Here is a 144,179-nt window from a genome sequence, read left to right on the forward strand (position 1 = left end):
TCTTGAAGGTTGAAAGCTGCAGTTATAGAACTTAAGCCTTTACGGAAGCCCTGTTGCTGGGGGTTAGGAAATAATTCTTCGTTAGATAAAGTGTCCATAATCCTAGTGTGGATAATTTTTTCGAAAACTTTAAATAAAGTCGATAGTAATGAGATAGGTCGGTAGCTATCCGGAGATGTTTTTGGTTTATTTCCACCTTTATATATTGGGACAATAAAGCCTTGTTTCCAACCAGAGGGGATTTGGCCTAGATTTAATATACTATTAAACAAGACACATAAGTATTTAGACAGAACTTCTTTTCCGTGTATTAGGTGTTCTGACTGTACTTTATCTGGTCCAGGAGCTTTTTTGGATTTTAATAGTGAAATTGAGTCAAGAACTTCTTTTTCCGTAATGCGGTCATCCGGACAGAAAATAGAATTTTGAGTCTCTTGGGATTTAATATTATTGTATTCATTGATGATACTGTTGTAGAAATCATTATCAAAGGTATAATTTTGTTCAGTTTGATATATTGTGGAAAAGTATTCAGCAAATACCGAAGCAACGCTTTCTGGTGTGTTACCAGTCCGATCTGCAAATTGTATTTCTGGATATATTTTTGATTGACGTGGTTTTTGACGACGAATGAGTTTCCAAAATAAGCGAATGTCGATTCCTGCAGCGTTGTCAATGTCTTCATAAGTTTGTTTGATGTATTCTTCAGAAGCGCTTTCTTGGCATTGTCGAAAATGTCTTTTTTTACGTTTATACTCTGCATAAGATGGGTGCTGCATTCCTCGAGGTTTTCCTTCCTTGACCCATTTTATTCTGGATTCCATTTCGCGTTTATGCGCCTCCTTAACTGTAGTGTTCCAGTAGGGTTTGGTATGAGGATTATAGGAACACGTTGGGATAGTTAGAGTAGTACTTTTTATTACAGCATTTACGATTGTTGTAGTGTAAAAATCTATTTCATTCAGTGACATTTCATCTTTCTCTGGTGGAAGATGTTGGTTTAACTCTGTTTGCAGTTGATTACAATATGATTTTTTTGAGTCCTTACATATCCTGTGCCATGCGGGCCACTTAGTGGTGTTTGGTAATAGGATATGGGGGTTCTCTACAATCTCAATTTTAGCAATCACAGGTAAATGGTCTGACGTGTTTGATATTACACCTTCGTGAATAATATCATAATCTACTAGGTGGTTCTTCAACGATTCACTGACAAATGTGTAGTCTAACATTGTCTTACATGGTATAAAAGTATATACATCTTTGCATTGTTCAACATTATGAAAAGGAAAAAACAGGTTGTTTTTTCTGTAAAATGTTACAAGTTCTGCTGATTTATAGGCATTTGTTCTTTCAACATCTTTTTGTTGAAGGCTACCATTCATGTCACCAGCAAAAATAACATGGCCATGATTAGAATAGATTGTATACAAGTCGTGAAGTACATTTAGTTCTTCTCTATATTTATCTACATCATTTTCAGATGGTAAATACACACCAAAAATATACAATGGTGCATGGTTTGGCGTTTTTAAACAAATACCAATGACTCTGTTTGAGTTTGTGTTAACCAATGATGTGTAAAATTCTAGGGATCTTTTATATAATATAGCTACACCTCCTTTGCCTTTATCCCCATTGGTTAACGATTTTTCAAATGTTGCTGTACTGATATAACTTTGATCAATACTGTTTAAAAATTTTGAACAATTTTCAGGTAGTTTGTGTTCTGAGATTACAGCGACATCACACTTTGTTAAACGTAATAAATTTGTCAAACAAACATTAGAGGACATAATACCTCTTACATTCCAATTCAAAATTGAAAACAACATGATAAACAAAAGATCAATGTGCATTGCGTACTCTTTATGTATGTTCATGGCTAAACAAAAAGTTTATTTTTTTACATCGTCTGATTCGCAACCTTGCTGTCTCTCATGGGCGTTTATCCATGGTCGGCATTTGACTCCGCGAGGCCAAAATGATCGCATATTGATAGTTTCACGGTTTTCTTCCGGAATGTGGATTTTTGCTGATAAACAGTCCGGATTATACTTTGGTTGGAATAGAGAAAGATATGTTACACGGATATCCCTATCTCGGACATAGTTAATAATACCGTCTCTAGTGGTTTCTCGATCAATTCCTGTAAGGTAAAATTGGGCGTTTTTGCGCCTGCGATGTGTTATTCCAAGGAATACATCCCGTTTATCATTTGCTTTTTCTGTGTTTGGTTTGTTAAATTTTTTTGATTCAGTTTTCATAGGTACAATTTTCTCTCGTGAGATGTGCACCGGAATCGGAAGTTTGTTTTCGTTCATTTGTTGTTCTGGTGTGCTTTTAATTGTTTCGGGTTGTTGTTCATTGTTTTCTGTTTTTTTCGGAGACTGCTGTAAGTCAGTGACCCCCTTTACTTGCATGTTAATTTGATTTGCCCCAGAAGAGTCCTGTACACGATGTGGGGAATTCCCCAGTGTTGTAGTATTTATACCGTTACCTGGCGTATTGTTTTCAGGTGGATTTTGTGAATGGTCAGTGGACCGCGAAGTACTGTCACTGGTCTGAAGACGGGTAGTAGGGGCCTTCGGCGGGGAAACGACAGCAGCAAATGACTTTTGGAATTTTAATTCTGATAATTGTTTTTGGTGATTTTGACAAATTTTTGATAATTTTAATAATTCGTTGTCGACTCTTTGTGATTTGGCATGTTCTTCCGTGGAATCAAGACCGTCAACACATTTAAGTCGTGAATTTGTGGTTTTACGAAATGTTTCACACGTTATTGAATGAGCTTCGAAATCATTTTTCACTTTATCGATATCAGCTGTTAAAGCAGTGTTTTTGGACTTTAGGTCTGATATCGTTTTTTGCATATTTTTGATGACCTTGCTTGTATTGGAGACAGTTGATTCAAGTTCACGTACACGTTCTAACAAAGTTTGTGTCAGGCAGTGTAGATCTATGTTAAGTGATTTTGGCGTATCTGACGGGTCATGCTTTTTGTCAAAAACGTCAGTAAGATGGGAAGTATCACCATTACAAAACATATAAAGGGCATAGCAGTCTTTTGCATATCTTACTGAGCTTGGGTTACCTTTGGTGGTTCTGCGTTGAATGAGGTTTCCCTTTGGACACCCTTCAATGGTTTTTGCTCTTGTACACAAGAGTGCTCTATATTCAATAATTATCTGTTCATTGCTTGAGGATAATTGTAATAATTTTTCAATATAAAATTCTTTTGGTACATTTTGTAGCACATTATCAAATAAGACAAAGTCATTTGTACTAGTTGATGGTGCATCATTCAGGTAAGTGGCATCGACTTGATTGTCGTATTCGGGTTGATTTTCGTTCACTCGATTGTTCATCAATACATCCACCATTTCGGTGTTTTGTGGGCTGTATGCACGATGTACCATGTCATGATCATTGAAAACATTGTCCGTATTATCTGCTAAGTTACTTACAGAGTCTGTACGGGGACACACATTCCGTAGCTCTGTGTAGATTTTCTCAGGCGACGATTGTCGTCCGCCATCGGCGAGCGCCATTTTTTTCCAAAAAAAAAAAAAAAAAAAAAAAAAAAAAATTAATACATGTATCAGCTGCTTAATTATGAATAAAAAATAGGAGAGGATTCCTGGCCTTCTTATGAATTATGTAATTATAAATCATGGTAAGTAAAAGGCTATCCCCTCTTCGCATTACGGTTCTTGTTGATTGTTTCATTACTTCATATTTTAAAAAATCATTGAAATAATTTTGATTTTTAGCATCGAAAACGAATATTTTAGCCATCAATGTAAATTAGATAAACGACAGTGTCACTATATTGTATTAATAATCATTATGATAAAGAAATAAGAGAACATACTATACTCACCATCTACATAGGACAAAAGACTGGACCATATAATCATTACCACAATATTGAATACTTTCATTCGTCGCCTATCATTGCAGGAAATCATGTTTATGTTGGTCTTTGGCCTTCGGGCTAAATGTGCACCTTTTGCAAAGAACTGTCGATTTAAATACAAGTTGGCCAATATATTTAAAGAGGGGTGTTTCTTTTCAAAGATCACTCGTTGGCGACCAAATAAACGTCATCACCACAATGGGACCAGTACAAAAACAATCTAATACATAATAATTACACGTCTTATGCCATCCATTTATTAAGTAAATTTTCTGTAATTGTAAATAACTACTTATAATAAGTATATTGATATACTTTTGGCAATTATTTTAATGTATAACGTGAAAGTGAAAAATTCATCTTTTCACATTAAAAAGTGTTCCTTTAGACATTTATTTTATAGATGAACGGCATAAGACGTATTTTTGTGCATAAGGGTAATGATAATATACATGGTATTTAAACGTACTTTATACTTTTGAGGTACTATATTTGAAGGCATGTGTGTGATGCTCAAATTCATGATTGATTTTTTTTCACAATAACCACAAAGATAATTTAATTACAATAAGAAGACATATACTTTTACATCTTTCTTAAATTGATAATATCACTCTTTTTATTTTTAATTTGAAGACATGCATCTTTTACCTTGTCTGGTTTTATAGAAAAATTTAAACAACTAATTGTGAAAAAATTAAAGTGTTTCCTTTATGAAAAACAAAGTTCATTCGTTGTTGAAAACGTTATGCTAAGTGTCATCGAGTTCTTTAAAATGCATAATAAATGTCGAACATCTAATTTTAAAAAACCTTGTGGAGTGAAATGAATGCTTCCTTTGATTAACAAGATAAAATGAATAACATGTAACACATTTTATCGATGTTCATAAAATATATGGAAAGACATGCAAGATATTTATTTTATCAAGGAGATTTGTCAAGGAATGTCAAACGCTCCCACAAATCTGGGATACATTCAATACATATTTGCCATTAAAAGTGTCGTTAATTATAAAATGTAACAAATTAATAAGAAAGAAAATTCTAAGTCTGAATGTTACATATTTTGTTGAAATATATGTGTGATGAATGGTTCGAATTCCAACAATTTCATGAAACAGTATAAGATAAAAACATGTTTACATGTATATCTTCTTTTGTGCAACTAAGTAACGAAATAGCTGTTTGGGATGGAGGTTACACATGTAAATATTTAGATGTGTTTATTATGATACATTCAAGTTGATGTTTGTAGTTTTTGGTAGTTGATTTTAATCAACTCTCCTTTTCAGTTACTCTGGCAAAACGGAAATGAAACGGTGTTTTGACTAACGCAAAAATTATCACTTATGACAAGACTTAAAAGTTGAAAATAATCGATAAATTCGATGAAATATATTCAGAAGCACTAAATTTCAAGAAAATTTATTTATAAATACATTGTTGATTTAAAAAAAATAATAATCAGTAAAATCAATTCCTGTCAGTGCTTCAGTACTTTGGTTAATAATGTTTCATATTAATTTCCGTAAAGTAATAACAATACTCTATCAAAGGGTTGGAAAATATGTTTAACTTAAAGGGAACTATATGAGGCATTGTAATAGAGAGTAAATTAGAAATTGAAGGTTCACTTAAATGGCCATATTTTTCTGAACACTCAAGGAAATTGTTAACATTTGGTATTCTTTATCTCAGAACTTCATTTACTTTGTAGCTAGAAGACAGTGGATTTTGTTAAAGAACACTTTTTCACACATTCACTTTCTTTTAAATAACTGATTTGGTATAGTTTGTATTTAGAAATTAGTATGTCAGTTTGTCACCCAGAATATTTTGAAGCAATAAATATCAAGAAAATTTATCTATAAATGCATGGTAGGGAGAAGAATTATGTATGTAGTTGTACGCATTTCAGCGCTAAAGTTCAATAAGACTCGTTCGCTGACATTGATTATCAAAGCGCCCTTTAAAATTGCTTAGGTATACAATTTTTCAGATTTATTGTGATTACCGATACAAAATAAGAGCAATGTTAAGGTTGACTGCGTTAGTTCTATCTTTAAATATTACACATGATTCATTAGGGGTTTTCCGTCTATAGCTCTGAATTCTTGTCGGAAAAGCCCGTAATTCATATTTAAAAAAGGTGCGTAATTATTTAAATACAGCTACAGATACACTACTTGCCATGCGAAATTACATATCGTTGATTTAAAAAAAATAATCATCAATAAACACAATACCTGTCAGTGTTTCAGTACTTTGGTTAATAATGTTTCATATTAATTTCCCGTTAAGTAATAACAATACTCTATTAAAGGGTTGGTAAATATGTTTAACTTAAAGGGAACTAAATGAGGCATTGTAATAGAGAGTAAATTAGAAATTAAAGGTTCACTTAAATGGCCATATTTTTCAAGGAAATTGTCAACATTTGGTATTCTTTATCTCAGAACTTCATTTACTTTGTTGCTAGTAGACAGTGGATTTTGTTAAAGAACACTTTTTTCACACATTTATTTTCTTTTTAATAACTGATATGGTGTAGTTTGTATTTAGAAATTAGTATGTCAGTTTGTCACTCAGAATGCACCAAATCATCCAGATTACCAAAACTGTCGAATTTTATTATAAATGATGTTTGTTTTCAAATTCGTGTAAGAATTGCCAAAAGTTACATAATTTGAAGTAAAACTGCTGCTTTTTTAATTTAAAAAAAGAAACCCTAAGTAACGTGGTGCCTTTACCTTGATAATATCATGTACATGTATATTTTTTAATATTGTTTCTTATTTCTAGTGTTAAAATAAACCTCATCTCTACAAATTGAGTTAACGTTCTATTATGGAGAGCCCTAAGATGCTGAGTCATACAGAGTTGATGGGGAATGAGGTGTTCACTTAACTGGCCATGGTTTTTCTTAACCATCAATGGAATGGGCAATATTGAGTCAGCTTTTCATCAGACATTTATCCACTTTGTAAGTTATCAGAAAGTAGATCTGGGTTCTTTTTTAATGTTTTGTGGGGGTTTATTATTTTTCGCTCATTACACTTACCTTATCTTATTACGGGCCGCCATAAGGCGGTTCATTCTTTGATATACATTTAGAAATTGTAACTGCGTTTCTGCGGGACAGCTTTTTTTATAGAATTCATATTGTGCTTATTTTTATGATCAGAAGTAAATTAGCATGAAGAAAGATGTTTTATGCCTTTTAAAATATATTACATATTTTTTGCTTTACTCGTAAATGTAAAGTAGGTCATAAACTGTCGTGTTAGGCATGTTTTTATCGAGACTATACACTATTCGGAAAATTTCGGAGTTTTCCATTCATATCAAAACAATGTATCGGGATCGGTATCTGGGACATACTAAAGACTTGAAATACTAAACACCTGAATGATATGAAATTTTATATCATTGATATAATTGAATGACTATGTTTATCTATTATATTTTCATTTGAAATGTAGTAATAAAATATCATGGAATGACATCTATATCAATTTTTTACGCAAAGATATGAAAGAACTGAAAATCTGAATTGACCTGAAACTTTTAGCTAACCTGATTTTTTTTTTTTTTTTGATTTTTTTTTTTGAGAACCTTATGCAAATAAATGACCATGGTTATCTTTATAAGATGAAGTGTAGATAAAATTCATAATTCCATTGAGGAAAAAAAATTATCCGGCTTATCTTTTTTTACTGGATGAGCATGGTCTTACATGTACCTTTAAAATACCCCTTTTCTATTTTATTATGTGGTTCCTTGAAATTTCAAAACGTGTTGCTAAAAATATTTTAAAATTTACTCTTAAAATTAGTACAACCAACTTGTTAAATTCTTCTTTGTGGTGTGTTTTTATGTAAAATTAATAATGATTCATACAACAATTATATTTTGTGCGGCCCATTTGACGTTTGCGTCAATATGATTTATTGTTATTCTGTTATAAGCAAAGTATTGATAAGTTAAGTTTGAACACATAACATAATTGTTCTTTACATTGTATTTATGATGCAAAACCTTTAGGGCACATTAGTATTTTATGGACAAAAAATGTGTGTCTCAAGGTTATCTTTGAATAAAAAAATAATAGGGCTTTGTGCTCGGGAAATACAATTTTTTCTGTGAGAATAAATCTTAATGTTTCCCCCACGACCATGTAATCGATCTATAGATAAATAGATATATTATCCACGCTAGTTCTTGGTTTTAAAACTCTAATAGTTTAATTATCACTAACAATTAAAGCTGAACAATTATGTTGTTATGTTTGATTTTATTTTCTTAAATAAGAATTTCTTAATATTTCATGTTATAACATATACTGGCAAATAGTCATAAAAGTGATTCGATGTTTAAGCGAAGAGTCACTGAAACAATTATAGTATACTTGCAGATCAGAGAAGTAAACACTCGGTCAGCTGACCGGTCATTCTAGCAATTCCCTCAAACCCTGCCAAAATAGAGTTAGCAACATAGTTTCATTAAGTTAAGTATTCATCACTAACCACTTAATACCGAGTTTTAACACATGAAGCAGACATCAATATTTTGACAATCAACTTTGAATTGTCACACTGTTGCTATGGCTTTCAATGGATAGTAGAAATAAAAGCGGCCATTGCTCTAACGCCTCCCGTCAACTAAGTTTAAAATACCGTTTGCAATATAGATAGTATTTCAAACAAAATAATTTTATTTCAAAAGTCAAGAACCGTCATTGGAGTCTTGAAGTGCGCAAAATGTTTTTATTTTATTTGAACGCTGAAAAGTCATACAGACGTAATACAGTGACCTATTCATCAACTATCCTTTGGTCTTCTTTATCGTGAATGGCCTTTATACACTGGGTTTAAGTAAGTCGCATTAATTGTCCTTACCATAAACCATTTTTAGTGAAGACTGTCAGTTCAGTAATTTTTTAGTCTATATATCCCCGGATTTAAAGCTCTGATGATAATTTAAATGTTTCAAAAAAATATCGGTACCAAATTTTTATTCAATTTAAACATGTTTGCATTTTAAAACTTAAGTTCACCCTGATACAAACCATACAATTACATTGTACAAACTCGCAAATGTTATTTTCTCTACGCTCCTATTTCATACGGTAGTAAACTCATTTTTTCATAGACGGCATAAATACCAAATAATGACAGTTTGATTTTAGTTTTCCTGCATATTCCAAACCGTCTTTCGGTCAAACACCAGTTTGGTCAATTTCGTTCTTTTTGTTCCGTCGAATCATCGTTGACTTTGACACGTAAATCCTTTTTGTATTCATAAATAGGTAATTTGGATGCGGATTTCTTACCTGTATGAAGAAATGACAATAACAAACCGTCAACCATCTCAAAAATCCATAAAAACGAAATACAAATTCAAAGCAGACCAACACAGTCCTCCAAAAAAGATAGAGGTAGGATCAGCCCCTGGGGCCATAAAAGTTAGACAAGCTCACTTTTGATCTCAGTCTCACTTTTACAAAAGGAATATATAGTGGAAAAGTGAGACTGAGATCAAAAGTGAGCTCGTCTAAGTTTTATGGCCCCTGGGACAGGTGCCTAGGAGGAGAGAGCATCCTCTGCTGACCGGTCACACCCGCCGTGCGCCCAATGTCATATGGGTAAAAATGTCATTATCGGGAAAAATATCGTAATTTTGGGAATATATTTTGATCGGGAATAACGGAGAAAAATTCTTGGACAATTCGGTATTCAATCAATAATATATAGCAGAGCAATCACGGACCTCTGGAAAACCTCAGAGGCAGGATCAGGTACCTAGGAGGAGTGAGCATCCTCTGCAAATTATCGACAAAATACTCCTGGTTTTCTTTTTTCAGATTCTTTTTTCAATTGGTCAAAATCTAACCCGCTATCAATATTTGATATTCCACAAAGTAATTTATTACAATAATACGGTCATACATAAACTATACGCAAATGGCCGACTGGATTATGTAAACAAAGACATCTTTAAAATACAAGTACATTAGCAAAAGAGAATAATTATTTATTTAACTTTAATAAATGACTACGGGTAGGCCCTTTTCTTATAGGGGAAAGCCGGACCTTAAATGTTAACATTAAGGGTCCGGCCGGACCATTTTACAGGGCGGACCTTTAATTATACGACACCAGTCAGCAGAGGATGCTCACTCGTCTTAGGCACCTGATCCTACCTCTATTTGGAGGTTCGTGTTGCTCTGTTTTGAATTTGTATTTCATTTAATGGATTTTTGAGAAGGTTCACGGTTTGTTATTGTCATTTTTTCATCAGGAAGTTAGACACGGCGCGAAATGTTTAAGATGAACGTCCTCGATGCTTCAATATACCTGCTTTGAATTTCTCCGGTCATTGCATTCATTATTCTCAGATAACTCTACCTTGGCATTTTCTTTTAAGAGCCTAAAATGTGTCAGTTGATTTTCAATTCATGAACTTTAAATCCAGTAATTCCAAAGTCACCGAGTTTTTTTTCTTTTAGTGACAGTGACATTAACCTCTTTCTCGATTTTCTTTACAGATCGCTTATTATTAAATGTTTCTGTGTTTCCAATTCTAACAACAGAAGAGCAATATATCTGTAACATTTTGCTATCTCTCTTAATTTCACACGAGGAACGTTGTAACATTTTTGCTTTTAGAACTTATTGGAGACATTTAAACTGTTTTCTGCTCTCTTTTTGTCTTTGTTTTTGGGTGTGTTTTCTCGTCCGTTCTTTTCTGACGCATTGTTCATTCTTTTCTGTTTTTCCAAATGCCATGCACGCCACATGAGATCCCGATCTGTCCCATTGCTTTTCAGTTGCCGATAAATACATGGTGAGATATATACAGAAAAACAAATTCCAATGAAATTCATCATTTATTCTCATCATATTTGAGAGCACGAATGGGCAGTAACGAAATGGATCTATTTAATATAATCATCCCTGATTATAGTAGGCTCTTCTGGTAACGTCAATATTGAAATCATTTAGAATGAAATTCCATTCAATCATATAAAAGAATATGTGGGTTTCGAAATGTTATAAGCGCAATAGACGGGACACATGTTGGAATTAAGTCCCCGTCTTTTGAGGAAAATGTATTTGTTAACAGGAAGAACTATCATTAAGTTAACATTATGGCCGTCTGTGATGCCAAATTAAAGTTTATTCATTTGGTAGCTAAATGGCCGTGATCCTCCCATGATTTATTTGTATGGAACAATTATATACTTTGACAACTTTTTGAAAACAAGATTCATTTTGGTTTAAACCACATACTAATTTAGATTCAGAAAAGTATGTGTATATATAATTTCATCATCACATCCTTCGTTAATATATATAAGGACACTTGAGTTTTGTAGATGATGTGGAGATATTCAACCTACGATTTGCTTTTGGTTTAATCCTAAGGCTTTTGTTTATTTAATAGAATACATGTTTGTTACAATGAAATCAAATTCACTGTATTACAGTCTGTATGAAATTATGTATTCCTAAAATGAATGCACTCTGAAATATATAGCATTATGTTCATTTGACGATCAATTATTTCATTTTTTTAATAATCTTAATGTAAATTATATGAAACCAACTTTGCTCATTGTCTACAACCAGAGTGCCAATGCCCCGTCTTTTCCGGATGCTGCAGTTTCTCCTTGACTGGATCTTGTCCTCTTAAGGTGTCACAAAACAATCAGCCGGCAAAATACCGCCACCAGTCTTTCTTTCTTCTCGGTTTTTGTTTTTGTTTTGTTTTTGTTTTTTTTGTTAAATTTTCTTCTTGGTGCCGCTGCAGAGGACACCCCATTTTCTTTTAAAGGTCATTCGCTGTCCAAAAATATGAGCAATATACCGAATTAACTTTTGTACAAACAAGTTAAGCTTTTTGAAAAAGCTTACCGTCTTTAGAGCAATCTCTTAACAGCAATAAGATATCAAAGGATAATTTTTTTTAATAAATGTCGCCTTCTTAATGCAATGGCGTCATGAACTTTTTTTAAGCGTGCGTGCTTAAAATTTAAAGTTGTTTTCAGCGTGGTATTGATTTGAGATCGACTTAAGTAGGTAAAAAGAGATCTTTGATAGGGTTGTATCACTATAATAAATTAAAGGTAGTCTCGCTTACACCAGACTCTCGCTCTCGAGATTTGACTCGTGCGAGATAAGTCCGCTTACCGCAGACTCTCGCTCTCGAGATTTGACTCGTGCGAGTCAAGTCACAGAGGGAGATTATGGGGTAAGCGATACTAAATCAAAGGTAATACAACTGCATTCAGTATAATTCAGTTTTACTGATATTAGTTTTACCATATTAAATATACAAACTTGTTTACTGATATAAGCTATACCGTATCAGTTTGTTTTGGTATTTATATTATCGAAACAAAATGAAAAGAAATTATTTCAAGAGATGTTCCAGAATATTGCTTCAACTACTTAACTTAAAGCCTGGATTTCACTTTTTATTATTCTTTCGTTTTCTCACCTTTTAAGATTTAAAATCTACAAGTTTAGCTTTTTTTAAAAAGCTTACCGTCTTTAGAACAAACCCTAAACAGCAATTAGTTATCAAAGACAGTTTAATTCTTTTTATATAAATGTCACCTTCCTCTACATAGCATGGTGAGTGGAACATTTTATGTCATGTGTCGTTTAAGCCTGCGTGTCTAAAATTGAGAACTGCTTACCCGAGCTTGTAAGTTAAGATCCACTATAGGGTAAAAGAGATCTTAGGTAGGGTCGTAGACTCGTATTATTTTTATAAAATCAAAGTTATACCACTGCATTTATCTATCTAAGGTGCAAATAACTTTACCGATATTAGGCATACCGCATTAATTTCTTTTATTTTGTATTAATATTTGAATAAACAATGCTAAAAGAAAACCAGATAATTTCAATAGATATTATAGAATGTTACTTTCACTAGTTGGACCTGAAAACCAAAGGCTGAATTTCATTCATAGCAATTTGTATTGCTTTTTCGTTTTCTCTCTTTTTAAGATTTGAAATCTACGAAATTTGTTAAGTTGTATATGAAAAAGATCATCAGAAAATTATCTCCCTTGCGCCGAACAGTATTTCAACCAATGAAATAAATGTAAATTTTCACATCATGTATTTTCTACTAATCACAAAGGAAAGGAAGTGCATAACCCGAAGACTGTAAATTATTTCAACTCTTTATACCGTCTTCCAAGGAAGACGGTAATGAAAATTGTTAAGTTGTACGTAAAAACGATCATCAGAAAATTATCTCCCTCGCACCGAACAGTATATCAGCCAATGAAATAAATGTAAATTTTCACTTCATGTATTTTCTACATTAATGTTATTAAAATAAATTAAAGTCTTTATTACGAGATAAAAGGTTCGTTCTAAAACATGGGAAATTTTCGTATGATTTTGGAATTTCATGCAAACGCGAGCAAGTATGGGCAACAGGCCGGGACGTTAGACCTTAAACGTTCACAAAGGACTCTTTAATTTTGTCCTTTAGCAGCAAGTCAGACCCAGTGCAGAATCTCATGAATTTTTTCAAGGTAAAAAGTCTTGCTCTCTGACAAATCGACGTACATGATTTGACACAATTATTTCCTCCTGAAACATGGTTTTGGGAAACTTCAACAACGCTAAAACTTTCCTGGTTGTTAGAAGGAGACTGGCCCAATAGGATATTTATTTAATTTACCATAAAATAGGTGAAACTAGGTGAAAATGAACTTAGGAATAAAAGCTTTAAGTGGGTCAAAAACAAACGTCAAAAGTTTTGTGATTTTATTTTATGCCTAAACTATACCCAAAACAATTGGAACTGCTTAAAAATATGCTTAAATAGTGAGCATTCCTTTCAATTTCTGCGATGATTTTTAGTGTTAAAAATCGTCAGAATCCATGAGCTTCCGAGGCCTTCGCCCCCTGGGCCCCCACCAGGTTTCGCCCTGGACCCACTGGGGGCCTCCTGGTGGCCACAAGACCCCCTGCCATTTTAAACATGCACTTCGCACTGGCGTACATTGATTCTTGAATATCAAGTTTCTTAGGATAATGACTGATGAAATGACAAACATAGAAGATTCGATCATCTTTATGTGCAATTTCTTAATCTTAAGAATGGTATCTTGTTTATGAACCCTTTTAATTTTGTGTTGATCTAAATTTCACAAAACTCATCCGTGTCAACCGATTTAATTTCTTCGAAACATGAAAAGGCTCTTTTGTCTGTATTTTTGATAATAACGGAACTAAATCCTCTCCAGAATGCTCTGATGTAACATGGACGTCTTCCTTGCTTCTCCTCTCTTAAGAACTTCTTGTGCTTTTTGTTCAATATCTGATTGGCGTCTTTTCTTCAACCTTCCATTTGTTCACACGCTTCTTCTGATTGAAAAGGGAAACCTGTAGTTTTTTTTTTCAAGATATGTATTACGTTTGATTTTAACGTTGGAACTTTAGGCTTTAATACACAAAGAAAGATTAATTTTATCCAGTATTGCATAAAATCAAATTTTCAAAATACACACAAAAAACCAAACAAGAGATGGGGGATGGAGAAAGAAGTGGATTTGTGAGGTGGGAACGGCAAAATATTTTGTTTTATTTTTTAGGGTTTTATTTTTGTTGGCATACTGGAGATATACCAGAGCATCCTGTCAATACATTTTACAAATTAACTTATAACCTACATACTTATTTTATACAGTATCATATTATTTCGGCTGTTTCTGTAAAGATATATATTGAACGATTTGATTAAAATGCCAAATGCAAAGTTTGGTGGATTTTTTCAATGTAAAGTATGTTCACGAAATTAAATGTTCATTGAAGTGCAATATATAATCTCAAAATGTACTCGTGTGTAAGAATCATTGGCAATGAATTAATGAAACCTGAACGAACTCTGAAAACCGTAATTTTCACTTCATCCAAAATGATTTTAAGCACATTATGGCCCAGTAAGAGGGGCTTGGGTTGGGTATTTTTTGCACCCTTATACTTTGTAATACATTTATCAGTAATTAAGAGGCCAGGTTTCTTTTTAGATGCTTTGTGCCAGGATTGTAATTTTTTGTGAAAAAATAAATATATCTAAATGTTTAAACTAGTATCCCATAATTCTATTTTTATGATGTATAGCTCTGTTTTTCAAAAGAATACTATAAGTATTCTAAAATCATATACGGCTCATTTTCCTTAAATTGATTCTTATCACTTTTGAAAATCAATTTATTTTTTTTATTTTCTAATTTTTGAAATATTCCTCTTGCAATTTTATTATCAATATTCAAAGTTGTCTAAAATAGCATTTTCGAAGTAAACTGTTGTATTTCTGCATGGTGTTTGGCCTAGATATCCTTCAGGACCGGCCTGCATGCCCTTAAAAAATCTTTGGTCGAGTATTGCAAAAACCCGACAAACGTTTCGGAAACTGATTTCTAGTATAGTGGTCGATATTTATATCATTAAGTGAAAGTTCTGAATTACTCATAAGGTCAAACCGCTGGCTATTTTACAGATGATGTTTTTGTGCCCTTGTTCCATCTTTGGGCATACTTTTTAGCTCACCTGAGCTTAAAGCTCAAGTGAGCTTATCTGATCACATTATGTCTGTCGTCCGTCTGTCCGTAAACTTTTCACAAATTTCAACATCTTCTCAAGAACTACTGGGCCAATTTTAACTAAACTTTGCACAAATCATTCTTAGGCAAAGGGGATTCAAAGTTGTGAAAATTAAGGGCCAAACCCTTTCTCAAGGGGAGATAATTAGAAATAAATGAAAACTTTTGAGAAATTTTCAAAAATTTTCTTCTCAAGAACCATAGAGCCAGGAAAGCTAAAACTTGTGTGGAAGCATCCTCAGGTAGTGTAGATTCAAAATTGTGAAAATCATGACCCCCAGGGGTAGGGTGGGGCCAAAATGGGAGTCGAAGTTTTGCATAGGAATATATAGAGTAAATCTTTAAAAATCTTCTCAGAAACTAATCAGCCAGGAAAGCTGAAACTTGTATGGAAGCATCCTCAGGTAGTGTAGATTCAAAGTTGTGAAAATTATGACCCCCGGGGGTAGGGGGGGGGGCACAATGGGGAGGGGGGGTCAAAGTTTTACATAGGAATATATAGAGTAAATCTTTAAAAATCTTCTTCTCAGAAACTAATCAGCCAGATGATTCTTTATTATTCTTAAGACTTTGACTCCAGGACAATTCTTCGGCATCACAAGAAGGTTCAGAGCAGTCTTCTTGAGAACTTCAATACTCAACATGTGATATGACTATAAAATCATCTTGTTAGAAAAGGGACTAATGATTATAAACATAAGAATATCCAGGGGGGAAATGGATTTTATTTATACAGGATCTACATGTATTATTGTACATTGTCCAGATAGTTTGTAGTATGACTCCATTAAGCTGATTTTATCATACCTATTGTTCCTCAGGTGAGAGATGTGGCCCATGGGCCTCTTGTTTCAATATTGAAGCGAGGCTCTTTGAGATGGGCATTATCTTCATGATGTCTAGTTAAAAATCAAAGTACTGACGGGAGTTGATTTTATCGATTATTATTTATTTTTAAAATCAACGATATGTAATTTTGCATGCATGGCAAGTAAATTCCTATAAGTATTTGAATTACGCACATTTTTTATAATATGAATTCTCCTACAGGAAATTCGTGAACACCAAATATCAGTCATGTTTTAATATTCAAAGAATTACTCCATCAAACTGCGTATCAGTAATCGAAATAGTTATGAGAAATTGTATGGATCCTAGCAAAATTGAAGCCCGGTCTCATTCAACCAGACTCTCAGCTGTTTCCGTTAATCTCCGACAAGCAAGAGAGATTCTCTGCTTGTCGGAGATTTACGGAGACAGCCGAGCGTCCGGTTGAACGAGACTATATTGAACTCGTAGGAATACATAAAATGTACGACTTCAAAAAATATCTAAATTGTTCGTACCATTTTAAATCTGACTATTTACAAGGTATCTATAAATTAGTTTCCTTGAAAAACAATGCTTAAGAAATCATTACATCGAATTTATTGATTAGAACTAAAAGCTTTCAGCGGTGTTGATTTGTGCTTAGGTCCAAACACTGTTTCACTTTTGGTTTGCCTGAGTAATTGCATAGGAGAGTTGATTAAAATCAACTCCCAATAATCAATTATAATACATGTGCATGTTAACCAATCTAGTATATTAAAAAGAAAAAATTAAATTTGAAAAGATTGAGCTCAAATCATGTCTAGGTTCATTTTAAGTCTTATATATAGTTATAATAAACATCTTTTATCAATGCATGTTGGGTGTTCTTTAAAACATCACATCTTTTTTCATTATTATGCATCCTTCAAAGAAGGGAGGGCATATTGATTTGCCGCTGTCTGTCGGTCGGTCTGTCGGTCCAACAACAGTTTCCGTTCATTTTCTTCGCAGAGGATGAACATATTGAAATGAAATTTGGTATATAGGTTTATCATGATAATATCTAGGTCAAGTTCGATATTGGGTACAATCGAGCAATTTTCGACAGAGTTATGGTCCTTGGACGTAGAAAAATTCTAGTTTTTTGCAGTTTCCGCTCATTTTCTTCACAGAGGATGAACATATTGAAAGGAAATTAGGTATACAGGTTTATCATGATAATATCTAAGTCAAGTTCGTTATTTGGTACAATCGAGCAATTTTCGACAGAGTTATGGTCCTTGGACGTAGAAACATTCCAGTCATTTGCAGTTTCCGCTTATTTTCTTCGCAGAGGGTGCATATATGGATTTGAAATTTGATATACAGATTAATCTAAATAATATTTAGGTCAAGTTTGATTTTGGGTATGATAAAGCAATTTTTTGACAGAGTTATGGCCCTTGAACTTAGAAAAATACCAGTTATTTGCAGTTTACGTTCATTTTCGTTGTGGATGTTTCCAAGAGAGGGGGGCATAAATGTTTCACAAACATCTCTTGTTTCTTTATGAACTCCCTAGGTAGGAATTTGGCATAAACATGAAACAAGGTCAGGTCAAGTTTGGCTGAAACTAGCTTGTTACGTGCAGGAGAAACTTGAGGTACTGTGAACAAGTTCTCAATTGATATCCCCCGTGAAGAAAAAATCATAACTCAAGTAGTGTGCCAATGTAGAAAATGATGGATGATATCTATTTAATCGTCCATTTTCTATCAATAACAACCGCTCTTTTTTTAATTGCTTAATAATGCTAACATGAGTACACCAACAAATTTCTATTCTTTAAATTCTATTTTATTTCAACTTTACTGTCTATGCATGAAGACATTTGTATCCTTGTGATATAACAAACATGACTGGAATCAAAAACGATAAACCACTTGTCATAAAGCTATTAAATGTTTTGTATTTTTGGTGAACCGAGCCCGATTTTTAGCTCACCTGAGCTGAAAGCTTTTGTGAAAAATAAGGACCACGCCCTTTTGCAAAGGAAGATAATTATGAATTTATGAAAAATTTTGCGAAATTTTCAAAATTCTTCTTCTCATGAACCATAAAACCAGGAAAGCTGAAACTTGTGTGGAAGCATCCTCAGGTAGTGTAGATTCAAAGTTGTGAAAATCATGACCCCCGCGGGTAGGGTGGGGCCACAATGGGGGGTCGAAGTTTTACATAGGAATATATAGAGTAAATCTTTAAAAATTTTCTTCTCAGAAACTAATCAGGCAGGAAAGCTGACACTTGTGTAAAAGCATCCTCTGGTAGTGTAGATTCAAAGTTGTGAAAATCATGACCCTCGGGGGTAGGGTGGGGCCACAATGGGGGGGGGGTCGAAGTTTTACATAGGAATACATAGAGTAAATCTTAAAAAATCTTCTTCTGAGAAACTAATTAGCCAGGAAAGCTGACACTTGTGTAGAAGCATCCTCAGGTAGTGTTGATTCAAAGTTGTGAAAGTCATGACCCCCGAGAGTAAGGTGGGGCCACAATGGGGGGTCGAAGTTTTACATAGAAATATATAGAATAAATCTTTAAAAATCTTCTTCTCAGAAACTAATTAGCCAGGAAAGCTGACACTTGTGTGAAAGCATCACCAGGTAGTGTAGATTCAAAGTTGTTAATCATGACCCTCGGGGGTAGGGTTGGGCCACAATGGGGGGTCGAAATTCTACATAGGAATATATAGAGTAAATCTTTAAAAATCTTCTCCTCAGAAACTAATCAGCCAGGAAAGCTAAAACTTCTGTGAAAGCATCATCAGGTAGTGTAGATTCAAAGTTGTGAAAATCATGACCCCCACTGGTAGGGTGGGGCCACTAAGGGGGGGTCGAAGTTTTACATAGCAATATATAGAGTAAATCTTTAAAAATCTTCTTCTAAGAAACTAATCAGCCAGGAAAGCTAAAACTTGTGTGGAAGCATCATCAGGTAGTGTAAATTCAAAGTTGTGAAAATCATGACCCCCGAGGGTAAGGTGGGGCCACAATGAGGGATCTAACTTTTACATAGGAATATATAGAGTAAATCTTTAAAAATCTTCTTCTCAGAAACTAATCAGCCAGGAAAACTGACACTTGTGTGGAAGCATTATCAGGTAGTGTAGATTCAAAGTTGTGAAAATCATGACCCCTTGGGGTAGGATGGGGCCATAATGGGGGGTCAAAATTTAACATATGAATATATAGAGTAAATCTTTAAAAATCTTCTTCTCAGAAACTCATCAGCTAAAAAAGCTGAAACTTGTGTGAAGGCATCCTCAGGTAGTGTAGATACAAAGTTGTGTAAATCTTGACCCCCGGGGGTAAGGTGGGGCTACAATGGGGGGGATCGAAATTTTACATAGGAATAAATAGAGTAAATCTTAAAAAATCGTTTTCTCAGAAACTAATCAGCCAGCAAAGCTGACACTTGAGTGGAAGCATCATCAGGTAGTGTAGATTCAAAGTTGTGAAAATCATGACCCCCGCTGGTAGGGTGGGGCCACTAAGGGGGGTCGAAGTTTTACATAGCAATATATAGAGTAAATCTTTAAAAAATCTTCTTCTCAGAAACTAATCAGCCAGGAAAGCTGAAACTTGTGTGGAAGCATCATCAGGTAGTGTAGATTCTGATAATTAAAACCCCCGGGGGTAGGGTGGGGCCACCATGGGGGGGGGCAAATTTTAACATAGGAATATGATACATGTAAGCACGCCGTAGAAGCGTTGTGAGGTCGCCGTGACAGTGCCGTAAGGTCTCCAACAGCGCCACGAGAGCTCCGTCGGCGCGCTCAAGGAACGAAGTGTAGACGCAGTGATAAGTCATTTGCGCTTGCACGGAGACCCCACGGAGTCCTTTGGGATCTCACTGCGTCTCTATCGCGCTCTCACTGCACATCCACAGCGTTTGAACAAGTTGTTTTTTATTTGGCTGCGTTCACACAGCGACCCCAAAGAGCTGTTGCTGCGTTCATCGCGCTCTCGTGACGTTTCTTCAGCGTTTATACCGCTCTCACACGGCGTTTCTAGTGCGTTGTCAATAAGACCACGAAAACTCGATAAAATTAATGGCTGTTGTAAAATAGCAAGCGATGTAATAATTATCAAACTGAATGTAGATGACTATGTAAAAATTAGCATTTGCTTATATTCCAATAACTATGGACGTGGATGGAATTCATGCCATTTAGTTCTGATGTTTCCGCATCATTTCTATGTTTTCTAACAACTAATAACGGATCTTTTTGTAGACCTGACTACTAAGAGTTTTGTCCTAGTTTTTCACAAATTGTTTAGAAGTAGTTATGTTTCAATTACAATGCACCTTTTCAGAAAATCAAAACAATTTTTTAATCATTTATTTACGAGTTGTTAATTCTTGTTTGTTTCCCATGCAATTGTACAAATTAATATTAACCTACCAAGAAGTAAAGAACGTCTTGTGCACGCAGTCAGCGCGCATAGCACGCCGTAGACGCGCAGTAAAAACTCCTAGCACGTCATGAGCGCTCGGCAGAAACTCAGCGAGAGCGCAGTTAATCGCCCAGTAGAACTCCGTGGAAACGCAGGTACACGCCGTGGGAGGGGGCTCCGTAAGAACGCCTCGGTCGCCGTCAGGACGCCGTGACATCTGCACTTGTAAAACTTTCAGATAAAGCTGTACATTTTTTGCTGAATTTTCCTTGCGATCCTACGGCGATTCCATGAATTTTACAACGCCGAGTTGATGCAGCTTGGTGTGAAACGGCCTTCAGACAACAAAGAAAGTCCCCAAGTGCCTATCAACAGAAAAGTAATTACTGCAGGAATTGCCAGAAAAATTGCTTGACGTAATCTTTCGTTTCATAATAACGAGATTTTATTTAAAAGAGACGGCGAAGACGGACTGTCAGCATTGCTTGCTGAATCTGAATCAGGAAGGGTCAAAGTGTCGAGTTTGCAAAAAGTTATTACATCTCTTTGTGACTATTTCTTTAAGTAAGCATATGTAGAATTTTGTTCCCTGCATGAGGGTGAGAGAGAGAGAGAGAGAGATGTGTAATCTTCAAACAGATATGTAATCCAGCAATTCTTTTATTAAATTATTATTTTTTCATCTACACTGCATTACTATTTTATATTTTTCTCGATTTCCCATTGAATTTGCTTTCTCATTGCATGCATGTGCACACAGCATGCTTTTAATGTTAACTAAATGTTAGACAGTAGTACTGTATTAGACTGTGCATTAAATATATAGCTACATGCTATTCATATTGTAATGTCATATATAGTGTTGCAATTCTAATAAATGAAAGTTATAATGAAAAAAAGTATTGTTTGATTGTTCTTTGTTAATGACACTACTGTTTTCGAATGTGCACTGAATATAGCAATGTCATATTGTAATGACATCTAGTGTTTTAATTCACGTGAAATATCATGATGTAACACAGTATTGTTTGATTGGCTTCTTTGGAGGTGAGATATACTGTATTACCCTTGCTTGTCAGTCTGTCTGTAACACATTTTTGTAATATTTTTCTTGGCAATTTTGAATTTAAACTGCATGACGCTCTTTGTTTAGGTGTACCATATGGTGGGATTCAATTTTGTACCAGTCATAAATCAACGTCCTGTTAAATGACCTCCCAATTGAGCATTGGCTTCACAGCAGTCTTGTTGTGACATGTTATTAAACTTTTAAACCACTCTGTATTTACAACCCCAATACGAAGGAGAAGGGGATATACTGTTTTACCCTTGTGTGTCTGTCCGTCTTAAACAAAAATTTCTGCCGCATTTTTTTCTCAGCACTTATATGTAACCGAGCAGAAAGGAGGCAGATGGTGATTTCAGTCGATTTATTAAGTAGATAGATAAAGCATTGACCTATAAACAAAGAAATAATACATTAGACACAAAATAGAGTTTTACATGTACATTTATGAAATCTTTGACAATAAGCTACCGTTACTCCAGTATTCATTTATAATATAAAAACATGTTTTGTAACAATTTAACATGTGAACTTACAAACAAGTTTTAGAACTTACTATGACAAGTTTAACTGCAAAAATACGCTAAAGTATAAACTTTGCAATTAAAATAAAATGCCTAAATCACTAACATGGTAGTAAAGAAATATATAAGTAAATATAATATTAACATACCACAAGATGCAGCAGATATACGCTGGATTGACTGACGATGTTGAAAATGAAATACTGCCTAATTTTACTTAGTTTGAACGGTTACTTATATCAAATAGAGAATTAAATTTATTGGATAATGAAAATAAGAAAGACCAATGAAATTAGAGAACCAATGAAAAACGAAAGACTTTACTCAGCCAACTCAATCCAGTTGCGCAGTGTAACTGGCGGTTATTTAAAATTTAAGACTGTATTTAACAAAAACAGATAATAAAATAGATAAAACGAATAAATACATATAGAAATATGTTTGATACTATCACATACTCCCCCGGAAAATTGTTAATCTGTCCTCAGATTATAAATGTATGATTTTAATAAATAATACATACATATAGAAACCACAAAATAAATAAAGCACAAAAATTAATCATCACAAAAGTTCATTTAAGCAAATGCATGAAAAATATGACCACACGCTAGAACACGGGCTTCAACTCCAGTCTGTTCACATTTTTAATTACGGAATCACTGGTTTCTAACTTTACACTATACACTGACGGATATGGTTTTCCGATGATGACGTACACTTCCGTTCGCCACTTATCCTGAATCTTGTCGCGTCCTTTGATTCCTCTGTTGCGTAGATACACCCGATCACCAATCTGTAATTCACTGTTAACGTTTCCCGCTTCGTGTCTTCTTTTCCGGTTATCTTCATTGCTTTGGATTTCTGCTTTGGCCCGACCGTACGCAAACTGTAACTTCTCAGAGTGTAGTTCGATCCATCGGTCCATGTTTAGATCGGTTGTTGGAGTAGCGTTGCCTCTCCCGAGTAGGAAATCTACAGGTAGGTATGGATCGCGTCCGTACATAAGGAAATATGGCGAATATCCGGTGGATGCATGCGGCGTCACATTATATGAAAAAACAAGTTCCCTGATGTATTCTGGCCATTTCCGTTTTCTCGCTGGGGGTAGAGATCGAAGTAGATCATGGAGTGTTCTGTTGAACCTTTCACATTGACCGTTGCCTTGAGGGTGGTATGCAGTTGTTCTTGATTTCTTGATGCGGTATATGGTACACAGTTGCTGAATAATTTCTGCCTCGAAACACCTTCCTTGATCGGAATGAATTCTTTTGCACACTCCAAATTTAAAGAATAATTCATTCACTAATATTCGAGCAACAGTTTGGGCTGTCTGGTCACGTGTAGGTGCAGCTATTGTCCATTTAGAAAATACATCGGTTATAACCAACACATTTTCGTACCCTTGTGCCTTTTCTAGTACGGAAAAGTCTATAGCAATGCACTCTAAAGGTTCCGATGCTGTAAGATGTCCCATACTCGTATGTACTTTGGGTGGGGGAATTTTTGAAACAGCGCATCGTTCACACTTCTTACAGTAGTTCTTAATGTCCATAAACATTTTTGGCCAATAACATCGTTGTCTAATCAAATTAAATGTTCTCTCTATCCCCTGATGTCCATTTTGGTCATGTAGACTTTCGAGAACGATGTCCTTTAGACACTCCGGAAGTAATAACTGAGTAAGGTCACCTAATTTCGGATCGCTGATCTTTCTGTGAATAACACCATCGATGAAGTCCATGTGTTTTAACTGCCGTAATAACACTTGAGTTCTCTTACTCTGTTTCTTTAGAAAACTTTGTTTTGGGACCGTCTTTGATTTCACAAATTCAACACATCTACTTATCACTCTGTCATTCAACTGCATGTCTTTCAAATCACAATTGGAATAAGTAGGGAAAGTCTCTGCACTTGACACGTCCGTAGCTTCAATGAATATCGTCGAAGACTGTGCAACTTTAATTTCTGGTGGAATCATGGATCCATGAATACATTCACTAATGATGTCCCTAGTATCCACATTTAACCTTGATAATGCATCAGCGTTGGCGTTCTCTTTGCCTGGTCTGTACTTTATTTCGAAATCGAAATCAGCGAGTTGTGCTGCCCATTTTTGTTCGTATGCTTTTTTTTACAGTTTTGCTGTAGATAGGTATTTCAGAGGATTGTTATCCGTCAGCACTACAAACTTATTTCCCAGTAAATAATCCCTGAATTTTTCTGTAACACTCCACTTGAGGGCTAGTAATTCCAATTTGAGACTGCTCATGTTCTTTGCGGATCTTTCATTTGGTCTAAGAGTTCTACTGGCGTACGCAATCACAACAATACGTCCATTTTGATTCTGAGATAACACAGCACCGAGTCCATGCGCACTGGCGTCAGTTTCCACAATAAACGGAATAGTAAAATCGGCGTATCCCAGTAGTGGTGCAGTTGATAATACAGTCTTTAACTTCTCCAACGAATTCTGGCATTCACTGTTCCATTTATCACCAAACTTTGTTTTCGGATGTTTCCCGTTGTTCTTGGAAAGTTCCAATAAAGGTTGTGCAATCTGTGAAAAGCTTCGGATAAATCGCCGGTAATATCCCGCAAATCCGAGGAATGATTTAAGCTCTTTGACTGTTTCGGGTACTTTCCAATTTTCGATACACTTGATCTTATCATTGTCGGTGGATATTCCATCTTTAGTCACTATATGACCTAGGTATTTCACAGATGACTGAAAAAATTTGCACTTGCGCATTTTCAATTTTAATCCATGCTTGCGAAGAATATGAAACACTTTGTCAAGACGGTCTATTTGTTCACGCAATGTTTTGGAATACACTATGATATCATCCAAGAACACTAATAAGGTATTGAACACTTCCTCTCTGAAACAATGCTGCATTAGTCGCTGGAATGTTGCAGGTGCGTTGGTAAGTCCGAACGGCATTCTGTTAAACTCATAAAGTCCGAATGGGGTGGTAAACGCAGTTTTCTCTTTGTCATCGTCGGCAACTGCTATTTGGTTATAGCCCGAGGTAAGGTCCATAGTTGAGAACATAGACGATCCGTGTAAAACATCAAACGTTTCTTCTACTCTTGGTAACGGAAACTTATCTTTGATGGTCTTCTCATTCAGTTTGCGGTAATCCACACAAAGACGTAAAGAGTTATCCTTCTTGCGAACTAGTACTATCGGTGAAGCAAACGGACTGGTGCTTTCGCGAATGACATCATTCTTCAGTAACTTGCGTATATGCTGTTTGACTTCTTCAAACTGGGACGGAGGAATTCGTCGGTACTGTTGAGCGATAGGCTTGTTGTCTGTGAGTCGAATCTGATGTGTAACTGTACTTGTACATCCAATATCGTCATCATCCTTCGAGAAGACTTCTCTGTGCTTTCGGAATAAAGATGTGATCAAGGACTTCTCTTCTTCACTACAGTCAAGTTGGAATATATCTTCAGGTAAATCAAACGGTGTCTCAGGGAGAGTAATTTCGTTGATTGCATGACTTGGTTGAATGAAGATCTCTTCAGTGTTCCCCACGCGATTAAATCCAATATCTGAATTATCACCTTCAACGTCACAAAAAGACACTGTACCTATCATACTGCGTGGTTTAAGATAAATATCTTCATCACCAATGTTAGCTGCACGAACCCACATACGACCGTTATAAATGTTGACACAAGTATTCACAGTACGGAAATTCCTATGTAAATGGGCACCATTGGTCAAAGGATTAACAATAATATCACCCTTAACATGCGGTCCGGTACATGGAATAACAATGGCGGTATTTGCAGGAATGCACACTGGTACAGTTCCGAATACTCTGGCAAAACCACAAACAGACTTCTGTTTTAAATCACTTGACACAAAAACTTCACTTAAATTTCCGTCCCTACGAACATCACCTAAAATGTTCGTGCAGGCACCAAGAATATTCATTCCAATTATTCCGGGAACCGATTCTTTACGTTTACGCGTGGCGTCATCACTCGAGTCTTTCACTATTAGGAATCCACGTTGAGGTATGATATTCCCGTTATAATTTACGTCAAGCTCAATGTAACCAATGTAAGGAATAACTAGTCCGTTGGCAGCTTTTAGTTGTAAATGACATGTTGGGTTCACCATCTTTCCAAGCGGCTCGATATACTTTCGATAAAACGTTTCGGTAATTGTTGAAACCATCGAACCAGTGTCAACTAGGCATCTGATATTCAAATCCATCACAGAAATGTTAATCACTGGACACTGTCCTATGATACGACACGAAAATATAGAGTCCTGTAAACCCCCATCTATTAACGGACTCCCTTTAATAGATGTGGCTTGTTTTCCGATGACCCGGCTGTTGTTTCACTTGGTTTAGAACGACAATTTCTCTGCATATGTCCAACTTTACCGCACTCATAGCACACAGGTGGTGAACGATAAAAATCCCGGTTTTCCTTTGTATGCTGACTGGTTCCGCGATCTCTGATCAAACCGGTTAGAGGGTCGATCTGCTTTTGCTGTGCTTCGATGATTTTCAAAAGTTGTTCCGTTGTAGGCGAGTCGCTCGGCTGGGTGTTTAAATTATGCTGATCGCTGATCGTGTTCGAATGGGTTGAGTTAGCGGAATCCTTGTCTATCATTTCCTCTTCCTCGCTAAATAGTATAATTTCGTCTCGGAACTTGTGGAAGTCTGTAGGTTCATTACGCAATAGCTTCTTTGCTTCTTTTCTTAACAATGAATCCCGTAGACCATTCGCAAACTTCTCGCACAGCGTAATGTGTTTATTTGAAAATACACTTCTGTCTTTTCTGATAACGTTTTGATATAAATCCAGCAATGCGTATGAATAGTGTCGAATAGTTTCCGATTCTAGCTGATTTCGTTCAAAGAATTTCTGCTGAAGTGACGTCACAGATTCCGGATTGCCGAATGCGACACGAAGACAGTCCAAAATGGCGTGCGGATCCTGTCGTATATCTGGTCGGAATTTGACTTCTTCTTTTGCTTGACCCTCTAGATGTGAATAAATCAAGTCAACTTTTTGAGTATCTGAATATTTTCTTGCTGAAAACGCAATTTCTATGTCATCAATCCAGTCATCAACAGATATGTCAGATTTTGATTTTGGGCGGCCACAAAATGTCTTTATTTTTCTTGTTTCTGGGATAAAGGTTTGCTTTTCAATGACTTGTTTCGATTGCGATCTATATTTTGCTTCTAGTAATTCCATTTCCAATTCATGGACACGGTGTTGTAATTCCGCTTTCTTCATGGTGATAAGTTTACAATGGTATCAACAGTACTCATGAAAACGATTCACAAAGCGGAAAGTATTAGGGCTTTAACACAGGGAATCGATCGGCATGATATCTACTCACTGACACAATAGCAAGTCGAACAAGTTCTTTCCGATATAAAATTCACTTCAATTAGAAACTTAGCTGCATATTTGGAAAATAAATTCCTACGGTGGTCAATGCTTGGATATGTTTTCTCGCAGCGCCATGATGTAACCGAGCAGAAAGGAGGCAGATGGTGATTTCAGTCGATTTATTAAGTAGATAGATAAAGCATTGACCTATAAACAAAGAAATAATACATTAGACACAAAATAGAGTTTTACATGTACATTTATGAAATCTTTGACAATAAGCTACCGTTACTCCAGTATTCATTTATAATATAAAAACATGTTTTGTAACAATTTAACATGTGAACTTACAAACAAGTTTTAGACCTTACTATGACAAGTTTAACTGCAAAAATACGCTAAAGTATAAACTTTGCAATTAAAATAAAATGCCTAAATCACTAACATGGTAGTAAAGAAATATATAAGTAAATATAATATTAACATACCACAAGATGCAGCAGATATACGCTGGATTGACTGACGATGTTGAAAATGAAATACTGCCTAATTTTACTTAGTTTGAACGGTTACTTATATCAAATAGAGAATTAAATTTATTGGATAATGAAAATAAGAAAGACCAATGAAATTAGAGAACCAATGAAAAACGAAAGACTTTACTCAGCCAACTCAATCCAGTTGCGCAGTGTAACTGGCGGTTATTTAAAATTTAAGACTGTATTTAACAAAAACAGATAATAAAATAGATAAAACGAATAAATACATATAGAAATATGTTTGATACTATCACATATATATTTTAGGTGCTTGAAATTTTAACACACTATTTGTTTAGGCGTGTCATATCGTGTGATATATTTTTGTACCAATCGGATGTCAACTTCTAGTTAAACGTTCACTTTGCTTATTTTGCATATTCACATCACATTCACATCAGAGCGGGGGTATCTGTAGTGAGCATTGGTTCACAGATATCTTGTTTGTGGCATGTTCGTTAACTTTTATACAATAATGTATTAGAATGTGCACTGAATAGCCATTCATATTGTTAAGCTTTATAGTGTTTGAATTTTGCTATGGATGTCATGATGTAATACAGTATTGTTTGAATATTCCTCTCTTTTGTAATTGTGGTGTTATTCAACTTCTTGACAGTACTGTTCATGACATTTTGAGTATGCATTTCCAGAATATAAGTATAAATGAATTCAATTTCTTATGTTATTGTGTCAAAAATGTTACATTTTAAATTACTTATAATTTTTTTTTAAATTTCATTCTTTGTTATTTCCTTTTGATTAATTATGTACATGTTTTCTATAATTTGGACATAAATGGTAACCATGACAACAAAGCATCGTTCCAATTGACATAGCAAATGTTTACAAGTGGTTCATATTGGTATTATAAAATAAAGTCTTTAAACATGATACATTTATTCAAGATATGTACATGTATTTTTATTCACATTCAAACGAAATGGGAATTTTATGTAACCTGTGACCATATTTATATTGATAAGATGATCAATGATTTACTATTATTTTTTTCTTTTTTATTATAAGAGAGGGTATGGTCTAACACTAACCTTAATTAAGTTCTTGTAAACTTTTTATATTGATTTTAAAGATTTTTCACCGGACTTATAGTTACTAGTACGTCAAAAAGTAAATATCACGTTTTTATAAAACTAAGACATTGGCCATGAATGGTAACCATGGCAACAGATCATCATTTCCAATGTATACAAGATAATTAAAACCTTTTTGTTAATTTTTTGAAACAAGCCCAAAAACTCTGTTGTGGGTATTTTTATTTTTTTATTAATTGAAATACTCGCGAAATAGCATTTTTCGTGACCTTTGACTTTATTTCTCTTGGATGATCACTGACCTATATTTTTGGTTAGTTATCAAAGGTCTAGGTATGTTTTTACTCTGTATTGTAAGCTATGAAAAATCTTGATATTCAGATTTAGATATATTTACTTAATTTGCATATGTTTATAGTATTTGTTGTAATTAATTCTCAAAATCTAGAAGGTGGCCATTATAGGTTTCCATGGAAACATACCGTTTAAAACACGGAATATTAGTGCAAATTATCTGATTCTTTGGTTTTAGTAAACTGGATTATCTGAAATGTATTTTAAAAGAAAATATTATCATTATCTTTAGAATTGTTTCTTTTTAGCAACAAATTGCGGTTTTTTTTTCAGACGGTTGATACGCCCCCCTTCTGTAGGCCCGAGCTCTAAATTAAGGCCACTGACCTATATTTTTTTATGACAATGTATGGAGTTATTGCTCTAAAATAAATAAAAAAGCATTTCATGAAATCGGTGATGTAAGAAATTTGAGGAATGAGAAACCTTAAATTTAAACAACTTTGGATGGTTTGGTCATTAATTTTAAAGATAATTTGTTGATTGCTCCGACTCGGTAAGTCCAATCTCAGTCTCAGGGGTTAAGCGTCATTTAATTGTTGCAAGGTTATGGTGTAATTTCTCAACGCTATTAAAAAATTTAGAATTGTTAAAGCAATAATCGAAATATTTCCTAACACTGTTCAAGGTGGGCTTGACCTCTCGCCTCTCCCCTCCAACCACATTACCCCTAAATTGCATATGGCGGGGCACGGCAAGACGGATGCTGCTCTAAGCCCCCATCCACTGTCGTAGTGGCGGAGAACCCAAACAAAAGTGCTCTTGGTAAACCACTCCCGGATGTATTTTTATGGCGTATTGAACGGCTTTTCTTGGACATTGAAAGACATTTGAACCCTTAACCTTGGCATTTCCCGGAGTCAAGGTCATTGATTAAAGATTTGATGTTTGATGATTTGATATAATGAACTTTGACCTTGAGTCTTGCACCTCCCTGGATTAAGTCACTTATGCATTTTAGGAAAGCATTTTGACCTTGAATCTTGTACATTGTAGCTCCTACATTACGATCAAAATCACTATATAGTGTATGATGATACCGTTGTACTTTTTTGTCTTGCTGTTTGAATTAAGTCTACATCGGATTGCTTTGAAAAAAAAATTAGATCAGTGTAAAATATCAGAGGTGCTATTCATCACCAAATAAATATTAACAAATTTTTTCAGTGTTCACTTACATTAATTTTATATCTAATACTGTGGTTTCATTAATATTCAAGAGTATCAATTTTCGTGGATAAATTAAAAATCACAGTTTCAAGGATATGTTAATTCGTGGCTATAGACCCTATCAATACAAAATGTTAATGGAAAATGCACTTCAATGAACATTTTATTTCATGGATTAACTTAACAACGAAATCCACGAAAATTAGTATTCAAAGAATATTGATGAAACCAGAGTATATTAACTTACCTAGATATATTTTATTAAATAGTTTTTAGAAACAGTTAATAGTTCATTTTAATGGCACTTTAATGAGTGTAGTTTAAATGTGGGACTTGCAATTGTTGAATATACTAATTGTTAAAAGCGGAAACCAATGAATCAAAATATCAACACATACATTTCATTATTTTTTAGAAAAGTTGCATTCTTCTTTGTAGTTCTAAGAAATAGTTGGAAACACAGGAAAATGGAAAAAAAACTTTTGTTGTGCATGTATTCTTTACTATCACAATGAATAAAATCACAGCCAATATCAGAATTAATATCACAGACAAGGTTACATTTAGAAGAACAATGATCTAAAAAGAACAACGATCTAAATACATGTAGCTTCACCTTCCTCAAATTCTTCATTTCGTTTTATAGTTCCTATACCTTCTTGTTTATGTTGCAAGCATTTCATAATGTATTTCATACGATTTTGAATAATAAATCTGCGTGTTACACGTAGCTCAAATGTTCAAGAACTTGTTTCAAAATTGGTTTACATTTTTTAAGGAAAATATGTATATTTACAATCATAACTAATTCTATCGTTAAACAGTATGAATTTATCCAATTACGGAAGAACAGATTTTATTATTGGTACTTGTGAGTAAGCAGCTTTTTCGAGATTCCGAGTTTAATGTTATTTATTGTAGCTCGCACTGGTTACATGTATCAAACCCGATAGTTTTCTTTTAAAAAAGAGGCTTAGGAATTATTTTGACGAAATATTATATATTATAAATAAAAAGTGAATGAAAAGTCTACAAATAACAATATCCAATAGTTTACATCTACAATCATATCTATAAGTAAATACCATTTAACATTCAAAATAGTCCAAATATTGATTGATATTTAAAGTATAATAATAATTAATACTAGATACGATCTCGTTACGAGTAACGAGTAGGTCTTCCGTTCACTTTTTTTAAACGATTCGATTAAAATATCAATTAAATTTCAGAATTCTCCCTCAACCACTTCCTTTTAAATAATGTACACGATTGTCAATATCCTTTAAAATGCTTAACAAAGAGTTTTGCTTTATCACATACAGCAAATTAAAGATTTAAGATTTTAGTCCCCTAGAATCTCTAATTACGTTATCAATTGGTTTGGAAATGAGTTTTACAAACTGATATTGCTGCGATCAACAACTTTGTTTATATAATGCATTACAAAATCTTGATCGTTTTTAAGTTATGTGTAATATAGTTTACGAGTCTATTGGCTCCTAATTTAAAGGGCCAGTCCCTTTTTCTTAATTTAATACAAAAGATCCCATGAATACTAACATTTTTGTTTTAACACCTATCTTAAATTGTTGTTCATTTTTGAGATACAAATGATTGAATTTTTTAGGGGCCAGCCCTCTAGATCCTTAATTGGGGACAGACATTGGTTTTTTGATTAGTGGAATCGATTAGAATTATCAATGCAAGCATTTTCTCTTCTACAATGTCTAACAAAAAATGTTTCCTTCTTAGATACATTGCGTCAAAGTTTTAGTACTTTGGCCCCTAAAAATCCCTAATTACGTAATACATGGGCGTGGCAATGATTTTTCTGATCGATATTGTTACGATCAACAACTTTGCTTCTATAATGCATTACAAAATCTTTATCGTTTTTAAGTTATTTGTAAAAAAAAAGTTTACGAGTGTCTTGGCCCCTAATTAAAGGGGCCAGCCCCTTATTCTTGATTTTGCTGAAAAGGTCTTAAGCATACTAACACATTTTGTTCTTGTACTTATCAGAAATTGTTGTTCATTTTTGAGATACAAATGATTGATTATTTTAGGGGCCAGCCCTCTAGATCCTTAATGGGGACAGACATTGGTGTTTTGATTGGTGGAATCAATTAGAATAATTAATGCAAATATTTTCTATTCTACATTGCCTAACAAAATATGTTTTTTTCTCTAGATATTTTGCAACAAAGTTTCAGTACTTTGGCCCCTAAAAATCCCTCATTACGTAATAAATGGGCGTGGCAATAATTTTTTCTGATAGATAGTGTTACGTTCAACAACTTTGCTTCTATAATTCATTACAAAATCTTTATCGTTTTTAAGATATGTGGAATAGAGTTTACGAGTGTCATGGCCCTTAATTTTAAGGGCCAGCCCCTTTTTCTTGATTTTGTTGGAAAGAACTTGTTATTCCCTACCACTTTTGTTATATATGTTTTAACAAAATATCAACTGATAAAAAGATACAGATCAAAACGTATGAAAATTTTGAAAAAAAATTTCTACCCAATTTTCGTGCCTAGGCGAGCTCCAAGAAATGGGGGCGCTGGCGTAAAACAAATTAATAGGGCACAACTTCAAACTTTACTCTACCTATCCTGAAAATTTTATAATCATATCTCTGATAGTGTCTGAGATCAGCTCTGCACAAAAAAGGTCGTAAAAAATTACAAATTGGCCGATAAATCAGTACCGGTAGTGACGACAACAAAAATTTCAAAAACATATAAAATTCAGATCATGCCTCATCATCTGTGAAAAAATGATTGAAATCGGCCGAAAAGTTTTCGAGAAATCGCGTGCACAAAATTTGGAAAAAAATAATAATAACTAGACACGATCTCGTTGCGAGCAACGAGGAGGTCTTCCGTCTGATTTTTAGAAGGAAATATGACATCATCGACTTTGATTTTTGACCACAAAACATGATATGGAAAAAGGAGTGAAGTACTAATGCTTTATTGTATCGCTTTTTATAGGTTCTCTTACATTGCTGTTTTAAATACTTGCATTTCTTCCAATTTAGATGAAAAAGATTAACCATGTTCACCTCTGGTCCCTAAAAACCCTTATTGGGAAACACAAGAGGAAATCATTATATTGTTAGGATATATAAACGTATTATACCTAATCTAGCTTTTATAACCATTCACAAAATGACTCTCATTAAAGGGCTATAGATAAAAGATTTTAGAGCCCTTTGATCCCCTAATTTAAAGGGCCAGCCCCTTTTTCTTGATATCAAATGAAAGGCCATCTAACTGTAAACAAATTTTGTTCAACAAAAGTTAAGAAATTTGTTACCGTTCTGTACCGTTGACGAAATTTTGAAGGTTGCATTTTGTTAAGTACATCATTTTGAACAACTTTTCTTCTGTACTGCATTACAAAATATTTTTCCTTTCTGGGATATGGGTGATTAAAAGTTTGGACTTTTGGCCCCTAAAAACCCCTAATTACATAACACATGATAAAATCATAACATTACTTGGATACATAACTGTTAGATAAACATATTTGCTTCTATAACCTTTCACAAAATATCTCTCAGTAAAGGGCTACAGATTAAAGACTTTAGAGCCCTTTGGTCCCCTTATTTGAGGGGCCAGCCCCCTTTTCTTGATATCAAATGAATGGCCATTTAATTCTGAACAAATTATGCTCAACAAGTGTATAGAAATTCGTTACCGTTTTGGAGATATATGAGAAAGAAGGTTTTAGGGGCCGATCCTTTATCTCCTTTTAGGGGCCATTTAGCGAAACTTTGAAGGTTGCATATTGTTGAGAACATTTTTTTGAACAACTTTTCTTCTGTATTGCATTAGAAAAAATTTTTTCGTTCCGAGATATGGGTGATCGAAATTTTGGACGTTTGGCCCCTAAAAACCCTTAATTACGTTACACATAATAAAACCATTACATTGCTTGGATACATAACTGTGAGATAAACATATTTGCTTCTATAACCTTTCACAAAATATCTCTCAGTAAAGGGCTACAGATTAAAGACTTTAGAGCCCTTTGGTCCCCTTTTTTAAGGGGCCAGCCCCTTTTTCTTGATATTAAATGAAAGGACATTTAATTCTAAACAATTTTTGTTCAACAATTGTTCAGAAAATCGTTACCGTTCTGGAGATATATTAGAAAGAAGGTTTTAGGGGCCGATCCCTTATCTCCTTAAAGGGGCCGTTTAACGAAATTTTGAAGGTTGCATATTGTTAAAAACATTAATTTGAACAACTTTTCTTCTGTATTGCATTACAAAATATTTTTTTCTTTCCGAGATATGGGTGATCGATATTTTGGACTTTTGGCCCCTAAAAACCCCTAATTACGTAACACATAATAAAATCATTACATTGCTTGGATACATTACTGTGAGATAAACATATTTGCTTCTATAACATTTCACAAAATATCTTACAGTAAAGGGCTACAGAATAAAGACTTTAGAGCCCTTTGGTCCCCTTATAAGAAAAGGTCTTGTAAATACAAACTTTTTTTACGTTACATGTCTTAACAAAATATTTTTTAGAAAAGAGATAATCAAATAAAACCGGAAAAAATGACGACGTTTTTTCCATCTCAATTTTTGGGTCCAGGCGAGCTTCGGGGCCTTTTAAGTCAGATCAAAATGAAAATAAAATTGCAAATCTACAATCTTTTGTCTACTATTCCTGAAAGTTTGAACTCAATATCTTTTATAGTTTAGGAGAACGTAGAGGGACAAGCGACCCCTCTAAAAATCGCTAAAACGTAAAATTCTCAAAAACGGAAGTGACGTCATCAATATGATAAAAAACCTATAAGGTTTAGATCATTATCTATCAGATCTGAAAGTTTCATGAAAATCGGTCGAGCCGTTTCTGAGAAATCGCGTGCACAAAATTTGTAAGAAAAAAAATTAAAATAATAATAATAATAGGGAAAAAGAAACCGTAGAATAACAATAAGGTCTTCCGTTGGAAACGGAAGACCTTAATAATAAGAAACAGTACGAAAACAATAAGGTCTTCCGCTGGAAACGGAAGACCTTAAATAGATAAATGATATCTAAATCACGCACCGAATAAAGTACAAGTGTAAAAAGTAGGCTTTTTGAGTTTTAAGACCAGTTAGACCTTGGCCGAATCAGACACGACTAAACTACATGCTGGGAGGAGGCATGGAGTTGATGAACCCCTGGTATCCCCCGATGTAGTTAGGGTCCGGCATGTCGTCGTCATGGTTACTCTCTCTGGCGTCATCACTGTTGTTGTCGTCACTGTTATGGTCGTTGTTATCATTGTTTCTTTTTTTTTGAGTTTGCATTGGATCCTTGGGAATTCCCGGTCCCATTTTGTGGCTGTATTGCCCTGTCATGTAGAAAAGAGATTGGTATAAACAATTTCATAGCAAATATGTCAATTTTACTAGAAGGAATTAGGCAGTTTTTCTATTCATTTTCTATTACAAAATACGGCAAGAAGATAATACATTTTTAACCATGACCTTAAGTTTCAAGAAATGACCGTGGGTCGTGACACGCCCTAAGGCCATTATAATTATAATTATAATCAATCTTTAACGAAGAAAAAATAGTGTAATATCCTTTATAAGGAACTTCCAAGGTTTCTTACTTAAGGAAGATATAAACCAATTATGTACTTTTTATTCCAATGACATTGAACTTCTAGGGTTAGAGTGTAAACAACATATCTCTAGGTCATGGTTTCGGATCCGTATGGGGCTTGTAGAATTTCCATCTCAAATTTTAACAATAATTTCTGAAAAGTTATTATTTTTGTTTGGCACCTTATACTTCAAATGACATGGGTCTTAAATAATACAAATAAACATTTTAGTCCCCACCTTATTATCTAAGTACGGTAGTTTTCGTATGATTTACATGATCGATAGGTGCCAATTTCCCTAAGTACAAATATGCTCAAGTACTATTATTCAAAGCAATAATTTGATCGAAAAATTAAGAGATCTTGGACACAAATAATTTATATCTGCTGCCAAAAAACGCAATGGATTAAACTTCATCGTAGGAGCCAAAAGACCGAGAGAGAAAAAGCGTTTTCAAATATTTTCATAGTCATAATAAGATTTTTAAAAATATTTCAAATATCATTCATAGCATAAATATAATGGAAAATCGATGTAGAAAATTATAGTCGAAGATTCTCTTGATCGAACTTTGGTCGAGTACTCGTATACATCCCTGTAGATAACTATCAAAAATGGAACTAACAAAGATGATGTTGTTTTCTGATCGTGTTCCTCATACATAAACAACAGGTTTAGTGGCAATACAAATCATCAAATTCTAGTTAGAGAATTCGACTTTAATCACCCAGTCGGTCGTTTTAATTTTTTACACACATTTACACTTTGTGTGTTACTTGCCCTAACAACACAAATACTGTTGTTTATAAATAAGAAGCAAAGAGTGCTTTAAAGTTTTATAAAACAACTTTTTGCGGATAAAACTTTTATAAATCATGTCATGCACTTTAAAATTAAGAATAAATGGTGTCAAAAATTTAGCAGACTTACGTCGGCCAGAATCTATTTCAAAATAAATCGATGATGGATAAAAGATTGGATACTTGTACTTTGATACAATAGTCAGAAGTTGTGTACAAATGTATTTATTAGCCCAGTCCTTGGAAGATAGATAGGTCGTCAAATTCCTGTGTTTGAATCAGTTGCTTAGAATATATCATTATAATGGTTTTATTTTAATGAGTTTGCATAGTATACATGCAATTTCAGGAGAGGGGGAGATACCTAATCGTTATTTACCAAACAAGAGGTCAACAGGATTTGACGGCCACCCGAGTACCATAGCTCTTAGATTGTCATGTCCAGGGAGTATCATATGTCTGCATTTTATTCATTAATACAATTGTTTTTCTTTTATCTCTGACTACCGCCGTATCAGTTGTCGATTTCTATTATTACACTAATTGCTACACAGAAAGCACTATTTATGCTACACCACATTCAGGTACAGTAAAATCTCGGTTTTTGGTTTTTCTCCTACCTGTGCAGGAGTAAAGAAGAGTTTTTAAAAAATTGCATATCTGGCACCACCTTACAAAATCCCCGGGTGGTACATGTAAATAAATGAATATCACAATTTACATTTTTCTTACCATAGAGATGCTTTACACCAAAAATGGTAACAATTGACATCTTTTCAAAAAGGAGTTTAATGGACGATGCACAACGACGGACGAAGATCAATGACAATAGGTCACCAGAGTGACTCAGGTGACCTTAAAAGAGGACATGATGAACATATTACATCGCATTAAGATCTTTCGATTGTCGTCTATGGGAGCATTACGGAATATATTACCGTTATCGGTTATAATATTAGTGTTATGTGATGCTTGGTTTCGCCAATATTTGTTAATTAAACTTGACATGTGTTTTATACATTTTAAGCAATGAAAAGTGAAATGACACTAATGTTTAACAATTTATAGAGGGTAGTTTGAGTTGAAATCGCTGAATTCAATGAAAAAAAGATAAAACCGTACATAGGAAAAGATGACAGAGACTACAGTTTATTATTTTTCACCTGGCAAGGTAAACATTTCTTTGCAGATATCGACAGGATACATTATGAGTTACAAATGTACCAATTTTTAGTGAGTTTGCACCATAATTTTAAAAGTTAAAGACGTTTTGTACTTATTCATGGTTGAAAAATTGTATCAAAATTCACTCTAAATGTGATGGTTTTCAAACTGGCCAGTTTAGATGGCCTTTAAATGTTAAAATACACAAATAAAGGATTGCGATTAATTTCTTTATAAAATTGCTTTATTATATAGAAATCAGTAAAAAAAAATTATGTTTGATTGGAGAGCAGTCGTCGCCATAACTGCCTTGATAGTGTACCTGCATGTTAGTTCCTACAGCATGAATAAAATATTTGCAACATACCAATATTTAAGTTCAATTTGAATGTTTACATATTATTCGTCAAATTTAAACAAATATTTCACAGATTTAACCATACAAATATCAAAGGTGGAGAAACCTTAAGGTCACCTTCAACGCCTGTGAAAGTAGCGATACTATATGGCCAAATTGGCTCGGACCAAAAACCTTAACCCCTGACCCAAGAGCCATAAATTTCACAATTTCAGTAGGAGGTGTCATTGTCGTCATAACAATGCAATTAGTTTTTAAAGCACAGGTGGAAGGAGAAGAAATATATTTTTTAGAATTTGGCCCTCTTTGCATATTAGGCCCCGCCCATGAGAAACCAGGCTTTGTAATGTCATAAATTTCACGATTCACAACTGACCTTGTAGGTTTGAAGAAAACGTTAACACTGGGCGCCCTTGATTTAGCTTAACTGGGTGTACATTGGTGTAAACATTTTGTTTTGTATATCAAGTGCACTTAAATGGTGTAGTGTACTTGTACTAGAGAAGTTATAAATAAATATGGCGGAAAGGGGTGCTGTTTTAAAGCTATACACGCTATAATTTGCTTCAAATTTGAATGAAGGGGAAAATGTGTTTGATTACTAATTAAAGTTACTTTTATTCTGTTAATTATAATGCTCAATTCGATCACGTAACAAATATATCAAATATTAAACAATAAAAAATATTTATTTTCCTGCCAGGAAAGTAATGCCTCCTCGTGAATATCAATCTATCACGTGATATCGACAGCTAAATTTAGCCTATCATACCAAAACTGGTGAAGGGTCAACATCCTCATATTTGTAATAGTTTCACAAAGGAAAGGATATTTTTAGAACAGCATAAATTTATCCGATATACGAGTACAAACAAAAGAAAAAAATACAAGCCTGTGAGTAGATATCGTATATCGAATACTTCCTTTAAAAAAAATGACGTAGACCTGTGTTTTTCCCCTATGTGCTATTTATAGATTATATAAGTGTTAATGCAGAAGTAAGGGTATCGTGAATGACAAACGTATTTTACTCATTACACATGTATGTATTTCAAATTAACAACTGTTAAGCATATTAAAAATCAAGTTGGATATTTAATTAGGCAAACAATAACGACCACCTAGTTCTCCGCGGACATGCGCAATGAGGTCGGTTTGCTCTTCCTTCATCAATATTCCTGAAAAGCCTATTTTCCTGGCAGGAAAATTAACAATTAAAAATCTATATCTTTGAAACGAGATAGAATTCACCCTTGTATTTTACAGACTAAGGATAACTTTTATAAGTAGACAAACACATGCGTTTTCACTCTCATTCAAAATTGACGTAAATTATAGCGTGTATAGCTTTAACAGACAATCTGTTGTTCAGCGACAATGCAAGGCTTTTTTCTCATATATATATGCAATAAAATAAAGGCATTTAAATTTAATTGCTTTCATACAAAAGACAACTTAATTGCAACTTCCAATCCGTAATATTACTTTAAATCATTTCTCAAGTTTCTAATCAAAACATTTGTCCGCCATATTGGTTTCACTTAACAACACATGCCCCTGACTCGATGTAGAAAAGTGTACACCAAAACGCTACTCCACTGCACTTGATTTACAAAAGTGTACACGCTGTACACCTTTTTGGAAAATAAAGCGCGCCCATTGTAAAATTGTTAACGGGAGGCTGATGACAGACGACGCAAGATGACAGACGAAGACTAATAGGTAAACTAAGTGTTTCAAGTTGTTTAAAAATTGAGTCAAAAAGCTTTTTAATATCATCTAAGTCTAGAACCTTTTACATGTGTTGGCCATAGTAAAATGTTAATAAGATTTTTTTCATGCATATAACCGTTTTTTCACTGCATCGATTTAATCAAAATTATTAAACGGTTTATAAGACATTTACAAATTAACATTTTTAAAAGGGATTTCATCAGATTTTTTTTACTTTCGTCAAGAAATTTTCTGTTGTGAATAAAGTCTGGTTTTTAACCGACATACAATAACAAGGCATCAGTTACTAATAAGTCAGTGAAAATAGAAAACCAAAACTTAAAAAAAAATTTTAGGGGACTTACTTTCTAGTCAGTAACTTAAAGGCGGCAACTCCTGCAGCGGCGCCCACAATGCCTGCTACCGCCACAGCTGCCGCTTTCCAGGTCGACACAGAACAGGTAGGTTTGTTGTTCATTAAAAGGCATTCTCTGAGAACTCCACAGCTCAGCTTGTCACAATCTAATGCCAAAGAATAAATTATTTGAGTTTGATAAATCCTAGACCGTAAATTCGATTGACAGTTCTTAGAGGTACATTTTATGACATTGAAAATATAATAATTTGAGGCGCACACAAAGATGCGCTGGTTTAAATTATAAATGCAACTTCCTGACACTTCTCTACATAATATCTCCAAACAACCAAATAATATCTATTTTAGATATGTAATGTTTAATTCAAATTTTTTCCCATCAATTTACTGATCTAAAAGGTAATATGCATAAATGTATGTATTACAATAAGCAATTTTTGTTACGTTTCAACTTTAATACTCTTAGGCCACACAAAGTTGATTTCTTGGTCTTCGGATTCTATGCCAAAAAAATATTTGGGCGAGCGGGTGATTATTTAATTTTAGAGTTTAAAAAAGGAAATTTGAAAATTTTTGGGCAACGTAAAAAAAGGGCAAGCAATTACATTTTATTTTTAAAATGTCATTTTTTCCGTTGGTATACATGTAAAACGGTGACTGTATTCGCCCTTGTATCAGACCCTCCTAATCGTTAATTTTATTCACACATCGGGCATTATTTACTTGTAAACCTTGCTTACAATCTACCAGGAATTTATTGGTATGACCAAAATAAAAAAGCACACTCATGACCAAAAAAAAGACAACCAAAATGAAGCGAAAACGGTACTAAAAATTCTGGGTGGGGAATTTTTTTTAATTAATATTATTGTTTTAAAAGCCCTTACGTACGTCCGCACGGATCCAGCGATCAAGAAATCAAATAAGTGTGACCTTAAGTATACTTGTCGTATTTTTCAGCACGGATGCCCTACATTTTACATTTATACAACGATACCTTCATTAGCATACACAACTAAATGTATAGCTGCTCTGGGCCTTGTTGTTACATTTGTACAACGATACCTTCATTAGCTTACACAACTAAATGTATAGCTGCTCTGGTCCTTGTTGTTACATTTGTACAACGATACCTTCATTAGCATACACAACTAAATGTATAGCTGCTGTGGTCCTTTTTCCGTACGAATTGTGGACGGTGCACTGGTACCTTCCCATATCGGCTGCCTGGACGTCTTTGATAGTTAGGGAGGGGTTCTGTGGAGTCCCCCCTATATATTTCCCAGACATACTGGTTGATATGATGATGTGATATGTATACCATTTCACCATTACTACTGGTGGGTATGATGCCGAAAAATTGCATGGCAATGTCACGTTGTTGCTCGCATTTACAGAATATGTGTAAGATCCCATCGGTACCAAATTTGGATTACCTGTTCAACAAAGTTAGAAAATTTATATGATTATAAGCGTGCCAATAATATATTGGAACATCTTTCCAAGTGAAACCGCGATCAAAGAAGAAGATATATTGTCTTTTAATATCAGCCATCAATTCCAAAGTTGTTTAAAATATCATTTTTTTTCTATGAAATACACCATCTTGAATATGCGTGCATATATAGTACCAAGTTATACACTTTTATCATGTTTTCAAAAGAAAGGATAATGACGTTAACTTATTTTCACATTGTCTAATTAGGTAACTCTTATATCTGTTATATATTCTTTATTTCTAGGTTCTCTTATGAAAATAAATGTTTCATTTCAATTTTTGTGATATTTCTAAAAACACTTTCATATATAGCAAAATATGACTGAAACTGCACCTAAATCTTTATATAGAAATTATTTGTTGCTATTCAGACTTCTACATTCTATGTGTTAACATTTTTTAAAAAAATCTCTGTTCTTTAAACCTGGGCTCAGATCCAGATGTATCATAGATGCGCTCTGTCCAATTCCTGCCGTATTTGTAGCTTGACATCTGTAGTTTCCTACATCTGTTACTTGAACGTTCTTTACGGTCAGATAGTTGCTACCGCTGTACTTCGAAGTATCTCCGGTGTTTACCACTGATGTGACACCATTTTTCTGGTATAACCAGGTGATGGAGTAGCTCGTTGGACTTGCGACGTAACATTGAAGTATAGCATTTGACCCTGGCGGAATTTGAAAACTACTAGGAGACCCTAGCGTTACATTGGGCAAACCTGCAGTTACAAAAGTGTAGCAGTTTGTTAAACGAATATATGACTCATAACCTACCCCGTAATCAATAGAGATATCAAAAACTACAATTCTGTATTAAAATTATAGTAACTTATTTCAAGATCTTATCATTAATCATTAGAAAACAAATTTGAAGATGGGTGGATAAGGCGTGTAAAATGCCCATACGCGGTCGGACAGGCTACTAAAAAATTAAAGTATCAACAAATCTGATGTGTTTTTTTTTAAATAATTTAAAACAATATATATTTAACGAATCATTGATTTGTAACCTGTAAGTATGTTCAATACTCGGAATATGTTGACTCAAACAGGCGTATACGTATCAAAACCTGCAAATATTGTCATTTTTTAGAACTTCAAGGCATTTTCTTTTATAGAGTGGGTCTGTGCTCCATATTTTTCTCATAGTCTAATTAAGGTCTAATGGAAAACAAACCGATTTCAATCAACAAAAACGTGGAGAGATGACCCACTATACATTAAAAATATCATTTTGTATCCCAACAACTGAACGTATTGAAAAAATAATACAAGTCCGGTAATTCGTGACCTTAGCCACACATAATATTTAAAAAGCCGCCTTTGTTGTGTCTGAAATGGCTCAGTGGTTAGAGTACCTGGCATAAGCTAACCGTATATATCTAGGGTTTTTATGTTACAGGTTCGATACCACCAAAATTTCCGACAATATTGTCTTCCGTCTTCAGCGGAAGACCCTTCTATTATTCTTTGGTTTCTTTTTCAATTCTATTATTATTATTAGGGTCTTCCGTTTCAAACGGAGTTTAAAAATTGATTTTTCCGGAAATTTTGATTCTGCGTCCTTGGTTTAAAAAAAAATTGTAATGTTCAAAGTAAAATTAACTCGTACCAAAAATAATTGTTAAGTCGTCCTTGAACGCATTCGGATTTTTTTGTTAAGTCGATCGTGAAATCAGAAAGGGTTTTGTTAATTCGTACTTAAAATCATTCGGATTTTGTTAAGTCGTACCAGGAATAATTCGATTTTTTCATCCTTTTATCTAAGTTACTCTTGTTATTGGTTCAAGAGCTCTGCTTCTTACAGGAACTTCCAGCTTTACTTCCGACATTAACGGAAGACCCACTCGTTGCTTTGCAACGAGCTTTGCTCTAGTTATTATTATTATTCTTTTTTTTTCCTTACACATTTTGTGCAGAAGATTTCTCGGCGATTACTCGTTCAATTTCCTTTACATTTTCAGTAAAGATGTCCCGCCGTCTTAAGTTTGTACCGCCGGAATTCTTTTTAGATTCACTTCCGTTCGGAAGTTATCGTCATTTTACGATTTTTAAAATTGAGTTTTGATGACAGGTTTTTCAAAAATGAGTAAAGATATTTGGCTGAAATTTTCAGAGATGAGAGACCTACTGTTTTTCTGGTGCGACACACTCAAGAAAATGTCCGCCGTCACTTCCTTACGTCATAGGAAGAAAATTTAAAAAATTTAATTTTTCGACTTTTTTATTTTTTAATATTTCTTTTTTATATTTTAACAGTTGGTAGTGACCCTCTTACTGATTCAAAATATGTAAAAAAAAATTTAAATCGATCAAGGCGTTCTCGAGAAATCAAGCGTCAAAGTCCTGAAGCGAGAGCCCGAGTAGCTCAGTCCATAGAGTTGTGGACATGGCCCAGGCGACCCGGGTTCAAGCCCCAAGTGCCGACATTTTTTTTTTCTTATTTTGCATAGATTAACAACTTCGTGTTAAAAGTCGTCTTTTCTACTAAAAAATCGGACGGAAGACCCACTCGTTGCTCGCAACGAGAACAATCTAGTTTTTCTTATTTTTTGTTAAATATATTAAAACCTGACTATAGTTAGAAATTTTGCTTTTGCAAAGTTGTATTATAATATATTTGAATAGAATTAATTGGGGAAAAATAAATTTAAAATTGTATTTCACTACTAAACCGAATGGGCATTTGTGCCATCTTATTCCCCCATCTTCAAATTTAGAAAACTAAAACTTTATCTGTGATTTTAAATTGTGAAGCCAAATAACTCTCCAAACCATACTAAAAAGAGTTTGAAAAAAGTCATTTAAGCATTAAATCATCATTTTACGAAGTATGTAGCATCATTACTGCAGCGGTACACACACACACATATTGAGTAACGCGCGTTTGCGAGAAATGTATATGCACATCAATACTGTTGCAGTTACATGTATGAGACTATATATAGACTGATTCGATGACAAAATATCATAACTTCTTTATCAAGCGTTGAAATACGTTTTTGATCTGCAAATGCCGATTCAAAGGAAAAGGAAAGTAAAAAAAAAAAAACATATTTTAAAAAGAGATGTTTGTAAAACACGTATGACCCCCTCCCTTAGAAACATCTGCGAAAATAATGAACGGAAACTACATATAATTAAAATTCCAAGGCAAATAACTCTGTCAAAGAATGTTTGATCGCACCGAAAATTAAATTTGACCTAGATATTATTATGATATACCTGTATACCAAATTTCATTTCATAATGTGCATCCTATGCGAAGAAAATCAACGGAAACGGCAAATAATTGAAATATTTCTACGCCCAAGGGGCACAACTCTGTTGAGAATTGCTCCATCTTATCCAAAATGGAACCTGACCTAGATATTATTATAATAAACCTGTATATTCAATTTCATTTCAATATGTGCATTCTTTGCGAAGAAAATGAACGGAAACTGCAAATTATTGGAATTTTTCTACGTCCAAGGGGCACAACTTTGTCAAAAAATTCTTAATCGTACCCAAAATTATATTTGTTTAAGATATTATGATAAACCTGTTTACCAAATTTCATTTTTTTATTATGTGCATTCTGTGCGAAGAAAATGAACGGAAACTGCAACGAATGGAATTTTTCTACGTCCAAGGGGCACAACTCTGATGCGATCGTTCCCAAAATTGAACTTGACCTAGATATTATTATGATAAACCTGTATACGAAATTTCATTTCAATATAGGCATCCTTTGCGAAGAAAATGAACAGAAACTGTTGGTGGACCGACCGACAGATAACAGCAAAGCAATATGCTCTCCCGTCTTCGAAGAGGGTCATAATTATACAAATGAAGTGGTTTAAATTACAAATGTATGGTTTAAATGCTGTTTTGAAGATTAACTACATAATTTAGCTTTAATGCACGACTGAAGTTAGAGAAATCGCATTTACTCGAGGCTGACAAGATGTAGAACTCTTTTGTATTTAAACTAAAACAATAACCTTTTTAACTTCACTCCATCTATTCAAGTTTGGTTTACATGTACAATGTACACAGTGCACTTAAACCCGCTGAATATATACAATAAAAAAACGCCGAGTTATGCCTTTTCTGCTATTCAAATATCCAAAGAAACAAAATTGACAATGTTTAGGCTCACAAGTCAATCTAAAGAATAAATATATATGTATTCATAAATATATGCATTTTTGTTAAATAATTAACATCTATTAATCTGCTGTTATTCAATGTTGTAAAAGATCTCGAGAAATACTTTTATTTTAAGTCAAGCTCTCCGCTAACTAAATAAGATTATAATTGTAATTGGGGTGTTTAAAATACATTCTCTACTTTTACAATATTATGCTATGCTATGGTATGCGATTTAAGTGATATACTAGGAGATTTCAATGCCGTGTAATGAGATTTGTATGCTATCCTATGAAAAATTATATTGAAGGGTTCAATGATATGGTATGGTATGCCATGACATTCGAACAAAAACGCCTCCTTACACGGAAGAGTTTTAAACATTTAAAAGTAAAACTATTGGAAGCAAAAGTTACCCACTAATCTGCAATGTGAACATATATTCTTTTTTAATAAAAGCATTTTAAACCGAGTTAAAACCATGTTCTATGTTATGCTATGGTATGATATGACGAATAAGAATCTATGAGATTGTATGCTATGCTATGAGATTTTAGTACTATGCTATGGTGTATGTTGTAAAAGATATGCTTGAAATGACTGTACCAATTATGTCGAGACATTTTCTTTGATTGTTACGATACTTTGCATCCGTTGACAATTGCCAAAACTACACGGAGATTCCTCGGACACTAACCTCCGATTTGAGATTTCAACGTTCATGCTCCGTGTGAGGTTGGTTTGCAATTTAGAGGAATGTCAAATACAAAAGAACGGTCTCAAATTGATACGGTTTCAAAATTTCCATAGTTTGCCATTTAGATCAAATATCATGACTTGCTAATACTGACACTATGTTGATTAAACAAACCGCAATAGATGGTGTGACGTCATAGATTAATTTTCAATGGCAGCTCCTATAATGGCGGAAATTTAAATTAATCGATCGATTTGTTTTATTTATTCATTGTTCCAGGGAACACAAATATGCTTTACAAATAAACAATGTAGCAGTTGATGATTATTTGATTTATTGTACAACATAGTTTTGTCCCCTTTAAAGTTAGATAATTCCATCTGAGGTACAAGCGGCCTTAATTCCACATCGCCTAAGCAATAATATGCAAAAGTAAGCACTTCTGTTTTATGCCATTAAATAAAAACACATTGGAAAGGTAGTACAGTGGACCTTGAATTTTTTTTTCGAATTTCTACACATATAAACGTCAAGCCCCTTCATTATTTACGTTTAATGAAAGATTTCTTAAAATTCTCTCTAAAATTCTATTTTAAAATTCAACGGCAAATTCCACTTAATCCTACTTTTGAAATTAATGATTTGACACTACTAGAAGAAGACTTTTCAAAAATGCCAACAAGTACTCAATGATTCATAATTATCTCCCCTCGAAAGAGGGTATGTCCTCTCATTTAAAAAAAAAATGAATACGCTTCACCTACGATTACTTTGTGTCTAGTTTAATAGTTAAAATTGGCCTACCAATTCTGGTAAAACAATTTAGAAAACAAGAAAAATTTAGACGGCCAGAGAGACAGACAAATAAGTTTTCAGCTAAGGGGAGCTGATACGAATCAAAGTATTGAAAGCCGGGCTCTTTTTGGTGTGTCTTTATGCATATTGTGTAGTATTGTGGAAAATTCATGCGCATTGTATGTGTCAAAAATGCATAGTCTTGTTTTTAAAACACGTTATTAATAAGAAAATTTTAAAACATGGATAATTCTGTCAAATTTTTTAAAAAAGAATGAAATGCCAACACTTTTGACAAAACGTGGCTCTTTGTGTAACTATCTGGTATAGCGGAAGCTTTTACTTTGACGCTGTTTGGTTTTATGTTTACTTTTAAAGTTACTTTTTTGAAGCTATTTATAGTTACATTGGCAATTTGTCTGCCTACGGCCAGGACTTTCAGCAGAGCCCGGTTAAAACGATATTAAATCACCCACAATGATTTTGAACTCTTGGTTTGTGTCTGTGTAACCAGATAGCCATGCTTTGACCTTGAATTGTTGGTATAATTATTACAAATTGGTCACTATGATACTTAATTATAGATGGTAAGATTCTGCGCAATGAAAAGTGGTAAGGATAAATAACAGAATGAAATTGTTGACCTTTGTAGCACTGCGTAGTATTCCTGAATGATGTTGTACAACCAGGTACAATAATGTCAAAATTGGGAGTTTATAAATAAGTTTGACGATTCTGTGTCTGCATAGATAGGTCTTGTACTCTATACTGAGTTATGTTTCGCATGTTATATATATTCTTTGTAACCTTTTAAACCATGAACTCATGTAAACTTTTATATATGACCTTTTAATATTGTACTTAAGCAATGCGCCATACTCAGGAGACTCAAAGCCTGCATCTCAACAATCTTAGTCTTAAATGTTGTTATTAAATCAAGTACACAATTCGGGCACAGTAAAACCCAAATTAAAAATACAAGTTATCAACAAATTGTCATTATTTGCGATCCTGTGTCTGCAATGAAGGCCCATAAAGCAAGTTAGCCATGTGTTGCTTTTTCCATCTATTTAACCTTTGCACCTTAAAGCCACGTAAGAACGAATGTATTATGCGTAAGCGATGTCTCATACCCTGGTGGGGGACTCAGAGACCCAGGACTCGGAGACTCAAAACCTGCATTCATACTCTTAGATAAACAGTTCTGACAGTTTTGTTTCTTTAATATTAAGAAAAAAAATATAACTCTGGAATTTGAACACTAAATTTTCACTTATGGTCATCGTAGATGGGCCGAACTGTCATAAGTGAAATGATATAGTCCCCTGTAAAATGATGTTTGATAGAATTTCTTATTTTGGGGTTTATAATTCTATTTGTGACTAAGATTTTTATTTTTGGGGGGAGATTTTTTGATAGAACTTAATTATTTAAAAAAGGCTCAGAATTTTTTTAGTATCAATTTGGATGTGAAATTGGGGATTTTGATTTAGATTTTGAATAAGAGATCTTTGATTTGGACTGCTTTTAATTGATGTTGTAACTGCTTGATAAACAACAATTGGACTTGGTGATTCCTAAGTTGAGTTGAACCTCAAGGAGATCAAGAAGACGAACGGCTTACATCTGAAGTTACACAAAGATATGCGACTTCGAATATGTCGTCTTAAAGTTGCTTTTTTAACATGGGTATATCTATATATCTTAGTATGTTGTATGAAGAAATACTTTACACATAGACTACTAAAATTGGAAATTTTGAAAAGCGGGTACAATACATTGCAAAACAAGATCACTGCTAAGCAGGCATCCATAATTACCACATTTTGTTTGTTGTGTACAAGTTCATTAAGAGCGTTTTCTTTTGGAACTCGAGTTTTCACTCTATATACCCACCTCTTGATGCTCACCCACAAATTAGGACGAACGGAAAAATCAACTCTTTGTACTCTCCAAAATGGAGGTTGTCAATAACATTATGCACCGTAAATTTGAATATTTAAATTTCGAATAAAAATGAGATGCGTATGTACTTTTTCATTAATTTTCCCTTAAAAACATCAAATAAAATTATATAATACTTCATATTGTTGTGTTTACAATAGCATTTGAAAGTTGTGTTCCCCATTTGTACATTTTAAAAAAGGAACATCAGGTATCGGTAATGAACTTATCTTTAATCATTAAAATAAAAAAAATAATAAGTTTAAATTAAAATTAATTTTGTTATAAAGAGTTCTTACAATTTTTATAAGAATCAATAACTTTTATATAAATCGAAAATAGAAACATCATACATTACTTTGTATCTGTACACTGTTTTTGAAAGATGTTTAGATAGAATTCGTTGTAAAACAAACAAATAGAAAAATATAAAATAATTATTTGTTTCAATTTTTCTTTAACTATGCACAACATATGTGGGTTTTTTATAATTACATACGTACTCAACGATATAATACGTAAATTTAAAATCTTGAAGTCGTCTGATGCACCCGTGTCCGCCATGTTGGAGAGTCCTTACCCTCCTTAGATAAAGTAAACTCTCGCTGTTTATCTCAAAAACTCGCGACTAGATACCAATCTCGAGTTCCAGAAGAAAATCCTCGATGTTATATACTTTAGATTACGTTGGGTATCTCGAGAAATGTTTTACTGATAATTTTAATCAAAGTAGTGAAGAGCTGGCGGGAGTTGATTTTATTAACCGGGTTTTCAAACGGAAAAATACGCTTATTAAATTGGTGAAAATGGCGGGCCGGCTGCCAAGAGGGTATCCTCATTGTATGGATAACTCCTCTTACAGTTTTCAAGATAGGAAATTGTTCTTTTGCAGATCAGTTGAACATAAATCAGAGGTGTGCATAAATTCAAACATTGTTCTAGGTCAAGTTTTATATTGGGTTCGATCGAGCAATTTTCGACAGAGTTATGGCGTTTTGACGTAGAAAATTCGAGTTATTTGCAGTGTCTGCTCATTTTTTTCGCAGAGGGTGCACATATCATATGAAATTTGGTATGCAGGTTTATCTAAATAATATCTAGGTCAAGTTTGATTTTGGGTATGATAGAGCAATCTCCGACAGTTATGCCCCTTGGACTGACAAAAATTCCAAAGATTTGCAGTTTACGTTCATTTTCTTTGTGGATGTTTTCAAGGGAGGGGGGCATAAGTGTTTCACAAACATATCTTGTTCAAAGTGCGTTGTAACACAATAAATAGAATAATACCTGTAGTTATGATAAAGTATGAATTCATAAAGTAGACGAAAAACACTTGGCTTTGCCTTTTTAAAAAGGGAACGTGATCAGTTAATGAACTTTTTTACCTGGCACGTAACAGATGGGGTCTGTAATCCCTCCTGGACAATGACACACGTATTTTCCAAACTGGTCTTCACAAGTTCCCCCATTTAGACAAGGTTCCCCAAGACAATCATTGATAGCTACAAAATAAATTGTAAATAAAATATAGATTTTTTACTGTATATAATATTTTGTTTTCCTTTTTAATTTGGTATTCAAAATTCAACTTAAGAAAAACAAATTGATACCATCTGCACACGTCCTATTGGATAATTCCTCCGATATGAGATTTAGCACGTCAAATGTGGTCAAATATGTGTAGTCGTTGTGTGTAGCCACTGAGCGAAGCACAGCGGAATTCACACCTGTCCCAACACCGACGGAGAAGATGGTGACTCCCATTGCTTTTAGACGTTCGGCCTCGTCAGTAAGAGGGCTTTGGCCATCTGTGATTAAAACTGCTATCTTTGCTGCATCCGATCTTGCACCTCTAGTTGTTGTAAAAGAGTACATTCGGGCATAGTCAAGAGCACTACCTATGCTTGTTCCACTAAAATAATGATCGAAGAAACTGATGCTAGAAATAGCTGACTGAATACTTGACACAGTTTGATATCGGTTCAAGGGAAAGATTTCTCTTGCAGACGATTCAAAATTGACCACGCTAAACTGATTTGTATCGTTTCCAACACTGAATTGGCCGACAACGGTGCTTACAAAAGATTTGATCCGCTCGAAATTGACTGAGCCAATGCTGCTAGGTTCGTCATCAAGAAGAAAAACGATGTCCCCTTTTGAGGCACACGATCCTAAAAAAAGTTAAATAATTTCATTTGTCATGATATGGTTCCGATACTTCTCATGTCATTTTTTATGATGACTACATCTTCGTTCGCATACTGTCTTGAGATATATGCCGCTTACCTGCTGGGGTTTTTTTTGGGGGGGGGGGATGTCTTAAGCCCAATTAACGAAATGTATATAAAGTCGAGGGCTTGTCATGATCCAAAGAAATAATTCTCTAACCTGGCTGTTAAGTGAGGTGTATTTTCCTATGCTTTTTTAAAAAAAGCAATGACCGCCAGTTTACAAATGCAGTTTTTGAATCAGATTCAAAGTATAAAAGTTTATAAAATCTAATGGTTTATACCAAACGGTGCAAATATATTTTGTGATGGTATTATTTCTGAGAAGAAAATGTATCGTTATTCATGTTTTTAATCTTTTTAACGTGTTGAAGATTGACACGTCAGGATAAAACTATAGCTACAGAAGGTAAAGGAAAAATTAACCTGTTATTTAATAATCTAGTCAACCTTGAATTTTACGTATTGTAACATGTTGACATTTTATGAGTTTACATGCAAACGAGTTAATCTGTGTACAACCCGGCTGTGAACTGTATTACTGAGTTAGCACAGGTAACAATTTTATGTACAGTGTATATCGGGCTCGGTGTTCTGTCTTTGTACCTACTTGATTAGAACCATTTTAGCAAGAGCTTGGACTTTGGGTAGTTGGTGTCAAACTGCAATATGACGTATGCATCTCTATTTCATTGTAGGCCACTCAGCCATTGCTCTTTGAAATTAACAAGATTTGTCTGGCTTTTGAGCTAAGACTACTCAATCGGTGTATATTTCACCTGAAGCCAGCATCATTTTTAACTTGCTTTGACTCAAGAAATAGATAGTTACGTCCTATTGAAAGTCCAAGGCCTTGTTAAAATAGTTCTAAATGTAGTTTAGATTTGAGCATACTTTTGTACAAGTAAAAGCTTTCGAAAAAGCTTGCCTGACTAAACAAAATTATTTAATGGAATCATGCATGTATCAATTAGGCTATCTTATCAGAAATGAATTTTAATTTTCGCTGCTGATATTAGAACATGTACATATATATCACTTGAAAATCAATTACTTTATTAATTCATTTTTTTAGAAATGTACACATATCATATGAGTGCATGTAAGCTTAAAAGCTGGAGATTAGTCATTTTTTTAAATTTGTATTTGTTATATTAAGATGCAAAATCAACTGAATGGCATTTTTTAAAAATCTCCAAACAGTATCATTTATTATATAAAGTTACGAAAAGTGTCTGTTGCAAAATAAGTGGGAGCGGGAAGCAATCCCCCTTACCCCAACCCCCGATGCTAAGTGCCTGTGATGTAAACACACGGTGCGCTTTGGGGTATTCGCATGATCCCAACGGACTCGTCCACTAATCGGCGCGCCAAAACTTAGAATGAGACATTATCGCGCGAAGCCCTGCTTACCATTCACGCAACGGCTGAGATCTTGATCCAATTGTTTGAATGAACCCATCCACTGGCAGAGATCCATGGGGAGGGGGTCAGATGATTTTTTTTTGACATTTGTTTAGTAACAGCTACATACATGTATACGAGTAATATAATCTATCGAATTAACAAACACACATGATTCGTAATTGTTAAATGTAGTATTGTACATTTAGTAAGGCACGGGAATTATGACCCCTTTTCAAGATTTATGAAATCGCCCAACTAAACGAAAATCGGGTCACACCCCGCTTTGGCGATTTAGTTCCTCCAGTAAACACTCCAGCTGTATGAATTTTTATTTGTTTTAATCCAAACAGATAACTTTCTTAAATAATGATAATTCAACAACAATTGTTACTTACATTGTACCGTAATAGACAATATGTTACAATTTGTTGCGATGCCCCCCCCCCTTTTCCACCGATAAAAATGGTGGAATGCTGATCTATTTTTAAATCAGGATTACATACGTGCATTGTATGGTGAACATCCCTTTTACTTGTAAACAAATGCTCGCTGTTTTTATTACATCCCATATATCATTTTCATCAATTGTGAATGTAAATGCTGCGCCTTAAACATGCATCAGTTAATCTTTTTTGTGAATATCATGATATTGCTTGCTCCCATTGTCTGCACTGTTTCGAAGAATGCAACTTTCAAACCTTGGATATGCCTGACGTCATGACGTCAGGCAATAAAATATACGAAATATGATAGCGTAGCAACATTAATATTGAAGCTTGATGTCAGAAATTGAGAACTTAGGAGTATCACCCGTGCTTACGGGACATAATTTATATTTTCACTTTCAAAATTTTTATTCGTTTCTTTCATTTACGTAATTTTTTTTTATTTTTTTTCGACTAGAGTTAATGTAAATTATTAAGGATTTTGTTTCAGTGTTATATATTCCCCCCCCCCCAACTTTTACTGTAAATGGAGAATATTTTATATAGTTCTGTTCCTTCGTTTGTCTATACATCAATCTGTTTGCATTTCCGGTTATCATAAATAAATTTTACAGCAAACTTTTTTTTTTAAAAAAGATCTTCGATTTTTACGATGATTTAAAAAAAGTCTAAGTGAAAATTATGATTAAGAAATAAATCAAGGTTTTAAGTAATGGTGATTCTTCCTTTCGGAGGACTTCTGTCTACATGAGCCAAACTCTTGACTTAATGGTTTTTATTACACAAGGATGTTTATTCAAATATTTTCTTTTCTTTTTTTTTCTTTCTTGACTTAAGAATTTAAATTTTTTCTCCGTTACCAATGCATCGGGACAATATATTAACAATAACATTGATTTTGGTATTAATACATGTATCAGCTGCTTAATTATGAATAAAAAATAGGAGAGGATTCCTGGCCTTCTTATGAATTATGTAATTATAAATCATGGTAAGTAAAAGGTTATCCCCTCTTCGCATTACGGTTTGTGTTGATTGTTTCATTACTTCATATTTTAAAAAATCATTGAAATAATTTTGATTTTTAGCATCGAAAACGAATATTTTAGCCATCAATGTAAATTAGATAAACGACAGTGTCACTATATTGTATTAATAATAATTATGATAAAGAAATAAGAGAACATACAATACTCACCATCTACATAGGACAACAGACTGGACCATATAATCATTACCACAATATTGAATACTTTCATTCGTCGCCTATCATTGCAGGAAATCATGTTTATGATGGTCTTTGGCCTTCGGGCTTAATGTGCACCATTTGCAAAGAACTGTAGATTTAAATACAAGGTGGTCAATATATTTAAAGAGGGGTGTTTCTTTTCAAAGACCACTCGTTGGAGACCAAATAAACGTCATCACCACAATGGGAGCGGTACAAAAAAATCTAATACATAATAAATACACGTCTTATGCCATCCATTTATTAAGTAAATTTTCTGTAAATGTAAATAGCTACTTATAATAAGTATATTGATGCTCAAATTCATGATTGATTTTTTTTTCACAATTACCACAAAGATAATTTAATTACAATAAGAACACATATACTTTTACATCTTTCTTAAATTGATAATATCACTCTTTTTATTTTTAATTTGAAGACATGCATCTTTTACCTTGTCTGGTTTTATAGAAAAATTTAAACAACTAATTGTGAAAAAATTAAAGTGTGTCCTTTATTAAAAACAAAGTTCATTCATTGTTGAAAACGTTATGCTTAGTGTCATCGAGTTCTTTAAAATGCATAATAAATGTTGAACATCTAATTTTAAAAAACCTTGTGGAATGAAATGAATGCTTCCTTTGATTAACAAGATAAAATGAATAACATGTAACACATTTTATCGATGTTCATTAAATATATGGAAAGACATGCAAGATATCTATTTTGTCAAGGAGATTTGTCAAGGAATGTCAAACGCTCCCACAAATCTGGGATACATTCAATAGATATTTGCCATTAAAAGTGTCGTTAATTATAAAATGTAACAAATTAATAAGAAAGAAAATTCTAAGTCTGAATGTTACATATTTTGTTGAAATATATGTGTGATGAATGGTTCGAATTCCAACAATTTCATGAAATAGTATAAGATAAAACATGTTTACATGTATATCTTCTTTTGTGCATATAAGTAACGAAATAGCTGTTTGGGATGGAGGTTACACATGTAAATATTTAGATGTGTTTATTATGATACATGTACATTCAAGTTGATGTTTGTAGTTTTTGGTAGTTGATTTTAATCAACTCTCCTATTCAGTTACTCTGGCAAAACGGAAATGATACGGTGTATTGACTAACGCAAAAATTATCACTTATGACAAGACTTAAAAGTTGAAAATAATCGATAAATTCGATGAAATATATTTAGAAGCATTAAATTTCAAGAAAATTTATCTATAAATGCATGGTAGGGAGAAGAATTATGTTTGTAGTTGTACGCATTTCAGCGCCAAAGTTCAATAAGACTCGTTCGCTGACATTGATAATCAAAGCGCCCTTTAAAATTGCTTGAGTATACAATTTTTTGAGATATATTTTGATTACCGATACAAAATAAGAGCAATGTGAAGGTTGACTGCGTTAGTTCTATCTTTAAATATTACACAACATGATTCATAAGGGGTTTTCCGTCTATAGCTCCAAATTCTTGTCGGAAAAGCCCGTAATTCATATTTTAAAAAAGGTGCGTACTTATTTAAATACAGCTACAGATACACTACTTGCCATGCGAAATTACACATCGTTGATTTAAAAAAAATAATAATCAGTAAAATCAATTCCTGTCAGTGCTTCAGTACTTTGGTTAATAATGTTTCATATTAATTTCCCGTGAAGTAATAACAATACTCTATCAAAGGGTTGGAAAATATGTTTAACTTAAAGGGAACTATATGAGGCATTGTAATAGAGAGTAAATTAGAAATTGAAAGTTCACTTAAATGGCCATATTTTTCAAGGAAATTGTCAACATTTGGTATTCTTTATCTCAGAACTTCATTTACTTTGTTGCTAGTAGACAGTGGATTTTGTTAAAGAACACTTCTTTCACACATTTACTTTCTTTTTAATAACTGATATGGTGTAGTTTGTATTTAGAAATTAGTATGTCAGTTTGTCACACAGAATGCACCAAATCATCCAGAATACCAAAACGGTCGAATTTTATTATAAATGATGTTTGTTTTCAAATTCGTGTAAGAATTGCCAAAAGTTACATAATTTGAAGTAAAACTAGTGCTTTTTTTATTAAAAAAAAGAAACCCTAAGTTACGTGGTGCCTTTACCTTGATAATATCATGTACATGTATATTTTGTAATATCGTTTCTTATTTCTAGTGTTAAACTAAACCTCATCTCTACAAATTGAGTAAACGTTTTATTGTGGAAAGCCCTAAGATTCTGAGTCATACAGAGTTGATGGGGAATGAGGTGTTCACTTAACAGGCCATGGTTTTTCTTAACCATCAATGGAATGGGCAATATTTAATCAGCTTTTCATCAGACATTTATCCACTTTGTAAGTTATCAGAAAGTAGACCTGGGTTCTTTTTTAATGTTTTGTGGGGGTTTATTATTTTTCGCTCATTACACTTTCCTTATCTTATTACGGGCCGCCATAAGGCGGTTCATTCTTTGATATACATTTAGAAATTGTAACTGCGTTTCTGCGGGACAGCTTTTTCTATAGAAATCATATTGTGCTTATTTTTATGATCAGAAGTAAATTAGCATGAAGAAAGATGTTTTATGCCTTTTAAAATATATTACATATATTTTGCTTTACTCGTAAATGTAAAGTAGGTCATTAACTGTCGTGTTAGGCGTGTTTTTATCGAGACTATACTCTATTCGGAAAATTTTGCAGTTTTCCATTCATATCAAAACAATGTATCGGGTTCGGTATCTGGGACATACTAAAGACTTGAAATACTAAACACCTGAATGATATGAAGTTTTATATCATTGATATAATTGAATGACTGTGTTTATCTATTATATTTTCATTTGAAATGTGGTAATAAAATATCATGGAATGACATTTATATCAATTTTTTACGCAAAGATATGAAAGAACTGAAAATCTGAATTGACCTGAAACTTTTAGCTAACCTGATTTATTTTTTTTTTTTTTTTTTTTTTTGAGAACCTCATGCAAATAAATGACCATGGTTATCTTCATAAGATGAAGGGTAGATAAAATTCATAATTCCATTGAGGAAAAAAAATTATCCGGCTTATCTTTTTTTACTGGATGAGCATGGTCTTACATGTACCTTTAAAAAACTCCTTTTCTATTTTATTATATGGTTCCTTGAAATTTCAAAACGTGTTGCTGAAAATATTTTAAAATTTACTATTAAAATTAGTACAACCAACTTGTTAAATTCTTCTTTGTGGTGTGTTTTTATGTAAAATTAATAATGATTCATACAACAAATATATTTTGTGCGGCCCATTTGACGTTTGCGTCAATATATAAATAGTGCCTGTTTGGGAGGGTAACAGTTGAAATTGACACCCCGAGAAAACCATTGTCAACCGACGCGAAGCGGAGGTTGACAATGGTTTTCGAGGGGTGTCAATTTCAACTGTTATCCTCCCAAACAGGCACTATTTATTTTGTTATACTGAATGTCTTTTTTAAAATTTTTAAGAAAATTTTAGGCCTACTGCTTTTATATAGGAATAACGTGAATTCTACAGCGAACCGTACGCGCATAATTTTCGCGCATGTAATATTTTTTAATGTTACCCGTTGCCAAGTGCGTTGCTAACGCTGAGGGTAATAGTAAATATTAAAATGCGTCTTAACCAATCAGATTTCAGTATTTAACATGAAAGTATAACAATATGATTTATTGTTATTCTGTTATAAGCAAAGTATCGATAAGTAAAGTTTGAACACATAACATAATTGTTCTTTACATTGTATTTATGATGCAAAACGTTTAGGGCACATTAGTATTTTATGGACAAAAAATGTGTGTCTCAAGGTTATCTTTGAATAAAAAATAATAGGGCTTTGTGCTCGGGAAATACAATTTTTTCTGTGAGAATAAATCTTAATGTTTCCCCCACGACCATGTAATCGATCTATAGATAAATAGATATATTATCCACGCTAGTTCTTGGTTTTAAAACTCTAATAGTTTAATTATCACTAACAATTAAAGCTGAACAATTATGTTGTTATGTTTGATTTTATTTTCTTGAATAAGAATTTCTTAATATTTCATGTTATAACATATACTGGCAAATAGTCATAAAAGTGATTCGATGTTTAAGCGAAGAGTCACTGAAACAATTATAGTATACTTGCAGATCAGAGAAGTAAACACTCGGTCAGCTGACCGGTCATTCTAGCAATTCCCTCAAACCCTGCCAAAATAGAGTTAGCAACATAGTTTCATTAAGTTAAGTATTCATCACTAACCACTTAATACCGAGTTTTAACACATGAAGCAGACATCAATATTTTGACAATTAACTTTGAATTGTTACACAGTTGCTATGGCTTTCAATGGATAGTAAAAATAAAAGCGGCCATTGCTCTAACGCCTCCCGTCAACTAAGTTTAAAATACCGTTTGCAATATAGATAGTATTTCAAACAAAATAAATTTTATTTCAAAAGTCAAGAACCGTCATTGGAGTCTTGAAGTGCGCAAATTGTTTTTATTTTATTTGAACGCTGAAAAGTCATACAGACGTAATACAGTGACCTATTCATCAACTATCCTTTGGTCTTCTTTATCGTGAATGGCCTTTATACACTGGGTTTGAGTAAGTCGCATTAATTGTCCTTACCATAAACCATTTTTAGTGAAGACTGTCAGTTCAGTAATTTTTTAGTCTATATATCCCCGGATTTAAAGCTCTGATGATAATTTAAATGTTTCAAAAAAATATCGGTACCAAATTTTAATTCAATTTAAACATGTTTGCATTTTAAAACTTAAGTTCACCCTGATACAAACCATACAATTACATTGTACAAACTCGCAAATGTTATTTTCTCTACACTCCTATTTCATACGGTAGTAAATTCATTTTTTCATAGACGGCATAAATACCAAATAATGACAGTTTGATTTTAGTTTTCCTGCATATTCCAAACCGTCTTTCGGTCAAACACCAGTTTGGTCAATTTCGTTCTTTTTGTTCCGTCGAATCATCGTTGACTTTGACACGTAAATCCTTTTTGTATTCATAAATAGGTAATTGGGATGCGGACTTCTTACCTGTATGAACAAATGACAATAACAAACCGTCAACCATCTCAAAAATCCATAAAACGAAATACAAATTCAAAGCAGACCAACACGGTCCTCCAAAAAAGATAGAGGTAGGATCAGCCCCTGGGGCCATAAAAGTTAGACAAGCTCACTTTTGATCTCAGTCTCACTTTTACAAAAGGAATATATAGTGGAAAAGTGAGACTGAGATCAAAAGTGAGCTCGTCTAAGTTTTATGGCCCCTGGGACAGGTGCCTAGGAGGAGAGAGCATCCTCTGCTGACCGGTCACACCCGCCGTGCGCCCAATGTCATATGGGTAAAAATGTCATTATCGGGAAAAATATCGTAATTTGGGGAATATATTTTGATCGGGAATAACGGAGAAAAATTCTTGGACAATTCGGTATTCAATCAATAATATATAGCAGAGCAATCACGGACCTCTGGAAAACCTCAGAGGCAGGATCAGGTACCTAGGAGGAGTGAGCATCCTCTGCAAATTATCGACAAAATACTCCTGGTTTTCTTTTTTCAGATTCTTAAACAATTGGTCAAAATCTAACCCGCTATCAATATTTGATATTCCACAAAGTAATTTATTAAAATAATACGGTCATACATAAACTATACGCAAATGGCCGACTGGATTATGTAAACAAAGACATCTTTAAAATACAAGTACATTAGCAAAAGAGAATAATTATTTATTTAACTTTAATAAATGACTACGGGTAGGCCCTTTTCTTATAGGGGAAAGCCGGACCTTAAATGTTAACATTAAGGGTCCGGCCGGACCATTTTACGGGGCGGACCTTTAATTATACGACACCAGTCAGCAGAGGATGCTCACTCGTCTTAGACACCTGATCCTACCTCTATTTGGAGGTTCGTGTTGCTCTGTTTTGAATTTGTATTTCATTTAATGGATTTTTGAGATGGTTCACGGTTTGTTATTGTCCTTTTTTCATCAGGAAGTTAGACACGGCGCGAAATGTTTAAGATGAACGTCCTCGATGCTTCAATATACCTGCTTTGAATTTCTCCGGTCATTGCATTCATTATTCTCAGATAACTCTACCTTGGCATTTTCTTTTAAGAGCCTAAAATGTGTCAGTTGATTTTCAATTCATGAACTTTAAATCCAGTAATTCCAAAGTCACCGATTTTTTTTCTTTTAGTGACAGTGACATTAACCTCTTTCTCGATTTTCTTTACAGATCTTTTATTATTAAATGTTTCTGTGTTTCCAATTCTAACAACAGAAGAGCAATATATCTGTAACATTTTGCTATCTCTCTTAATTTCACACGAGGAACGTTGTAACATTTTTGCTTTTGGAACTTATTGGAGACATTTAAACTGTTTTCTGCTCTCTTTTTGTCTTTGTTTTTGGGTGTGTTTTCTCGTCCGTTCTTTTCTGACGCATTGTTCATTTTTTTCTGTTTTTCCAAATGCCATGCACGCCACATGAGATCCCGATCTGTCCCATTGCTTTACAGCTGCCGATAAATACATGGTGAGATATATACAGAAAAACAAATTCCAATGAAATTCATCATTTATTCTCATCATATTTGAGAGCACGAATGGGCAGTAACGAAATGGATCTATTTAATATAATCATCCCTGATTATAGTAGGCTCTTCTGGTAACGTCAATATTGAAATCATTTAGAATGAAATTCCATTCAATCATATAAAAGAATATGTGGGTTTCGAAAAGCGCAATAGACGGGACACATGTTGGAATTAAGTCCCCGTCTTTTGAGGAAAATGTATTTGTTAACAGGAAGAACTATCATTAAGTTAACATAATGGCCGTCTGTAATGCCAAATTAAGGTTTATTCATTTGGTAGCTAAATGGCCGTGATCCTCCCATGATTCATTTGTATGGAACAATTATATACTTTGACAACTTTTTGAAAACAAGATTCATCTTGGTTTAAACCACATACTAATTTAGATTCAGAAAAGTACGTGTATATATAATTTCATTATCACATCCTTCGTTAATATATATAAGGACACGTGAGTTTTATAGATGATGTGGAGATGGTCAACTTATGATTTGCTTTTGGTTTAATCCTAAGGCTTTTGTTTATTTAATAAAATAAATGTTTGTTACAATGAAATCAAATTCACTGTATTACAGTCTGTATGAAATTATGTATTCCTAAAATGAATGCACTCTGAAATATATAGCATTATGTTCATTTGACGATCAATTATTTCATTTTTTTTAATAATCTTTATGTAAATTATATGAAACCAACTTTGCTCATTGTCTACAACCAGAGTGCCAATGCCCCGTCTTTTCCGGATGTTGAAGTTTCTCCTTGACTGGATCTTGTCCTCTTAAGGTGTCACAAAACAATCAGCCGGCAAAATACCGCCACCAGTTTTTCTTTCTTCTCGGTTTTTGTTTTTTTTTTGTTGTTGTTTTTTGTTTGTTAAATTTTCTTCTTGGTGCCGCTGCAGAGGACACCCCATTTTCTTTAAAAGGTCATTCGCTGTCCAAGAATATGAGCAATATACCGAATTAACTTTTGTACAAACAAGTTAAGCTTTTTGAAAAAGCTTACCGTCTTTAGAGCAATCTCTTAACAGCAATAAGATATCAAAGGATAATTTTTTTTTGATAAATGTCGCCTTCTTAATGCAATGGCGTCCTGAACATTTTTTAAGCGTGCGTGCTTAAAATTTAAAGTTGTTTTCAGCGTGGTATTTATTTGAGCTCGACTTAAGTAGGTAAAAAGAGATCTTTGATAGGGTTGTATCACTATAGTAAAATCAAAGGTAGTCTCGCTTACACCAGACTCTCGCTCTCGAGATTTGACTCGTGCGAGATAAGTCCGCTTACCGCAGACTCTCGCTCTCGAGATTTGACTCGTGCGAGTCAAGTCACAGAGGGAGAGTCTGGGGTAAGCGAGACTAAATCAAAGGTAATACAACTGCATTCAGTATAATTCAGTTTTACTGATATTAGTTTTACCATATTAAATATACAAACTTGTTTAATGATATAAGCTATACCGTATCAATTTGTTTTGGTGTTAATATTATCGAAACAAAATGAAAAGAAATTATTTCAAGAGATGTTCCAGAATATTGCTTCAACTAGTTAACTTAAAGCCTGGATTTCACTTTTTATTATTCTTTCGTTTTCTCACCTTTTAAGATTTAAAATCTACAAGTTTAGCTTTTTTTAAAAAGCTTACCGTCTTTAGAACAAACCCTAAACAGCAATTAGTTATCAAAGACAGTTTAATTCTTTTTATATAAATGTCACCTTCCTCTACATTTTATGTCATGTGTCGTTTAAGCCTGCGTGTCTAAAATTGAGAACTGCTTACCCGAGCTTGTAAGTTAAGATCCACTATAGGGTAAAAGAGATCTTAGGTAGGGTCGTAGACTCGTATTAATTTTTATAAAATCAAAGTTATACCACTGCATTTATCTATCTAAGGTGCAAATAACTTTACCGATATTAGGCATACCGCATTAATTTTTTTTATTTTGTATAAATATTTGAATAAACAATGCTAAAAGAAAACCAGATAATTCCAATAGATATTATAGAATGTTACTTTCACTAGTTTGACCTGAAAACCAAAGGCTGAATTTCATTCATAGCAATTTGTATTGCTTTTTCGTTTTCTCTCTTTTTAAGATTTGAAATCTACGAAATTTGTTAAGTTGTACATGAAAAAGATCATCAGAAAATTATCTCCCTTGCGCCGAACAGTATTCCAACCAATGAAATAAATGTAAATTTTCACATCATGTATTTTCTACTAATCACAAAGGAAAGGAAGTGCATAACCCGGAGACTGTAAATTATTTCAACTCTTTATACCGTCTTCCAAGGAAGACGGTAATGAAAATTGTTAAGTTGTACGTAAAAACGATCATCAGAAAATTATCTCCCTCGCACCGAACAGTATATCTGCCAATGAAATAAATGTAAATTTTCACTTCATGTATTTTCTGCATGAAAGGTTCGTTCTAAAACATGGGAAATTTTCGTATGATTTTGGAATTTCATGCAAACGCGAGCAAGTATGGGCAACAGGCCGGGACGTCAGACCTTAAACGTTCACAAAGGACTCTTTAATTTTGTCCTTTAGCAGCAAGTCAGACCCAGTGCAGAATCTCATGAATTTTTTCAAGGTAAAAAGTCATGGTCTCTGACAAATCGACGTACATGATTTGACACAATTATTTCCTCCTGAAACATGGTTTCGGGAAACTTCAACAACGCTAAAACTTTCCTGGTTGTTAGAAGGAGACTTGCCCCCATAGAATATCACAGGTTTATTGAGATATTCATTTAATTTACCATAAAATAGGTGAAACTAGGTGAAAATGAACTTAGGAATTAAAGCTTTAAGTGGGTCAAAAACAAACGTCTACAGTTTTTTCTTCTTTTAGCGTTTAATAAGTTTTGTGATTTTATTTTATGCCTTAACTATACCCAAAACAATTTGAACTGCTTAAAAATATGCTTAAATAGTGAGCATTCCTTTCAATTTCTGCGATGATTTTTAGTGTTAAAAATCGTCAGAATCCTTGAGCTTCCGAGGCCTTCGCCCCCTGGGCCCCCACCAGGCTTCGCCCTGGACCCACTCGGGGCCTCCTGGCGGCCCCAAGACCCCCTGCCATTTAAAACATGCACTTCGCACTGGCGTACATTGATTCTTGAATATCAAGTTTCTTAGGATAATGACTGATGAAATGACAAACATAGAAGATTCGATCATCTTTAAGTGCAATTTCTTAAAAAAAATCTTAAGAATGGTATCTTGTTTATGAACCCTTTTAATTTTGTGTTGATCTAAATTTCACAAAACTCATCCGTGTCAACCGATTTAATGTCTTCGAAACATGAAAAGGCTCTTTTGTCTGTATTTTTGATAATAACGGAACTGAATCCTCTCCAGAATGCTCTGAAGTAACATCGACGTCTTCCTTGCTTCTCCTCTCTTAAGAACTTCTTGTGCTTTTTGTTCAATATCTGATTGGCGTCTTTTTTTCAACCATCCATTTGTTCACACGCTTCTTCTGATTGAAAAGGAAAACCTGTAGTTTTTTTTTTCAAGATACGTATTACGTTTGATTTCAACGTTGGAACTTTAGGCTTTAATACACAAAGAAAGATAACTCTGATTGATTTTATCCAGTATTGCATAAAATCAAATTTTCAAAATACACACAAAAAACCAAACAAGAGATGGGGGATGGAGAAAGAAGTGGATTTGTGAGGTGGGAACGGCAAAATATTTTATTTTATTTTTTAGGGTTTTTTTTTTTGTTGGCATACTGGAGATATACCAGAGCATCCTGTCAATACATTTTACAAATTAACTTATAACCTACATACTTATTTTATACAGTATCATATTATTTCGGCTGTTTCTGTAAAGATATATATTGAACGATTTGATTAAAATGCCAAATGCAAAGTTTGGTGGATTTTTTTCAATGTAAAGTATGTTCACGAAATTAAATGTTCATTGAAGTGCAATATAAGATCTCAAAATGTACTCGTGTGTAAGAATCATTGGCAATGAATTAATGAAACCTGAACGAACTCTGAAAACCGTAATTTTCACTTCATCCAAAATGATTTTAAGCAAATTATGGCCCAGTAAGTGGGGCTTGGGTTGGGTATTTTTTGCACCCTTATACTTTGTAATACATTTATCAGTAATTAAGAGGCCAGGTTTCTTTTTAGATGCTTTGTGCCAGGATTGTAATTTTTTGTGAAAAAATAAATATATCTAAATGATTAAACTAGTATCCCATAATTCTATTTTTATGATGTATAGCTCTGTTTTTCAAAAGAATACTATAAGTATTCTAAAATCATCTACGACTCATTTTCCTTCAATTGATTCTTATCACTTTTGAAAATCAATTTATTTTTTTATTTTCTAATTTTCGAAATATTCCTCTTGCAATTTTATTATCAATATTCAAAGTTGTCTAAAATTTTCGAAGTAAACTGTTGTATTTCTGCATGGTGTTTGGCCTAGATATCCTTCAGGACCGGCCTGCATGCCCTTAAAAAATCTTACATATCTTGTTCAAAGAAATAAAGATAGAATTTTTTTAGGGGCACCCCGGTCCTTGGGTCGAGTATTGCAAAAACCCGACAAACGTTTCGGAAACTGATTTCTAGTATAGTGGTCGATATTTATATCATTAAGTGAAAGTTCTGAATTGCTCATAAGGTCAAACCGCTGGCTATTTTACAGATGATGTTTTTGTGCCCTTGTTCCATCTTTGGGCATACTTTTTAGCTCACCTGAGCTTAAAGCTCAAGTGAGTTTATCTGATCACATTTTGTCTGTCGTCCCTCTGTCCGTAAACTTTTCACATTTTCAACATCTTCTCAAGAACTACTGGGCCAATTTCAACTAAACTTTGCACAAATCATCCTTAGGCAAAGGGGATTCAAAGTTGTGAAAATTAAGGGCCAAACCCTTTTTCAAGGGGAGATAATTAGAAATTAATGAAAAATTTTGAGAAATTTTCAAAAATTTTCTTCTCAAGAACCAAAGAGCCAGGAAAACTAAAACTTGTGTGGAGCATCCTCAGGTAGTGTAGATTCAAAATTGTGAAAATCATGACCCCCGGGGGTAGGGTGGGGCCAAAATGGGAGTCGAAGTTTTGCATAGGAATATTATAGAGTAAATCTTTAAAAATCTTCTCAGAAACTAATCAGCCAGGAAAGCTGAAACTTGCATGGAAGCATCCTCAGGTAGTGTAGATTCAAAGTTGTGAAAATCATGACCCCTGGGGGTAGGGGGGCACAACGAGTGGGGGTCAAAGTTTTACATAGGAATATATAGAGTAAATCTTTAAAAATCTTCTTCTCAGAAACTAATCAGCCAGATGATTCTTTATTATTCTTAAGACTTTGACTCCAGGACAATTCTTCGGCATCACAAGAAGGTTCAGAGCAGTCTTCTTGAGAACTGCAATACTCAACATGTGATATGACTATAAAATCATCTTGTTAGAAAAGGGACTAATGATTATAAACATAAGAATATCCAGGGGGAAAATGGATTTTATTTATACAGGATCTACATGTATTATTGTACATTGTCCAGATAGTTTGTATTATGACTCCATTAAGCTGATTTTATCATACCTATTGTTCCTCAGGTGAGAGATGTGGCCCATGTGCCTCTTGTTTCAATATTGAAGCGAGGCTCTTTGAGATGGGCATTATCTTCATGATGTCTAGTTAAAAATCAAAGTACTGACGGGAGTTGATTTTATCGATTGTTATTTATTTTAAAATCAACGATATGTAATTTTGCATGCATGGCAAGTAAATTCCTATAAGTATTTGAATTACGCACATTTTTTATAATATGAATTCTCATACAGGAAATTTGTGAAAACCCAATATCAGTCATGTTGTGTAATATTCAAAGAATTACTCCATCAAACTGCGTATCAGTAATCGAAATAGTTATGAGAAATTGTATGGATCCTAGCAAAATTGAAGCCCGGTCTCGTTCAACCAGACTCTCAGCTGTTTCCGTTAATCTCCGACAAGCAAGAGAGATTCTCTGCTTGTCGGAGATTTACGGAGACAGCCGAGCGTCTGGTTGAACGAGACTATATTGAACTCTGGCGTAGGAATACATAAAATGTACGACTTCAAAAAATATCTAAATTGTTCGTACCATTTTAAATCTGACTATTTACAAGGTATCTATAAATTAGTTTCCTTGAAAAACAATGCTTAAGAACTCATTACATCGAATTTATTGATTAGAACTATAAGCTTTCAGCGGTGTTGATTTGTGCTTAGGTCCAAACACTGTTTCACTTTCGGTTTGCCTGAGTAATTGCATAGGAGAGTTGATTAAAATCAACTCCAAATAATCAATTATAATACATGTACATGTTAACCAATCTAGTAAATTAAAAAGAAAAAATTAAATTTGAAAAGATTGAGCTCAAATCATGTCTAGGTTCATTTTAAGTCTTATATATAGTTATAATAAACATCATTTATCAATGCATGTTGGATGTTCTTTAAAACATCACACCTTTTTTAGCTCACCTGAACCGAAGGTTCAAGTGAGCTTTTCTGATCGACCGTTGTCCGTCGTCCGTCCGTCCGTCCGTCCGTCTGTCTGTCTGTCTGTCTGTCTGTCTGTCTGTCTGTCTGTCTGTCCGTCCGTCCGTCCGTCTGTAAACTTTTCACATTTTCAACTTCTTCTCAAAAACCACTGGGCCAAATTTAACCAAAGGCGGGTTTCAAAGTTTAACATAGAAATACATAGGAAAATGTTTAAAAAATCTTCTTCTCAAGAACCACTTCACCAGAAATGCCAATATTTACACAAAAGCTTGTGTATATAGTGAAGATTCTAAATTGTAAAAATCGTGACCCTCGGACCAAAACTGGGGCCCCAGGCGGGGTTCAAAGTTTAACATAGAAATACATAGGAAAATGTTTAAAAAATCTTCTTCTCAAGAACCACTTCACCAGAAATGCCAATATTTACACAAAAGCTTGTATATATAGTGAAGATTCTAAATTGTAAAAATCGTGACCCTCGGACCAAAACTGGGGCCCCAGGTGGGGTTCATAGTTTAACATAGAAATACATAGGAAAATGTTTAAAAAATCTTCTTCTCAAGAACCACTGCTCCAGAAATGCCAATATTTACACAAAAGCTTGAATGTATAATGAAGATTCTAAATTGTAAAAATCGCGACCCTCAGACCAAAACTGGGGCCCCAGGCGGGGTTCAAAGTTTAACATAGAACTACATATGAAAAATGTTTAAAAATTTTCTTCTCAAGAACCACTTCACCAAAAATGCCAATACATACACAAAAGGTTGTATATATAGTGAAGATTGTAAATATCGTGACCCCCGAACAAAAATTGGGGCCCCAGGAGGGGTTTAGATTTTAACATATAGGAAAATGTTTTAAAATCTTCTTCTCAAGAACTATAGTGCAACTTTTTTGGTTATTACTATGCATACCTGTACATCCTTAAATAATGTAGATTTAAAAAATTGTAACTCCCGGACAATTGATGGGCACCAAGAGGGGTTCAAAATTTAAACATTTTAAAAAGCATAAAGGAAAAGTTTCAAAATTTTCTTCTCAAGAACTACAATGTTTTAGTTTGTGGAATTTCTATGCATGCATCCTTCGCTTATGTAGATTCCTAATTGGTAAAATCGTGACCCCAGACCAATACTGGGGCCCCAAGATGGGGTCAAAGTTTATTATAGAAATATAAAGGTAACATGTTAAAAAATCTTCTTCTCGAGAACTACAATGCTTCAATTTGTGAGATTACTATCATGCATACAACCTTGGATAATGAAGGTTCGACAGTTTTAAAATAGTGACCCTTGGACTAATACTAGGGACCCAAGATGGGTTTAAAGTTAAATGTAGAAGTACCGGTATATATGGAAAATGTTTAAAAATCTTCTTTTCGAGAACTACAATGCATCAATTTGTCAGATAACTACGTAAGCACCCTCAAATAGTGTAGATTCGAAATTAAAAAAGCCGTGACCTCAATCTAATACTGGGGCCCCAAGAGGTGTTCAAAGTTTAAATTAGCATAGAAATATAGAGGGAAAATGTTGAAAAATCTTTTTCTAGGGAACTATAATGCTTCAGCTTGTGAGATAACTATGCAAGCATCCTTAAATAATGTAGATTCCAAATAATTAAAACTTTAGCACTGGACTAATACTGTGGCCCCAAGAGGGGTTCAAAGTTTAACATAGAAAGATATATTGAAAATGTTTTTAAAAAGTTTTTCTCGAGAACTATAATGCTACAGTTTGTGAGATTACTTTGCAAGGATCCTCAAATTGTGTAAACTCTAATGTAGTGGAACAAAGAGTTATCTTTCTTGATGTTCTGTATAGTCTGAGAGTTATTCCTCTTGAAGTGGAACTCTTCTCTTCTTTTTCAGGTTGTGTACGTGCGGTCCCACCGCAGTGCTACACATTTTAATTCCTATGTTACTATTTATGTTGTTCAAGCCAACCATAAACCTCGGACCATAACTGGGTCCCCAGAAAGGGGTTCAATGTTTAAAATAGAAAAAGCATATGCTACGAAATGTAATGTTACAAGGAACTGCTGTTCAGGTGAGCGATGTGGCCCATGGGCCTCTTGTCATTATTATGCATCCTTCGAAGAAGGGAGGGCATATTGCTTTGCCGCTGTCTGTCGGTCGGTCTGTCGGTCCACCAACAGTTTCCGTTCATCTTCTTCGCAGAGGATGAACATATTGAAATGAAATTTGGTATATAGGTTTATCATGATAATATCTAGGTCAAGTTCGATATTGGGTACGATCGAGCAATTTTCGACAGAGTTATGGCCCTTGGACGTAGAAAAATTCTAGTTTTTTGCAGTTTCCGCTCATTTTCTTCGCAGAGGGTGCATATATGGATTTGAAATTTGATATACAGATTAATCTAAATAATATCTAGGTCAAGTTTGATTTTGGGTATGATAAAATCAATTTCTTGACAGAGTTATGGCCCTTGAACTTAGAAAAATACCAGTTATTTGCAGTTTACGTTCATTTTCGTTGTGGATGTTTCCAAGAGATAGGGGGGCATAAATGTTTCACAAACATCTCTTGTTTCTTTATGAACTCCCTAGGTAGGAATTTGGCATAAACATGAAACAAGGTCAGGTCAAGTTTGGCTGAAACTAGCTTGTTACGTGCAGGAGAAACTTGAGGTACTGTGAACAAGTTCTCAATTGATATCCCCCGTAAAGAAAAAATCATAACTCAAGTAGTGTGCCAATGTAGAAAATGATGGATGATATCTATTTAATCGTCCATTTTCTATCAATAACAACCTTTTTTTTAATTGCTTAATAATGCTAACATGAGTTCACCAACAAATTTCTATTCTTTAAATTCTATTTTATTTCAACTTTACTGTCAATGCATGCAGACATTTGTATCCTTGTGATATAACAAACATGACTGGAATCAAAAACGATAAACCACTTGTCAAAAAGCTATTAAATGTTTTGTATTTTTGGTGAACCGAGCCCGATTTTTAGTTCACCTGAGCTGGAAGCTTTTGTGAAAAATAAGGACCACGCCCTTTTGCAAAGGAAGATAATTATGAATTTATGAAACTTTTTGCGAAATTTTCAAAAATCTTCTTCTCATGAACCATAAAACCAGGAAAGCTGAAACTTGTGTGGAAGCATCCTCAGGTAGTGTAGATTTAAAGTTGTGAAAATCATGACCCCCGCGGGTAGGATGGGGCCACAATGGGGAAATTAAGTTTTACATAGGAATATATAGAGTAAATCTTTAAAAATTTTCTTCTCAGAAACTAATCAGGCAGGAAAGCTGACACTTGTGTGACAGCATCCTCAGGTAGTGTAAATTCAAAGTTTTGAAAATCATGACCCCCCGGGGGAAGGGTAGGGCCACAATGAGGGATTTAAGTTTTACATAGGAATATATAGAGTAAATCTTTAAAAATCTTCTTCTCAGAAACTAATCAGCCAGGAAAACTGACACTTGGGTGGAAGCATCCTGAGGTAGTGTAGATTCAAAGTTGTGAAAATCATGACCCCCGGGGGAAGGGTAGGGCCACAATGGGGGGTCGAAGTTTTACATAGGAATATATAGAATAAATTTTTAAAAATCTTCTTCTCAGAAACTAATCAGCCAGGAAAGCTAAAACTTGTGTGAAAGCATCCTCAGGTAGTGTAGATTCATAGTTCTGAAAATCATGACCCCCGGGGGAAGGGTAGGGCCACAATGGGGGGTCGAAGTTTTACAAAGGAATATATATAGTAAATCTTTAAAAATCTTCTTCTCAGAAACTAATCAGCCAGGAAAGCTTACACTTGTGTGAAAGCATCATCAGGTAGTGTAGATTCAAAGTTGTGAAAATCATGACCCCCGCATGTAGGGTGGGCCACAATGGGGGGTCGAAGGTTTACATAGGAATATATAGAGTAAATCTTTAAAAAATTTCTTCTCAGAAACTAATCAGCCAGGAAAGCTGAAACTTGTGTGGAAGCATCATAAGGTAGTGTAGATTCCAAGTTGTGAAAATCATGACCCCCGAGGGTAAGGTGGGGCCACAATGGGGGGTCGAAGTTTTACATAGGAATATATTGAATAAATCTTTCAAAATCTTCTTCTCAGAAACTAATCAGCCAGGAAAGCTGAAATTTGTGTTGAAGCATCCTCAGGTAGTGTAGATTCAAAGTTGTGAAAGTCATGACCCCCGCGGGTAGGGTTGGGCCACAATGGGGGGTCGAAATTCTACATAGGAATATATAGAGTAAATCTTTAAAAATCTTCCTCTCAGAAACTAATCAGCCAGGAAAGCTAAAACTTGTGTGAAAGCATCATCAGGTAGTGTAGATTCAAAGTTGTGAAAATCATGACCCCCGCGGGTAGGGTGGGCCACAATGGGGGATCGAAGTTTTACATAGGAATATATAGAGTAAATCTTTATAAATCTTTTTTTCAGAATCTTATCAGCCAGGAAAACTGACACTTGTGTGGAAGCATCATCAGGTAGTGTAGATTCAAAGTTGTGAAAATCATGACCCCTGGGGTACGGTGGGGCCATAATCGGGGGTCAAAATTTAACATATGAATATATAGAGTAAATCTTTAAAAATCTTCTTCTCAGAAACTCATCAGTTAAAAAAGCTGAAACTTGTGTGAAGGCATCCTCAGGTAGTGTAGATACAAAGTTGTGTAAATCTTGACCCCCGGGGGTAAGGTGGGGCTACAATGGGGGGGTCGAAATTTTACATAGAAATAAATAGAGTTAATCTTTAAAAATCGTTGTCTCAGAAACTAATTAGCCAGCAAAGCTGACACTTGTGTGGAAGCATCATCAGGTAGTGTAGATTCAAAGTTGTGAAAATCATGACCCCCAGGGGTAGGGTGGGCCACAATGGGGGGTCAAAGTTTTACATAGGAATATATTGAATAAATCTTTCAAAATCTTCTTCTCAGAAACTAATCAGCCAGGAAAGCTGAAATTTGTGTTGAAGCATCCTCAGGTAGTGTAGATTCAAAGATGTGAAAGTCATGACCCCGAGGGTAAGGTGGGTCACAATGGGGGGTCGAAATTCTACATAGGAATATATAGAGTAAATCTTTAAAAATTTTCTTCTCAGAAACTAATCAGCCAGGAAAGCTGAAATTTGTGTTGAAGCATCCTCAGGTAGTGTAGATTCAAAGATGTGAAAGTCATGACCCCGAGGGTAAGGTGGGCCACAATGGGGGGTCGAAATTCTACATAGGAATATATAGAGTAAATCTTTAAAAATTTTCTTCTCAGAAACTAATCAGCCAGGAAAGCTAAAACTTGTGTGAAAGCATCATCAGGTAGTGTAGATTCAAAGTTGTGAAAATCATGACCCCCGCGGGTATGGTGGGGCCACTAAGGGGGGTCTAAGTTTTACATAGCAATATATAGAGAAAATCTTTAAAAATCTTCTTCTAAGAAACAAATCAGCCAGGAAAGCTAAAACTTGTGTGGAAGCATCATCAGGTAGTGTAGATTCAAAGTTGTGAAAATCATGACCCCCGAGGGTAAGGTGGGGCCACAATGAGGGATTTAAGTTTTACATAGGAATATATAGAGTAAATCTTTAAAAATCTTTTTCTCAGAAACTAATCAGCCAGAAAAACTGACACTTGTGTGGAAGCATCATCAGGTAGTGTAGATTCAAAGTTGTGAAAATCATGACCCCTGAGGTAGGATGGGGCCATAATGGGGGGTCAAAATTTAACATATGAATATATAGAGTAAATCTTTAAAAATCTTCTTCTCAGAAACTCATTAGCTAAAAAAGCTGAAACTTGTGTGAAGGCATCCTCAGGTAGTGTAGATACAAAGTTGTGTAAATCTTGACCCCCGGGGGTAAGGTGGGGCTACAATGGGGGGGTCGAAATTTTGCATAGAAATAATTAGAGTTAATCTTTAAAAATCGTTGTCTCAGAAACTAATTAGCCAGCAAAGCTGACACTTGTGTGGAAGCATCCTCAGGTAGTGTAGATTCAAAGTTGTGAAAATCATGACCCCCAGGGGTAGGGTGGGCCACAATGGGGGGTCAAAGTTTTACATAGGAATATATTGAATAAATCTTTCAAAATCTTCTTCTCAGAAACTAATCAGCCAGGAAAGCTGAAATTTGTGTTGAAGCATCCTCAGGTAGTGATTCAAAGATGTGAAAGTCATGGCCCCCGAGGGTAAGGTGGGCCACAATGGGGGGTCGAAATTCTACACAAGTTTTATCAGGTAGTGTAGATTCAAAGTTGTGATAATTAAAACCCCCAGGGGTAGGGTGGGGCCACAATGGGGGGGGGGCAAATTTTAACATAGGAATATGATACATGTAAGCACGCCGTAGAAGCGTTGTGAGGTCGCCTTGACAGCGCCGTAAGGTCTCCAACAGCGCCACGAGAGCTCCGTCGGCGCGCTCAAGGAACGAAGTGTAGACGCAGTAATAAGTCAATTGCGCTTGCACGGAGACCCCACGGAGTCCTTTGGGATCTCACTGCGTCTCTATCGCGCTCTCACTGCACATCCACAGCGTTTGAACAAGTTGTTTTTTTATTTGGCTGCGTTCACACAGCGACCCCAAAGAGCTGTTGCTGCGTTCATCGCGCTCTCGTGACGTTTCTTCCGCGTTTATACCGCTCTCACACGGCGTTTCTAGCGCGTTGTCAATAAGACCACGAAAACTCGATAAAATTAATGGCTGTTGTACAATAGCAAGCGATGTGATAATTATCAAACTGAATGTAGATGACTATGTAAAAATTAGCATTTGCTTATATTCCAATAACTATGGACGTGGATGGAATTCATGCCATTTGGTTCTGATGTTTTCGCATCTTTTCAATGTTTTCTAACAACTAATAACGGATCTTTTTGTAGACCTGACTACTAGGAGTTTTGTCCTAGTTTTTCACAAATTTTTTAGAAGTAGTTATGTTTCAATTACAATGCACCTTTTCAGAAAATCAAAACAATTTTTTAATCATTTATTTACTAGTTGTTAATTCTTGTTTGTTTCCCATGCAATTGTACAAATTGATATTAACCTACCAAGAAGTAAAGAACGTCTTGTGCACGCAGTCAGCGCGCATAGCACGCCGTAGACGCGCGGTAAAAACTCCTAGCACGTCATGAGCGCTCGGCAGAAACTCAGCGAGAGCGCAGTTAATCGCCCAGTAGAACTCCGTGGAAACGCAGGTACACGCCGTGGGAGGAGGCTCCGTAAGAACGCCTCGGTCGCCGTCAGGACGCCGTGACATCTGCACTTGTAAAACTTTCAAATAAAACTGTACTTATTTGCTGAATTTTCCTTGCGATCCTACGGCGATTCCATGAATTTTACAACGCCGTGTTGACGCAGTTTGGTGTGAAACAGCCTGCAGACAACAAAGAAATTTGCTAAGTCTCCAAGTGCCTATCAACAGAAAAGTAATTACTGCAGGAATTGCCAGAAAAATTGCTTGACGTAATCTTTCGTTTCATAATAACGAGATTTTATTTAAAAGAGACGGCGAAGACGGACTGTCAGCATTGCTTGCTGAATCTGAATCAGGAAGGGTCAAAGTGTCGAGTTTGCAAAAAGTTATTACATCTCTTTGTGACTATTTCTTAAAGTAAGCATATGTAGAATTTTGTTCCCTGCATGAGGGTGAGAGAGAGATGTGTAATCTTCAAACAGATATGTAATCCAGCAATTCTTTTATTAAATTATTATTTTTTCATGTACACTGCATTACTATTTTATATTTTTCTCGATTTTCCATTGAATTTGCTTTCTCATTGCATGCATGTGCACACAGCATGCTTTTAATGTTAACTAAATTTTAGACAGTAGTACTGTATTAGACTGTGCATTAAATATATAGCTACATGCTATTCATATTGTAATGTCATATATAGTGTTGCAATTCTAATAAATGAAAGTTATAATGAAAAAAAGTATTGTTTGATTGTTCTTTGTTAGTGACACTACTGTTTTCGAATGTGCACTGAATATAGCAATGTCATATTGTAATGACATATAGTGTTTTAATTCAGCAAGAAATATCATGATGTAACACAGTATTGTTTGATTGGCTTCTTTGGAGGTGAGATATACTGTATTACCCTTGCTTGTCAGTCTGTCTGCAACACATTTTTGTAATATTTTTCTTGGCAATTTTGAATTTAAACTGCATGACGCTCTTTGTTTAGGTGTACCATATGGGATTCAATTTTGTACCAGTCATAAATCAACGTCCTGTTAAATGACTTCACAATTGAGCATTGGCTTCACAGCAGTCTTGTTGTGACATGTTATTAAACTTTTAAACCACTCTGTATTTACAACCCCAATACGAAGGAGAAGGGGATATACTGTTTTACCCTTGTGTTTCTGTCCGTCTTTAACAAAAATTTCTGCCGCATTTTTTTCTCAGCACTTAAATATTTTAGGTGCTTGAAAGTTTAACACACTATTTGTTTAGGCGTGTCATATCGTGTGATATATTTTTGTACCAATCGGATGTCAACTTCTAGTTAAACGTTGACTTTGCTTATTTTGCATATTCACATCACATTCACATCAGAGCGGGGGTATCTGAAGTGAGCATTGGTTCACAGATATCTTGTTTGTGGCATGTTCGTTAACTTTTATACAAGAATGTATTAGAATGTGCACTGAATAGCCATTCATATTGTTAAGCTTTATAGTGTTTGCATTTTGCTATGGATGTCATGATGTAATACAGTATTGTTTGAATATTCCTCTCTTTTGTAATTGTGGTGTTATTCAACTTCTTGACAGTACTGTTCATGACATTTTGAGTATGCATTTCCAGAATATAAGTATAAATGAATTCAGTTTCTTATGTTATTGTGTCAAAAATGTTACATTTTAAAATACTTATAAATATTTTTTAAATTTCATTCTTTGTTATTTCCTTTTGATTAATTATGTACATGTTTTCTATAATTTGGACATAAATGGTAACCATGACAACAAAGCATCGTTCCAATTGACATAGCAAATGTTTACAAGTGGTTCATATTGGTATTATAAAATAAAGTCTTTAAACATGATACATTTATTCAAGATATGTACATGTATTTTTATTCACATTCAAACGAAATGGGAATTTTATGTAACCTGTGACCATATTTATATTGATAAGATGATCAATGATTTACTATTATTTTTTTCTTTTTTATTATAAGAGGGGGTATGGTCTAACACTAACCTTAATTAAGTACTTGTAAACTGTTTACATTGATTTTAAAGATTTTTCACCGGACTTATAGTTACTAGTACGTCAAAAAGCAAATATCACGTTTTTATAAAACTAAGACATTGGCCATGAATGGTAACCATGGCAACAGATCATCATTTCTAATGTATACAAGATAATTTAATCCTTTTTGTTGATTTTTTGAAACAAGCCCAAAAACTCTGTTGTGGGTATTTTTTTTTTAATTAATTGAAATACTCGCGAAATAGCATTTTTCGTGACCTTTGACTTTATTTCTCTTGGATGATCACTGACCTATTTTTTTGGGTTAGTTATCAAAAGCTCTAGGTATGTTTTTACTCTGTATTGTAAGCTATGAAAAATCTTGATATTCAGATTTAGATATGTTTACTTAATTTGCATATGTTTTTATAGTATTTGTTGTAAAAATTCTCAAAATCTAGAAGGTGGCCATTATAGGTTTCCATGGAAACATACCGTTTAAAACACGATATATAAGTGCAAACTAGAGCAAAGCTCGTTGCAAAGCAACGAGTGGGTCTTCCGTTAATGTCGGAAGTAAAGCTGGAAGTTCCTGTAAGAAGCAGAGCTCTTAAACCAATAACAAGAGTAACTAAAATAAAAAGATGAAAAAAATCGAAATATTCCTGGTACGACTTAACAAAATCCGAATGATTTTAAGTACGACTTAACAAAAACTTTTCCAATTTCAAGAACGACTTAACAAAAAAAATCCGAATGTGTTACAGTACGACTTAACAATTATTTTTGGTACGAGTTAACTTTACTTTGAACATAACGCTATTTTTTTAAACCAAAGACGCGGAATCAAAATTTCCGGAAAAATCAATTTTTAAACCCCTATATCTCTGTAATGCATCGTCCGATTTTAAAACGGCTTTCAGTGTTAGATTCAGCTTAATAAGCTCTACAAAACACATATTCATTTTTGATTTGATCAGAAAATTCATTTTTTCGAAAAATTTGTTTCACTTCCGGTTTCGACCGGAAGTGACAGATTTTTATTTTGAGCCTTATTACAGAGGTAAATCGACCAAATCATAACCATTGAAAATTTCAAGCCTCTATTTAAAAGCGTTTTTGAGAAACGCCGCGGACAAAATGACTTTTTGAAAATTTTAAAAATGACGTTACGTCAAAACGGAAGTGACGCTGTCAAGAAAACTTTAACATCTTTGAGGGATAATAGTTACACATAATCTCTGAAAGTTTCATTAAAATCGGTTTGAAACCTTTTTAGTTATAAAGCCGAGAAGGAGTCAGAAAAAAAAAAAAAAAGTATAATAATAATAACTAGAGCAAAGCTCGTTGCAAAGCAACGAGAGGGTCTTCCGTTAATGTCGGAAGATAAGCTGGAAGTTCCTGTAAGAAGCTGAGCTCTAAAACCAATAAGAGTAACAAAAATAAAAAGAAAAAAAATCGAATATTCCTGGTACGACTTAACAAAATACGAATGATTTTAAGTACGCCTTAACAAAAACCTTTCCGATTTTAAGAACGACTGAACAAAAAAAATCCGAATGTGTTCAAGTACGACTAAGCAATTATTTTTGGTACGAGTTAATTTTACTTTGAACATTACGCTATTTTTCAAACCAAGGACGCGGAATCAAAATTTCCGGAAAAATCAATTTTTAAACCCCGATATCTCTGTAATGCATCGTCCGATTTTCAAACGGATTTCAGTTTTGTATTCAGCATGACCAACTCTACAAACCTCATAAACATTTGAAATTGAAACGAAAAATTCGAAAATTCGAAAATTTTAAAACACTTCCGGTTTGGACCAGAAGTGACGGAAACTAAATTCCAGCCTTATGTTAAAATAAAAACGATCAATGCTTCAACACAGAAAATTCCAAGTCTCCATCTTGAAGCGTTACGTCAAAACGGAAGTGACGCTGTCAAGAAAACTTTAACATCTTTGAGGGATAATAGTTACACATAATCTCTGAAAGTTTCATTAAAATCGGTTTGAAACCTTTTTAGTTATAAAGCCGAGAAGGAGTCAGAAAAAAAAAAAAAAGTATAATAATAATAACTAGAGCAAAGCTCGTTGCAAAGCAACGAGTGGGTCTTCCGTTAATGTCGGAAGAAAAGCTGGAAGTTCCTGTAAGAAGCTGAGCTCTAAAACCAATAAGAGTAACAAAAATAAAAAGAAAAAAAATCGAATATTCCTGGTACGACTTAACAAAATACGAATGATTTTAAGTACGCCTTAACAAAAACCTTTCCGATTTTAAGAACGACTGAACAAAAAAAATCCGAATGTGTTCAAGTACGACTAAGCAATTATTTTTGGTACGAGTTAATTTTACTTTGAACATTACGCTATTTTTCAAACCAAGGACGCGGAATCAAAATTTCCGGAAAAATCAATTTTTAAACCCCGATATCTCTGTAATGCATCGTCCGATTTTCAAACGGATTTCAGTTTTGTATTCAGCATGACCAACTCTACAAACCTCATAAACATTTGAAATTGAAACGAAAAATTCGAAAATTCGAAAATTTTAAAACACTTCCGGTTTGGACCAGAAGTGACGGAAACTAAATTCCAGCCTTATGTCAAAATAAAAACGATCAATGCTTCAACACAGAAAATTCCAAGTCTCCATCTTGAAGCGTTTTTCAAAAACGCCCTGGACAAAATCACTTTTTTAAAATTTAAAAATTGACGTAACGTTGAAACGGAAGTGACGTTGTAGTTGAACATTTAACATCTTTTAGGGACGATTATGCTACATAATCCCTGAAAGTTTCATGTAAATCCGTTGAAAACTTTTTGAGATATTAAGCTTTAAAAAAGTCAGAAAAATAAAGAAAAAGAATAATAATAATAACTAGAGCAAAGCTCGTTGCAAAGCAACGAGTGGGTCTTCCGTTAATATCGGAAGTAAAGCTGGAAGTTCCTGTATGAAGCAGAGCCCTTAAACCAAAAAGAAAAAGAATATTAATAATAACTAGAGCAAAGCTCGTTGCAAAGCAACGAGTGGGTCTTCCTTTAATGTCGGAAGTAAAGCTAGAAGTTCCTGTAAGAAGCAGAGCTCTTAAACCAATAACAAGAGTAACTAAAATAAAAATATGAAAAAATCGAATATTCCTGGTACGACTTAACAAAATCTGAATGATTTTAAGTACGACTTAACAAAAACATTTCTGATTTCAAGAACGACTTAACAAAAAAAATCCGAATGTGTTCAAGTACGACTTAGCAATTATTTTTGGTACGAGTAAATTATACTTCGAACATTACGCTATTTTTTAAACCAAGGACGCGGAATCAAAATTTCCGGAAAAATCAATTTTTAAACCCCGATATCTCTGTAATGCATCGTCCGATTTTAAAACGGCTTTCAGTGTTAGATTCAGCTTAATAAGCTCTACGAAACACATATTCATTTTTGATTCGATCAGAAAATTCATTTTTTCGAAAAATTTGTTTCACTTCCAGTTTCGACCGGAAGTGACAAAATACATTTTTTTGGTCAAATGCCATAAGTAAATCCGAAGATTAACAATCACAGAAAATTTCCAGTCTTTATAAACAACTGTTTACGAGAAAAGTCATGGACAAAATCACTTTTTGAAAATTTTTAAAATGACGTAACTAAAAAACGGAAGTGATTTAATGACTGAAACTCTAAATGCTTCAAAGGACAAGAATTTAACATAATCCCTGAAAATTTCTTGCAAATCGGTTGAATAGTTTTTGAGATATAAAGCAAAAAAGAAGTCAGAAGGAAAAACAAGAATAATAATAATAATAAACTAGAGCAAAGCTCGTTGCAAAGCAACGAGTGGGTCTTCCGTTAATGTCGGAAGTAAAGCTGGTAGTTCCTGTAAGAAGCAGATCTCTTTAACCAATAAAAAGAGTAACAAAATTAAAAAGATGAAAAAAATCGAATTATTCCTGGTACGACTTAACAAAATACGAATGATTTTAAGTACGACATTACAAAAACCTGTCTGATTTCAAGAACGACTTAACAAAAAAGATCCGAATCTGTTCCAGTACGACTTATCAATTATTTTTGGTACGAGTTAATTTTACTTTGAACATTACGCTATTTTTTAAACCAAGGACGCGGAATCAAAATTTCCGGAAAAATCAATTTTTAAACCCCGATATCTCTGTAATGCATTGTCCGATTTTAAAACGACTTTCAGTGTTAGATTCAGCTTAATAAGGTCTACAAAACACCTATGCATTTTAGATTCGATCCGAAAATTCATTTTTTCAAAAAAATTGTTTCACTTCCGGTTTCGACCGGAAGTGACAGATTTTCATTTTGAGCCTTATTACAAAGGTAAATCGACCAAATCATAACCATTGAAAATTTCAAGCCTCTATCTTAAAGCGTTTTCGAGAAAAGTCCGGGACAAAATGACTTTTTAAATTTTTTAAAAATGACGTCACGTCAAAACGGAGGTGACGTTCTCTTGAAAACTTTAACATTTTTGAGGGACGCTAACGTGCAATGATCTCTGAAAATTTCATCAAAATCAGTTAAAAACCTTTTGAGTTATGAAGCAAAAAAGGAGTCAGAAGAAAAGAAAAAGAATAATAACTAGAGCAAAGCTCGTTGCAAAGCAACGAGTGGGTCTTCCGTTAATGTCGGAAGTAAAGCTGGAAGTTCCTGTAAGAAGCAGAGCTCTTAAACCAATAACAAGAGTAACTAAAATAAAAAGATGAAAAATCGAATTATTCGTGGTACGACTTAACAAAATCCGAATGATTTTAAGAACGACTTAACAAAAACCTTTCTGATTTCAAGAACGACTTAACAAAAAAAATCCGAATGTGTCCAAGTACGACTTAACAATTATTTTTGGTACGAGTTAATATTACTTTCAACATTACGCTATTTTTTAAACCAAGGACGCAGAATCAAAATTTCCGGAAAAATCAATTTTTAAACCCCGATATCTCTGTTATGCATCGTCCGATTTTAAAACGGCTTTCAGTGTTAGATTCAGCTTAATAAGCTCTACAAAAAACATATACATTTTTGATTAAATCAGAAAATTCATTTTTTCGAAAATTTTGTTTTACTTCCGGTTTCGACCGGAAGTGATAGATTTTCAATTCCAGCCTTATTACAGAGGTAAATCGATCAAATCATAACCATTCAAAATTTCAAGCCTCTATCTTAAAGCGTTTTTGAGAAAAGTCCGGGACAAAATGACTTTTTGAAATTTTTAAAAATGACGTCACGTCAAAACGGGAGTGACGTTCTCTTTAAAACTTTAACATTTTTGAGGGACGCCAACTTGCAAAAATCTTTGAAAATTTCATCAAAATCGGTTAAACACTTTTTGAGTTATGAAGCAACAAAGGAGTCAGAAGAAAAGAAAAAGAATAATAATAATAATGAAAAAGAAACCGAAGAATAACAAGAGGGTCTTCCGTTGGAAACGGAAGACCCTAATAATAACTAGAGCAAAGCTCGTTGCAAAGCAACGAGTGGGTCTTCCGTTAATGTCAGAAGTAAAGCTGGAAGTTCCAGTAAGAAGCAGAGCTCTTAAACCAATAACAAGAGTAACTAAAAGAAAAAGATGAAAAAAATCGAATTATTCCTGGTACGACTTAATAAAATACGAATGATTTTAAGTACGACTTAACAAAAACCTTTCCGATTTCAAGAACGACTTAACAAAAAAAATCCGAATGTGTTAAAGTACGACTAAGCAATTATTTTTGGTACGAGTTAATTTTGCTTTGATAATAACGCTATTTTTTATACTAAGGACGCGGAATCAAAATTTCCGGAAAAATCAATTTTTAAACCCCGATATTTCTGTAATGCATCGTCCGATTTTCAAACGGATTTCAGTTTCGTATTCAGCATGACCAACTCTACAAACCTTGTAAACATTTATATTGAAACGAAAAATTCGAAAATTCGAAAATTTTAAAACGCTTCCGGTTAAGACCGGAAGTGACGGAAACCAAATTCCAACCTTATGTCCAAATAAAAACGATCAATGCTTCAACACAGAAAATTTCAAGTCTATATCTTGAAGCGTTTTTGAAAAACGCCCTGGACAAAATCACCTTTTTAAAATTTAAAAATTGACGTAACGTAAAAACAGAAGTGACGTTGTTATTCAAAATTAAACATCTTTGAGGGACAGTGATGCTCCATAATCCCTGAAAGTTTTATGTGAATCCGTTGAAAACTTTTTGAGATATTAAGCTTTAAAAAAGTCAGAAAAATAAAGAAAAAGAATAATAATAATAACTAGAGCAAAGCTCGTTGCAAAGCAACGAGTGGGTCTTCCGTTAATGTTAGAAGTAAAGCTGGAAGTTCCTGTCAGAAGCAGAGCTCTTAAACCAACAAAAAGAGTAACGAAAATAAAAAAGATGAAAAAATCGAATTATCCCTGGTACGACTTAACAAAATACGAATGATTTTAAGTACGACTTACCAAAAACATTTCCGATTTCAAGAACGACTTAACATAAAAAATCCGAATGTGTTCAAGTACGACTTAACAATTATTTTTGGTACGAGTTAATTTTACTTTGAATATTACGCTATTTTTTAAACCAAGGAAGCGGAATCAAAATTTCCGGAAAAATCAAATTTTAAACCCCGATATCTCTGTTATGCATCGTCCGATTTTGGAACGGCTTTCAGTGTTAGATTCAGCTTAATAAGCTCTACAAAACACATATTCGTTTTTGATTTGATCAGAAAATTCATTTTTTCGAAAAATTTGTTTCACTTCCGGTTTCGACCGGAAGTGACAAAATAATTTTTTCTGTACATTTGCCATAAGTCAATCCGCAGATTTACAATCACAGAAAATTTCAAGTCTTTATAAACAACCGTTTACGAGAAAAGTGCTGGACATAATCACTTTTTGAAAATTTTTAAAATGATGTAACTAGAAACCGGAAGTGACTTAAAGACTAAAAGTTTGAAGGCTTCAAGGGACAAGAAATTAAAATAATCCTTGAAAATTTCTTGCAAATTGGTTGTATAGTTTTTGAGATATAAAGCAAAAAAGAAGTCAGAAGGAAAAACAAGAAGAATAATAACTAGAGCAAAGCTCGTTGCAAAGCAACGAGTGGGTCTTCCGTTAATGTCGGAAGTAAAGCTGGAAGTTCCTGTAAGAAGCAAAGCTCTTAAACCAATAACAAGAGTACCTTAAATAAAAAGATGAAAAAATCGAATTATTCCTGGTACGACTTAACAAAATCCGAATGAATTTACGTACGACTTAACAAAAACCTTTCCGATTTCAAGAACGACTTAACAAAAAAAAATCCGAATGTGTTACAGTACGACTTAACAATTATTTTTTAGGTACAAGCTAATTTAACCAAGAACTTGATACTAATTTCTTAACCAAAAACGCGGAATCAAAATTTCCGGAAAAATCATTTTTTGAACTCGTATATCTCTGTAATGCATCGTCTGATTTTAAAACGGCTTTCAGTGTTAGATTCAGCTAAATAAGCTCTATAAAACACATATTCATTTTTGATTTGATCAGAAAATTCATTTTTTCGAAAAATTTGTTTCACTTCCGGTTTTGACCGGAAGTAACCGATTTTCATTTCGAGCCTTATTACAGAAGTAAATCGACCAAATCATAAGCATTGAAAATTTCAAGCCTCTATCTTAAAGCGTTTTTGAGAAACGCCGCGGACAAAATGACTTTTTTAAAATTTTAAAAATGACGTAACGTTAAAACGGAAGTGACATTTTCAAAGAAACTTCATAAACTTTGAGGTATTATAATTGCACATAATCTCTGAAAGTTTCATTAAAATCGGTTGTAAACTTTTTGAGTTATAGAGATGAAAAGGAGTCAGAAAAAAAAATAAAAAGAATAATAATAATAATAGAAAGAAACCGAAGAATAACAAGAGGGTCTTCCGTTGAAAACGGAAGACCCTAATAATAAAAAAAAACAATAGAATAACAAGAGGGTCTTCCGTTGAAAACGGAAGACCCTAACTAGAGCAAAGCTCGTTGCAAAGCAACGAGTGGGTCTTCCGTTAATGTCAAGAGTAAAGCTTGATGTTCCTGCAAGAAGCAAAAGCAACTTAAACTAAAAGATAAAAAAAAATACGAATGATACTATGTACGAATTAACAAAAACCCTAACGATTCTAAGAACGACTTAACAAAAAAATAATTCCAAAAGTGTCAAAGCTCTTAACAAAAATCGAATTATATTTGGTACGAGTTTGAACTTTACGGTATTTTTGAAACCAAAAACGCAGAATCCAAATTTCCGAAAAATCAATTTTTAAACCCTGATATCTGTTATGCATCGTCCGATTTAAAAACAGATTTTAGTTTTGTACTCATCATGAAATATATCGTAGGTTAGATATGTTTAATTTTTAATATTGAAAAACAATGAAAAACTAAAACAAGAGGCAAATGGGCCACATCGCTCACCTGAGGAACAATAGGTGTAAAATCAGCTTAATGGAGTCACAATGCAAACTATCTGGACAATGTACAATAATACATGTAGATCCTGTATAAATAAAATCCACTTTCCCCCCTAAATATTCTTATGTTTATAATCATTAGTTCCTTTACTAAAAGGATGATTTTATATTGATTTTATAGTCATATCGCATGTTGAGTATTGCAGTTCTCAAAAAGATCCTTAACAAAAGTTTATATATGGGATATAAACCTACATCAAACTCTGAACCTTCTTGTGAGGCCAAAGAACTGTCCTGGGGCCAAAGTCTTAACAATTAAAAAGAATCATCTGTCTGATTAGTTTTTGAGAAGAAGATTTTAAAATATTTACTCTATATATTCCTGTTAAACTTTGACCCCCCCCCCCCACCCATTGTGGCCCAAACCTACCCCGGGGTCATGATTTTCACAACTTTGTATCTACACTACCTGAGGATGCTTCCACATAAGTTTCAGCTTTCCTGGCTGATTAGTTTCTGAGAAAAAGATTTTTAAAGATTTTCTCTATATGTTCCTATGTAAAAATCCATGCCCCTCTTGTGGCCCCACCATACCACCTGGGACTATGATTTGAACAAACTTGGATCTACACTACCTGAGGATGCTTCCACTTTACATATGTAATTTGAGCTTTTCTGGCCTAATAGTTTTTGAGAAGAAGATTTTCAAAGATTTTCTCTATATATTCCTATGTAAAACTTAATCCCCCTCTTGTGGCCCCTCCCTACCCCCGGGGACCATGATTTGAACAAACTTGACTCTACACCACATGAGGATGCCTCCACACAAGTTTAAGCTTTTCAGGCCGAATAGTTTTTGAGAAGAAGATTTTTGAAAAAAAACAACAAATTTTCAATAATTCTCAATTATCTCCCCTTTAAAGAGGGTGTGGCACTTCATTTGAACAAACTTGAATCCCCTTCACCTAGTGGTGCTTAGTGCCAAATTTGGTTGAAATCTGCCCAGTGCTTCTTGAGAAGAAGATGAAAATATGAAAAGTTTACAACAACGACAACGACAAATTGTGATCAGAAAAGCTCACTTGAGCCTTTGGCTCAGGTGAGCTAAAAACAAAATAAAGGAAACATAATTGCATACTTTTATTGAAAAACAAATTTTCACAGCTAACAATTGTAAATTACTTTAAACAGCCATAATTTTGTTTGTTATAATTTCTTATCAAACACAAACCACAACAAGGCCTGATGCTTTCTTAAAGTTCCATTACAGCAACTGTTCATGAATTATCCGATTTAATTTGAATTACTGGTAAATAGTCTGTAGAACACATTAAAGAATATGCATGTGGGTAGAGGTGACAGGTTAACCTCAAGAGCTGAAAAGAATCAACAGGTAAAAACCATGTGGCCACCAATATCTGAAATTAAAAAAATTAATAAGCTGTGTTACCGGTACTAATAATAGCTGTGTTTACATTAACATATGCATAGTATTTCTGGAAAAAAAAATACACTGACCTTGCAGTGTAATTAGTGTGACATATCCCGATACGTGACATTAGATGGCACAGGACAGTTTTTTTGATACATATCATTGTAGCCTGGGGACGTGTGTCTTCGGAACCCTGTAACTAGAATTTCCTCAGTTCTCATTCAGCACAAATATCTTTAATTCACTCTTTATAAGGCCAATCATCAATTTCTGAAGAAAATTACTAGTCAAAACCTGTAAAATTTTCTACATACTGGTTTTTATGAGATTTTGACCCTTCCATATTTTGCTAATTTTTCATGATTTTTCAGCTTTTTAGACCTCCCTCAGCCAATTCCCTGCAAAGGGTTGACCTTCCGTACCATGTGCATGTTGCACCATCACATGTCAGAAACTTACCGGTGTATAGTTTATAATGCCCCATCCACCTACTTTTCGTGTTATTTACCTTCCCGTCTGTAACTTGCATATTCACTGTCTAAAGTCAACACAACAGTCATAGCCACAGGTTTTGCATTTTACTTCTGAAACTCATGTACCTAACATATGGGGCCTACATATTGAATATCAATTTCAACAAGAGATATCCCTCTAACTAATGATAATCGATAAAAATCATTTCATGAATTTAGCAACACTCATAAGCCTTCAAGTACAGCAACTCTCAATTTTACAAAAATATTGACGGGTACTTTATCCGAAACTGTCCCTTGCTACCTTTAACTTACACTAACATTCTCTGAAAAGTCATCTTGTCTTAAACTTACAAAGCTTATGCTATTCTGAGAAAAAGTATACCTCATTTTGCCAATTCCATTAAGGATTAAGAAAAATATGGCCACTTAAGTGAACCCAGCATTTCCACTTTCCTCTATTTAACACAGATTCATAGGGCTCTCCATAAATAAAGCATCTTTAGAGGTCAACTGTTGTTCAACCTCCCTAAATAAGAAACCTTATTCAAAACTACATACATATACATGATATTATCATGACAAAAGCATCACATCACTTAGAAATACCCTTACATGTATACCCTCCCCCTATTTTTTGATTTTCCTAAGAAGCATTAGTTTGAACACTTTAACCTAATATTATGAAACTTGAGGCAATTCTCTTGAGTCATTTCTCACACATATTTGAAAACAACCATCACTGACATTGAAAATTGATCTTTTCTTGATAAATGGATGAAATGTAACATTTTTTTTCACAAAAAGACATGCCGCCATACATGTGATTTCTTGTTTTCATGAAACAGTAAGCTTATAATCATATTTAGTGAATATCTTATTTATTCTGGTTTCTAGTCTCCTTTTAACTTTGCTAAAATAGTAAGACCTACAAGTGTGATGTCTGCTCTTAATTAAAATGAAATTCAAACACAACCAGGTACCTGGGGACAGATGAGAATTCCATGATAAATGTTCAAATTTTACATGTTTTCCTACATTTTTGATGCATATATACAATAAAAGGGTAAAAATATGTTGTTTCTTGATCATTTCGAGAGTAATTATTATAGCAGATGTTATTTCAAGGTCAAATGTACATTTACATGTCCAACATGTAATGGTAATGGAGGCAATTGGAAAGAGGGGGTGGCTTTTTGAATTCTGTAAATATATCTAAAATATCACTTTTGGATAGGAAGGAGCAAAAACTTGAGTTTTTTTACTCAAGTTGATAACTGCATTTGTCTACATGTGAATTTTATTTGAAAGAAAAATATGCTGTTTTAAAAAAAATTGAGTTATATAAGTCAGGTTGCTTAATGTTATTTCATGAAATCAGACAGCAAAATTGCTGCAAATTTATAATTTAAATAATTCAATTGATCAAAACTCTTTTACTGTGCAGTATTAATTCTTATCTCGGTAATTAACTTAAGCCTATTAATTGTCATCAGGATAGGAAATACCTACTTTCTAAGCCAATTTACTCTAGTGGTGGTCATTCTACACATTTAAAAGGGATTTACTTCCCTTGTATATTATAGCTAATAAATCATGTAATGACATATATAACCAACAAAATCATCCATTTCCCCAAAATAGACTACTTTTGGTACAAAATCCACTCAAAATTACAGTTAAATGAGAAATCTGATAATACCATGTAGTCTTGAAACTTACACTAACATTCTCTGAAAAGTCAACTTGTCTTAAACTTACAAAGCTTATGCTATTCTGAGAAAAAGTATACCTCATTTTGCCAATTCCATTAAGGATTAAGAAAAATATGGCCATTTAAGTGAACCCAGCATTTCCACTTTCTTCTATTTAACACAGATTTATAGGGCTCTCCATAAATAAAGCATCATTACCTAATCTTTTAGAGGTCAACTGTTGTTCAACCTCCCTAAATAAGAAACCTTATTCAAAACTACATACATATACATGATATTATCATGACAAAAGCATCACATCACTTAGAAATACCCTTACATGTATACCCTACCCCTATTTTTTGATTTTCCTAAGAATCTTTTCTTATTAATGACAGGTTTTAAAAACAATATTATGTTTAGTATGTATAAAATTCCATAAACAATTTTACAAAGCTTTGGATTTTAGTTGCACAATGAAAAAATGAGGGATATTGCACGATAATACATAGTACTCATTTTGAAATGCATTGTTCATTTCTTTTCCTAGATAGAGATATGCACAAAATGATGTTGCTCTGTGATGCTTTGCCAAGATTAAAAGCATGAGAGAGAGAGAGAGAGAGAGAGAGAGAGAGAGAGAGAGAGAGAGAGAGGGAGAGAGAGAGAGAGATCTGAGGCACATGTAGTAAAAATTATTGTAGTACATACATTTGTCTTACTGTAAAAATTGTTTACAATGTAGATGTGTTCTGCATGTAAAGTTTACCTAAAATGAATCAATAAAATTCAATATATATAAAAGATAAACTAATCTCAAAGAATTTACAATGTTCTGTGAAATAATCAAATCTTGAGAAGAATGTTTTATAGATATCAGAGAACATTAACCTTAAATCTGAACTTAAAGTTCTTTTCATCTTGCACTCTGTTTTACATGCTTTTTCACAGGCGATAATCATATATATATAACGGCGAGCCAGACAAAAGTTCTAATTTTAATTAGACTGAATATTTACCATGTCAAATATATTTATTTAATTAAGCACAAGCCTGTCTGAGTTCTTTAATTCATTAATTAAGTGGAGGTGATATGGTAAAGATCTGCTATATTCAAATATTTAGGATAAAGTTATCATCATGCAAACATGCACTCTAATTACAACATTCTACTCTTGTGTGCCTTTGGACCCCAATCCCTTTTAATTGCACTGTTTTACAGTGTGTGGTGTGTTGTTCAATACAAAATAAGACATACATAATAATAAATAGAAATTCAAAAGAGTAGTGTGCAAAACATACACGTGAAAATACATTGGACAGATAATATCCCGAGATTTCTCAGACTCAAATGCCCGCTTTTATATTGTTACGCACGTCAAAATCGGAGGTTAGAGTCAGAGGAATGTCGGATTAGATTGAAAAGTGCACTAACACTTTGAAAAGAAAAAGTCAATACGACATATCCTGTATTGAAACATACCTTTATAATCTGTCATACGTTAGTTGAGCTGAAATTTCCACTATCGCGGTCTTGCAGGCCATTCTTCTGACACACCGCTATCAGCTGTTGTTCGCGGTCAAAACATGGCGACTTGACATGGGGAATCGTACGATAATTATTACGATTAAAACTAATAAGACTAATAAAAACTAACAACGTAATTATCGATCGAAGTAAGGAAATCGTTTCGATAAACACTCTGATTCACTATATAAAAAACGAGTTCGGTTTTATGACCTGTACGAAATCTTTTCAGCGGGAGTTACTTTCAGTGGGAAGTTTGCACTATTTTTTAAACCAATAACGAGGAATCAACATTTCCGGAAAAATCAATATTTAAACCCCGATATCTCTGCAATCCAGTATCCGATTTTAAAACGAATTTAAGTTCTGTATTTAGCTTTGCAAACTATACAATATGCATATAATTTTATGTTTTTTTATAAAGTTTTATGATCAGTACGAATTGTTACAGTAAAAGTTACTTTCAGTGTGAATTTTGCACTATTTTTGAAACCAAGAACGCGGCATCAAAATTTCCGGGAAAATCAGTTTTTAAACCCCGATATCTCTGTAATGCATCCTTCGAATTTTAAACGGTTTTCAGCATTAGATTCAGCATAAAAAGCTCTACAAAATACGTATATGTTTTTTGTTTGATCAAATAATCCAATTTTTTGAAAAATTTGATTCGCTTCCTGTTTCGACCGGAAGTGACGGATTATTATTATATAGCCTCATTACAGAGGTAAATCGACCAAATCATATCCATTGAAAATTTCAAGCCTCTACCTTAAAGCGTTTTTGAGAAAAGTCCCGGACAAAATGACTTTTTTAAAATTTTAAAAATGACGTAACGTCAAAACGGAAGGGACGTTGTCTTTAAAACTTTAACATCATTGAGGGACGATAACTTGCTAAAATCTCTGTAAGTTTCATTAAATCCGGTTGAAAATATTTTGAGTTATGAAGCAAAAAAGGAGTCAGAAAAAAAAGAAAAAGTATAATAATAACTAGAGCAAAGCTCGTTGCAAAGCAACGAGTGGGTCTTCCGTTAATGTCGGAAGTAAAGCTGGAAGTTCCTTTAAGAAGCAGAGCTCTTAAACCAACAACAAGAGTAACGCAAATAAAAAGATGAAAAAATCGAATTATTCCTGGTACGACTTAACAAAATCCGAATGATTTTAAGTACGACTTGACAAAAACCTTCCTGATTTCTAGAACGACTTAACAAAAAAAATCCGAATGTGTTTAAGTACGACTTAACAATTATTTTTGGTACGAGTTAACTTTACTTTGAACATTATGCTTTTTTTTAAACCAAGGACGCGGAATCAAAATTTCCGGAAAAATCAATTTTTAAACCCCGATATCTCTGTAATGCATTGTCCGATTTATAAACGGCTTTCAGTGTTACATTCAGCTTAATCAGCTCTACAAAACACATATTCGTTTTTGATTTGATCAGAAAATTTATTTTTTCGAAAAATTTGTTTCACTTCCGGTTTCGACCAGATGTGACAGATTTTCATTTTGAGCCTTATTACAGAGGTAAATCGACCAAATCATAACCATTGAAAATTTCAAGCCTCTATCTTGAAGCGTTTTTGAGAAACGCCGTGGACAAAATGACTTTTTGAAATTTTTAAAAATGACGTCACGTCAAAACGGATGTGATGTTCTCTTTAAAACTTTCACATTTCAGAGGGACGCCAACTTGCAAAAATCTCTGAAAATTTCATCAAAATCGGTTCAAAACCTTTTGAGTTATGAAGCAAAAAAGGAGTCAGAAGAAAACAAAAAGAATAATAATAATAACTAGAGCAAAGCTCGTTGTAAAGCAACGAGTGGGTCTTCCGTTAATGTCGGAAGTAAAGCTGGGAGTTCCTGTAGGAAGCAGAGCTCTTAAACCAATAACAAGAGTAACTTAAATAAAAAGATGAAAAAATCGAATTATTCCTGGTACGACGTAACAAAATACGAATGATTTTTAGTACGACTTAACAAACACCTTTCCGATTTTAAGAACGACTTAACAAAAAAATTTCCGAATGTGTTCAAGTACGACTTAACAATTATTTTTGGTACGAGTTAACTTTACTATGAACATTACGCTATTTTTTAAACCAAGGACGCGGAATCAAAATTTCCGGAAAAATCGATTTTCAAACCCCGATATCTCTGTAATGCATCGTCCGATTTTAAAACGGCTTTCAGTGTTAGATTCAGCTAAATAAGCTCTACAAAACACATATTCATTTTTGATTTGATCAGAAAATTCATTTTTTCGAAAAATTTGTTTCACTTCCGGTTTGGACCGGAAGTGATAGATTTTCATTTCGAGCCTTATTACAGAGGTAAATCGACCAAATCATAACCATTGAAAATTTCAAGCCTTTATCTTAAAGCGTTTTCGAGAAAAGTCCGGGACAAAATGACTTTTTTAAATTTTTAAAATTGACGTCACGTCAAAACGGACGTGACGTTCTCTTTAAAATTTTAATACTTTTGAGGGACGTCAACTTGCAAAAATCTCTGAAAATTTCATCAAAATCGGTTAAAAACCTTTTGAATTATGAAGCAAAAAAGGAGTCAGAAGAAAAGAAAAAGAATAATAACTAGAGCAAAGCTCGTTGCAAAGCAACGAGTGGGTCTTCCGTTAATGTCAGAAGTAAAGCTGGAAGTTCCTGTAAGAAGCAGAGCTCTTAAACCAATAACAAGAGTAATAAAAAGAAAAAGATGAAAAAATCGAATTATTCCTGGTACGACTTAACAAAATCCGAATGATTTTAAGTACGAATTAACAAAAACCTTTTTGATTTTAAGAACGACTTAACAACAAAATTTCCGAATGTGTTCAAGTACGACTTAACAATTATTTTTGGTACGAGTTAACTTTACTATGAACATTACGCTATTTTTTAAACCAAGGACGCGGAATCAAAATTTCCGGAAAAATCGATTTTCAAACCCCGATATCTCTGTAATGCATCGTCCGATTTTAAAACGGCTTTCAGTGTTAGATTCAGCTAAATAAGCTCTACAAAACACATATTCATTTTTGATTTGATCAGAAAATTCATTTTTTCGAAAAATTTGTTTCACTTCCGGTTTGGACCGGAAGTGACAGATTTTCATTTCGAGCCTTATTACAGAGGTAAATCGACCAAATCATAACCATTGAAAATTTCAAGCTTCTATCTTAAAGCGTTTTTGAGAAAAGTCCGGGACAAAATGACTTTTTGAAATTTTTAAAAATGACGTCACGTCAAAACGGAGGTTACGTTCTCTTTAAAACTTTTACATTTTTGAGGGACGCCAACTCGCAAAAATCTCTGAAAATTTCATCAAGATCGGTGTAAAACGTTTTGAGATATGAAGCAAAAAAGGAGTCAGAAGAAAAGAAAAAGAATAATAACTAGATTCGATCTCGTTGCGAGCAACGAGTGGGTCTCCCGTCCGATTTTTGAATAGATTAGATCAAACTTATCAATTCAAAGATAAAAACGTACATTTAAGCGATAAATAGTATAAAAAAAAATTGCGGCACTCGAGGCTTGAACCCGGGTCGCCTTGGCCATGTCCACGACTATATCGACTGAGCTACTCGGACTCTCGCTTCAGAACTTTGACGCTTATTTCATCCAATCAATTCGAGAAAGATGTCATTGGACGCAGAATTCAAAGCGCAACTTAGATATTATGTATTGAAATTAGTCTGATGTCATTTAAACACGATTTAATTAAATTTAAAATTTTCAAAAAAATTAAAAATCATCCAATCAATTCGACAAAGATGTCATTAGACGTAGAATTGTAAGCGCAACTTAGATATCATGTTTGAAAATTATTCTGATGTCATTTAAACACAATTTAATTAAATTTTAATTTAAAAAAAAAATTTAAATTCATCCCATCAATTCGAGAAAGATGTCTTTAGACGCAGAATTTAAAGCGCAACCTTAATATTATGTTTAAGAGTTAGTCTGATGTCATTTAAACACGATTTAATTCAATTTAAAATTTTCAAAAAATTTAAAAATCATCCAATCAGTTCGACAAAGATGTCATTTGACGCAGAATTGTAAGTGCAACTTAGACACCATGTTTAAAAATTATTCTGATGTCATTTAAACACGATTCAATTAAATTTAATTTCTTTTAAAAATTTTAAAATCATTCAATCATTTCGAAAAAGATGTCATTAGACGCAGAATTTTAAGCGCAAATTAGATATTATGTTTTGAAATTAGTCAGAGGTAATTTTAACGCGATTTAAATGAGTTTAAAAATTTTGAAAAATTTTAAATTCATCCAATCAATTCGAAAAAGATGTCACCAGACGCAGAATTGTAAGCGTCACCTGAATATTATGTTTTGAAATTAGTCTAAGGTCATTTTAACACGATTTAATTAAATTTAAAATTTTCAAAAAAATTAAAAATCATCCAATCAATTCGACAAAGATGTCATTAGACGTAGAATTGTAAGCGCAACTTAGATATCATGTTTGAAAATTATTCTGATGTCATTTAAACACAATTTAATTAAATTTAAATTTTTAAAAAATTTTTAAATTCATCCAATCAATTCGAAAAAGATGTCATTGGACGCAAAATTCAAAGCGCAACTTAGATATTATGTTAAAAAATTAGTCTGATGTCATTTAAACACGATTTAATTAAATTTAAAATTTTCAAAAAATTTAAAAATCATCCAATCAATTCGACAAAGATGTCATTAGACGCAGAATTGTAAGAGCAACTTAGATATCATGTTTGAAAATTATTCTGATGTCTTTTAAACACAATTTAATTAAATTTAAATTTTTTTAAAAATTTAAAAATCATCCAATCAGTTCGACAAAGATGTCATTTGACGCAGAATTGTAAGTGCAACTTAGATATTATGTTTAAAAATTAGTCTGAGGTCATTTTTACGCGATTGAAATGAAATTAGAATTTTTGAAAAATTTAAAAATCATCCAATCATTTCGACAAAAACGTCATTAGACGCAGAATTGTAAGCACAACTTAGATACGATGTTTTAAAATTAGGCTGAGGTCATTTTAACGCGATTTAAATGAGTTTAAAATTTTTAAAAATTTTTAAATTCATTCAATTAATTCGAGAAAGATGTCGTCAGATGCAGAATTGTAAGCGCAACTTAGATATTATGTTTTTTAATTAGTCTGAGGTCATTTTAATGCAATTTAAATGAGTTTAAAAATTTTTAAAAATTTAAAATTCATCCAATCAATTCGAAAAAGATGTCATCACACTCAGAATTGTAAGAGTAACCTAAATATTATGTTTTGAAATTAGTCTGAGGTCATTTAAACACGATTTAATTAAATTTAAAATTTTCAAAAAATTTAAAAATCATCCAATCAATTCGAGAAAGATGTCATTAGAGGCAAAATTGTAAGCATAACTTCAATATTACATTTAAAAATTAGTCTCAGGTCAATTTATTAAGATTTAATTCAATTTAAAAATTTTAAAAAATTTATAATTTATCCAATCAATTCGAAAAAGATGTCATCAGACGCAGAATTGTAAGCGCAACTTAGATTTCATGTTTTAAAATTAGTCTGAGATCATTTTAACACGATTTAATTAAATTTTAATTTTTTAAAAAAATTAAATTTCATCCAATTAATTCCAGAAAAATTTCATTGGACACAAAATTGTAAGTGCAACTTAAATATTATGTTTTAAAATTAGTCTGAGGTCATTTTATTACGATTTAATTAAATTTAAAATTTTCAAAAAATTTAAATTTCATCCCATCTATTGGAAAAAGATTTTATTAGACGTAGAATTAAAGTGCAACTTAGATATTATGTTTTAAAATTAGTTTGAGGTCATTATAACACATTTAATATGAGTTTTAAAATTTAGCTTCCCTACTCGGAATTTCCAGACAATGATTTTTCTCGTGATGCTAGACTATCATGTCCTCTATCATTCCTGAAATTTTTAGCTTTCTATCTTTTTCTCGCTTTAAAATAGATGTGTGGACAATGAAAACTCATCGAAAGTGTGTTCTATATCTTGACCCCGGCTAGCTTCCGTACTCGGAATTTCCGGGCAATGATTTTCCTCGGGAGGCTAGACGATCATGTCCTCTATCATTCCTGAAAATTTCAGCTTTCTATCTTTGGACGTTTTTGAGGAGATGCGTGGACAAAACGTTTTCGTCAAAAACGTGTCCTATATTTTGACCCCAGCTAGCTTCCGTACTCGGAATTTCCGGACAATGATTTTCCTCGTGAGGCTAGACGTTCATGTCCTCTATCATTCCTGAAAATTTCAGCTTTTTATCTTTGGACGTTTTTGAGGAGATGCGTGGACAAGACGTTTTCGTCAAAAACGTGTCCTATAATTTGACCCCAGCTAGCTTCCGTACTCGGAATTTCCGGACAATGATTTTCCTCGTGAGGCTAGACGTTCATGTCCTCTATCATACCTGAAAAATTCAGCTTTCTATCTTTGCTCGTTTTTGAGGAGATACGTGGACAAGAACTTTTTAAAAAATGACAAAATGGCGGATAAGTCCGAACCGGAAGTGATTTTTACAAAATAAAAAAAAGCGTATCAAGTTTATATAATAATAGATCGATGCTGAAAATTTGACAAAAATCGGACCACCCATCTCCGAGAAATCTTCTGCACAAAAATTGTAGAGAAAAGAAAAAGAAAAAAAAACTAGAGCAAAGCTCGTTGCAAAGCAACGAGTGGGTTTTCCGCTAATGTCGAAAGCAACGCTAGAAGTACGTCTAAGAAGCAGAGTTCTTAATCTAGTAACAAAGAAACTTAAGTACAAAAAGATAAAAAAATCGAATGATTCTTGGTACAACTTAACATGATCCGAATGTTTTTAAGTACGACTTAACCAAAAACCCTTTACCATTTCAAGAACGACTTAACAAAAAAACCAATGTGTTTAAGTACGACTTAACAAATTTGACTTCATTTTAGGTACAAGTTTACTTTACCTTGAACTAACATCTTCTTTCTTAACCCAGAATGCAAAATTAAAATTTATGTAAAAAATCAATTTTGTTTAAAACATAATTCTGAACAACTTTTCCTCTTCACTGCTTTTCAAAAGGTTGACCTTTCGTACTGTGTGCTCGTTGCGTCATTAATTGTCAGAAACTTATCGATGTTAAGTTTACTTTACTGTACTTCTGTGAATATTTTCTATGTAAAATTACTATGAACCAGACAACATTGAAATGGTGAACATTTCAAAGGGCCCCGCTTATGTTATTTCAGAGAATTCTGCTTTGACCTTGACCTATAACTTGAAATTTTTCCAGCTGGCATAGAACTTTTAATTCAATTTCATTTCCCCTAACATACATGCATTTTTGTTCAATCGGGACAAGATTAAGCATATTTGGAAAATAATCTACTATTTAAAACTAATTTTAAAAAGATCTGCTATGACCTTCACATTGACAGACTTGGTTCAAGGTCACTGCACGCCATTAACCAATAAACTCTGTAAAGGTAAAATATTAGCCAAATAGGGGCTAAAAGGAGAGTATATCTATGCTCTTAAAATATGGATTTTTGTGTGATCTGATATGACCTTGACTCTTCATCTACAAATATCATTCGAGGTCATTGCATATATTTTGAACAAAGGCATCATGTGGGTAAAGTATGAGGCTGAATGGAGCAAAGGGAGAGAAGATATACTCCGGACAAGGATTTTTAAAAATATAATTCTGATATGACCTTCACAGTTTCTTTTCACTGAAAATAGGTTCAAGGTCACTACACACCCTTTCACCCTTTACTCAAAAGCTCTGCTTATGTGAAGTCTGAGCCAAATAGGGGTTAGTAGAAATTATATATGCTCTCAAAAAAGGATTTTTGCATGATCTGATATGATCTTCACCCGTTACCTAGAAATTTCATGCAAGGTCACTGCACATCGTTTAACCATAGAGACACTCTGTGAGTATTAGCCAGATTGGACCAAAGGGAAAAAAGATATGCCCCAGACAAGGATTTTATATATATAATTCTGCTATGACCTTAACCTTATACCTAAAAACATGGTTCAAGGTCACTGCACATCCTTCAACCAAAGGAACCCTGTGGATGAGGTATGAGCCAGATTGGGCCAAGGGGAGAGAAGCTATGCTCCTGTCAAGCCATCTCGGATGGACAGACCGACAAATTGATCACTAGAAGGCGCCCGCATAAACATGCCTTTTTATCTAAAATAGTATCCATGCTATCTGCCCATGGTGAATAGTTATCAAAACCATTCATTAGCAGAATTTGATTTCCCTCCTTTTTAAGGTGGTATGGGACATCTGTCGATATTAATGTGGATTAAAGTACTATATAATTGAAAACTTTTCACCGGTTTAGAATTTTCAAATTTTACAATATTTAACCAAAAAATAGCTTTTAAAAATATTTGAAAAGGTAAAAATTGTAAAAACCCCAGTGGGATTCGAACTCATGACTTATAGGTTCCTAGTAAACCCTCTAACCCACTGTGCTAAGGAGTTAGGTGACCATTTTTGAGAAGAAACTACATGTACTTATATAATTACACTTTATTTTATTGTTTATTTCGATAAACAATACGTCACAACATGGAAGTGTCCCATATCACCTTAAACTCGGAACACCTCTGACCTAATAAGATCGCCGCATTAAATACAAAGTTTGATTTAACTCTAATTTGTTTATCATCAAGAAATTCTGCATCGCTGACAAATAAAGTTTTCTTCTGTATAATGAAATACCAATTAACCGACTATTCGGACAATAGCAAGTTTATTGTCCCATTCAACAGCTACTATTTCCCTTGGCTTTGCCTCATTAAATATTTGCTGTCTTGGGGGACAATAAACTTGCTATTGTCCTCATACCCAGTAAATACTAAATAGGCATATAATATCCTATCCACCTACATTTCATGTTATATAACCTCCCGTTTGTAACCTTCAATTTCACTGTAAAGTCAACATATCTGTCATAGCCGCAAGTTTCACAATTTATTTCTGCTTCTCATGTACTTAAAATTAGGGGCCTTAATATTGCTTACCAATTCCAACAAGAGACATCCCTCTAACTATTGGTAATCATTAAAATTCATTTCATGAATCTACGCAACAATGATAAACCTTCAAGTACAGTCATTCTCAATTTTACAAAAATATTGACGGTACTTTATCCGAAACTGTTCCTTGTATCTTTAACTTAGTACACTAACATTTTTATGAAAAGACGGTTTGTCTTAGAATAAGAAAGCTAATGCAATTCTGAGAAAAAGAATACCACATATTGCCAATTCCATTGAGGTTTAATAAAAATATGGCCATTTAAGTGAACCCACCATTTCCAATTTCCTTTAGTAAACACAGATTTACAGGGTTCTCCATAGTAAAACATCTTTATCTGACCTTTTAGAGGTCAACTTTTGTTCAACCACCTTTAAAAAGGAACCTTATTCAATACAACATATGCCTACATGATATAATCATGATAAAAGCTTCACATCACTTAGAAATACCCTTACATGTATACCCCCCACCCCCCAATCTTTTGATTTTCATAAAAAGTCATGGTTTGAAATGTTTTACCTAATTTTATGAAACATGTGGCAATTTCCTTGAGTCATTTCTCACACATATTTGAAAACAATCATCAATGATTCTAAAATGTGATCTTTATTTGTTTATTGTATGATTTGTACCATTTTAATTAACAAATAGACAGCTGTCCTGCTTGTGATTTCTTGTTTTCATGAAAAAAGTAAGCTAACAATCATATTTAGTGAATATCTAATCTATTCTGATTTCTAGTTTTCTTCTAACCATGCTAAAACAGTAAGTTACAACCTACAAGTTAGACATCTGCCTTAAATTAGAAATAAATTCAAACACACCCAGGTAGCTGGAGACAGAGTTGATTTCAATGAAAAATGTTCAAATTTGACATGTTTTTCTACTTTTTTATGCATATATACCTTAGAAAGGTAGAAATAGGTTGTTTCTTGTTCATTTCAAAAGTAATTATCATAGCAGATGTTATTTCAAAGTCAAATGTACATTTACATATCCTACATGTAATCTTAATGCAGACAATTAAATAGAGGGGGGGGGGTTCAATTCTAAATATCTTTATGAAATAAAAAATAAAGGAAACATAATTGTATACTTTTATTGAAAAACAAATTTTCACAGCAATTATGAATTTCTTTAAACAGCCTTAATTTTGTTTTCATAATTTCTTATCAAACACAAACCACAACATGGCATGATGCTTTCTTCAAGTTCCATTATTGTTCATGAATTATCGGATTTAATTTGAATTACCAGTAAATAGTCTGTAGAACACAAGGAATATGCATGTGGATAGAGGTGACAGGTTAATCTCAGGAGCTGACCCACAAGAATCAACAGGTACCGGTAAAAGCCATGTGGTAACAAGAGTCTGTTTTGAGCTGAAATAAATAAAAAAAATAATTAGCTGTGTTTACATACATGTACTAGTAATAGCTGTGTTTACATTAACATATGCATAGTATTTCTGTAAAAAATACACTGACCATGCAGTGTAATAAGTATGACATATCCCAATATATGACATAACATTTAGGCAGTACAAGATCAAAAATTTGCATATCAAGTCATAATATAATATTAAAAAATTTTCATAGGTATAAACACTTATCAAATTGAGAAAGAGAGAGAGTTTGAGAGAGTTTGAGAGAGAGAGAGTTTATTACCATACTTGTAGTGCAACAGTCAATATTTCAATTCATAAATTACAAACAAATATTACCCACCGAACAGCGTCAAAGTACATGTACTGGTATTAGCTTCTGGTATACCATTTTTTATCAATTCTACTGTGTATTTTTTGTTTGCAAATAAATTTAGCGAGGGTTTTTGTTTATTTTCTTATAAATTACATGTTTTAAAAACAATACTACGTGTAATAAGCATAAAACATGTATGAGTAAACTTAATGAAGAATTTTTAATAGATTATTTTTCAAAGAATGTGGTACATTACATGTATGTCAATCTTTATAAAACTAGCGTATATTTCGTGCGCCATAAATTGCAAGTTTTTTGTAAATATCATTTACTTGCATGATAGGTATATATGGTCTAACCAAAATTTTCTTCATAAAGCTACAGCTGTATGTACCACATATATGTTTTGTCACAAGTATACATTTTAAAAAAAAATACCCAAATTCCAACAGTTTAAATAAACTCAACTCATTCTCTGATAAGTTCATTGTGTTTTGTGCGTGCATATCTTATTTGTCTGCTGCAACAGCAGCCAATCAGCGGTAAGCTGAATCCACAGAAAGAAAGTTTGTGTTTTAGGAGCGGGTAAATTGTTTATGCGACACTGTCAAGAAAACCACACCAAATAATAACAAGAACATAAATATTCACTTAAATGTATTCTGTTGTAAAGTAAAGGTTTTTAACACTTATTGCATCTTGCAAAACATGTGATGACCTTAATCATCTGTCATATATCTGATATACATGTATATGTAAAAGATGGGAGAAATAACGACGGAACAAAGTGGGATTCGAACCTGGCCCTCTGAATCTCTAGTCAAGTGCTCTACCAACTGAGCTACATGTATCTGGCACCGGTATTCAAACCAGTCTGACCGTCACATTCCTCCCCCTTAAATGATCTTCACCCACGAAGATCATCCCTGGCAGGATCGAGTTAACCTGTTAGTTCCAGGGGTTGGTCACAACACCAATATTGTAACAGGATGGGAGAAATAATGAAGGGATTTGAACCTGGGCCCCCTGAATCTCTAGTCAGGTGCTCTACCAACTGAGCTATCTGGCACTGGTATTCAAACCGGTCTGATCGTCACATATATAAAGAATTATTTTAAACAATGTTGTTCAATTAAAAATAACACTCGCAACCTTCAGTTTTTGTCTGTAATTAATCAATATTGGCATGCAATCAGTTCTCGCCGAGTACCATTTCTCACCAGTGCATTGTTACGTCATTTTATCAACACATAAAATTATATACGAAAATATGATGTAACAGTGCACCAGCGAGAAATGGTCCTCGGCGAGAACTGCTCGCACGCCAGTACTGCCAGTAGTCAGATTAAAAAAAGAGAATAAAAAATTACATTTAAAACATTAACAAGGACAATTTAAGTACACATCATAACTGCTAAACAAGAAAAATTATGTGAACTGGTAGAATGGTAGGCATAGTTCTAACTTGTAACCTACATGTACAAGTACATGTACCGGGTACCCGTTGGTCTGCTATACCTCTTTAATGATACAATGATCGGTATCATAAAGATATTAAAGTCATGTTTTAACTCTGAAGTCTGAAGTATACAATTTTATTTACTTGAAGTTATGTCTACAGGGTATTCATGACTACATTTGGAGTCCTCTGCACAAGAATATATGATATGTTTCTAATTAGACCCTGCTTTGAATTTTGAGTTGAAAATTCACAATCTGTTATTTTTTTAAATAGATAAATTCAGTTACCCTTTCCAGTCCCCCATGAACCTCGAGCGAGTCTAAACACCCATGAAGCATGTAAAAATTACACGTTAGTAAACAAACACCCACACCATAACAAAAACATCTAACAGTGTGCACGTACTTACATGTACATCTATACTATATACTAAATTTTAACCAGTTAACAAGAAACTTTAAAAGGAGTAAAAGCCTCACCTTCTTCAGTAACATCCACATACATCACACACTTTAATGTCCATCTTTTCTCCTTTATTACTCGTAGCTTATCAACGGCTGATCGTCGACAGAAGTGTGGCTGTCAGAATTTCCTCGTAAACGATTCACACGAGAAAAATATCTTCCTTAAACAAATATGTAGTATTGTTCCCTGTGCATGTTCATATGTTTCACAGCAAATTGAAAATGCATGTGTACACCGAAAGAATACACAACTTCTCTTCTGCATTACGGCTCTCTCTTTTCTACAATGCCGTTCGTTACTGTTTACATTCGGCGCGCGCGCGCGGGGGTCACAAACAGGGGCGCCCCGACAAATAGTTGCACATAGAACGTTTAAATAATGTGTGTTCATTGAATTCATAAATGATATAGATGAAAAAAATGAAATTGAATCACAACAATTTATCTAAGACGCAACACAACGGAATGCAGTAAATGCCTGGGCCTTAATGTGGCATTTGTCTATGTAGACATATTAACTCGTTCATGTACGATTCTCACATATTTGTTTTATGAAATTTGAAAAAAAATATAGGACAGAACTTGTTTAATTTGATACCAAATGACATTATTTAATATATTAACAATAACTAAATTAATTTTTTTTCATAAAATGATAACGATTTTTGCTATCAGAAAAATACGTGTATGAGCTGCTGACCCCTAATTATAGGGGCCAGCCCTTTTTTCTTAATTTTAAATGAAAGCTCTCGTTATTCTAAACAACTTTTGTTCTATATGTATTAACAAAATATTTTTAGTTTAAAGGTTATAATACAAAAAGCAACAAAATTTCAGCCCCGAAAAAATCTTAAACTTTGGCGACAAATAGCTCAAAAACTAACAAAGAAATTACCAAAATTTTCATGCCAGCAAAATTATAAAATGTTACCGACAATTTCGCCAAATTTCATGCATCTATCATCTGTAGTTCCCGAGATCAACTCTGGACAAAAGACCCCCCAATTTTCAATTAAAGGGCAATAACTCATAACCGGAAGTGAATTTTGAAAATTTGAAAAAAAAGTCTAGAGATATTAATATCATCTACGTACCCTGAAAGTTTCATAGCAATCAGACAAAAAATGTTCGAGAAATCTCGTGCACAAAATTTGCGGGAAAAAAAAAAAATAACTAGAGCAAAGCTCGTTGCAAAGCAACGAGTGGGTTTTCCGCTAATGTCGAAAGCAACGCTAGAAGTACGTCTAAGAAGCAGAGTTCTTAATCTAGTAACAAAGAAACCTAAGTACAAAAAGATAAAAAAAAATCGAATGATTCTTGGTACAACTTAACATGATCCGAATGTTTTTACGTACGACTTAACCAAAAACCCTTAACCATTTCAAGAACGACTTATCAAAAAAACCAATGTGTTTAAGTACGACTTAACAAATTTGACTTCATTTTAGGTACAAGTTTACTTTACCTTGAACTAACATCTTTTTTCTTAACCCAGAATGCAAAATTAAAATTTATGTAAAAAATCAATTTTGTTTAAAACATAATTCTGAGCAACTTTTCCTCTTCACTGCTTTTCAAAAGGTTGACCTTTCGTACTGTGTGCTCGTTGCGTCATTAATTGTCAGAAACTTATCGATGTTAAGTTTACTTTACTGTACTTCTGTGAATATTTTCTATGTAAAATTACTATGAACCAGACAACATTGAAATGGTGAACATTTCAAAGGGCCCCGCTTATGTTATTTCAGAGAATTCTGCTTTGACCTTGACCTATAACTTGAAATTTTTCCAGCTGGCATAGAACTTTTAATTCAATTTCATTCCCCCTAACATACATGCATTTTTGTTCAATCTGACCAAGATTAAGCATATTTGGAAAATAATCTACTATTTAAAACTAATTTTAAAAAGATCTGCTATGACCTTCACATTGACAGACTTGGTTCAAGGTCACTGCACGCCATTAACCAATAAACTCTGTAAAGGTAAAATATTATCCAAATAGGGGCTAAAAGGAGAGTATATCTATGCTCTTAAAATATGGATTTTTGTGTGATCTGATATGACCTTGACTCTTCATCTACAAATATCATTCGAGGTCATTGCATATATTTTGAACAAAGGCATCATGTGGGTAAAGTATGAGGCTGAATGGAGCAAAGGGAGAGAAGATATACTCCGGACAAGGATTTTTAAAAATATAATTCTGATATGACCTTCACAGTTTCTTTTCACTGAAAATAGGTTCAAGGTCACTACACACCCTTTCACCCTTTACTCAAAAGCTCTGCTTATGTGAAGTCTGAGCCAAATAGGGGTTAGTAGAAATTATATATGCTCTCAAAAAAGGATTTTTGCATGATCCGATATGATCTTCACCCGTTACCTAGAAATTTCATGCAAGGTCACTGCACATCGTTTAACCATAGAGACACTCTGTGAGTATTAGCCAGATTGGACCAAAGGGAAAAAAGATATGCCCCAGACAAGGATTTTATGTATATAATTCTGCTATGACCTTAACCTTACACCTAAAAACATGGTTCAAGGTCACTGCACATCCTTCAACCAAAGGAACCCTGTGGATGAGGTATGAGCCAGATTGGGCCAAGGGGAGAGAAGCTATGCTCCTGTCAAGCCATCTCGGATGGACAGACCGACAAATTGATCACTAGAAGGCGCCCGCATAAACATGCCTTTTTATCTAAAATAGTATCCATGCTATCTGCCCATGGTGAATAGTCATCAAAACCATTCATCAGCAGAATTTGATTTCCCTCCTTTTTAAGGTGGTATGGGACATCTGTCGATATTAATGTGAATTAAAGTACTACATGTATATAATTGAAAACTTTTCACCGGTTTAGAATTTTCAAATTTTACAATATTTAACCAAAAAATAGCTTTTAAAAATATTTGAAAAGGTAAAAATTGTAAAAACCCCAGCGGGATTCGAACTCATGACTTACAGGTTCCTAGTAAACCCTCTAACCCACTGTGCTAAGGAGTTAGGTGACCATTTTTGAGAAGAAACTACATGTACTTATATAATTACACTTTATTTTATTGTTTATTTCGATAAACAATACGTCACAACATGGAAGTGTCCCATATCACCTTAAACTCGGAACACCTCTGACCTAATAAGATCGCCGCATTAAATACAAAGTTTGATTTAACTCTAATTTGTTTATCATCAAGAAATTCTGCATCGCTGACAAATAAAGTTTTCTTCTGTATAATGAAATACCAATTAACTGACTATTCGGACAATAGCAAGTTTACTGTCCCATTCAACAGCTACTATTTCCCTTGGCTTTGCCTCATTAAATATTTGCTGTCTTGGGGGACAATAAACTTGCTATTGTCCTCATACCCAGTAAATACTAAATAGGCATATAATATCCCATCCACCTACATTTCATGTTATATAACCTCCCGTTTGTAACCTTCAATTTCACTGTAAAGTCAACATATCTGTCATAGCCGCAAGTTTCACAATTTATTTCTGCTTCTCATGTACTTAAAATTAGGGGCCTTAATATTGCTTACCAATTCCAACAAGAGACATCCCTCTAACTATTGGTAATCATTAAAATTCATTTCATGAATCTACGCAACAATGATAAACCTTCAAGTACAGTCACTCTCAATTTTACAAAAATATTGACGGTACTTTATCCGAAACTGTTCCTTGTATCTTTAACTTAGTACACTAACATTTTTATGAAAAGACGGTTTGTCTTAGAATAAGAAAGCTAATGCAATTCTGAGAAAAAGAATACCACATATTGCCAATTCCATTGAGGTTTAATAAAAATATGGCCATTTAAGTGAACCCACCATTTCCAATTTCCTTTAGTAAACACAGATTTACAGGGTTCTCCATAGTAAAACATCTTTATCTGACCTTTTAGAGGTCAACTTTTGTTCAATCACCTTTAAAAAGAAACCTTATTCAATACAACATATGCCTACATGATATAATCATGATAAAAGCTTCACATCACTTAGAAATACCCTTACATGTATACCCCCCACCCCCCAATCTTTTGATTTTCATAAAAAGTCATGGTTTGAAATGTTTTACCTAATTTTATGAAACATGTGGCAATTTCCTTGAGTCATTTCTCACACATATTTGAAAACAATCATCAATGATTCTAAAATGTGATCTTTATTTGTTTATTGTATGATTTGTACCATTTTAATTAACAAATAGACAGCTGTCCTGCTTGTGATTTCTTGTTTTCATGAAAAAAGTAAGCTAACAATCATATTTAGTGAATATCTAATCTATTCTGATTTCTAGTCTTCTTCTAACCATGCTAAAACAGTAAGTTACAACCTACAAGTTAGACATCTGCCTTAAATTAGAATTAAATTCAAACACACCCAGGTAGCTGGAGACAGAGTTGATTTCAATGAAAAATGTTCAAATTTGACATGTTTTTCTACTTTTTTATGCATATATACCTTAGAAAGGTAGAAATAGGTCGTTTCTTGTTCATTTCAAAAGTAATTATCATAGCAGATGTTATTTCAAAGTCAAATGTACATTTACATATCCTACATGTAATCTTAATGCACACAATTAAATAGGGGGGGGGGGGGGTTTCAATTGTGTAAACACATCTAAAAATATCTTTATGAAATAAAAAATAAAGGAAACATAATTGTATACTTTTATTGAAAAACAAATTTTCACAGCAATTATGAATTTCTTTAAACAGCCTTAATTTTGTTTTCATAATTTCTTATCAAACACAAACCACAACATGGCATGATGCTTTCTTCAAGTTCCATTATTGTTCATGCATTATCGGATTTAATTTGAATTACCAGTAAATAGTCTGTAGAACACAAGGAATATGCATGTGGATAGAGGTGACAGGTTAATCTTAGGAGCTGACCCACAAGAATCAACAGGTACCGGTAAAAGCCATGTGGTAACAAGAGTCTGTTTTGAGCGGAAATAAATAAAAAAAATAATTAGCTGTGTTTACATACATGTACTAGTAATAGCTGTGTTTACATTAACATATGCATAGTATTTCTGTAAAGAATACACTGACCATGCAGTGTAATAAGTATGACATATCCCAATACATGACATAACATTTAGGCAGTACAAGATCAAAAATTTGCATATCAAGTCATAATATAATATTAAAAAATTTTCATAGGTATAAACACTTATCAAATTGAGAAAGAGAGAGAGTTTGAGAGAGTTTGAGAGAGAGAGAGTTTATTACCATACTTGTAGTGCAACAGTCAATATTTCAATTCATAAATTACAAACGAATATTACCCACCGAACAGCGTCAAAGTACATGTACTGGTATTAGCTTCTGGTATACCATTTTTTATCAATTCTACTGTGTATTTTTTGTTTGCAAATAAATTTAGCGAGGGTTTTTGTTTATTTTCTTATAAATTACATGTTTTAAAAACAATTCTACGTGTAATAAGCATAAAACATGTATGAGTAAACTTAATGAAGAATTTTTAATAGATTATTTTTCAAAGAATGTGGTACATTACATGTATGTCAATCTTTATAAAACTAGCGTATATTTCGTGCGCCATAAATTGCAAGTTTTTTGTAAATATCATTTACTTGCATGATAGGTATATATGGTCTAATCAAAATTTTCTTCATAAAGCTACAGCTGTATGTACCACATATATGTTTTGTCACAAGTATACATTTTAAAAAAAAAACCCAAATTCCAACAGTTTAAATAAACTCAACTCATTCTCTGATAAGTTCATTGTGTTTTGTGCATGCATATCTTATTTGTCTGCTGCAACAGCAGCCAATCAGCGGTAAGCTGAATCCACAAAAAGAAAGTTTGTGTTTTAGGAGCGGGTAAATTGTTTATGCGACACTGTCAAGAAAACCACACCAAATAATAACAAGAAACATAAATATTCACTTAAATGTATTCTGTTGTAAAGTAAAGGTTTTTAACACTTATTGCATCTTGCAAAACATGTGATGACCTTAATCATCTGTCATATATCTGATATACATGTATATGTAAAAGATGGGAGAAATAACGACAGAACAAAGTGGGATTCGAACCTGGCCCTCTGAATCTCTAGTCAAGTGCTCTACCAACTGAGCTACATGTATCTGGCACCGGTATTCAAACCAGTCTGACCGTCACATTCCTCCCCCTTAAATGATCTTCACCCTCGAAGATCATCCCTGGCAGGATCGAGTTAACCTGTTAGTTCCAGGGGTTGGTCACAACACCAATATTGTAACAGGATGGGAGAAATAATGAAGGGATTTGAACCTGCATGGGCCCCCTGAATCTCTAGTCAGGTGCTCTACCAACTGAGCTATCTGGCACTGGTATTCAAACCGGTCTGATCGTCACATATATAAAGAATTATTTTAAACAATGTTGTTCAATTAAAAATAACACTCGCAACCTTCAGTTTTTGTCTGAAATTAATCAATATTGGCGTGCGATCAGTTCTCGCCGAGTACCATTTCTCACCAGTGCATTGTTACGTCATTTTATCAACACATAAAATTATATACGAAAATATGATGTAACAGTGCACGAGCGAGAAATGGTCCTCGGCGAGAACTGCTCGCACGCCAGTACTGCCAGTAGTCAGATTAAAAAAAGAGAATAAAAAATTACATTTAAAACATTAACAAGGACAATTTAAGTCAATCTAATTAAAATTAGATGTTTGATCCGCTCGCTTACTCGCTACACAAAAAGCGAGTAAGCGAGCGGATCAAACATCTAATTTTAATTAGATTGAATTTAAGTACACATCATAACTGCTAAACAAGAAAAATTATGTGAACTGGTAGAATGGTAGGCATAGTTCTAACTTGTAACCTACATGTACAAGTACATGTACCGGGTACCCGTTGGTCTGCTATACCTCTTTAATGATACAATGATCGGCATCATAAAGATATTAAAGTCATGTTTTAACTCTGAAGTCTGAAGTATACAATTTTATTTACTTGAAGTTATGTCTACAGGGTATTCATGACTACATTTGGAGTCCTCTGCACAAGAATATATGATATGTTTCTAATTAGACCCTGCTTTGAATTTTGAGTTGAAAATTCACAATCTGTTATTTTTTTTAATAGATAAATTCAGTTACCCTTTCCAGTCCCCCATGAACCTCGAGCGAGTCTAAACACCCATGAAACATGTAAAAATTACACGTTAGTAAACAAACACCCACACCATAACAAAAACATCTGTGTAACAGTGTGCACGTACTTACATGTACATCTATACTATATACTAAATTTTAACCAGTTAACAAGAAACTTTAAAAGGAGTAAAAGCCTCACCTTCTTCAGTAACATCCACATAAATCACACACTTTAATGTCCATCTTTTCTCCTTTATTACTCGTAGCTTATCAACGGCTGATCGTCGACAGAAGTGTGGCTGTCAGAATTTCCTCGTAAACGATTCACACGAGAAAAATATCCTCCTTAAACAAATATGTAGTATTGTTCCCTGTGCATGTTCATATGTTTCACAGCAAATTGAAAATGCATGTGTACACCGAAAGAATACACAACTTCTCTTCTGCATTACGGCTCTCTCTTTTCTACAATGCCGTTCGTTACTGTTTACATTCGGCGCGCGCGCGCGGGGGTCACAAACAGGGGCGCCCCGACAAATAGTTGCACATAGAACGTTTAAATAATGTGTGTTCATTGAATTCATAAATGATATAGATGAAAAAAATGAAATTGAATCACAGCAATTTATCTAAGACGCAACACAACGTAATGCAGTAAATGCCTGGGCCTTAATGTGGCATTTGTTCGCTTGTGTGTCTATGTAGACATATTAACTCGTTCATGTACGATTCTCACATATTTGTTTTATGAAATTTGAAAAAAAATATAGGACAGAACTTGTTTAATTTGATACCAAATGACATTATTTAATATATTAACAATAACTAAATTAATTTTTTTTCATAAAATGATAACGATTTTTGCTATAAGAAAAATACGTGTATGAGCTGCTGACCCCTAATTATAGGGGCCAGCCCTTTTTTCTTAATTTTAAATGAAAGCTCTCGTTATTCTAAACAACTTTTGTTCTATATGTATTAACAAAATATTTTTAGTTTAAAGGTTATAATACAAAAAGCAACAAAATTTCAGCCCCGAAAAAATCTTAAACTTTGGCGACAAATAGCTCAAAAACTAACAAAGAAATTACCAAAATTTTCATGCCAGCAAAATTATAAAATGTTACCGACAATTTCGCCAAATTTCATGCATCTATCATCTGTAGTTCCCGAGATCAACTCTGGACAAAAGACCCCCCAATTTTCAATTAAAGGGCAATAACTCAGAACTGGAAGTGAATTTTAAAAATTTGAAAAAAACGTCTAGAGATATTAATATCATCTACATACCCTGAAAGTTTCATAGCAATCAGACAAAAAATGTTCGAGAAATCTCGTGCACAAAATTTGCGGGAAAAAAAAAAAATAATAATAAGAAACAGTAGAATAACAGAAGGGTTTTCCGTTGAAAAACGGAAAACCCTAATAATAAGAAACAGTAGAATAACAGAAGGGTTTTCCGTTGAAAAACGGAAAACCCTAAAAACCTGAAAAAGAAACATTACAATAATAGAAGGGTCTTCCGCTGAAGACGGAAGACCCTAATAATAACTAGACACGATCTTGTTGCGAGCAACGAGGAGGTCTTCCGTCCGATTTTTAGAAGAGGAAATGACTTTGCCTTTATCTTCATCAACGAAACATATCAGGAAATGCAGATGTGATCTAAAATAGTGATGGATGAAGGATTATACACCCCGTTGGATCCCCAATTTAGGGACCAGCCACATTTTATTTCATATCAAATAAGAGGTCTTTTGATTTCGATACATTTTGTGTAAAAAGTTATTTGTAACCGTTCTTGATTTATCTGGAAGAGATCGTGGGAACTGATAACAAACAAATTTTGGTTGCAGATTGTTAATCACATTTTTTAGCGTATTTTGTTCAATATTGCTCCTTAAAATTGCTTTTTTTTTAATTTTGGGACGTTGATGATAAGTTCGGACTTTAGACCCCTTAAAATCCCTTATTACATAACATAGGAGTAAACACTTTTCATGTTTAGGTACATAACATTTCGATTAACATAATTGCTTTCGTAATGTATAACAAAATATTTCACAATTAAATGTTATGATTAAAAGACTTTAGAACTCTATCGGCTCCTAATTTGAATAGCCAGCCCCTTTTTCATGATATAAAAAGAAAGCTCTTGTCATTTTAAACACATTTTGTTCAACAAGTATGTAGAAATTATATACCGTTCTCGAGATGTCTGGAAGAGATCGTTTTAAGGGCCGACCCTATAACTCCTTTTAGGGACCGGATAACAAAAAAATTATGGTTGCAAATTGTTAACGACATTATTTGGAGCATCTTTTGTTCAAAATTGCTTTTCAAAATTTCTCTCCATTTTCAGATATATAAGATCAAAATTTCGGACTGCTGGCCCCTTAAAATCCCTAAATACGTAACAAAGGAGTAAACAACTGTCATGTATAGGTACATAACGTTACGATGAACATAATTGCTTCTATAAAGTATAACAAAATACTTCACATTAAAAAGATATTATTAGAATACTTTACAGCCCTTTCGGCCCTTAATTTAAAGGGCCAGCCCCTTTTCACTAATGTCAAATGAAAGTTCTTGACTTTTTAAAGTTTGTTTGTTCTATAAGTCTTTACAAAATACTTTTAAGAAAAAAGATATTCAAAGAAAACCACAAAAAAATCATGACGCTTTTTATCTCAATTTTTAAGCGCAGACGAGCTTCGGTGTTTTTCGTCACAGAACAATGAAAATGCTTCTGTCATATCCACAAACATAGGTCTACAAACCCTGAAAATTTGAAGCAAATATCTGTTTTCGTTTAGGAGAAAAACACCGGACAAGCCGACCCTCTAAAAATCGTAAAAACGTCAATATCTCTAAAACGGAAATGACGTCATCAATGTAAAAAATTTCCAATAAGGTTCAGATCAATATCTGTTAGTTCTCAAAGTTTCATTAAAATCAGCCAAGCCGTTCCCGAGAACTCGGATGCACAAAAATGCGTAAGAAAAAAAAAGAATAATAATAAGGGAAACAGAAACAAAGCAATAACAAGAAGGTCTTCCGTTGGAAACGGAAGACCTTAATAAAAAGAAACAATAGAATAACAAGAGGGTCTTCCGTTGGAAACGGAAGACCCTAATAAAAAGAAACCGAAGAATAACAAGAGGGTCTTCCGTTGAAAACGGAAGACCCTAATAAAAAGAAACCGAAGAATAACAAGAGGGTCTTCCGTTGAAAACGGAAGACCCTAACTAGACACGATCTCGTTGCGAGCAACGAGGAGGTCTTCCGTCCGATTCTAAGAAGAGGAAATGACCTTGCCTTTCATCATCATCAACGAAACATATCAAGAAATGCAGATGTGATCTAAAAGAGCGATGGATGAAGGATTATACACCCCGTTGGATCACTAATTTGAGGGACCAACCCCATTTTATTTCATATCAAATAAGAGGTGTATTGAATTCAATACATTTTGTGTAAAAAGTTTAGAAATTTGTTACCGTTCTTTGTATATCTGGAAGAGATCGTGGGAACGGATAACAAACAAGTTTTGGTTACAGATTGTTAACCTCATTTTTTTAGCGTGTGTTGTTCAATATTGCTTCTTAAAATTGATTTTTTTTCTATTTTGGGACGTTGATAATAAGTTCGGACTAAAGTTATGGTTACATATTGTTGAATACTGCTTTTCAATTTTTTTTTTTATTTTGAGATATTGAAGATCAAAATGTTGGACTTCTGGTCCCTTAAAATCCCTAATAAAGTAACATATGAGTAAACAATTTTCGTGTATAGGTACATAACATTTCGATTAACTTAATTGCGTCTGTAATGTATTACTAAATATTTCATAATTAAAAGTTATGGTTAAAAGACTTTAGAGCCTTTACGGCCCCTAATTGAAGGACCAGCCCCTTTTCTTGATGTGAAAAGAAAGCTCTTCTCATTTTACACACATTTTGTTCAACAAGTGTTTAGAAAGTATGTACCGTTCAAGAGATTTCTGGAGAACATCATTTTAGGGGCTGGAGAACATCATTTTAGGGGCCAACCTTTATAACTCCTTTTAGGAAGTGGTTAACAAATAAAGTTATGGTTACAGATTGTTAACCTCATTTTTTTAGCGTGTTTAGTTCAACATTGCTTCTTAAAATTGATTTTTTTTCTATTTTGGGACGTTGAAAATAAGTTTGGACTAAAGTTATGGTTACATATTGTTGAATACTGCTTTTCAATTTTTTATTTATTTTGAGATATTGAAGATCAAAATGTCGGACTTCTGGTCCCTTAAAATCCCTAATTAAGGAACAGAGGAGTAAACAATTTTCATGTATAAGTACATAACATTTCGATTAACATAATTGCTTCTGTAATGTATCACACAATATTTCACAATTAAAAGTTATGGATAAAAGACTTTAGAACTCTATCGGCCCCTAATTTGAAGGGCCAGGCCCTTATTCTTGGTGTGAAAAGGAAACTCTTGTCATTTCAAACACATTTTTTCAACAAGTATGTAGAAATTATAAACCATTCTCGAGATATCTGGAAGAGATCGTTTAAGGTTTCTCCACCCTCGATGTTTTTATGGTTTAATCTGTGTAATTTTTGTTTAAATTTGATGATTAATTTGCAAACAATCAAATTGAAGTTAAATATTGGTATGTTGCAAATATGTTGTTCATGCTGTAGGAGCTAACACAGGTACACTATCAGGACAGTTATAGCAACGACTGCTCTTTTATCAAACATCACATTTATTTTAACTAATTTCGATGTAATAAAGCAATTTTTAAAAGAAATTAATAGCAATCCTTTATTTTAAGTATTTTAACATTTTAAGGCCATTTAAAAATTGCCAGTATGAAAGCTATCACATTTACAGTGCATTTTGATACGATTTTTCAACCATGAATAAGTACAGTTTAGCAACATAAAACGTCTATAACTTTTAAAATAATGGTTCAAACTCACTGAAAATTGGTACATTTGTAATTCATTATATATCCTATCGAAATATGCAAAGAAATGTTTACCTTGCCTGGTAAAAAATTATGAATTGTGGTCTCCGTTAAGTTTGCCTATATACGGTTTTATCAGTTTTTCATTGAATTCAGCGATTTCAACTCAAACTACTCTCTATGAATTGTTAAACATTGGTGTCATTTCACTTTACATAGCTTAAAATGTGTTAAACACAAGTATAAATCAAGAAATATTGGCAAAACTATGCAGCACATAACACTATTATTATAACCGATAACGGTAAAATATTCCGGAATGCTCACAATGACGTCACACGACAATCGAAAGACCTTAAGGGGCCGACCCTATAACTCCTGCTAGGGACCGGATAACAAACAAATTATGGTTGCAAATTGTTAACGACATTATTTGGAGCATCTTTTGTTCAACATTGCTTTTCAAAATTTCTCTCCATTTTCAGATATATAAGATCAAAATTTCGAACTGCCGGCCCCTTAAAATCCCTAATTACGTAAAAAGGAGTAAACAATTGTCATGTTTAGGTACATATCATTACGATGAACATAATTGCTTCTATAAAGTATTACAAAATATTTCACAGTAAAAAGATATTATAATACTTTAGAGCCCTTTAGGCCCTTAATTTAAAGGACCAGCCCCTTTTCCATGATGTCAAATGAAAGCTCTTGCCTTTTTAGAGTTTTTTTGTTCTACAATTCTTAACAAAATACTTTTGAGAAAAAAGATATTCAAAGAAAACTACAAAAAATCATGACGCTTTTTATCTCAATTTTTAGGCTCAGGCGAGCTTCGGTGTTTTTTGTCACAGAACAATGAAAATGCTTCTGTCATATCCACAATCTTAGGTCTACAAACCCTGAAAATTTGAATCAAATATCTGTTTTCGTTTAGGAGAAAATCACCGGACAAGCCAACCCTCTAAATATCGTAAAAACGTCAATATCTTTAAAACGGAAATGACGTCATCAATATAAAAAATTTCCAACAAGGTTCAGATCAATATGTGTTAGTTCTGAAAGTTTCATAAAAATCAGTCAAGCCGTTCCCGAGAACTCGCGTGCACAAAAATGCGTAAGAAAAAAAAGGAATAATAACTAGATACGACCTCGTTACGAGTAACGAGTAGGTCTTCCGTCCGATTTTTTTTTTTTTAGATAAAATGATACCATGAGATATCGATACAATTTCAAAATTACCCCCCCCCCCAAAAAAAAAAAAATATTTGAAGATAAAGAATAAAAACCCTAATTACGTCAGACATGGGCCTGACGATGACTCTTTCAAACCGATAATGTAGAGATCAACAACTTTGATTTTATAATGCATAACAAAATATTTATCGTTTTCAAGTTATTCGTAATAGAATTTACGAGTCTCTTGGTCCCTAAGTAAAGGGGCCAGCCCCTTTTTCTTGATTTTATTGGATAGAACTTTTGATTCTCTACTACTTTTGTTCTATATGTCTTGTCAAAATATCAACTGATAAAAAGATACTGATCAAAACATATGGAAATTTTGATTCGAAATCTGAACTCCATTTTTGTGCCTAAGCGAGCTCCAAGGAATAGCGCCACTGGTGCAAAACAACTAAATAGTGCACAACTTCAAACCATGCTCTACCTATCCTGAAAATTTCAAAGTCATATCTCTTATAGTTTCTGAGATCAACTCTGCACAAAATTGGTCGTAAAAGGTTACAAAATCGACCGTAAATCCGGACCGGAAGTGACGACGACAAAAAATTCAAAAACATATAAAATTCAGATAATTTCCCATCATCTGTGAAAAAATTGTTCAGATCGGTTGAGTAGTTTTCGAGAAATCGCGTGCACAAAATTTGGAAAAAAAAAATAATAATAAACAGTACGAAAACAATAAGGTCTTCCGTTGGAAACGGAAGACCTTAATAAGGGAAACAGAAACAAAGCAATAACAAGAAGGTCTTCCGTTGGAAACGGAAGACCTTAATAAAAAGAAACAATAGAATAACAAGAGGGTCTTCCGTTGGAAACGGAAGACCCTAATAACTAGAGCAAAGCTCGTTGCAAAGCAACGAGTGGGTCTCCCGTTAATGTCGGAAGTAAAGCTGAAAGTTCATGTAAGAAGCAGAGCTCTTAAACCAATAACAAGAGAAAATACAATAAAAAGATGAAAAAATCGAATTATTCCTGGTACGACTTAACAAAATCCGAATGATTTTAAGTACGACTTAACAAAAACCTTCTTGATTTTAAGAACAACTTAACAAAAAAAATCCGAATGTGTTTAAGTACGACTTAACAATTATTTTTGGTACGAGTTAATTTTACTATTAACATTACGCTATTTTTTAAACCAAGGACGCGGAAACAAAATTTCCGGAAAAATCAATTTTTAAACCCCGATATCTCTGTAATGCATCATCCGATTTTCAAACGGATTTCAGTTTCGTATTCAGCATGACCAACTCTACAAACCTCGTAAACATTTGAAATAAAAACGGAAAATTCGAAAATTCGAAAATTTTGAAACACTTCCGGTTTGGACCGGAAGTGACGGAAACTAAATTCCAGCCTTATGTCCAAATAAAAACGATCAATGCTTCAACACAGAAAATTCCAAGTCTCTATCTTGAAGCGTTTTCAAAAACGCCCTGGACAAAATCACTTTTTTAAAATTTAAAAATTGACATAACGTAAAAACGGATGTGACGTCGTAATAAAAATTTAACATCGTTGAGGCACAATAATGCTACATCATCCCCGAAAGTTTCATGTAAATCTGTTGAAAACTGTTGGAGATATTAAGCTTTAAAAAAGTCAGAAAAATAAAGAAAAAGAAAAATAATAACTAGAGCAAAGCTCGTTGCAAAGCAACGAGTGGGTCTTCCGTTAATGTCGGAAGTAAAGCTGGGAGTTCCTGTAGGAAGCAGAGCTCTTAAACCAATAACAAGAGTAACTTAAATAAAAAGATGAAAAAATCGAATTATTCCTGGTACGACGTAACAAAATACGAATGATTTTTAGTACGACTTAACAAACACCTTTCCGATTTTAAGAACGACTTAACAAAAAAATTTCCGAATGTGTTCAAGTACGACTTAACAATTATTTTTGGTACGAGTTAACTTTACTATGAACATTACGCTATTTTTTAAACCAAGGACGCGGAATCAAAATTTCCGGAAAAATCGATTTTCAAACCCCGATATCTCTGTAATGCATCGTCCGATTTTAAAACGGCTTTCAGTGTTAGATTCAGCTAAATAAGCTCTACAAAACACATATTCATTTTTGATTTGATCAGAAAATTCATTTTTTCGAAAAATTTGTTTCACTTCCGGTTTGGACCGGAAGTGATAGATTTTCATTTCGAGCCTTATTACAGAGGTAAATCGACCAAATCATAACCATTGAAAATTTCAAGCCTTTATCTTAAAGCGTTTTCGAGAAAAGTCCGGGACAAAATGACTTTTTTAAATTTTTAAAATTGACGTCACGTCAAAACGGACGTGACGTTCTCTTTAAAATTTTAATACTTTTGAGGGACGTCAACTTGCAAAAATCTCTGAAAATTTCATCAAAATCGGTTAAAAACCTTTTGAATTATGAAGCAAAAAAGGAGTCAGAAGAAAAGAAAAAGAATAATAACTAGAGCAAAGCTCGTTGCAAAGCAACGAGTGGGTCTTCCGTTAATGTCAGAAGTAAAGCTGGAAGTTCCTGTAAGAAGCAGAGCTCTTAAACCAATAACAAGAGTAATAAAAAGAAAAAGATGAAAAAATCGAATTATTCCTGGTACGACTTAACAAAATCCGAATGATTTTAAGTACGAATTAACAAAAACCTTTTTGATTTTAAGAACGACTTAACAACAAAATTTCCGAATGTGTTCAAGTACGACTTAACAATTATTTTTGGTACGAGTTAACTTTACTATGAACATTACGCTATTTTTTAAACCAAGGACGCGGAATCAAAATTTCCGGAAAAATCGATTTTCAAACCCCGATATCTCTGTAATGCATCGTCCGATTTTAAAACGGCTTTCAGTGTTAGATTCAGCTAAATAAGCTCTACAAAACACATATTCATTTTTGATTTGATCAGAAAATTCATTTTTTCGAAAAATTTGTTTCACTTCCGGTTTGGACCGGAAGTGACAGATTTTCATTTCGAGCCTTATTACAGAGGTAAATCGACCAAATCATAACCATTGAAAATTTCAAGCCTTTATCTTAAAGCGTTTTCGAGAAAAGTCCGGGACAAAATGACTTTTTTAAATTTTTAAAATTGACGTCACGTCAAAACGGACGTGACGTTCTCTTTAAAATTTTAATACTTTTGAGGGACGTCAACTTGCAAAAATCTCTGAAAATTTCATCAAAATCGGTTAAAAACCTTTTGAATTATGAAGCAAAAAAGGAGTCAGAAGAAAAGAAAAAGAATAATAACTAGAGCAAAGCTCGTTGCAAAGCAACGAGTGGGTCTTCCGTTAATGTCAGAAGTAAAGCTGGAAGTTCCTGTAAGAAGCAGAGCTCTTAAACCAATAACAAGAGTAATAAAAAGAAAAAGATGAAAAAATCGAATTATTCCTGGTACGACTTAACAAAATCCGAATGATTTTAAGTACGAATTAACAAAAACCTTTTTGATTTTAAGAACGACTTAACAACAAAATTTCCGAATGTGTTCAAGTACGACTTAACAATTATTTTTGGTACGAGTTAACTTTACTATGAACATTACGCTATTTTTTAAACCAAGGACGCGGAATCAAAATTTCCGGAAAAATCGATTTTCAAACCCCGATATCTCTGTAATGCATCGTCCGATTTTAAAACGGCTTTCAGTGTTAGATTCAGCTAAATAAGCTCTACAAAACACATATTCATTTTTGATTTGATCAGAAAATTCATTTTTTCGATAAATTTGTTTCACTTCCGGTTTGGACCGGAAGTGACAGATTTTCATTTCGAGCCTTATTACAGAGGTAAATCGACCAAATCATAACCATTGAAAATTTCAAGCTTCTATCTTAAAGCGTTTTTGAGAAAAGTCCGGGACAAAATGACTTTTTGAAATTTTTAAAAATGACGTCACGTCAAAACGGAGGTTACGTTCTCTTTAAAATTTTAATACTTTTGAGGGACGCCAACTCGCAAAAATCTCTGAAAATTTCATCAAAATCGGTTAAAAACCTTTTGAATTATGAAGCAAAAAAGGAGTCAGAAGAAAAGAAAAAGAATAATAACTAGAGCAAAGCTCGTTGCAAAGCAACGAGTGGGTCTTCCGTTAATGTCAGAAGTAAAGCTGGAAGTTCCTGTAAGAAGCAGAGCTCTTAAACCAATAACAAGAGTAATAAAAAGAAAAAGATGAAAAAATCGAATTATTCCTGGTACGACTTAACAAAATCCGAATGATTTTAAGTACGAATTAACAAAAACCTTTTTGATTTTAAGAACGACTTAACAACAAAATTTCCGAATGTGTTCAAGTACGACTTAACAATTATTTTTGGTACGAGTTAACTTTACTATGAACATTACGCTATTTTTTAAACCAAGGACGCGGAATCAAAATTTCCGGAAAAATCGATTTTCAAACCCCGATATCTCTGTAATGCATCGTCCGATTTTAAAACGGCTTTCAGTGTTAGATTCAGCTAAATAAGCTCTACAAAACACATATTCATTTTTGATTTGATCAGAAAATTCATTTTTTCGAAAAATTTGTTTCACTTCCGGTTTGGACCGGAAGTGACAGATTTTCATTTCGAGCCTTATTACAGAGGTAAATCGACCAAATCATAACCATTGAAAATTTCAAGCTTCTATCTTAAAGCGTTTTTGAGAAAAGTCCGGGACAAAATGACTTTTTGAAATTTTTAAAAATGACGTCACGTCAAAACGGAGGTTACGTTCTCTTTAAAACTTTTACATTTTTGAGGGACGCCAACTCGCAAAAATCTCTGAAAATTTCATCAAGATCGGTGTAAAACGTTTTGAGATATGAAGCAAAAAAGGAGTCAGAAGAAAAGAAAAAGAATAATAACTAGATTCGATCTCGTTGCGAGCAACGAGTGGGTCTCCCGTCCGATTTTTGAATAGATTAGATCAAACTTATCAATTCAAAGATAAAAACGTACATTTAAGCGATAAATAGTATTAAAAAAAATTGCGGCACTCGAGGCTTGAACCCGGGTCGCCTTGGCCATGTCCACGACTATATCGACTGAGCTACTCGGACTCTCGCTTCAGAACTTTGACGCTTATTTCATCCAATCAATTCGAGAAAGATGTCATTGGACGCAGAATTCAAAGCGCAACTTAGATATTATGTATTGAAATTAGTCTGATGTCATTTAAACACGATTTAATTAAATTTAAAATTTTCAAAAAAATTAAAAATCATCCAATCAATTCGACAAAGATGTCATTAGACGTAGAATTGTAAGCGCAACTTAGATATCATGTTTGAAAATTATTCTGATGTCATTTAAACACAATTTAATTAAATTTTAATTTAAAAAAAAAATTTAAATTCATCCCATCAATTCGAGAAAGATGTCTTTAGACGCAGAATTTAAAGCGCAACCTTAATATTATGTTTAAGAGTTAGTCTGATGTCATTTAAACACGATTTAATTCAATTTAAAATTTTCAAAAAATTTAAAAATCATCCAATCAGTTCGACAAAGATGTCATTTGACGCAGAATTGTAAGTGCAACTTAGACACCATGTTTAAAAATTATTCTGATGTCATTTAAACACGATTCAATTAAATTTAATTTCTTTTAAAAATTTTAAAATCATTCAATCATTTCGAAAAAGATGTCATTAGACGCAGAATTTTAAGCGCAAATTAGATATTATGTTTTGAAATTAGTCAGAGGTAATTTTAACGCGATTTAAATGAGTTTAAAAATTTTGAAAAATTTTAAATTCATCCAATCAATTCGAAAAAGATGTCACCAGACGCAGAATTGTAAGCGTCACCTGAATATTATGTTTTGAAATTAGTCTAAGGTCATTTTAACACGATTTAATTAAATTTAAAATTTTCAAAAAAATTAAAAATCATCCAATCAATTCGACAAAGATGTCATTAGACGTAGAATTGTAAGCGCAACTTAGATATCATGTTTGAAAATTATTCTGATGTCATTTAAACACAATTTAATTAAATTTAAATTTTTAAAAAATTTTTAAATTCATCCAATCAATTCGAAAAAGATGTCATTGGACGCAGAATTCAAAGCGCAACTTAGATATTATGTTAAAAAATTAGTCTGATGTCATTTAAACACGATTTAATTAAATTTAAAATTTTCAAAAAATTTAAAAATCATCCAATCAATTCGACAAAGATGTCATTAGACGCAGAATTGTAAGAGCAACTTAGATATCATGTTTGAAAATTATTCTGATGTCTTTTAAACACAATTTAATTAAATTTAAATTTTTTTAAAAATTTAAAAATCATCCAATCAGTTCGACAAAGATGTCATTTGACGCAGAATTGTAAGTGCAACTTAGATATTATGTTTAAAAATTAGTCTGAGGTCATTTTTACGCGATTGAAATGAAATTAGAATTTTTGAAAAATTTAAAAATCATCCAATCATTTCGACAAAAACGTCATTAGACGCAGAATTGTAAGCACAACTTAGATACGATGTTTTAAAATTAGGCTGAGGTCATTTTAACGCGATTTAAATGAGTTTAAAATTTTTAAAATTTTTTAAATTCATTCAATTAATTCGAGAAAGATGTCGTCAGATGCAGAATTGTAAGCGCAACTTAGATATTATGTTTTTTAATTAGTCTGAGGTCATTTTAATGCAATTTAAATGAGTTTAAAAATTTTTAAAAATTTAAAATTCATCCAATCAATTCGAAAAAGATGTCATCACACTCAGAATTGTAAGAGTAACCTAAATATTATGTTTTGAAATTAGTCTGAGGTCATTTAAACACGATTTAATTAAATTTAAAATTTTCAAAAAATTTAAAAATCATCCAATCAATTCGAGAAAGATGTCATTAGAGGCAAAATTGTAAGCATAACTTCAATATTACATTTAAAAATTAGTCTCAGGTCAATTTATTAAGATTTAATTCAATTTAAAAATTTTAAAAAATTTATAATTTATCCAATCAATTCGAAAAAGATGTCATCAGACGCAGAATTGTAAGCGCAACTTAGATTTCATGTTTTAAAATTAGTCTGAGATCATTTTAACACGATTTAATTAAATTTTAATTTTTAAAAAAAATTAAATTTCATCCAATTAATTCCAGAAAAATTTCATTGGACACAAAATTGTAAGTGCAACTTAAATATTATGTTTTAAAATTAGTCTGAGGTCATTTTATTACGATTTAATTAAATTTAAAATTTTCAAAAAATTTAAATTTCATCCCATCTATTGGAAAAAGATTTTATTAGACGTAGAATTAAAGTGCAACTTAGATATTATGTTTTAAAATTAGTTTGAGGTCATTATAACACATTTAATATGAGTTTTAAAATTTAGCTTCCCTACTCGGAATTTCCAGACAATGATTTTTCTCGTGATGCTAGACTATCATGTCCTCTATCATTCCTGAAATTTTTAGCTTTCTATCTTTTTCTCGCTTTAAAATAGATGTGTGGACAATGAAAACTCATCGAAAGTGTGTTCTATATCTTGACCCCGGCTAGCTTCCGTACTCGGAATTTCCGGGCAATGATTTTCCTCGGGAGGCTAGACGATCATGTCCTCTATCATTCCTGAAAATTTCAGCTTTCTATCTTTGGACGTTTTTGAGGAGATGCGTGGACAAAACGTTTTCGTCAAAAACGTGTCCTATATTTTGACCCCAGCTAGCTTCCGTACTCGGAATTTCCGGACAATGATTTTCCTCGTGAGGCTAGACGTTCATGTCCTCTATCATTCCTGAAAATTTCAGCTTTTTATCTTTGGACGTTTTTGAGGAGATGCGTGGACAAGACGTTTTCGTCAAAAACGTGTCCTATAATTTGACCCCAGCTAGCTTCCGTACTCGGAATTTCCGGACAATGATTTTCCTCGTGAGGCTAGACGTTCATGTCCTCTATCATACCTGAAAAATTCAGCTTTCTATCTTTGCTCGTTTTTGAGGAGATACGTGGACAAGAACTTTTTAAAAAATGACAAAATGGCGGATAAGTCCGAACCGGAAGTGATTTTTACAAAATAAAAAAAAGCGTATCAAGTTTATATAATAATAGATCGATGCTGAAAATTTGACAAAAATCGGACCACCCATCTCCGAGAAATCTTCTGCACAAAAATTGTAGAGAAAAGAAAAAGAAAAAAAAACTAGAGCAAAGCTCGTTGCAAAGCAACGAGTGGGTTTTCCGCTAATGTCGAAAGCAACGCTAGAAGTACGTCTAAGAAGCAGAGTTCTTAATCTAGTAACAAAGAAACTTAAGTACAAAAAGATAAAAAAATCGAATGATTCTTGGTACAACTTAACATGATCCGAATGTTTTTAAGTACGACTTAACCAAAAACCCTTTACCATTTCAAGAACGACTTAACAAAAAAACCAATGTGTTTAAGTACGACTTAACAAATTTGACTTCATTTTAGGTACAAGTTTACTTTACCTTGAACTAACATCTTCTTTCTTAACCCAGAATGCAAAATTAAAATTTATGTAAAAAATCAATTTTGTTTAAAACATAATTCTGAACAACTTTTCCTCTTCACTGCTTTTCAAAAGGTTGACCTTTCGTACTGTGTGCTCGTTGCGTCATTAATTGTCAGAAACTTATCGATGTTAAGTTTACTTTACTGTACTTCTGTGAATATTTTCTATGTAAAATTACTATGAACCAGACAACATTGAAATGGTGAACATTTCAAAGGGCCCCGCTTATGTTATTTCAGAGAATTCTGCTTTGACCTTGACCTATAACTTGAAATTTTTCCAGCTGGCATAGAACTTTTAATTCAATTTCATTTCCCCTAACATACATGCATTTTTGTTCAATCGGGACAAGATTAAGCATATTTGGAAAATAATCTACTATTTAAAACTAATTTTAAAAAGATCTGCTATGACCTTCACATTGACAGACTTGGTTCAAGGTCACTGCACGCCATTAACCAATAAACTCTGTAAAGGTAAAATATTAGCCAAATAGGGGCTAAAAGGAGAGTATATCTATGCTCTTAAAATATGGATTTTTGTGTGATCTGATATGACCTTGACTCTTCATCTACAAATATCATTCGAGGTCATTGCATATATTTTGAACAAAGGCATCATGTGGGTAAAGTATGAGGCTGAATGGAGCAAAGGGAGAGAAGATATACTCCGGACAAGGATTTTTAAAAATATAATTCTGATATGACCTTCACAGTTTCTTTTCACTGAAAATAGGTTCAAGGTCACTACACACCCTTTCACCCTTTACTCAAAAGCTCTGCTTATGTGAAGTCTGAGCCAAATAGGGGTTAGTAGAAATTATATATGCTCTCAAAAAAGGATTTTTGCATGATCTGATATGATCTTCACCCGTTACCTAGAAATTTCATGCAAGGTCACTGCACATCGTTTAACCATAGAGACACTCTGTGAGTATTAGCCAGATTGGACCAAAGGGAAAAAAGATATGCCCCAGACAAGGATTTTATATATATAATTCTGCTATGACCTTAACCTTATACCTAAAAACATGGTTCAAGGTCACTGCACATCCTTCAACCAAAGGAACCCTGTGGATGAGGTATGAGCCAGATTGGGCCAAGGGGAGAGAAGCTATGCTCCTGTCAAGCCATCTCGGATGGACAGACCGACAAATTGATCACTAGAAGGCGCCCGCATAAACATGCCTTTTTATCTAAAATAGTATCCATGCTATCTGCCCATGGTGAATAGTTATCAAAACCATTCATTAGCAGAATTTGATTTCCCTCCTTTTTAAGGTGGTATGGGACATCTGTCGATATTAATGTGGATTAAAGTACTATATAATTGAAAACTTTTCACCGGTTTAGAATTTTCAAATTTTACAATATTTAACCAAAAAATAGCTTTTAAAAATATTTGAAAAGGTAAAAATTGTAAAAACCCCAGTGGGATTCGAACTCATGACTTATAGGTTCCTAGTAAACCCTCTAACCCACTGTGCTAAGGAGTTAGGTGACCATTTTTGAGAAGAAACTACATGTACTTATATAATTACACTTTATTTTATTGTTTATTTCGATAAACAATACGTCACAACATGGAAGTGTCCCATATCACCTTAAACTCGGAACACCTCTGACCTAATAAGATCGCCGCATTAAATACAAAGTTTGATTTAACTCTAATTTGTTTATCATCAAGAAATTCTGCATCGCTGACAAATAAAGTTTTCTTCTGTATAATGAAATACCAATTAACCGACTATTCGGACAATAGCAAGTTTATTGTCCCATTCAACAGCTACTATTTCCCTTGGCTTTGCCTCATTAAATATTTGCTGTCTTGGGGGACAATAAACTTGCTATTGTCCTCATACCCAGTAAATACTAAATAGGCATATAATATCCTATCCACCTACATTTCATGTTATATAACCTCCCGTTTGTAACCTTCAATTTCACTGTAAAGTCAACATATCTGTCATAGCCGCAAGTTTCACAATTTATTTCTGCTTCTCATGTACTTAAAATTAGGGGCCTTAATATTGCTTACCAATTCCAACAAGAGACATCCCTCTAACTATTGGTAATCATTAAAATTCATTTCATGAATCTACGCAACAATGATAAACCTTCAAGTACAGTCATTCTCAATTTTACAAAAATATTGACGGTACTTTATCCGAAACTGTTCCTTGTATCTTTAACTTAGTACACTAACATTTTTATGAAAAGACGGTTTGTCTTAGAATAAGAAAGCTAATGCAATTCTGAGAAAAAGAATACCACATATTGCCAATTCCATTGAGGTTTAATAAAAATATGGCCATTTAAGTGAACCCACCATTTCCAATTTCCTTTAGTAAACACAGATTTACAGGGTTCTCCATAGTAAAACATCTTTATCTGACCTTTTAGAGGTCAACTTTTGTTCAACCACCTTTAAAAAGGAACCTTATTCAATACAACATATGCCTACATGATATAATCATGATAAAAGCTTCACATCACTTAGAAATACCCTTACATGTATACCCCCCACCCCCCAATCTTTTGATTTTCATAAAAAGTCATGGTTTGAAATGTTTTACCTAATTTTATGAAACATGTGGCAATTTCCTTGAGTCATTTCTCACACATATTTGAAAACAATCATCAATGATTCTAAAATGTGATCTTTATTTGTTTATTGTATGATTTGTACCATTTTAATTAACAAATAGACAGCTGTCCTGCTTGTGATTTCTTGTTTTCATGAAAAAAGTAAGCTAACAATCATATTTAGTGAATATCTAATCTATTCTGATTTCTAGTTTTCTTCTAACCATGCTAAAACAGTAAGTTACAACCTACAAGTTAGACATCTGCCTTAAATTAGAAATAAATTCAAACACACCCAGGTAGCTGGAGACAGAGTTGATTTCAATGAAAAATGTTCAAATTTGACATGTTTTTCTACTTTTTTATGCATATATACCTTAGAAAGGTAGAAATAGGTTGTTTCTTGTTCATTTCAAAAGTAATTATCATAGCAGATGTTATTTCAAAGTCAAATGTACATTTACATATCCTACATGTAATCTTAATGCAGACAATTAAATAGAGGGGGGGGGGGGGTTCAATTCTAAATATCTTTATGAAATAAAAAATAAAGGAAACATAATTGTATACTTTTATTGAAAAACAAATTTTCACAGCAATTATGAATTTCTTTAAACAGCCTTAATTTTGTTTTCATAATTTCTTATCAAACACAAACCACAACATGGCATGATGCTTTCTTCAAGTTCCATTATTGTTCATGAATTATCGGATTTAATTTGAATTACCAGTAAATAGTCTGTAGAACACAAGGAATATGCATGTGGATAGAGGTGACAGGTTAATCTCAGGAGCTGACCCACAAGAATCAACAGGTACCGGTAAAAGCCATGTGGTAACAAGAGTCTGTTTTGAGCTGAAATAAATAAAAAAAATAATTAGCTGTGTTTACATACATGTACTAGTAATAGCTGTGTTTACATTAACATATGCATAGTATTTCTGTAAAAAATACACTGACCATGCAGTGTAATAAGTATGACATATCCCAATATATGACATAACATTTAGGCAGTACAAGATCAAAAATTTGCATATCCAGTCATAAAATAATATTAAAAAATTTTCATAGGTATAAACACTTATCAAATTGAGAAAGAGAGAGAGTTTGAGAGAGTTTGAGAGAGAGAGAGTTTATTACCATACTTGTAGTGCAACAGTCAATATTTCAATTCATAAATTACAAACAAATATTACCCACCGAACAGCGTCAAAGTACATGTACTGGTATTAGCTTCTGGTATACCATTTTTTATCAATTCTACTGTGTATTTTTTGTTTGCAAATAAATTTAGCGAGGGTTTTTGTTTATTTTCTTATAAATTACATGTTTTAAAAACAATACTACGTGTAATAAGCATAAAACATGTATGAGTAAACTTAATGAAGAATTTTTAATAGATTATTTTTCAAAGAATGTGGTACATTACATGTATGTCAATCTTTATAAAACTAGCGTATATTTCGTGCGCCATAAATTGCAAGTTTTTTGTAAATATCATTTACTTGCATGATAGGTATATATGGTCTAACCAAAATTTTCTTCATAAAGCTACAGCTGTATGTACCACATATATGTTTTGTCACAAGTATACATTTTAAAAAAAAATACCCAAATTCCAACAGTTTAAATAAACTCAACTCATTCTCTGATAAGTTCATTGTGTTTTGTGCGTGCATATCTTATTTGTCTGCTGCAACAGCAGCCAATCAGCGGTAAGCTGAATCCACAGAAAGAAAGTTTGTGTTTTAGGAGCGGGTAAATTGTTTATGCGACACTGTCAAGAAAACCACACCAAATAATAACAAGAACATAAATATTCACTTAAATGTATTCTGTTGTAAAGTAAAGGTTTTTAACACTTATTGCATCTTGCAAAACATGTGATGACCTTAATCATCTGTCATATATCTGATATACATGTATATGTAAAAGATGGGAGAAATAACGACGGAACAAAGTGGGATTCGAACCTGGCCCTCTGAATCTCTAGTCAAGTGCTCTACCAACTGAGCTACATGTATCTGGCACCGGTATTCAAACCAGTCTGACCGTCACATTCCTCCCCCTTAAATGATCTTCACCCACGAAGATCATCCCTGGCAGGATCGAGTTAACCTGTTAGTTCCAGGGGTTGGTCACAACACCAATATTGTAACAGGATGGGAGAAATAATGAAGGGATTTGAACCTGGGCCCCCTGAATCTCTAGTCAGGTGCTCTACCAACTGAGCTATCTGGCACTGGTATTCAAACCGGTCTGATCGTCACATATATAAAGAATTATTTTAAACAATGTTGTTCAATTAAAAATAACACTCGCAACCTTCAGTTTTTGTCTGTAATTAATCAATATTGGCATGCAATCAGTTCTCGCCGAGTACCATTTCTCACCAGTGCATTGTTACGTCATTTTATCAACACATAAAATTATATACGAAAATATGATGTAACAGTGCACCAGCGAGAAATGGTCCTCGGCGAGAACTGCTCGCACGCCAGTACTGCCAGTAGTCAGATTAAAAAAAGAGAATAAAAAATTACATTTAAAACATTAACAAGGACAATTTAAGTACACATCATAACTGCTAAACAAGAAAAATTATGTGAACTGGTAGAATGGTAGGCATAGTTCTAACTTGTAACCTACATGTACAAGTACATGTACCGGGTACCCGTTGGTCTGCTATACCTCTTTAATGATACAATGATCGGTATCATAAAGATATTAAAGTCATGTTTTAACTCTGAAGTCTGAAGTATACAATTTTATTTACTTGAAGTTATGTCTACAGGGTATTCATGACTACATTTGGAGTCCTCTGCACAAGAATATATGATATGTTTCTAATTAGACCCTGCTTTGAATTTTGAGTTGAAAATTCACAATCTGTTATTTTTTTAAATAGATAAATTCAGTTACCCTTTCCAGTCCCCCATGAACCTCGAGCGAGTCTAAACACCCATGAAGCATGTAAAAATTACACGTTAGTAAACAAACACCCACACCATAACAAAAACATCTGTGTAACAGTGTGCACGTACTTACATGTACATCTATACTATATACTAAATTTTAACCAGTTAACAAGAAACTTTAAAAGGAGTAAAAGCCTCACCTTCTTCAGTAACATCCACATACATCACACACTTTAATGTCCATCTTTTCTCCTTTATTACTCGTAGCTTATCAACGGCTGATCGTCGACAGAAGTGTGGCTGTCAGAATTTCCTCGTAAACGATTCACACGAGAAAAATATCTTCCTTAAACAAATATGTAGTATTGTTCCCTGTGCATGTTCATATGTTTCACAGCAAATTGAAAATGCATGTGTACACCGAAAGAATACACAACTTCTCTTCTGCATTACGGCTCTCTCTTTTCTACAATGCCGTTCGTTACTGTTTACATTCGGCGCGCGCGCGCGGGGGTCACAAACAGGGGCGCCCCGACAAATAGTTGCACATAGAACGTTTAAATAATGTGTGTTCATTGAATTCATAAATGATATAGATGAAAAAAATGAAATTGAATCACAACAATTTATCTAAGACGCAACACAACGGAATGCAGTAAATGCCTGGGCCTTAATGTGGCATTTGTCTATGTAGACATATTAACTCGTTCATGTACGATTCTCACATATTTGTTTTATGAAATTTGAAAAAAAATATAGGACAGAACTTGTTTAATTTGATACCAAATGACATTATTTAATATATTAACAATAACTAAATTAATTTTTTTTCATAAAATGATAACGATTTTTGCTATCAGAAAAATACGTGTATGAGCTGCTGACCCCTAATTATAGGGGCCAGCCCTTTTTTCTTAATTTTAAATGAAAGCTCTCGTTATTCTAAACAACTTTTGTTCTATATGTATTAACAAAATATTTTTAGTTTAAAGGTTATAATACAAAAAGCAACAAAATTTCAGCCCCGAAAAAATCTTAAACTTTGGCGACAAATAGCTCAAAAACTAACAAAGAAATTACCAAAATTTTCATGCCAGCAAAATTATAAAATGTTACCGACAATTTCGCCAAATTTCATGCATCTATCATCTGTAGTTCCCGAGATCAACTCTGGACAAAAGACCCCCCAATTTTCAATTAAAGGGCAATAACTCATAACCGGAAGTGAATTTTGAAAATTTGAAAAAAAAGTCTAGAGATATTAATATCATCTACGTACCCTGAAAGTTTCATAGCAATCAGACAAAAAATGTTCGAGAAATCTCGTGCACAAAATTTGCGGGAAAAAAAAAAAATAACTAGAGCAAAGCTCGTTGCAAAGCAACGAGTGGGTTTTCCGCTAATGTCGAAAGCAACGCTAGAAGTACGTCTAAGAAGCAGAGTTCTTAATCTAGTAACAAAGAAACCTAAGTACAAAAAGATAAAAAAAAATCGAATGATTCTTGGTACAACTTAACATGATCCGAATGTTTTTACGTACGACTTAACCAAAAACCCTTAACCATTTCAAGAACGACTTATCAAAAAAACCAATGTGTTTAAGTACGACTTAACAAATTTGACTTCATTTTAGGTACAAGTTTACTTTACCTTGAACTAACATCTTTTTTCTTAACCCAGAATGCAAAATTAAAATTTATGTAAAAAATCAATTTTGTTTAAAACATAATTCTGAGCAACTTTTCCTCTTCACTGCTTTTCAAAAGGTTGACCTTTCGTACTGTGTGCTCGTTGCGTCATTAATTGTCAGAAACTTATCGATGTTAAGTTTACTTTACTGTACTTCTGTGAATATTTTCTATGTAAAATTACTATGAACCAGACAACATTGAAATGGTGAACATTTCAAAGGGCCCCGCTTATGTTATTTCAGAGAATTCTGCTTTGACCTTGACCTATAACTTGAAATTTTTCCAGCTGGCATAGAACTTTTAATTCAATTTCATTCCCCCTAACATACATGCATTTTTGTTCAATCTGACCAAGATTAAGCATATTTGGAAAATAATCTACTATTTAAAACTAATTTTAAAAAGATCTGCTATGACCTTCACATTGACAGACTTGGTTCAAGGTCACTGCACGCCATTAACCAATAAACTCTGTAAAGGTAAAATATTATCCAAATAGGGGCTAAAAGGAGAGTATATCTATGCTCTTAAAATATGGATTTTTGTGTGATCTGATATGACCTTGACTCTTCATCTACAAATATCATTCGAGGTCATTGCATATATTTTGAACAAAGGCATCATGTGGGTAAAGTATGAGGCTGAATGGAGCAAAGGGAGAGAAGATATACTCCGGACAAGGATTTTTAAAAATATAATTCTGATATGACCTTCACAGTTTCTTTTCACTGAAAATAGGTTCAAGGTCACTACACACCCTTTCACCCTTTACTCAAAAGCTCTGCTTATGTGAAGTCTGAGCCAAATAGGGGTTAGTAGAAATTATATATGCTCTCAAAAAAGGATTTTTGCATGATCCGATATGATCTTCACCCGTTACCTAGAAATTTCATGCAAGGTCACTGCACATCGTTTAACCATAGAGACACTCTGTGAGTATTAGCCAGATTGGACCAAAGGGAAAAAAGATATGCCCCAGACAAGGATTTTATGTATATAATTCTGCTATGACCTTAACCTTACACCTAAAAACATGGTTCAAGGTCACTGCACATCCTTCAACCAAAGGAACCCTGTGGATGAGGTATGAGCCAGATTGGGCCAAGGGGAGAGAAGCTATGCTCCTGTCAAGCCATCTCGGATGGACAGACCGACAAATTGATCACTAGAAGGCGCCCGCATAAACATGCCTTTTTATCTAAAATAGTATCCATGCTATCTGCCCATGGTGAATAGTCATCAAAACCATTCATCAGCAGAATTTGATTTCCCTCCTTTTTAAGGTGGTATGGGACATCTGTCGATATTAATGTGAATTAAAGTACTACATGTATATAATTGAAAACTTTTCACCGGTTTAGAATTTTCAAATTTTACAATATTTAACCAAAAAATAGCTTTTAAAAATATTTGAAAAGGTAAAAATTGTAAAAACCCCAGCGGGATTCGAACTCATGACTTACAGGTTCCTAGTAAACCCTCTAACCCACTGTGCTAAGGAGTTAGGTGACCATTTTTGAGAAGAAACTACATGTACTTATATAATTACACTTTATTTTATTGTTTATTTCGATAAACAATACGTCACAACATGGAAGTGTCCCATATCACCTTAAACTCGGAACACCTCTGACCTAATAAGATCGCCGCATTAAATACAAAGTTTGATTTAACTCTAATTTGTTTATCATCAAGAAATTCTGCATCGCTGACAAATAAAGTTTTCTTCTGTATAATGAAATACCAATTAACTGACTATTCGGACAATAGCAAGTTTACTGTCCCATTCAACAGCTACTATTTCCCTTGGCTTTGCCTCATTAAATATTTGCTGTCTTGGGGGACAATAAACTTGCTATTGTCCTCATACCCAGTAAATACTAAATAGGCATATAATATCCCATCCACCTACATTTCATGTTATATAACCTCCCGTTTGTAACCTTCAATTTCACTGTAAAGTCAACATATCTGTCATAGCCGCAAGTTTCACAATTTATTTCTGCTTCTCATGTACTTAAAATTAGGGGCCTTAATATTGCTTACCAATTCCAACAAGAGACATCCCTCTAACTATTGGTAATCATTAAAATTCATTTCATGAATCTACGCAACAATGATAAACCTTCAAGTACAGTCACTCTCAATTTTACAAAAATATTGACGGTACTTTATCCGAAACTGTTCCTTGTATCTTTAACTTAGTACACTAACATTTTTATGAAAAGACGGTTTGTCTTAGAATAAGAAAGCTAATGCAATTCTGAGAAAAAGAATACCACATATTGCCAATTCCATTGAGGTTTAATAAAAATATGGCCATTTAAGTGAACCCACCATTTCCAATTTCCTTTAGTAAACACAGATTTACAGGGTTCTCCATAGTAAAACATCTTTATCTGACCTTTTAGAGGTCAACTTTTGTTCAATCACCTTTAAAAAGAAACCTTATTCAATACAACATATGCCTACATGATATAATCATGATAAAAGCTTCACATCACTTAGAAATACCCTTACATGTATACCCCCCACCCCCCAATCTTTTGATTTTCATAAAAAGTCATGGTTTGAAATGTTTTACCTAATTTTATGAAACATGTGGCAATTTCCTTGAGTCATTTCTCACACATATTTGAAAACAATCATCAATGATTCTAAAATGTGATCTTTATTTGTTTATTGTATGATTTGTACCATTTTAATTAACAAATAGACAGCTGTCCTGCTTGTGATTTCTTGTTTTCATGAAAAAAGTAAGCTAACAATCATATTTAGTGAATATCTAATCTATTCTGATTTCTAGTCTTCTTCTAACCATGCTAAAACAGTAAGTTACAACCTACAAGTTAGACATCTGCCTTAAATTAGAATTAAATTCAAACACACCCAGGTAGCTGGAGACAGAGTTGATTTCAATGAAAAATGTTCAAATTTGACATGTTTTTCTACTTTTTTATGCATATATACCTTAGAAAGGTAGAAATAGGTCGTTTCTTGTTCATTTCAAAAGTAATTATCATAGCAGATGTTATTTCAAAGTCAAATGTACATTTACATATCCTACATGTAATCTTAATGCACACAATTAAATAGGGGGGGGGGGGGTTTCAATTGTGTAAACACATCTAAAAATATCTTTATGAAATAAAAAATAAAGGAAACATAATTGTATACTTTTATTGAAAAACAAATTTTCACAGCAATTATGAATTTCTTTAAACAGCCTTAATTTTGTTTTCATAATTTCTTATCAAACACAAACCACAACATGGCATGATGCTTTCTTCAAGTTCCATTATTGTTCATGCATTATCGGATTTAATTTGAATTACCAGTAAATAGTCTGTAGAACACAAGGAATATGCATGTGGATAGAGGTGACAGGTTAATCTTAGGAGCTGACCCACAAGAATCAACAGGTACCGGTAAAAGCCATGTGGTAACAAGAGTCTGTTTTGAGCGGAAATAAATAAAAAAAATAATTAGCTGTGTTTACATACATGTACTAGTAATAGCTGTGTTTACATTAACATATGCATAGTATTTCTGTAAAGAATACACTGACCATGCAGTGTAATAAGTATGACATATCCCAATACATGACATAACATTTAGGCAGTACAAGATCAAAAATTTGCATATCAAGTCATAATATAATATTAAAAAATTTTCATAGGTATAAACACTTATCAAATTGAGAAAGAGAGAGAGTTTGAGAGAGTTTGAGAGAGAGAGAGTTTATTACCATACTTGTAGTGCAACAGTCAATATTTCAATTCATAAATTACAAACGAATATTACCCACCGAACAGCGTCAAAGTACATGTACTGGTATTAGCTTCTGGTATACCATTTTTTATCAATTCTACTGTGTATTTTTTGTTTGCAAATAAATTTAGCGAGGGTTTTTGTTTATTTTCTTATAAATTACATGTTTTAAAAACAATTCTACGTGTAATAAGCATAAAACATGTATGAGTAAACTTAATGAAGAATTTTTAATAGATTATTTTTCAAAGAATGTGGTACATTACATGTATGTCAATCTTTATAAAACTAGCGTATATTTCGTGCGCCATAAATTGCAAGTTTTTTGTAAATATCATTTACTTGCATGATAGGTATATATGGTCTAATCAAAATTTTCTTCATAAAGCTACAGCTGTATGTACCACATATATGTTTTGTCACAAGTATACATTTTAAAAAAAAAACCCAAATTCCAACAGTTTAAATAAACTCAACTCATTCTCTGATAAGTTCATTGTGTTTTGTGCATGCATATCTTATTTGTCTGCTGCAACAGCAGCCAATCAGCGGTAAGCTGAATCCACAAAAAGAAAGTTTGTGTTTTAGGAGCGGGTAAATTGTTTATGCGACACTGTCAAGAAAACCACACCAAATAATAACAAGAAACATAAATATTCACTTAAATGTATTCTGTTGTAAAGTAAAGGTTTTTAACACTTATTGCATCTTGCAAAACATGTGATGACCTTAATCATCTGTCATATATCTGATATACATGTATATGTAAAAGATGGGAGAAATAACGACAGAACAAAGTGGGATTCGAACCTGGCCCTCTGAATCTCTAGTCAAGTGCTCTACCAACTGAGCTACATGTATCTGGCACCGGTATTCAAACCAGTCTGACCGTCACATTCCTCCCCCTTAACTCTTTTCCCCTTAGAGGTTTCTATCCTTTAACCCTTAATGACGCGTTTTGACGACCCTGGCCATATCCTTAATGACGACTTTTGACGCACCCTATATACAGCTCTTAATTAGACCTCTCAACACCTGTTGTTTATTATAAACATTGACCGGTATACACCTGGCCATGTATACGGATGGTTGTTCACTCATTCTAAATAAAGATATCACGTGATTTACCTGTGTATGGTGGCGTGATGCATTACTACAATAAACAAAGATGGCGGACTACGATGCGGACATCGCACATGTTTTCACTTTTTGTTTATAATCAAGTTTAGAGGTGGAATTTTCTAGATTTATTGGTAGTGAGATTGAATAATGAAAGCCAGATGTCAAATTCATGCAAAATTTTGTGGAAAAATCTGTGTAGTTACAGAAAACGGAACACAAGGTGTGCATTACCTGCAACCCCTAAATACACGAATATACCGGTAAATTTGAATTTTTTCAAAAAGTTAACACACTTACTTTGTTAACATGTTAGATTTATCAAATCCACTTACACCATTTATTGGAAAAATCGTAAATATAAGTCTGAAAATGATAGACATGAATTGAAAAGTCAACCACAGGTGCATTTAATTATTTACTATCAAAAAACGAATTCCGTGATGACAATGGAATCTTTCTATAAAAATTATTAAATAATTATTTGTAATACACACAGTTTGAAATATATTTATCAAGTATCTGTAGTGAAATTATTCTTTATAAAGCTTCAATGTAGAACACTCAGTTTTATTTTCATATACCTGTTAGCACCTGTATTGTTTTATTAGTGACTTAAATAAATTTTTTTTCAATGAATATTGAAAATTTAATTCATTACAAATCCATTGATATATAATTTTCTATGTTTTTGATTTGCTAAGACCTGTAATAAGTCTATTCAAAAACACACACCAGCTGTTTTCAGTTCATCTGAAAACACTCTAAGGGTAGCCCAGGGTAGAGTGTTAAGGATATGGCCTATGCGTCAAAAGGTGGCATTAAGGGGTAAAGAGTTAAATGATCTTCACCCTCGAAGATCATCCCTGGCAGGATCGAGTTAACCTGTTAGTTCCAGGGGTTGGTCACAACACCAATATTGTAACAGGATGGGAGAAATAATGAAGGGATTTGAACCTGCATGGGCCCCCTGAATCTCTAGTCAGGTGCTCTACCAACTGAGCTATCTGGCACTGGTATTCAAACCGGTCTGATCGTCACATATATAAAGAATTATTTTAAACAATGTTGTTCAATTAAAAATAACACTCGCAACCTTCAGTTTTTGTCTGAAATTAATCAATATTGGCGTGCGATCAGTTCTCGCCGAGTACCATTTCTCACCAGTGCATTGTTACGTCATTTTATCAACACATAAAATTATATACGAAAATATGATGTAACAGTGCACGAGCGAGAAATGGTCCTCGGCGAGAACTGCTCGCACGCCAGTACTGCCAGTAGTCAGATTAAAAAAAGAGAATAAAAAATTACATTTAAAACATTAACAAGGACAATTTAAGTCAATCTAATTAAAATTAGATGTTTGATCCGCTCGCTTACTCGCTACACAAAAAGCGAGTAAGCGAGCGGATCAAACATCTAATTTTAATTAGATTGAATTTAAGTACACATCATAACTGCTAAACAAGAAAAATTATGTGAACTGGTAGAATGGTAGGCATAGTTCTAACTTGTAACCTACATGTACAAGTACATGTACCGGGTACCCGTTGGTCTGCTATACCTCTTTAATGATACAATGATCGGCATCATAAAGATATTAAAGTCATGTTTTAACTCTGAAGTCTGAAGTATACAATTTTATTTACTTGAAGTTATGTCTACAGGGTATTCATGACTACATTTGGAGTCCTCTGCACAAGAATATATGATATGTTTCTAATTAGACCCTGCTTTGAATTTTGAGTTGAAAATTCACAATCTGTTATTTTTTTTAATAGATAAATTCAGTTACCCTTTCCAGTCCCCCATGAACCTCGAGCGAGTCTAAACACCCATGAAACATGTAAAAATTACACGTTAGTAAACAAACACCCACACCATAACAAAAACATCTGTGTAACAGTGTGCACGTACTTACATGTACATCTATACTATATACTAAATTTTAACCAGTTAACAAGAAACTTTAAAAGGAGTAAAAGCCTCACCTTCTTCAGTAACATCCACATAAATCACACACTTTAATGTCCATCTTTTCTCCTTTATTACTCGTAGCTTATCAACGGCTGATCGTCGACAGAAGTGTGGCTGTCAGAATTTCCTCGTAAACGATTCACACGAGAAAAATATCCTCCTTAAACAAATATGTAGTATTGTTCCCTGTGCATGTTCATATGTTTCACAGCAAATTGAAAATGCATGTGTACACCGAAAGAATACACAACTTCTCTTCTGCATTACGGCTCTCTCTTTTCTACAATGCCGTTCGTTACTGTTTACATTCGGCGCGCGCGCGCGGGGGTCACAAACAGGGGCGCCCCGACAAATAGTTGCACATAGAACGTTTAAATAATGTGTGTTCATTGAATTCATAAATGATATAGATGAAAAAAATGAAATTGAATCACAGCAATTTATCTAAGACGCAACACAACGTAATGCAGTAAATGCCTGGGCCTTAATGTGGCATTTGTTCGCTTGTGTGTCTATGTAGACATATTAACTCGTTCATGTACGATTCTCACATATTTGTTTTATGAAATTTGAAAAAAAATATAGGACAGAACTTGTTTAATTTGATACCAAATGACATTATTTAATATATTAACAATAACTAAATTAATTTTTTTTCATAAAATGATAACGATTTTTGCTATAAGAAAAATACGTGTATGAGCTGCTGACCCCTAATTATAGGGGCCAGCCCTTTTTTCTTAATTTTAAATGAAAGCTCTCGTTATTCTAAACAACTTTTGTTCTATATGTATTAACAAAATATTTTTAGTTTAAAGGTTATAATACAAAAAGCAACAAAATTTCAGCCCCGAAAAAATCTTAAACTTTGGCGACAAATAGCTCAAAAACTAACAAAGAAATTACCAAAATTTTCATGCCAGCAAAATTATAAAATGTTACCGACAATTTCGCCAAATTTCATGCATCTATCATCTGTAGTTCCCGAGATCAACTCTGGACAAAAGACCCCCCAATTTTCAATTAAAGGGCAATAACTCAGAACTGGAAGTGAATTTTAAAAATTTGAAAAAAACGTCTAGAGATATTAATATCATCTACATACCCTGAAAGTTTCATAGCAATCAGACAAAAAATGTTCGAGAAATCTCGTGCACAAAATTTGCGGGAAAAAAAAAAAATAATAATAAGAAACAGTAGAATAACAGAAGGGTTTTCCGTTGAAAAACGGAAAACCCTAATAATAAGAAACAGTAGAATAACAGAAGGGTTTTCCGTTGAAAAACGGAAAACCCTAAAAACCTGAAAAAGAAACATTACAATAATAGAAGGGTCTTCCGCTGAAGACGGAAGACCCTAATAATAACTAGACACGATCTTGTTGCGAGCAACGAGGAGGTCTTCCGTCCGATTTTTAGAAGAGGAAATGACTTTGCCTTTATCTTCATCAACGAAACATATCAGGAAATGCAGATGTGATCTAAAATAGTGATGGATGAAGGATTATACACCCCGTTGGATCCCCAATTTAGGGACCAGCCACATTTTATTTCATATCAAATAAGAGGTCTTTTGATTTCGATACATTTTGTGTAAAAAGTTATTTGTAACCGTTCTTGATTTATCTGGAAGAGATCGTGGGAACTGATAACAAACAAATTTTGGTTGCAGATTGTTAATCACATTTTTTAGCGTATTTTGTTCAATATTGCTCCTTAAAATTGCTTTTTTTTTAATTTTGGGACGTTGATGATAAGTTCGGACTTTAGACCCCTTAAAATCCCTTATTACATAACATAGGAGTAAACACTTTTCATGTTTAGGTACATAACATTTCGATTAACATAATTGCTTTCGTAATGTATAACAAAATATTTCACAATTAAATGTTATGATTAAAAGACTTTAGAACTCTATCGGCTCCTAATTTGAATAGCCAGCCCCTTTTTCATGATATAAAAAGAAAGCTCTTGTCATTTTAAACACATTTTGTTCAACAAGTATGTAGAAATTATATACCGTTCTCGAGATGTCTGGAAGAGATCGTTTTAAGGGCCGACCCTATAACTCCTTTTAGGGACCGGATAACAAAAAAATTATGGTTGCAAATTGTTAACGACATTATTTGGAGCATCTTTTGTTCAAAATTGCTTTTCAAAATTTCTCTCCATTTTCAGATATATAAGATCAAAATTTCGGACTGCTGGCCCCTTAAAATCCCTAAATACGTAACAAAGGAGTAAACAACTGTCATGTATAGGTACATAACGTTACGATGAACATAATTGCTTCTATAAAGTATAACAAAATACTTCACATTAAAAAGATATTATTAGAATACTTTACAGCCCTTTCGGCCCTTAATTTAAAGGGCCAGCCCCTTTTCACTAATGTCAAATGAAAGTTCTTGACTTTTTAAAGTTTGTTTGTTCTATAAGTCTTTACAAAATACTTTTAAGAAAAAAGATATTCAAAGAAAACCACAAAAAAATCATGACGCTTTTTATCTCAATTTTTAAGCGCAGACGAGCTTCGGTGTTTTTCGTCACAGAACAATGAAAATGCTTCTGTCATATCCACAAACATAGGTCTACAAACCCTGAAAATTTGAAGCAAATATCTGTTTTCGTTTAGGAGAAAAACACCGGACAAGCCGACCCTCTAAAAATCGTAAAAACGTCAATATCTCTAAAACGGAAATGACGTCATCAATGTAAAAAATTTCCAATAAGGTTCAGATCAATATCTGTTAGTTCTCAAAGTTTCATTAAAATCAGCCAAGCCGTTCCCGAGAACTCGGATGCACAAAAATGCGTAAGAAAAAAAAAGAATAATAATAAGGGAAACAGAAACAAAGCAATAACAAGAAGGTCTTCCGTTGGAAACGGAAGACCTTAATAAAAAGAAACAATAGAATAACAAGAGGGTCTTCCGTTGGAAACGGAAGACCCTAATAAAAAGAAACCGAAGAATAACAAGAGGGTCTTCCGTTGAAAACGGAAGACCCTAATAAAAAGAAACCGAAGAATAACAAGAGGGTCTTCCGTTGAAAACGGAAGACCCTAACTAGACACGATCTCGTTGCGAGCAACGAGGAGGTCTTCCGTCCGATTCTAAGAAGAGGAAATGACCTTGCCTTTCATCATCATCAACGAAACATATCAAGAAATGCAGATGTGATCTAAAAGAGCGATGGATGAAGGATTATACACCCCGTTGGATCACTAATTTGAGGGACCAACCCCATTTTATTTCATATCAAATAAGAGGTGTATTGAATTCAATACATTTTGTGTAAAAAGTTTAGAAATTTGTTACCGTTCTTTGTATATCTGGAAGAGATCGTGGGAACGGATAACAAACAAGTTTTGGTTACAGATTGTTAACCTCATTTTTTTAGCGTGTGTTGTTCAATATTGCTTCTTAAAATTGATTTTTTTTCTATTTTGGGACGTTGATAATAAGTTCGGACTAAAGTTATGGTTACATATTGTTGAATACTGCTTTTCAATTTTTTTTTTTATTTTGAGATATTGAAGATCAAAATGTTGGACTTCTGGTCCCTTAAAATCCCTAATAAAGTAACATATGAGTAAACAATTTTCGTGTATAGGTACATAACATTTCGATTAACTTAATTGCGTCTGTAATGTATTACTAAATATTTCATAATTAAAAGTTATGGTTAAAAGACTTTAGAGCCTTTACGGCCCCTAATTGAAGGACCAGCCCCTTTTCTTGATGTGAAAAGAAAGCTCTTCTCATTTTACACACATTTTGTTCAACAAGTGTTTAGAAAGTATGTACCGTTCAAGAGATTTCTGGAGAACATCATTTTAGGGGCTGGAGAACATCATTTTAGGGGCCAACCTTTATAACTCCTTTTAGGAAGTGGTTAACAAATAAAGTTATGGTTACAGATTGTTAACCTCATTTTTTTAGCGTGTTTAGTTCAACATTGCTTCTTAAAATTGATTTTTTTTCTATTTTGGGACGTTGAAAATAAGTTTGGACTAAAGTTATGGTTACATATTGTTGAATACTGCTTTTCAATTTTTTATTTATTTTGAGATATTGAAGATCAAAATGTCGGACTTCTGGTCCCTTAAAATCCCTAATTAAGGAACAGAGGAGTAAACAATTTTCATGTATAAGTACATAACATTTCGATTAACATAATTGCTTCTGTAATGTATCACACAATATTTCACAATTAAAAGTTATGGATAAAAGACTTTAGAACTCTATCGGCCCCTAATTTGAAGGGCCAGGCCCTTATTCTTGGTGTGAAAAGGAAACTCTTGTCATTTCAAACACATTTTTTCAACAAGT

The 144,179-nt window shown here is 33.5% G+C and overlaps 1 protein-coding gene and 5 long non-coding RNA genes across 8 annotated transcripts; 1 reads left to right on the forward strand and 5 right to left on the reverse strand.

The window, feature by feature from the left end:
* Window positions 1-35,820: 35,820 nt before the first annotated feature.
* LOC136275462 (uncharacterized) lies at window positions 35,821-42,362 on the reverse strand. The gene is made up of 3 exons (XR_010714034.1): window positions 42,065-42,362; window positions 40,921-41,077; window positions 35,821-36,261 (listed from the first exon to the last, which is right to left on the reverse strand). It is a non-coding gene; the product is annotated as an uncharacterized lncRNA (long non-coding RNA).
* Window positions 42,363-42,818: 456 nt separating this feature from the next.
* Window positions 42,819-53,706, reverse strand: LOC136275366 (cartilage matrix protein-like). The gene is made up of 4 exons (XM_066084264.1): window positions 53,640-53,706; window positions 51,609-52,169; window positions 51,384-51,500; window positions 42,819-43,147 (listed from the first exon to the last, which is right to left on the reverse strand). Exons 1-4 carry the CDS (start codon window positions 53,704-53,706, stop codon window positions 42,819-42,821), a joined length of 1,074 nt encoding a protein of 357 aa, XP_065940336.1.
* Window positions 53,707-68,751: 15,045 nt separating this feature from the next.
* LOC136275463 (uncharacterized) lies at window positions 68,752-70,492 on the forward strand. The gene is made up of 2 exons (XR_010714035.1): window positions 68,752-69,398; window positions 69,483-70,492. It is a non-coding gene; the product is annotated as an uncharacterized lncRNA (long non-coding RNA).
* Window positions 70,493-87,435: 16,943 nt separating this feature from the next.
* On the reverse strand, window positions 87,436-91,699 carry LOC136275458 (uncharacterized). Its single transcript, XR_010714028.1, has 2 exons — window positions 91,226-91,699; window positions 87,436-87,561 (listed from the first exon to the last, which is right to left on the reverse strand). It is a non-coding gene; the product is annotated as an uncharacterized lncRNA (long non-coding RNA).
* Window positions 91,700-101,432: 9,733 nt separating this feature from the next.
* On the reverse strand, window positions 101,433-111,971 carry LOC136275460 (uncharacterized). Of its 2 annotated transcripts, none has more exons than XR_010714030.1 (2): window positions 111,316-111,971; window positions 101,433-101,729 (listed from the first exon to the last, which is right to left on the reverse strand). It is a non-coding gene; the product is annotated as an uncharacterized lncRNA (long non-coding RNA). The 2 variants fall into 2 exon arrangements; XR_010714031.1 differs by lacking the exon at window positions 111,316-111,971 and adding an exon at window positions 103,989-104,430.
* Window positions 111,972-128,926: 16,955 nt separating this feature from the next.
* LOC136275461 (uncharacterized) lies at window positions 128,927-140,517 on the reverse strand. 2 transcript variants are annotated; one of them, XR_010714032.1, is made up of 2 exons: window positions 139,862-140,517; window positions 128,927-129,223 (listed from the first exon to the last, which is right to left on the reverse strand). It is a non-coding gene; the product is annotated as an uncharacterized lncRNA (long non-coding RNA). The 2 variants fall into 2 exon arrangements; XR_010714033.1 differs by lacking the exon at window positions 139,862-140,517 and adding an exon at window positions 131,487-134,322.
* Between the last annotated feature and the right edge of the window lie 3,662 nt (window positions 140,518-144,179).

This window comes from Magallana gigas, chromosome 5 (genome assembly GCF_963853765.1).
Source record: "Magallana gigas chromosome 5, xbMagGiga1.1, whole genome shotgun sequence".
NCBI lineage: Eukaryota > Metazoa > Mollusca > Bivalvia > Ostreida > Ostreidae > Magallana > Magallana gigas.

Excerpts from the sequence above, each read along its gene's own strand:
- LOC136275366 (XM_066084264.1), bottom strand. The coding sequence starts at position 53,706 with ATGGATCTCTGCCAGTGGATGGGTTCATTCAAACAATTGGATCAAGAT. Across the intron at positions 52,170-53,639 it reads TCTCAGCCGTTGCGTGAATG|GATCGTGTGCCTCAAAAGGG; the intron begins GTAAGCAGGGCT and ends AACTTTTTTTAG. Across the intron at positions 51,501-51,608 it reads CAATAGGACGTGTGCAGATG|CTATCAATGATTGTCTTGGG; the intron begins GTATCAATTTGT and ends TTTATTTTGTAG.